Source organism: Pocillopora damicornis, chromosome 8 (assembly GCF_964200805.1).
Source record: "Pocillopora damicornis chromosome 8, jaPocDami1.2, whole genome shotgun sequence".
Classification (NCBI taxonomy): Eukaryota; Metazoa; Cnidaria; class Anthozoa; order Scleractinia; family Pocilloporidae; genus Pocillopora; species Pocillopora damicornis.
Window position 1 is genome coordinate 17,536,597 of NC_142677.1, and position 104,161 is coordinate 17,640,757.

General features: G+C 38.0%; 5 protein-coding genes and 2 pseudogenes across 14 annotated transcripts; 3 read left to right on the forward strand and 4 right to left on the reverse strand.

Annotated features, from left to right (window-relative positions):
• Positions 1-276: 276 nt before the first annotated feature.
• On the forward strand, positions 277-14,142 carry LOC113664332 (peroxiredoxin-4-like). Its single transcript, XM_089213855.1, has 7 exons — positions 277-898; positions 6,110-6,190; positions 6,734-6,770; positions 6,988-7,104; positions 7,742-7,864; positions 12,172-12,232; positions 12,677-14,142. Exons 1-7 carry the CDS (start codon positions 727-729, stop codon positions 12,857-12,859), a joined length of 774 nt encoding a protein of 257 aa, XP_089069981.1. The 5' UTR covers positions 277-726; the 3' UTR covers positions 12,860-14,142.
• A 319-nt stretch (positions 14,143-14,461) lies between these two features.
• LOC149041662 (uncharacterized) lies at positions 14,462-25,252 on the reverse strand. The gene is given in 9 exon segments (XM_089180907.1): positions 14,462-14,696; positions 15,002-15,358; positions 15,738-20,112; positions 20,227-21,715; positions 22,982-23,074; positions 23,280-23,347; positions 23,529-23,606; positions 24,126-24,287; positions 25,243-25,252. Coding segments are annotated over 9 exon segments (6,693 nt in total). The 3' UTR covers positions 14,462-14,635.
• A 4,736-nt stretch (positions 25,253-29,988) lies between these two features.
• LOC113666146 (uncharacterized) lies at positions 29,989-69,891 on the reverse strand. The gene is made up of 45 exons (XM_089180908.1): positions 69,828-69,891; positions 68,111-68,176; positions 67,831-67,893; positions 66,933-66,998; positions 66,479-66,544; positions 65,804-65,872; positions 65,141-65,206; positions 64,698-64,763; positions 63,328-63,387; positions 61,197-61,262; positions 60,849-60,914; positions 60,654-60,704; positions 60,443-60,505; positions 59,478-59,543; positions 58,060-58,125; positions 57,523-57,591; positions 56,915-56,980; positions 56,714-56,764; positions 56,314-56,379; positions 55,829-55,888; positions 52,232-52,297; positions 51,843-51,908; positions 51,426-51,500; positions 50,481-50,537; positions 49,276-49,344; positions 49,042-49,107; positions 48,841-48,891; positions 48,435-48,500; positions 47,946-48,005; positions 46,360-46,425; positions 45,827-45,892; positions 45,628-45,678; positions 45,225-45,290; positions 44,736-44,795; positions 41,818-41,883; positions 41,459-41,524; positions 41,256-41,306; positions 41,046-41,120; positions 40,074-40,127; positions 37,317-37,478; positions 36,706-36,783; positions 36,466-36,533; positions 35,516-35,608; positions 31,049-35,140; positions 29,989-30,699 (listed from the first exon to the last, which is right to left on the reverse strand). The coding sequence occupies exons 1-44, from the start codon at positions 69,889-69,891 to the stop codon at positions 31,052-31,054; spliced, it is 6,963 nt and encodes a 2,320-aa protein (XP_089037034.1). The 3' UTR covers positions 29,989-30,699; positions 31,049-31,051.
• LOC149041663 (uncharacterized) lies at positions 42,865-44,022 on the reverse strand (annotated as a pseudogene).
• LOC149041664 (uncharacterized) lies at positions 53,228-55,220 on the reverse strand (annotated as a pseudogene).
• Positions 69,892-72,668: 2,777 nt separating the features above from the next.
• LOC149041665 (mitochondrial carrier homolog 2-like) lies at positions 72,669-82,383 on the forward strand. Of its 6 annotated transcripts, none has more exons than XM_089213835.1 (14): positions 72,669-72,827; positions 75,208-75,259; positions 75,995-76,052; positions 77,519-77,567; positions 77,710-77,763; positions 77,879-77,914; positions 78,553-78,610; positions 78,830-78,881; positions 79,370-79,429; positions 79,861-79,954; positions 80,553-80,600; positions 81,036-81,103; positions 81,623-81,698; positions 81,959-82,383. In XM_089213835.1, the coding sequence occupies exons 1-14, from the start codon at positions 72,690-72,692 to the stop codon at positions 82,154-82,156; spliced, it is 1,041 nt and encodes a 346-aa protein (XP_089069961.1). In that variant the 5' UTR covers positions 72,669-72,689; the 3' UTR covers positions 82,157-82,383. The 6 variants fall into 6 exon arrangements, with proteins under 6 accessions (XP_089069961.1, XP_089069962.1, XP_089069963.1 ...); XM_089213840.1 differs by having other exon boundaries at positions 72,675-72,827; positions 76,271-77,567; XM_089213836.1 differs by lacking the exon at positions 80,553-80,600.
• A 125-nt stretch (positions 82,384-82,508) lies between these two features.
• Positions 82,509-99,130, forward strand: LOC149041666 (uncharacterized). 5 transcript variants are annotated; one of them, XM_089213834.1, is made up of 7 exons: positions 82,509-82,651; positions 83,186-83,343; positions 84,266-84,346; positions 85,901-85,984; positions 86,747-86,843; positions 98,154-98,387; positions 98,958-99,130. In XM_089213834.1, the coding sequence occupies exons 2-5, from the start codon at positions 83,312-83,314 to the stop codon at positions 86,757-86,759; spliced, it is 210 nt and encodes a 69-aa protein (XP_089069960.1). In that variant the 5' UTR covers positions 82,509-82,651; positions 83,186-83,311; the 3' UTR covers positions 86,760-86,843; positions 98,154-98,387; positions 98,958-99,130. The 5 variants fall into 5 exon arrangements, with proteins under 5 accessions (XP_089069960.1, XP_089069959.1, XP_089069957.1 ...); XM_089213833.1 differs by lacking the exon at positions 86,747-86,843 and adding an exon at positions 93,477-93,672; XM_089213831.1 differs by lacking the exons at positions 82,509-82,651; positions 83,186-83,343; positions 84,266-84,346; positions 85,901-85,984; positions 86,747-86,843 and adding exons at positions 93,685-93,934; positions 94,028-97,392.
• Positions 99,131-104,161: the final 5,031 nt, after the last annotated feature.

Here is a 104,161-nt window from a genome sequence, read left to right on the forward strand (position 1 = left end):
GACCTATTGGCCTTCGTTGCTGTTTGTGAGTGTTTTTAGCAACGAAGCCTTGGAGAGAAATTAAAGAGGCTCTGAGCTCTTCTCCTCGTTTTCGCAGCTCCATTGCCTTTTTAAAAATTTTTACTTTTGGGCATTGAGCGTTCAAAAACCGCCGTTTTCGCAGGCTATTCACCAACTTTCGTAATCTGCGTAACTCAGCAGTCTGTTACATTTCCCCCTGTGCTACCTATCGCCTTTTAGCCTGCCTATTAACCACGATTGGCGAGGAATTTTGCAGGTTTGAACAACTTTTTATGATCAGGTTTTCTTTCCAGCGTTTTTTGTGCTGCCCCCAAATCCTTTCGCCTACACAGGATCACACAGGTTAGGCCGATTTAGGCAGCTGTACTCACATTAGCTGGAGTCAGCTGACATAAAAACTCGTCTTAACGGTTTGTTAGTGTATTTTTTCCTTTTCTCTACTTTTTTTGCTTTCATCACCGTATTGTGTCAAAACATGTCCAGATCGACATCTGCCCTCTGACGATGGCCTGCTGATTTGAGGTTAGTTTGCCTCTTAATTTAAAAAAAATATAAGTTTACACCATTACAATGGTCCTGCAGAGCTACATCTTTCCTTTACTGTGAAAATTTTGACCGCAAATTTCATTGGTCCACGTCAGGGAATGCCCCACTCTATTGCGCACGCGTTAAAGATCAATCTGTTATTATCACTCAGTGATCAAAATGGCTCGTGGAGTCAACCTTGTTTTCTTATTTCTTCTGGTTTTTGTTTCTCCTTCAATTTTTGCCAACAAGGTAGACGAAGAGGAAAGTTGTAGGCGATATGCTGGTGGGCAAGTTTATCCGGAAAAGACTACGATTTCGGAGCATGCAGTTCACTGGAGCAAGGCACAAAGTACGTGAGTTCTATGTCCCAGACCCGCAAAACACGTGGATTTTAAATTTTCTGGGAATAAGAGAATTGTTCCTGCCTTTATCGTTCGCATATGAGAACTTCTTTGCAGAAAATCTGCTTTCAAGTTTCAAAATGTTGTTTTAACTCTTTTCTCCATACTTAAAAGAGAAATTATTGTGCACAATCGCGAAATATTTGCTGATAACTGCAGTTCAATTATTTTCTTTTTTTTTCTACGAGCCTTGAGGCTAATGTCTTTGAACGTAAGGAGTTGCTAAACAAAGATATCAATGCCAACATTGGTTGTTTATTCCGTTTTTAAGAAGCTCTTAACAATCAAAGGTACATATATCGACTGTTGTTGATGTTCGCTTTTATTTGCAAACCAGTGAATCGGAACGCAATGCGCTGAATATATTCACTACATTTCTTTTGTTTGTGTAACGCGCGGAGTTGATTTTATAGCTTGGAGCCATATTGATTGCTTTACTTCAGTGGATTATAAACTCAACCTTTGGCTAAACGGTGACTCGCCGATTGAGCAATTAATGGATGAGTTAATTCACCGGGCGATCGGAGAAGTTTGTAGGGTTTTGCTCGATGTTCTTGACTTGTTTGGCCCTGACATTGCATGAAAATTGAAGGAGTTTTGAAGATATATGTACTCTGAGAGACATGAAGCGGAGCTGATACAGTGCATTATGACTTCAGAGAACTGCTATTGCTTGAACAGTTTTCATTACATGAACGTGGAATGATCTTAAGCAGTATTTTTAATCGGAAACCGATAGTCTAACTTAGATTTGTACGCAAAGTACAAGCACACCAAAATATTTAGCTACTGTAGGTATAACAACTAATTTCTTGTGAATTCTTAAGTAAATTTGAGCTAAAAATGAGACCATTTTTGACGAAAATCAGAATATATGTATACACTTTGTGGAAAGTATAAGCATGATATATGTGCACAAATCCCAGCAGGATAATTGATTAGGCTCAAGTCAGTCAATTCATATCGAGCAGGGTTGAAAGTTAAAATTAAGTGTATGGTCAGTACAAAATGCAGATTACATGTAGACACAAAATGCAGCCTTTAAACAAAAACATTTTTCTCTTGTCCAAATTGATCTCACACCTGACAAATATATAATTATGACTTCTTTATCAACTTGCTGAGGTCATATTCCATGTTGATGGAACCTTTGCCATCATCTACCTTTGGAAGAAAGGGGGTAAGTTTCTAGGGAAACTGTGGTGCTGCATCGGTGGGAGAGTATAACAGGGTAATTTTGTATTATCAACTGAGTTGATAACATAAATTGGCCACCATAAAGAGTTTTGAAGGTGAAGTTTTGAGCATTAGCCCTTTGTCAGAGAAATTGAGACTGTTACCTTTGGAATAGTCCACTTTGTGACATCGCTGACCTGTACCTAGTTTTAAGCATAATCTCAAAACATACCTTTTGAGCCGAGCTTTTTGTTTGTTGTCTCTGTAATGAAGTGTTTTTATCTTCTTTATCAAATTATAAGGTTTTGTTAACAGTTGCCTATATTTAACTTTAAGGTGATTTAACTTGGTTGCCATCATCATCAAAAAATTTAATTTATTTTCTATTATATTTTATTGAATTTTTTACTTTCTGTGAAGCATATTTGATTATAGTTACATAGATGTACACCATATAAATTTTAATTATCCTTATTATTATAATTATGTCCATTGCTAAAATATTCTCAGCCCAAGTCTGGAAATGTACTTTTAAACCCTTTACACCCTAACATCAGTATGCATAATTATTCTCCACACTGTTCTCTATACATTTCCTAAGGTGCTGACAAGGAGAATTTGTTGAAAAATCTAGAGCTTTTTTAGTTGGGGATCATATCCTTTATTCTCATGACCTTAAATATGTGATTCTGGAGTGATACTCAGGGTTCTCCCTAGTTTTCAGCAAAACAGGTAGGGTACCTTTTCAAACCAGTAAAGCACATTTGCAGCTTCAGGCGGCTGGTCATTCTCAACTTTGTCATTTCCTAAAGCATACAGTACATCGTGCCTATCAAAAATTCTCCATCAAAAAATTCATAATGTGAACGATATACCTTTAGGTTCAGAGTTTGAACAAAACAAAGTAAAATTTTGTTTAGGAGCATTGTATTTGACTATGCCCTTTCCAAACTGCTTATAACGTAAACTGGTATCCCTTCGATTTCGGGTGATATCTTTGGCATCACTTACATGGCATATTGCTGGAAAATCAGCGGTGTCAGCTACGAATCGCATTGCTATGAAACCGAATCACATTGACTAGCTGAATTCGTGTTCTAATTGTCTCAAATTCAGAACTTTTACGCTTTTGAGAGATTTTATTTTCAAGGCTTCTTTCAAACCATTGTCTGAAACACATTTCAAGTAGAATTTCATGACAAAGACTAGCTTTGTCCCCACGTGTTCGTAGGGCAATTGTAGAGCTGTTAAGGCGGTTATTTCTGGCAATTGGCTGCTTTTCCATTGCTAGTACTTAACCTTTGTTTTGTTTACCCCTAAAATTCTTGTAAAGCTTACCAGTCACTCTTCATGACCTCTTGTTACTGGACAGAACCGACAGCATTGTTTGCTACTGTTTCATTGTGGAAACTAAAAAACTAAATGACACCACATTTGCATGTGCAGAGAACTGACAAATGTCATGAAATTTAGTAGAAAACCTGCAAAAAATCACTCTTGCTTCAAAATTCAAAAGGTACCAGTCAGTGTTAGCTAACTAAAGCACACGTAGATCTATAATAGTGGACACTGTTGGCTTGTTATTACACTTTCTTACCAGATTATCTCACCATAAATGCGTATTTTTTAGGGGTTCTGAGCGTTTGCAGGCGGTAATAAGTGCTCTTACAAGTGGTAAATTTTACCAGCTACTGCCTGACAAGGAGAACCCTGGATACTGTAAGGAGAAATTTCATGCCAGTCAATCCAGTTTGTTGAAAAGTCAAGAGCCTTTTTAGTTGGGGATCATTTCTTATATTCTCATGACCTTAAATGTGTGATTCTGGGATGATATTATTGTAGGGAGAAATTTCATGTTAATCACTGTTAGGGGTCAAAAGGTTAAAGCATACCTACATTTTTCTGAAAATCATTGTTTAATGCCTTCTGAGCTAGGTATTTTCAGTGTTTTACTTAGCTCTTTAACTCCCATGAGTGACCAAGACATCTTAATTTCCTTACATTGTTAATACAGTATCAAGGAAAAAAAAAAAGTCATGAGAATACAGAAAAGTATCATTTAGGGAATTATTGAAATTGATCCAATGACAAATTCTTCAAACTAGCATCATAAGAATTGTATGGCAGACAGTAAGGAGAATTACTGATTGAAATACATCAGGGGAATGAGTTTTAATTATGACGCTCTAACATTTCTTCTGGGGAATAAGTGTTTAAACAGCATCTTAGACTAGTACATGCTGGTATGGCGTGTTTAGCGAGGGAGAAGTATTTTGGTGCAGCATGTACTTTGTACCTAGTCTGCAGGCTGCATTCTCAACTTTGGTCTTAACAAATCATCAATTGATTTTTTCATGGAATTTGAAATTTCCAAGCACTCAAAAATTTTTTAATGACTATTTTGTGAAAAATTTACAAATCTTCACTTTTCTTGCTCCTCTGTTCAAAAGTTAAGGTGTTTATTAGATTTTGAGCATTTGCATCGCAGCATTTACTCAAGGTCACTATAAACTGCAGGGTGGCATTTGTTTAAAAATCATATTTCTCAATTCACTTATATACAGATAACAGTAACTCTGTACTGAATATTATGTAAAACAGAAACATGTTTGAAGTTCCAAAGCCTCCCTTTCTATATAGTAATGATACTTTCCAAGAAAGTACATTTTTAGTTGTACAATGACTGTTATTTTTTCCTGTCGTAAATGTTGAATAATTGTATTATTCCTTTAGTTGGGCTCAGAATTTATTCAAGGGCTGTGACTGTGCATGTGTTCATGTAGGCAATCAATTTATTTCACATGCTATAAATCAGTACAAGTAAATTTTTCAGTGGCTAACCTGAAACAAGCAATATAATTTGTAGTCTTTAAAAGATGTAAGATTGCTTATTTATCCCAAATTGCAGGAGTTATATCTTGTGATCACTAAGTTTTACATACATGCAAAAATTTGACTCTGTTTTCCCCTTAAAAATATTTACTGGGTAGATGTATTTTGGCTCACTGATTCTGCCCTCATTTAGGTTATTGACCAAAGAACGGCACATTTTATGAACATGTCAGCACTTATGTGAACTTTATTGCCAAAAATATCCTCTTGATGGATAAGGATTAAGTTCTGGAAGCAGTAACCTTTAAAAAATTAACCCTCCAAAACAATTTACATTTTGTGGGCCTCAAACAGAAAAAATGTGTGAAAGACTGTCAATCTTGTTTGCCATTTCTGGTGACTTAGGGTGGTCATTAATTTGGGTATGGAGCTCAGTTTATTATTATATCAACAACAGGTGATGACAATTGAAAAACTTGTGACCTTGAGGGTATTATTTTGATATGCTGTAATTATTCAGCTATAAGCCAACTGATTTTTACTTAAATTTAAGTTTAAGTTTTTTTTTGCATGTGTTTTATGCAAGGGAACCTTTATTAACTTTCATACTGTATTTTCATTGCATAGCCTTTTTACAAGTTTCATTTGAGAGAAAAGCAGGTTTAAGTGTGAATTTATGCAAAATTGTTGGGTCTTTGTTACATATAAAGTCCAAGAATAGGTCTTGGCTCATTCATGTTGGTTCACCATTTAATTCTCAGAATCATCCCATTTTTTCTTTCATTTTGTGAAAACCTAAAGATTTCCCAGCCTGGAACCTTGCACTTTAAAAGGGAGATTTGAAACCCCTTTTTGATGTGTGAAATGCTGTTTAAAATATTGGTGAAGCATTAATTTTTCTAAAATTAGTGTTTGAAATAGGATGGGAACCCCATTTGCTACCCAGCTCTTTGGAGTTAATTTATTTAAGAGAAAGGGGTGGTGAAGTGTAGCAAAAAAGTCTTCAGTGTTTGGAAAGGGCAATTCAGTCCAAGGATATCTGAGTTCTTCATAGGAGAAATCTTTTTTGTGTTCCCTTTTTGTTTCTGATTTTGATATAAATATTGTCCTTTAGATGTAAAATGGTGACCTGTGAATCTTTTTCTGCATAGTTTCTAAACCAGCACCACATTGGGAAGGGACTGCTGTTGTTAATGGAGAATTCAAAGAGTTGAAGATTACTGATTTTAGAGGTAAGTTTTTCTGTGAGCTCATAGATACAGCTGTAACTTGGAAAACTAAGAGCCTTATGTGAAGTCAAATCACAGGTTTGTAAAGATCTTGTATGCAGCTACTGGTAATTCTGCTAGAAGCAGTTTGACACTGTAATGCTCATAAATATTTTCCTTTTTGTATGTGCTATTTTATAAACAGTAGCTTCTGCCTGGGCTTGATTGAACAGATATTTGTTAGTGGGCATTGCCTGTTGGGAGATGTGTGAGGCAGGTTCAGTCAAGTGACTTGTTGAGACCAAATGCATCTAATGAAACATTGTTTAAAAATATTCCCTCCTTTAAAAACCTTCTCCTTGCTTAATTTTTGGCATGCTTACATGTTTTTCATCATCTGTTGACGATTTGCCTTTTCCTTCCAGTTTTTTTCCTTCTAATTTGTGAAAAACCTTCCCCTTGCTCAATTTTTGGCATGTTTCTGTGATGTTTTTCATCATCTGTTGATGATTTGTTATTTCCTTCCTGGTTATTCTAATTTTCATTATGTTACTTTTTCCTACACAGGAAAATATCTGGTTTTCTTTTTCTATCCCCTTGACTTGTGAGTATTAGATGTTAGTATACTCTTTGACTAAAAGTTTGCTGTACTTTGCTACCTTCATGCTATCCCCCTAAATTTAAGCCATCTCTTCACAATTGCTACAGTAGTCAACATTGTTCTCAAGGTGACTGATATTAAAAGTTTCATCAATTGAACGCATGTTATTTTAAATTGAATCATTACAAATAATACCCACTGTATTTGTTGTCATTTACAGCACTTTTGTTTGTCCAACGGAGATCATTGCCTTCAGTGACAGAATTGAAGAGTTCAGGGCAATCAACACCGAGGTTGTTGGTTGTTCAGTAGATTCAGTTTTTACCCATTTAGCTTGGTATGTTAACCCTTTACACCCTAACATCAGTATGCATATTCTTCATACTACTCTCTACACATTTCCAAGAGTTCTGACAAGGAGAATTTGTTCAACAATCAAGAGTTTCTGTAGTTGGTGATCATCTCCTTTATTCTCATGACCTAAATGTTTGATTTAGGGGTGATGTTGTTAGGAGAAATTAGATGTTAGTCACTCTCAGGGGTTTAAGGGTCAATCTTTAAATTTAACTGAATTTGTAACTTTAAAGGATTTGAGAGATTGAAAAAAACAAAAAAAAGGTATATTGCCATATTATTGGAACATTTTTAGAATGGCAGAAATTAAAGTAACAAGGAAAAATTTCTATTTTTGGTAAAAATCTCCCATAAAAATGCATTCCAGTTTCAAGTTACATTCATTCTATATGTTTTTTTATATACATTATAGTCACGCAGGAGAGAACTTTTGAATGATTTCATGGGTAATGACAAAGATATATATTGCTACAGCGGTGTTCACCCTTATTTTAAGCATGATTGGTAATTTAAGGAATTCTCAAAACAGCTAGTAGAGCAATCCTTGTACCTGTTGAATTGTTAAGAATTCCCAGGTACCAGAAGCAATAAATAAATTCCTATATTCTTTTCAATTCTAGGATAAACACTCCAAGGAAAGAGGGTGGTCTGGGAAGGCTTAAATATCCTCTGTTATCTGACTTAAACCACCAAATTGCTAAAGATTACGGAGTACTGCTTGAGAATGAAGGTCACACCTTAAGGTGAGGATATCTGTGTTTTGTATTTCCTCATGTTTCTGACTTTTTGTGTCTGTAGGCCATTCTATTTAAACATGTGTTTAGTGTTTATCAGCTGTGATCCTCTTGGAATAATAAACATTATTCAACAAAGTGGAGGTGAAATAGCTGGGGATATTAACTGAGCTGCAAAGCAGCTAGGTAAATATTTACCACTTTCACCTACAGTGAGGTAAATAATTATATTAGCGTGTACACTGTATATACCACACAGAAATTTAAAAAACCAGTACATTTCTGTCAATATACAAAGAAATGGTTGGAAATTAAATTTTTGATGCATGATTCTGTTGCCTCGGCTGCTTGAAGGGGAAGAGTACTTGTTAATCACTTTCAAGCCAGCCAATCAGAGCACACAATAAGCATTATTCATCTGTGTGGTATGTACCAAAAAAACTTATTTGATGTAATGATGATAATGATAATGATGATCATTTAAGAGTGATTGTCAGTAAAAATCAAAGAAATCGTGGCCACGGTCAAAAAATCGATTTCGCTCATACTTTGTCAGTTTGAAGGCCTAGGTAAGTAACTGAAGGATATGAGGTTAGTTTTTTGAAATATTCCATATAACGGCAGAAAACCACGAAAAACGGTCACCCTACCGGAAGCTCGGATTTCACCTGGCGGAAACTCGAAATTTTACACTTTTCAGCTTCTCGCTACACAGACGTTTACATAGCTGTGAATCTCTCTTAAGTATAATTGAATACATTGATTCTTCCTTAGTCAAACCATGGGAATTATTTTTATCTCTGCTTATTTGTGAGCGAACTGAGACCCGATTAAGAAGACACACTTTTCTCATTTACGCGAAGGTGTAAAATAATCCAAACTCAGCGACGAAAAAAGCTGACCGGTAGTTCTTCAATTCTTCTGATATTATAACCAAAGACAGTTCAGTCATTGATTTTTATGTCTCTGGTTTTAAATCTTTAGGATCTAGTAGCACTTTTGCATGAACGCCGATCAAAATTCGATAAAATTCCAATTGAGCGCCTTTGAAATCTACAACTCTACATAACAATGCACTATTGAATAAATTAGCTCCTCGGCCAAAGTTTGTACATAAAACATGAGGGTTTTACTTTCTTAGCGGTTTGAACCTTTTAAAAATATATATTGATGTTAAATATTGTCTACATAGGTAAAACAAACTATGAGCTGAAATTAAATCTCACAGGCTCGCTCCCTAATCTGTGTCACGCACGAGCGACTTTGCTACAATTAGTACAGTAACAAACAGATATTTACATCTGTTAATTTACAATAAGTCTTATTTTAAAATATCTTACTCAACGATGTGCCAGGTTCCCCAGTTAACTTGCTGAAGTAAAAATAAAAGAAAATATCATAATAGCAATTCAAACTGAAACGATAAGAATTTATTTTATTAAGAATGAGAAGCTTTATGCCGTCGATAGCCAATCAGAAGTACCTGTTCTCACGAAAATTGCATCGTTCTTTAAGTAAATAAATCGAATTATCTTTATCTGTGAAACATTGCATCTAAAACCAGAGTTTATTGTCGGGGAACTTCATAGAACAGCGATGTCTTGCTCGTTCTTGAATATTGTTGGTGGGATTTGCGGCGCAGACGAACGCACAAGTTCTTCAACTTCCGTCACACATCTCACGCGGTGTAACAGGGATATCAAAAATCACAAAAAGTCGTTGAAATTTTCCGGAATTGAAACGGAGGTAGAATTAATTTTGGCGAGATGTGGATGTTTTCAAAAGACGGCGAATTTATCGGATATGACTATCTGTCCGGTTCATCATGCCAAGTTAGGTTTAGGTTGGCGAAGGACGGGTAATCTTTGCACCATCCCGGAAGTTGTTTCTGGTCACTGCAAGGAGCTGAGGAAGGCACCCGCACTGGAAAAAGGAATAAATTTATTCCAATTCATGAAGATATTTGAGCTTTCAAAACAGCTCGTCCCTGTGGGCTCAGGTAAGCAACCAACTACTTGATGTTCTACCAAACAGAGACTGTCTCCAATGAATTATTTTTAGTCTATTTATTCTGATGACTTGAGATTATATGAAAGAATCATTTGTTTAAACGACGGAGAGAAATAAGTAAGGTTGATGAAGGACATTTCGTTACTTATCTCTTCATTCAGTTGTCCAATCCAATTTTTTTATAACAACCTTTATTTAATGCCTCTCATTTTTTTATGGATTGCGATTATATTAGTGTGTGCACTGTATAGTGCGCTGCACTGTATAGTCCGAGTGCTTCATGGGACAAATATCCTGCATACTGCGAGGATTGGAATGTCATCTGTGGCATACGCGCAATGGAATAAATGTGATGGAATATTTTTAAGCCTGGTGAATAAATGAGAATGATGTATTATTCAGTAAGTGACACAGGCGTACTCGGAAAAAAGAAATCCGAGTGCTCTCGGCCATCAGGAGTCGAAACTATCGACATCGTGTCAGGTTATGCCTAAGTGACACGATGAGACGGTACGGGTAGTCATCTCCAATAAACTCGTTGGCTTTTAAAAACACGCAATCTTGCTAAAATCAATTCTGGTTCAAGTCCGGAGAGTTTTTTAGGACTTCGTGCGATGTTTTATATCCTTGTTACACAGCGTGAGCAGTGTGACGAAAGCTAAGTAAGGGTAGAAATTAGCCATTGGAAGTTACTTAGCAAGTGCGTTCGTCTGCGCCGCAAATTCCACCGAGAATATTCAAGAACGAGCAAGACGTCGTTGTTATGTATGTCCATTAACTTCGCCAACAACATACTCTGGTTATATGGTTAAGTAGATTTGTTTATTTAGAGAACGATGCAATATTTGCTTTTCGTGGAAACAGTTACTTCCGATTGGTTTTCGACGGCACAAAACTTCTCATACTAAATAAAATCAATTCTAATTGAGCTAGAATTACTATTAAGGTTTTCTTTTTTTTTTCAGCAAGTTAACTGGGAAACCTGGCACATCTTTGAGTAAGATATTTTAAAAATACGACTTATTTAAAATCAACGGATGTAAATATCTGTTTGTTACTGTACTAATTGTAGCTAAGTCGCTCGTGCGTGACGCAGATTAGGGAGCGAGCCTGTGAGATTTAATTTCAGCTCGTGGTAATTTTGGTGTTTCATAGTTTGTTTTACCTGTGTAGACAATATTTAACATCAATATATATTCAAACCGTTAAAAAAGCAAAACCCTTATGTATTTTCAATAGTGCTTTGTTATGTAGAGTTGTAGATTTCAAAGGCGCTCAATTGGAATTTTATCGAATTTTGATCGGCGTTCATGCAAAAGTGCTACTAGATCCTAAAGATTTAAAACCAGAGACATAAAAATCAATGACTGAACTGTCTTTGGTTATAATATCAGAAGAATTGAAGAACTACCGGTCAGCTTTTTTCGTCGCTGAGTTTGGATTATTTTACACCTTCGCGTAAATGAGAAAAGTGTGTCTTCTTAATCGGGTCTCAGTTCGCTCACAAATAAGCAGAGATAAAAATAATTCCCATGGTTTGACTAAGGAAGAATCAATGTATTCAATTATACTTAAGAAAGATTCACAGCTATGTAAACGTCTGTGTAGCGAGAAGCTGAAAAGTGTAAAATTTCGAGTTTCCGCCAGGTGAAATCCGAGCTTCCGGTAGGGTGACCGTTTTTCGTGGTTTTCTGCCGTTATATGGAATATTTCAAAAAACTAACCTCATATCCTTCAGTTACTTACCTAGGCCTTCAAACTGACAAAGTATGAGCGCAATCGATTTTTTGACCGTGGCCACGTTTTTTGAATTTTCCTTGATTTTTACTGACATTCACTCTTAATAGACCATATCTACTTGAACAAAGTATTTCATTATCTGCAATCTACCTATTCTTGATTTCTAAAAGCTGAACATTTCTTTGTTAGTGCTCCTACCCTGGATCAAGATATCCAGTTTTGAGCACCTGACTGGCATTATCTTGTTGCATTGTTGGCTGTCACACCACATAGTTAAGAAAAACGTGACTCATATACTGAAGAGTCTCTCTTGGTCGGATGGTTTTTTCCCTTTAATATTACAACTTTTGATGGGGAGCTGGGGGGAGAGGGGGGAGATGTTCCCATAATGGACATAACATCCATGGATTAAATACACTCTCAGACCAGGTCTGATCAGGTTGCTGTACTTTGCTTCCTTCATGCTATATAACAGGTCTGATAGTTAGGTAGGGGAGATTTGGTTAAGGTGAGAATATTCTTACTTCTATGACCACTTTTATTGCATGCCTATTGTTCTATTTCAGGGGTCTATTTATAATCGATGACAAAGGGACTCTACGACAGATCACAATGAATGATCTACCAGTATGTTGTAACTTTACTTGTATGACTGTAATTGTACCGTGAATTTCTACTGCGAGTTTTATGTAGCTGTTTGCTTCTACAGTTAATTGTTCTTGATACGCTGAGAAAATTTATCTGTCCATTCATATAATTTGATTCGAGTCTGGCCCTCGTCCACTGTCACGTGGTAAAAATCTCAAGCTCATTGTTTAAGTGTTAAGCAGTGGGGATCCCTTTCCTTTTATTTTGTGACGTTTTTATTATTTCATTAGAAAGATAGTGATATTTCGATTTTGATTTGGACAAGGGAGAAAAAAAGCTTAGTAGATAGTATCAAGAAAAAAGGCTCCTGGTGTCCAGTCTCCTGATTTTTTTGCGGTTCGCGGTCTTTGGCTTTATAAAGTGTGAAGTACTATTTATAACTTAGCTACTCAAAGAAGTTAATCTAAACTGGTTATTTCGCAGGTGGGCCGATCAGTCGACGAGACTTTACGTTTAGTCCAGGCTTTCCAATATACTGACAAACACGGGGAAGTTTGTCCGGCCGGTTGGAAGCCTGGTAAAGAGACGATCATACCTGATCCAACAGAAAAGAAGAAGTACTTTGCAAAACAGACTGAAGGAGAAGATGAGGAAGAGAAGAAATAAACTTAAAAAACTTTGGTATTGGAAAAAAAAAACTGAGAGTTGTCTTAATTTAGGTGGCATTGTTTTACTCTGCATCCAGAAAAGTTACCAACGATTTGTAAGAAAACTTTTGGCGAGAATCGAGAAACAAATCTAACTTAAAGATAGATCTATGTAGTAGTCTCTTTAGTTGTTTTGTAGTGACGTTAAAGGCCTGCAATCTTCTGTGCGCGTAGGATTGAGGTGGAGTAATGGTGAGGTGATTCTCTTGTTTTGTTCCTCCGATGAGTATGGCTATAGTGAATTATTAGACTTCTTGCTATTTAAAAATCACCTCACATACTCTGGTCAGTTACTCCACGAGTTCACTCTGAAACCAATTCTTTAACCCGCTCTCTTGCTATACATTTCCTACGCTGCTGACAACGAGGATTTTGGCGATCAATCCCTTAATTCTCACGACCTTAATACTTAGCTCGGCTTGATACTGTAGGGAGACATTACATGATAGTAGCTCCGAGGGGTTAAAGAGTTGAAATGTTTCCCTAAGTCTAGGTGAGCAAGTCAATAGAACAAATTGTAAGTAAACAATTTTCAGTTTGGAATCGAAAAGCATTCGCTGTTCAGGAAATGAGCCCGCGCCCCTACCCTGAAATTTCGATAAGTGTCAGAAATCTAGCCCCGCTTATTTGGTGTGAAACATGTGAACCAGTGGTGAGCAAAAATACTTGGCTGCAATTTAAAAGCACAGTCATGGTCGCTAGCGGAATGTATCCTATTTAACAGGGTGGTAGGAAAAACACGGAGATTTCGTTTTAGACTTAATGACCTTTTAAGCTGACCGTTCTTTCACTCGAACCAGCTGCCCTCCTCCAAGTGAAATAGACGTGTGGTGTGGGTCTTATCCTTGTAATTTAACAGCCTGTTTAATTAATTGGGCAAAAGGGAAAAGTTTAGACAGAGTGAAGGGGTGTAACAGAATATGAATTTCATAGTGTACTAGTTTTCGTTCTTTCAGAAGTTCTTTTTACACTAAATTTGCAATATCAAGCAGAAGAGTGATAATCTAAAAACATCGCCTGCTTTTTCACTCAATTTTCCGAGCGAAAACTGCGTGAAATAAGCAAAAACAGTAAGAAGAACTGAAACGAAGATCTGAAATGGATTTTAATTGGATTATGTACCAAGTATCAATGGACTCAGTTTTTTCCACAGTTCATGATTTATGCCTGCTCTAGTCATTTTGGATAGTGAATTTCTTCCAAGCTGGCAAAGGCTTCAAGATTAAAAAATTAAGTTATCAATCCAGTGAGTCAAAATGTATCAAATGCATGTCCAAATGCATGTAAAAAAAAGCAATCACGTGTACAACGTACAACAAGTTAAAAATTCAAAGGTAAGATATGCCAAACACCAAAGGTTAAACTTTGTCTTAGGTGATGCTTGGAGCCATGAAATTGAAATACACAACTCACATGGCCATAAAGTTTCGTATTTAACTTATGATTTAGAAAACATCGCTGTATAATCCTTACGAAGACCATGTGAGATTAATTAAAAGGTTTTCTCGGCATAACTTGTCTTAAACATGGCCGCAACACCACTCAATCTCCGCAAAAAATCTCCTTTTAAAACTAAACCATTTGACTTGGCAGTTTATTATTAAATGATATGGTAACAAATCGCTTATTTGATTATAGCATCAATGCGGGTTATTTAATGGTTCAACCAGTTCAATTCAACGCCGCGTAACATTAAATTTGTCACCCCGCATGCCTCTGGTTGTTTTGATTGTCATTAGTCAGTACCAAACGCCTGGGGTCTCCTCTTGTCTTCAAGCAAATCCATCAGTGATGACCTACAAGAAAAGTATAAGAGCCGCAAAATTGAATGTTTTTCTTGAATTCCTCGAAAAATTAAATTTAAGTGCCATGCTTTATTACAAAAGAAAAACTGCGAGTCTCGGCATTAACAACAGGCAGTGCAATAAGTCAACGAGAAACGTATTTTTCTGTTTTGTGTTATCCTTGCGCACCCTCTACCTCGGCTGCAGGAACGCAATGAAGATAAAAGACATGAAATTGAGTTTGACCTCAAGGAACAAAAAGGTGATAATTAACATCTCGCTTTTCGTTGATTGAGCAAAATTAAAGGCATACTTACGATGGATACCTTTTAATTTCCGTTAATTCCAGTTTCACGTCGTCCCCAATGAGTACAAATGGCGCCCAGTAATACCCTTTGCTGAACGTTTCAGACTCTCTCATGCACTTCATGGCTTGATTGACAGCTTCACTAGTACCCTTGCCTTCTTCCAGCGCTCCGTAGAAATGTTTCATGAACTCCTGAGTACCATCGTCATCAATAGCCCACAGGGATACCAGAACCGATCGAGCACCGGCACCAAAGAACGCTCGCGCAATGCCAACCACACCTTCGGCCATAACCTCACCGCAAGCGCTGTGACAGCAACTTAGCACAACCAGTTTCGCTCGCATATGAATGTTGTGCCGCGTAGCACTGGGAACACAAATGGTGAAACAGAGAAATAATTAATTCTCTGTTTCACCATTTGTGTTCCCAGTGCTACGCGGCACAACATTCATATGTACCCTTACTTTCTCTTCGCCGCGATTCACCATCCTAAATCGTCCCCGACTTTCTCTGTGCGACCTCGTAGCTCAGTCGGCAGAGTAACGGTAGATCTAATCCGGAGGTCGTGGGTTCGATTCCCACCGAGGTCAAAAGATTTTTTCTTTGCCTCGTGTGGTTCCCTGTTTCCCTTTATTAGGGCTAACGCCCTGTGGGTTATTCATGGGTTTAAATAGCACTTTAATTTACACTTCATAGTTAATTCTCTGTTTCACCATTCAGTTTCGCTCGCAGCCCGGCTCGTAACACGTCTCTCATTGTCAGTAGATAGTCTTCCTCTTCAGCTTGACAGGTTGTCCTACTTGTGTTTGGTGCCAAGAGAATCTCTCCTGTTTCTTTTTTACCATGCGCTGCAATGTGAACCAACGCAACTGAGGAAATTCGTCTAAATACCTCTTCCTTTGTCGCCTCCCCTCCAACGAGAGGAGCAATACCGAGGATTCCTCCAATCATCTTCACCTCTTTCCTTGCACCCGGCAGCTGATTCAACAAATCACCCTGATAAAGGACTTGCTTGTAACATGGATCACCCACGAGCAGTGCACCGGTTTTATTGTGCAATTCTGTCGGGCAGTCTGAGATTGATTTTAAAATGGTTAGGGATAGAATTACTCGAATCCTGAAAGATTCGCACAGATACCTTGAATTCGAATCCACCAATGCTGCATAGGGCACCAAGCAAAGTGGACCTTCAGGAACAAATACAAGCTCATCTCCATCAATCAGATCTGCGATAGGAGCAACTATGATATCATAAAGCTTTCGCAGGGCATTAGTCGTCGCGTTTCGCGGAGAACCATCGCTCGTTCCTTTTTCATCTCGGCCCACTTGAGTTGAACTTTTTTGCCATTCAACAGCAGCCCTTGCACTAACTTGCAAGGAAGCAGCCTTATTCAAAGAGGTAATGTAAACTTCTAATTCACGTTGGTAAAGAAAGTTGTTCACATGCTTTATTCTCGATTGAACGACTTCCCCGTTCCGAATAGTCCACAAAGCAATGTAAGGTCCAGTAATTGCTAGGAAAACTACATCCGATGAAACGTTTCTTAATGAAAGACAATCAGAGCAATTCCTAGAGTTCGACCACGTGAGGGTTTGTCGAAAGCTATACTTTAAATCCACGATATCTCTTAGAGCTTGTGCACGTCCCTCCTCGGCAGCGAGAAGAGCTTTAACGTGTTCACCCTTCAGTAAAAGTACGCGCCAAACACCATTGTATGCTGTTTTGCGAACATTTCGATACGAAATCCTCCAGTTATCGTGCAACAGAAAACTAGCCCGAACGTTATTAAAAATCTCTCTACTAGAAATATAATAGTCGAGGGCGGTTTGGAGACATTCCTGCCTTTCAAAATTTGTAGCAAGACGACAAAGGGCCTGGGCAATCCCATTCTTGTCTCCCACTTCTTTAACAATTTCTAGATGTTGTTTATGGCAGTCGATGGCTGTTTTGAACTGTCCTAGAGAATGATAAGCAGTGCCAAGGTTGCCATAACTCCTTCCTTCTCCAGCCTTGTCTCCCACCTCTTTGGCAATTTCTAGATGTTGTTTATGGTAGTCGATGGCTGTTTTGAACTGTCCTAGACAATGATAATCACTGCCAAGGTTGCCATAACTCGCTCCTTCTCCAGCCTTGTCTCCCACTTCTTTAACAATTTCTAGATGTTGTTTATGGTAGTCGATGGCTGTTTTGAACTGTCCTAGAGAATAATAACCACTGCTAAGGTTGCCATAACTCGCTCCTTCTCCAGCCTTGTCTCCCACTTCTTTAACAATTTCTAGATGTTGTTTATGGTAGTCGATGGCTGTTTTGAACTGTCCTAGAGAATGATAAGCAGTGCCAAGGTTGCCATAACTCCTTCCTTCTCCAGCCTTGTCTCCCACCTCTTTGGCAATTTCTAGATGTTGTTTATGGTAGTCGATGGCTGTTTTAAACTGTAATAGAGAATGAGAAGCAGTGCCAAGGTTGCCATAACTCCTTCCTTATCCAGACTTGTCTCCCACTTCATTGGCAATTTCTAGATGTTGTTTATGGTAGTCGATGGCTGTTTTGAACTGTCCTAGACAATTATAAGCATTGCCAAGGTTGCAATAACTCTTTCCTTCTCCAGCCTTGTCTCCCACTTCTTTGGCAATTTCTAGATCTTGTTTAAGGTAGTCGATGGCTGTTTTGAACTGTCCTAGACCACCATAAGCATTGCCAAGGTTGCCATAACTCGCTCCTTCTCCAGCCTTGTCTCCCACTTGTTTGGCAATTTCTAGACAACGTTTATGGTAGTCGACGGCTGTTTTGAACTGTCCTAGACAATTATAAGCATTGCCAAGGTTGCCATAACTCCCTCCTTCTCCAGCCTTGTCTCCCACTTCTTTGGCAATTTCTAGATCTTGTTTATGGTAGTCGATGGCTGTTTTGAACTGTCCTAGAGAATGATAAGCATTGCCAAGGTTGCCATAACTCCTTCCTTCTCCAGCCTTGTCTCCCACCTCTTTGGCAATTTCTAGATCTTGTTTATGGTAGTCGATGGCTGTTTTGAACTGTCCTAGACAACGATAAGCATTGCCAAGGTTGCAATAACTCTTTCCTTCTCCAGCCTTGTCTCCCACTTCTTTGGCAATTTCTAGACGACGTTTAGAGTAGTCGACGGCTGTTTTGAACTGTCCTAGACAATGATAAGCATTGCCAAGGTTGCCATAACTCTTTCCTTCTCCAGCCATGTCTCCCACTTCTTTGGCAATTTCTAGACATCGTTTATGGTAGTCGACGGCTGTTTTGAACTGTCCTAGACAATTATAAGCATTGCCAAGGCTGCCATAACTCTTTCCTTCTCCAGCCTTGTCTCCCACTTCTTTGGCAATTTCTAGACAACGTTTATGGTAGTCGATGGCTGTTTTGAACTGTCCTAGACAATGATAAGCATTGCCAAGGTTGCCATAACTCTTTCCTTCTCCAGCCATGTCTCCCACTTCTTTGGCAATTTCTAGACAACGTTTATGGTAGTCGATGGCTATTTTGAACTGTCCTAGACAATTATAAGCATTGCCAAGGTTGCCATAACTCCCTCCTTCTCCAGCCTTGTCTCCCACTTCTTTGGCAATTTCTAGACGACGTTTAGAGTAGTCGACGGCTGTTTTGAACTGTCCTAGACAATGATAAGCATTGCCAAGGTTGCCATAACTCTTTCCTTCTCCAGCCTTGTCTCCCACCTCTTTGGCAATTTCTAGACAACGTTTATGGTATTCGATGGCTGTTTTGAACTGTCCTAGACAATTATAAGCATTGCCAAGGTTGCCATAACTCCCTCCTTCTCCAGCCTTGTCTCCCACTTCTTTGGCAATTTCTAGACGACGTTTATGGTAGTCGATGGCTGTTTTGAACTGTCCTAGACAACCATAAGCACAGCCAAGGTTGCCATAACTCTTTCCTTCTCCAGCCTTGTCTCCCACTTCTTTGGCAATTTCTAGACAACGTTTATGGTAGTCGATGGCTGTTTTGAACTGTCCTAGACAATGATAAGCAATGCCAAGGCTGCCATAACTCCTTCCTTCTTCAGCCTTGTCTCCCACTTCTTTGGCAATTTCTAGACGACGTTTAGAGTAGTCGACGGCTGTTTTGAACTGTCCTAGACAATGATAAGCAATGCCAAGGCTGCCATAACTCCTTCCTTCTTCAGCCTTGTCTCCCACTTCTTTGGCAATTTCTAGACGACGTTTAGAGTAGTCGACGGCTGTTTTGAACTGTCCTAGACAATGATAAGCATTGCCAAGGTTGCCATAACTCTTTCCTTCTCCAGCCATGTCTCCCACTTCTTTGGCAATTTCTAGACATCGTTTATGGTAGTCGACGGCTGTTTTGAACTGTCCTAGACAATTATAAGCATTGCCAAGGCTGCCATAACTCTTTCCTTCTCCAGCCTTGTCTCCCACTTCTTTTGCAATTTCTAGACGACGTTTAGAGTAGTCGACGGCTGTTTTGAACTGTCCTAGACAATGATAAGCATTGCCAAGGTTGCCATAACTCTTTCCTTCTCCAGCCATGTCTCCCACTTCTTTGGCAATTTCTAGACAACGTTTATGGTAGTCGATGGCTATTTTGAACTGTCCTAGACAATTATAAGCATTGCCAAGGTTGCCATAACTCCCTCCTTCTCCAGCCTTGTCTCCCACTTCTTTTGCAATTTCTAGACGACGTTTAGAGTAGTCGACGGCTGTTTTGAACTGTCCTAGACAATGATAAGCATTGCCAAGGTTGCCATAACTCTTTCCTTCTCCAGCCTTGTCTCCCACCTCTTTGGCAATTTCTAGACAACGTTTATGGTATTCGATGGCTGTTTTGAACTGTCCTAGACAATTATAAGCATTGCCAAGGTTGCCATAACTCCCTCCTTCTCCAGCCTTGTCTCCCACTCCTTTGGCAATTTCTAGACGACGTTTATGGTAGTCGATGGCTGTTTTGAACTGTCCTAGACAACCATAAGCACAGCCAAGGTTGCCATAACTCTTTCCTTCTCCAGCCTTGTCTCCCACTTCTTTGGCAATTTCTAGACAACGTTTATGGTAGTCGATGGCTGTTTTGAACTGTCCTAGACAATGATAAGCAATGCCAAGGCTGCCATAACTCCTTCCTTCTTCAGCCTTGTCTCCCACTTCTTTGGCAATTTCTAGACGACGTTTAGAGTAGTCGACGGCTGTTTTGAACTGTCCTAGACAATTATAAGCATTGCCAGGGCTGCCATAACTCTTTCCTTCTCCAGCCTTGTCTCCCACTTCTTTGGCAATTTCTAGACAACGTTTATGGTATTCGATGGCTGTTTTGAACTGTCCTAGAGAATGATAAGCAGTGCCAAGGTTGCCATAACTCCTTCCTTCTCCAGCCTTGTCTCCCACCTCTTTGGCAATTTCTAGATCTTGTTTATGGTAGTCGATGGCTGTTTTGAACTGTCCTAGACAACGATAAGCATTGCCAAGGTTGCAATAACTCTTTCCTTCTCCAGCCTTGTCTCCCACTTCTTTGGCAATTTCTAGACGACGTTTACAGTAGTCGACGGCTGTTTTGAACTGTCCTAGACAATTATAAGCATTGCCAAGGCTGCCATAACTCTTTCCTTCTCCAGCCTTGTCTCCCACTTCTTTGGCAATTTCTAGACAACGTTTATGGTAGTCGATGGCTGTTTTGAACTGTCCTAGACAATGATAAGCAATGCCAAGGCTGCCATAACTCCTTCCTTCTTCAGCCTTGTCTCCCACTTCTTTGGCAATTTCTAGACAACGTTTATGGTAGTCGATGGCTGTTTTGAACTGTCCCAGAGAATGATAAGCAGTGCCAAGGTTGCCATAACTCCTTCCTTCTCCAGCCTTGTCTCCCACCTCTTTGGCAATTTCTAGATCTTGTTTATGGTAGTCGATGGCTGTTTTGAACTGTCCTAGACAACGATAAGCATTGCCAAGGTTGCAATAACTCTTTCCTTCTCCAGCCTTGTCTCCCACTTCTTTGGCAATTTCTAGACGACGTTTAGAGTAGTCGACGGCTGTTTTGAACTGTCCTAGACAATGATAAGCATTGCCAAGGTTGCCATAACTCTTTCCTTCTCCAGCCATGTCTCCCACTTCTTTGGCAATTTCTAGACATCGTTTATGGTAGTCGACGGCTGTTTTGAACTGTCCTAGACAATTATAAGCATTGCCAAGGCTGCCATAACTCTTTCCTTCTCCAGCCTTGTCTCCCACTTCTTTGGCAATTTCTAGACAACGTTTATGGTAGTCGATGGCTGTTTTGAACTGTCCTAGACAATGATAAGCAATGCCAAGGCTGCCATAACTCCTTCCTTCTTCAGCCTTGTCTCCCACTTCTTTGGCAATTTCTAGATGACATTTATGGTAGTCGATGCCTGTTTTGAACTGTCCCAGACAATTATAAGCATTGCCAAGGTTGCCATAACTCCCTCCTTCTCCAGCCTTGTCTCTCACTTCTTTGGCAATTTCTAGACGACGTTTATGGTAGTCGATGGCTGTTTTGAACTGTCCTAGACAATGATAAGCATTGCCAAGGTTGCCATAACTCTTTCCTTCTCCAGCCTTGTCTCCCACTTCTTTGGCAATTTCTAGACGACGTTTATGGTAGTCGATGGCTGTTTTGAACCGTCCTAGACCAAGAATAGTAATGCCAAGGTTGCCATAACTCCTTCCTTCTCCAGCCTTGTCTCCCAGATCTTTGGCAATTTCTACTTCCTGGTTTGATGTAATAAAATAAGTTTTTTGTTCATCGTGGTGTAAGATGAAAGTAATTTCTTTGTTTCACGATAGAGTCGCTTTGGATGTTGATTGCGACGATTCCACTGCAATGCTGCTAGTCTTCATTGCTCTGACGCTCTGAACGTCTGCGTTTTAACTCTGTACGGTGGCCAACTTTCCCTATAAGCCATTTGTAGCACGTTAGTTGGCTGCTATTGGTGCATTTCGATCCTTATTAGTATTCTGGTTGTTAAATGGTGTTCCCTCATAGGTCTTCTTTGATCGGCTGTTGTGTTGTTTGATCGTGAGTATCCAAGCTTCGTGAATTTCGATTCCACTATCTCCACTGATGTTGTTGAGATGAAGTCTTCTATGGATAGCCTCTTTAACCCTACGTGTGTACCAGTGAAGGGATTCACCCACCAACCTCAGTCAGTGAAGCGTGGTATTGTTAAGTGTCTATTAGACGATCAAACAGCACAGCAGCTGATTAATGAGGACCTATGAGGGAACATCATCTAACAACCGGAATAATAATGCGGATCGAAATGCACCAATAGCAACGAAGTAACGCGCTACAAATAGCGACACGTAAACAAGCGAACTCACTGCCTGATGAAGACTAGCAGTATTGCAGTCGAAATGTCGCGATCATTATCCAAAATGACTCTATTATGAGACAAACGAATAAAGTTCATCTCCTTTCCTGGTTTGAGTTTCCCTTAAGGTTTGGAAATGCGTCGCTAAGTTTTATTACGCACTTATTTAGACCCTAAGCTTGAGGTTCGAACGAGGTCTTTAAGAAAGGCCAGAGATAAGTATTTTCCCTATTAGACCTCTGTAATTGTGCCATGAGAACCACTCGCAAAGAATTCCTCTGAATTCCTTCCTGGATCTGGATTTTCAACGAGGTTCTTAAGTTTGTGAAAGTGACTAGACTCCAAAGAAAATACAGAAACAGAGAGGTAGGCTTTTGTTCTAGCCATAAGAATTTGTCGATTTATAATCTTTAGAAAGTACGTATATTTTAGAAGACTTCGGGATTTGGCTAACCCCGTTTTGATGTTTTTATTTGAGTGAGTACTGGAAAAATATTGGCCCCTGCGGTCGTAACGATTAAGCAATATAATTTCGTGATTTTCGTTACTGGCCCCTCGATCAAGACCTGTGAACTCGAGATGCACGTTTTAACCTCTTTAGAGTTTCTGGTTGCCTAATCAGTTTTATTTAAAGAAAAATTCAGGTAATGGTTGTCAGATTTACCTTCACTTGCTGTGGCTTTATCTCTCCGGATGTGATTGTCTCACTACCACACTTGTTTAATAGATGACGCAACCTTTCGCTATTATCGTCCATCTTCAATGCGTGAAGTCAAATGACACCGCTGAGAGGAAAGGTGGAATGCTATGGAACGAGCTCTGAAGGAAAACGAGTGGATTAGGGAAAATTTGAAAATCATTGGACGTCTTAAGTTTGCACCAGATTTCTTAAGTTAAGCTTAAAGTGTAAATTACTTGAGTTTTTTTACGTCTTATATGCAAATGTATTTTTCAAAGGATACGGCCAATCCTTTATGACACCAGATCTTTGCTTCATCATACAACTTAAGTTGCATACAAGCTTCAGCTCCTATAAAAATAACGATTAGTGAGAAACATCTAAGTGATATCTAATATCAAAATATTAGTATTTTCAATTCAAAAATGAAGATTTATAGTGCGTGACCGCGTAGATTTGAGCTAGAAACATCTACTTCAACGTAGTAGCCAGGGAGCTATCACTACTGAATGGCGACTAAAATTAAACTCACCTTTCTCCAAGGCTTTGGTGAAAGTTGGCTCCAATTGTACAGCAACTGTGGCATCATCTAGGCTGTTTTCAAAGTTTTCTGAAAGAGAGAGTTAGAGCTAACCGGTCATTTGCATTCGATAGAATTGCAAAAAGAGTAACAGATTCGCTTTCAACAGGCCTCTTTACAACTAATTCCGGGTGTTCTTTCACCTTAAAAAGACTTGGGCCCCCTCAAATAACCTTCGATAACGCGGTTGCGGGAGGAGGGAGGGTTTGGTGAGAAGAATACACATGGGAAGTGCAGGTGATAACGGGATTGGTTTATTAATTTTCCCTTTTTTACCATTAGGACCTAACACTTGAACCTGAACGCACGAAGTTAAATTAAAGAGGGTCGTGGGTGATATAAAGCTCTTCTCGGGGATTTCGGTTCAATAAAGGTCACAAGATTTGGAGTCTTTATCTTAAGTAGCCGTTATATTACTGGAAGTCCTTTAAGTCATTCGGAGTGATAGATAAAGGATCAGAAAAATTAGCGTAAAATGGGACCACATGACTCTTTTTGAAGATGAACTTTTAAGTAAACTATAAATAATTGAACATTGAAATTCCATACTTAAACGGAAATGAGCTGCTGCCCTGTTATTGTAGAGTCTGGCTGTCAGCCGATAATCTTTGCAATTTAGTTGAAGTCCTTCAGTGTACAGTTGTAGCGCTCTATGAAAATCTCCTTGTCTGTATTCTTTGTTACCTTGCTGAAAACAATCCTTTGCTCTCACTAAAAATACAGGAAACACCGGAATATTACTCGTTATGACCAATTACTTACAATACCCCGCATACCCAGCATAGCAATGATCATGTCCAAAAATATATAAGCCCACTTACTCAGTATTCACGTCTTATATCCTTTAGGAAGAATATGGATTTTTATGATTTCGAGAACATTTTAAGCAAGATCTTTTTTATGGATGGGCAGTTGTTCTTGATTGGAAGCGGATCAAGAAAAGCAAATAGAAGAGACAACAACAATGAATCAATTACAACAAGAAACCCGAATATATTAGAATAAGGGGGGTAAGTTTCTATAGTAACTGCGGTGCTACGTCGGTGGGAGAGTGTAGCAGGTAATTTAGTGTTAAAAACTGAGTTGAAAAAGTAAATTGGCCACCGTAAAGAGTTAAAAGGCTGATGTTTCGAGCGTTAGTCAGAACGACTGGAGGAATTGTGGGTTGTGTGTGGGTTTATTTGCAGAAAATGGAGCTACGCTATTGGTGGGAATATGGTGACGAGAAAACAAGAATAAATTAATTAAGTGAAAAGCGCTCATTTATACCGTGGGGATTAAGGGTGCCGATTTGGAAGAAAATTTTTGTTCTAATGTTTTGCAGCATTCCGAACTGCCGAGATGTAGGGAAAGGCCACAAACTGCCATTGTTGTTTAGAATGATTTGGGAGATTTAAGTGTCTAGCGACTGGTTTGGATGCGTCCTTGTCATTTCTTTCTACGTCGCGAACGTATTCTCGGAATCGGTCACCTAGTCGTCTTCCTCTTTCACCAATATATAACTTATTGCAAAAAGTGAAAGTTATGCAATAAATGACATTGACGGAGGTACACGTAAAGTGATCAGTTATCTTAATGGATCTCTTGGGTCCCGATATTTTCTCTATGATCTTCCGGAAAGTATTATTCACTCTCGTCGACAATTAATTAATGTACGAAGATTTACCTCTGTTCATTAGGTAAACGGCGGGGAAGTAATTTTAAGTAAATTCAATTTTTTTTATTTTAAAGTTGAGAGAGTTTGCTCGTTTGTTTACTGCAATGGCGTGTGTAACTCTGATCTTTGCTCCATAAAAACAGAATTCGAATGATACACTCCAACGAGACACAAGGGGATTTAATGCAGCCTTTTCCCATTGAATTCCTTCGGTTTCTGTTGAAACGTAATCGCCTTTCGTGAGAGCTTAATCGTGAAGCTCCCACAACAAAATTGAAAATTTAAAGCACGCAAAGAACCCGTGAAAATATGAAATGACTTATCCTTACATTGGAAACGAAAATCCCCAAGAAACAAATATGAAATTCCGAATAAGTTCTCCAAACGCTGACTGGAATCCAGTCTTCACGGCTCACTGAACGCAAATAGAAACCACGTGACAAGCACTTCTCTCTCGTGGACAAATAAATAAAGAAATAAAGAAATAAATTTCGCGGGCCTTGACTAAGTGTGGGAAATCCCACACAAAAATTGATCAACCTTCATGGAGGACTACTCGACGTAACTACAAACATATATCTCAAATCGTGTGCACATCATCCAGATTCCGAGTGCTGCACCTTCTTTCATGGGAATTTGAGCGATCTGAAGTCCTCTGAAGATACACTGTTATACTTGTATGTCATTTGAAACATGTTAAGTCGGCTGATCTATATGAAACCTATCCTCACACCGGTCATTTGTCATAACCATGTACGTTATCACGATGGCGTGACACTGTATTTCTCCGTGAAGTTTCTATCGGTCGCTCCAAAAAAGACGAGAAATTGATATTTTTCGTATATGTCAGCAGATTTCCGCGCACTCCGAAGTAAAAACAGCCGAAAAAAAAAGAGGAGAAGACCCCGATTGAACGCTCGTAAACACTGAGAATGAGAGTATCAATCGTAACCTGTCAGCGGCAGTACTACATGTAAAACCCAGTTGTAACAATAGCAATTTGAACGACATAGGCATCTCCCTACAAAGAGCAGATTCGGGCAGTTATCATTTCCTTGTGACAGGAACTAAGATAATTCGAATCATCAGAAAACTGTCAGAAAACTGTTAGAAAATTTGCATAAGATATGATGAGGAGAGACTTATCACCGTCGCAGTGCAATCGAGTCAATCAATGTTTCCTTCTATGTCATGTTAGGGAAAATATCATAGCAAAGTTCGAAATAAAAGATTGAATGAAATCATGTTATAATTCCACCTTTCAAACAACTTATTATCCACACGCAAATCGCAACTCGTAACTCGTAACTTGAACGAAACTCCCCATGGTTAATATGTAATCTGGATTGCTTCAGGACCTTCAGGAAAAAGAACAGCGATTTCATCACCATTATTTTCCATACTTTTCTCCCGGCTATCTTTTACAAGCCTACAGAAAGATGAATATAGCGCAATCTCCCAGTGATTTACACGAGAGGAAGACAAAGGTCTCTCTAATTTTCCCCTGAGGTGGCCGGTGTCCCAGCGGATTTGGATACCCCCGGTCCAAATCCGTTAGCGAATTTGGACCCCCATCCACGGATTTGGCCCCCCCAACAAAACTGAGTGAAAAAATCATCCTTAACGTTGTAGTAAAAAATGGATGATAATTTACGTTCCAGTGCTTACTAAAGTATGCTTTTAATTCAAAACATGCGTATCATTTATCCATATGAACTGGCATCCCGTCGGATGTTTCTTTTGAACAAGGGAAAATGGGCAAGAATTAAGTTTAATGTCTGGAGAGAGGTCGTTTTTTAACCTTTTCCGCGCTGGTCGAACACCGCTAGATTCAATAGGAGATAAACTTGTGACACTAATTTATTTTGTCATTGTTCAATGCCCGAGTGTTTGGACGACATGGTACAGTGCGAGTTGTGCGAGGAAAGGTAACACATGAGCTGCGAGGGATTTAACACTACCCCGGAGGGCGAGTGGCTCTGCATTGTCTGCAGATTGCCCGACTCTAGACGTCTTTGTAATTGTTAAGGTGTTATTTCGGATCCCTCAACAGTTAATAATCGTTAAAATTAGAAAATAAGATTGAGTTCGATGTAATAGTCTCCACTTTTGTTAAGACGTTGACATTAATGTTGATTTGCACCTGAAAATAAGCTGAGAGTTCCAATAGTTCAGAATAGAAACATTTTTACTTATCATAGACTTTACGAACGACTTGTAATACGAGTAGTTTCTTCGTTCTTGTTCAAAAACTGTTTAATGTTATTATTTTAGAAATCAGACTGAGTTATTTTTGTGACTGGACGCAATAGTCTCCACTATTGTTATGACGTTTCGTACCAATGTTGATTCGCATCAGAAGAAGCAAATATTTATTGTAACAATTTCAATAGTTCGAATGCAGTAGTTTGTTGACATCTAATTCTTGTGTATACTGTACGACTCGCTATAATGAATGCGGTAGAATTGGAACGAAATGGCTGGTTTTTTTTTTACCTTTATTGAAGAAATGTTGTGTTGTGATTGAAAAGAATATCGACAAAAAAGCTTGCAAATAGAATTAGTTACCAAATATGATACAAAGGATGCTTAAAAGGAAAGTTTGGTAGGGGGGCCCAACTCTGCGAAGAGGGGGTCCATATCCGCTAGCTCAAAATCTCCACTTTGTGATGATTTTTGCGCGAATCGTACAAATTGCTATTATTGGCGACTGGGTTTTACATGTATTACTGCCGCTGACAAGTTGCAATTTCTGCTTTCAGATTCTCAGTGTTTACGAGTGTTCAATCGAGGGTTTTTTCTTTCTTTTTTGGTTGTTTTTACTTAGAATGCGCGGAAATCTGCTGATATATACGAAAAATATCAATTTCTCGTCTTTTTTGGAGCGACCGATAGAAACTTCACAGAGAAATACAGTGTCACGCCATCGTAATAACGTACATGGTTATGACAAATGACCGGTGTGAGGATAGTTTCGTGTAGATCAGCCGACTTAACATGTTTCAAATGACATACAAGTATAACAGTGTATCTTCAGAGGACTTCAGATCGCTCAAATTCCCATGAAAGAAGGTGCAGCACTCGGAATCTGGATGATATGCACACGATTTGAGATATATGTTTGTGGTTACGTCGAGAAGTCCTCCATGAAAGTTGATCAATTTTTTTTTAAAAGATGACAACCAGAGGCGAGATTTCTCTTCGGGATATTGCTCATAAGATGACATTCTTTCAAAGCTTTACATGTGTCATTTTCTGAAGCATTTGTTGTCGAGGCCCGCAGAGATTTTAACATTTTTAAAAACTAGAATATTATAACCAGCTATGTGGGTAGTTTCAGTTCCAGAATCGGTGTACTTTTGGAGAAATTCAGATAAACGTTTTCCCTGTTTTACCCGACAAAAAAGATGACCGGAACTGTACCGAAATGAATAATCTGTTAGTGTGTTCAACTTCACTCCCAAGGAAAATTGACTGTATTAATGTGAAGATGAATGATGTTACTATGTATGGTAGAAGTGCCAATTTGTAATGTTGTATTTAGCTTGAGATAGAGAAATAAACATTTCACTCTTTTTTTGCGACGTTTTCGTATGAAAATGAGGCCCCAGGCCTCGAACAAGCAGCCGTTGTTACTATGGCAACAAGAGTGCTGCACCCTTTAAATAGAGCATTTTTGTGCATCCCCCCTGAGCGCCTAACTGCATGCAAAATTTGAAGGGGGGTTGAAATTTTCATTTCCCAAGATGTTTGATTCTTACAGAGACTTGTTCTTAAAGATAGATCTATGTAGTAGTCTCTTTAGTTGCTTTGTAGTGGCCTTAAAGGCTTGCAATTTTCTGTGCGCGTAGGATTGGGGTGGAGTAATGGTGAGGTGATTCCCCTGTTTTTTTCCTCCGATGAGTATGGCTGTAGTGAATCACTAGACTTCTTGCTATTTAAAAATCACCTCACATACTCAGGTCAGTTACTCCACGAGTTCACTCTGAAACCAATTCTTCAACCCGCCCTCTTGCTATACACCTCCTACGGCGCTGACAACGAGGATTTTGGTGATCATTCCCCTAATTCTCATGACCTTAATACTTAGCTCCGCTTGATACTGTAGGGAGACATTACATGATAGTAGCTCCGAGGGGTAAAAGAGTTGAAATGTTTCCCTAAGTCTAGGTGAGCAAGTCAATAGTATTGTCAGTAAACAATTTTCAGTTTTGGATCGAAAAGCAGTTGCTGTTCAGGAAATGAGCCCGCGCCCCTACCCTGAAATTTCGATAACCGTCGGAAATATAGCCCCGCACATTTGGTGTGAAACATGTGAACCAGTGGTGAGCAATAATACTTCGCTGCATTTTAAAAGCACAGTCTTGATCTCTAGTGGAATGTATCCTCTTTAAGAGGGTGGTAGGAAAAACATGGATACTTCGTTTTAGACTTAATGACCTTTGAAGCTGACCGTCCTTTCACTTGAACCAGCTCCCCTTGTCCAAGTGAATTAGACACGAGGTGTGGGTCTTATCCTTGTAATTCAACAGCGTGTTTAATTAATTGGGCAAAAGGAAAAGTTTAGACAGAGTGAAGGGGTGTAACAGAATATGAATTTCATGGTGTTCTAGTTTTTGTTATTTCGGAGGTTCTTTTTACACTAAATTTGCAATATCAAGCAGAAGAGTGATAATCTAAAAACATCACCTGCTTTTTCACTAAATTTTCCGAGCGAAAACTGCGTGAAATATACAAAGACAGTAAGAACTGAAATGAAGATCTGAAATGGATTTTAATTGGATTATGTATCAAGTAATTACCAATGGACTCTGTTTTTTTCCACAGTTCATGATTTATGCCTGCTCTAGTTTTTATGGATAGTACATTACTTCCAAACTGGCAAAGGCTTTAAGATTAACAAATTAAGTTATCAATCCAATGGGTCAAACTGTATCAAATGCATGTCCAAATGCATGTAAAAAAAGCAGTCGTATGAACAACCTACAACAAGTTAGAAATTCAAAGGTAAGATATGCCAAAACACCAAAGGTTAAACTTTCGTATTAAACTTATGATTTAGAAAACATCGCTGTATAATCCTTACGAAGACCATGTGAAATTAATAAAAAGGTTTTCTCAGCATAACTTGTCTTAAACATGGCCGCAACACTACTCAATCTCCGCAAAAAATCTCTGTTTAAAAGTAAACCATCTGACTTTTATCAGTTTAAATCCACAAAGCTGAATTTAAAAGAAGTAAAAAAGAGTTTCAAATTGTACTTAAAAGTTATTAAATGATATGGTAACAAATCACTTATTTGATTATAGCCTCAATGCTAGTTATTTCATGATTCCACTAGGTTCAATTCAACGCCGCGTGACATTAAATTTGTATCGCGTGCCTCTGTTGGTTTTGATTGCCATTAGTCAGTACCAAACTCCTGGGTTCTACTCTTGTCTGCATACAGATCCATCAGTGATGACCTACAAGAAAAGTATAAGAGCGGCAAAATTGAATGTTTTTCTTGAATTCCTCGAAAAATAAATTTAACTGCCCTGCTTTATTACAAAAGAAAAACTGCGAGTCTCGGTATTAACAACAGGCAGTGCAATAACTAAACAAGAAACTTATTTCTCTGTTTTGTGTTATCCTTATGTACCCTCTACCTCGGCTGCAGGAACGTAATGAAGATAAAAGACATGAAGACATAAAGGGTTATTGGAAACACAACTAAATATTCATGAAAAAGTTCCAAAAGGAACGAAGAGGTGATAATTAACATCTCATTTTTCGTTGATTGAGCAAAATTAAAGGCGTACTTACGATTGATACCTTTTAAATTTCCGTTAATTCCAGTTTCACGTCGTCCCCAATGAGTACAAATGGCGCCCAGTAATACCCTTTACTGAGCATTTCAGACTCTCTCATGCACTTCATGGCTTGATTGACAGCTTCACTAGTACCCTTGCCTTCTTCCAGTGCTCCGTAGAAATGTTTCATGAACGCCTGAGTACCATCGTCATCAATGGCCCACAGGGCTACAAGAACCGATCGAGCACCGGCACCTAAGAACGCTCTCGCAATGCCAACCACACCTTCGGCCATAACCTCACCGCAAGCGCTGTGACAGCAACTTAGCACAACCAGTCTAGCTCGCAGCCCGGCTCGTAACACGTCTCTCATTGTCAGTAGATAGTCTTCCTCTTCAGCTTGACAGCTTGTCCTACTCGTGTTTGGTGCCAAGAGAATCTCTCCTGTTTCTTTTTTACCATGCGCTGCAATGTGGACCAACGCAACTGAGGAAATTCGTCTTAATACCTCTTCCTTTGTCGCCTCCCCTCCAACGAGAGGAGCAATGCCGAGGATTCCTTCAATCATCTTCACCTCTTTCCTTGCACCTGGCAGCTGATTCAACAATTTACCCTGATAAAGGACCTGCTTGTAACATGGATCACCCACGAGCAGTGCACCGGTTTTATTGTGCAATTCTGTCGGGCAGTCAGAGATTGATTTTAAAATGGTTAGGGATGGAACCACTCGAATCCTGAAAGATTCGCACAGATACCTTGAATTCGAATCCACCAATGCTGCATAGGGCACCAAGCAAAGTGGACCTTCAGGAACAAATACAAGCTCATCTCCATCAATTAGATCTGCGATAGGAGCAACTATGATATCATAAAGCTTCCGCAGGGCGTTTTTTGTCGCGTTTCGCAGAGAACCATCACTCGCTCCTTTTTCATCTCGGCCCACTTGAGTTGAACATTTTTCCCATTCAACAGCAGCCCTTTCACTAACTTGCGATGAAGCAGCCTTATTCAAAGAGGTAATGTAAACTTCTAATTCACGTTGGTAACGAAAGTTGTTCACATGCTTTATTCTCCATTGGACGACTTCCCCGTTCCGAATAACCCACAAAGCAATGAAAGGCCCAGTAATTGCTAGAAAAACTGCATCTGATGAAACGTTTCTTAATGAAAGACAATCAGAGCATTTTCTAGAGTTCGACCGCGTGAGGGTTTGTCGAAAGCTATACTTTAAATCCACGATATCTCCTAGAGCTTGTGCACGTCCCTCCTCGGCAGCAAGAAGAGCTTTGACATGTTCACCCTTCAGTAAAAGTACGCGCCAAACACCATTGTATGCTGCTTTGTGAACATTTCGATACGAAATCTTCCAGTTATGGTTCAACAGAAAACTAGCCCGAACGTTATTGAAAATCTTTCTACTAGAAACATAATAGTCGAGGGCGCTTTGGAGACATTCCTGCATTTCAAAATTTGTAGCAAGACTACAAAGAGCCTGGGCAATCTCATTCTTGTCTCCCACTTCTTTGGCAATTTCTACATCCTGTTTATGGTACTCGATAGCTGTTTTGAACTGTCCTAGACTAAGATAAGCATTGCCAAGGTTGCCATAACTCCTTCCTTCTCCAGCCCTGTTTCCCACTTCTTTGACAATTTCTAGAACACGTTTATAGTACTCAATGGCTGTTTTGAACTGTCCTAGACTAAAATAGGCATTGCCAAGGTTGCCATAACTCCTTCCTTCTCCAGCCTTGTCTCCCACTTCTTTGGCAATTTCTACATTTTGTTTATGATACTCGATGGCTGTTTTGAACTTTCCTAGACTAAGATAAGCATTGCCAAGGTTGCCATAACTCGCTCCTTCTCCAGCCTTGTCTCCCACTTCTTTGGCAATTTCTAGACCTTGTTTATGGTACTCCATGGCTGTTTTGAACTGTCCTAGACCATCATAAGCAATGCCAAGGTTGCAATAACTCATTCCTTCTCCAGCCTTGTCTTCCACTTCTTTGGAAATTTCGAGACCTTGTTTATGGTACACGATGGCTGTTTTGAACTGTCCTAGACCACGATAGGCATTGCCAAGGTTGCCATAACTCGCTCCTTCTCCAGCCTTGTCTTCCACTGCTTTGGAAATTTCGAGACCTTGTGTATGGTACTCGATGGCTGTTTTGAACTGTCCTAGACTATAATAAGCATTGCCAAGGTTGCCATAACTCCTTCCTTCTCCAGCCTTGTCTCTCACTTCTTTGGCAATTTCTAGATGACGTTTATGGTTTTCGATGGCTGTTTTAAACTGTCCTAGACCATGATAAGCATTGCCAAGGTTGCCATAACTTTTTCCTTCTCCAGCCTTGTCTCCCAGTTCTTTGGCAATTTCTAGATGACGTTTGAGGTAGTCGATGGCCGTTTTGAACTGTCCTAGACCAAGATAAGCATTGCCAAGGTTGCCATAACTCGTTCCTTCTCCAGCCTTGCCTCCCACTTCTTTGGCAATTTCTAGACCTTGTTTATGGTACTCGATGGCTGTTTTGAACTGTCCTAGACCACGATAAGCAATACCAAGGTTGCCATAACTCATTCCTTCTCCAGCCTTGTCTCCCAGTTCTTTGGAAATTTCTACATCTTGTTTATGGTACTCGATGGCTGTTTTGAACTGTCCTAGACTATCATAAGCAATGCCAAGGTTGCAATAACTCCTTCCTTCTCCAGCCTTGTCTCCCACTTCTTTGGCAATTTCTAGACATCGTTTATGGTACCTGATGGCTGTTTTGAACTGTCCTAGACTAAGATGAGCATTGCCAAGGTTGCCATAAGTATTTCCTTCTCCAACCTTGTCTCCCACTTCTTTGGCAATTTCTAGATGACGTTTGAGGTAGTCGATGGCTGTTTTGAACTGTCCTAGACCAAGATAAGCATTGCCAAGGTTGCCATAACTCGCTCCTTCTCCAGCCTTGTCTCCCAGTTCTTTGGCAATTTCTAGATGACGTTTGAGGTAGTCGATGGCTGTTTTGAACTGTCTTAGACTATAAAAAACATTGCCAAGGTTGCCATACCTCGCTCCTTCTCCAGCCTTGTCTCCCTCTTCTTTGGCAGTTTCTAGACCTTGTTTATGGTACTCGATGGCTGTTTTGAACTGTCCTAGACCACGATAGGCATTGCCAAGGTTGCCATAAGTATTTCCTTCTCCAACCTTGTCTCCCACTTCTTTGGCAATTTGTAGATGACGTTTGTGGTACTCGATGGCTGTTTCGAACTGTCCTAGACTATCATAAGCAATGCCAAGGTTGCCATAACTATTTCCTTCTCTAGCCCTGTCTCCCACTTCTTTGGCAATTTCTAGAACACGTTTATAGTACTCAATGGCTGTTTTGAACTGTCCTAGACCAAGATAAGCATTGCCAAGGTTGCCATAACTCGCTCCTTCTCCAGCCTTGTCTCCCAGTTCTTTGGCAATCTCTAGATGACGTTTGAGGTAGTCGATGGCTGTTTTGAACTGTCCTAGACTATAAAAAACATTGCCAAGGTTGCCATAACTCGCTCCTTCTCCAGCCTTGTCTCCCTCTTCTTTGGCAATTTCTAGACCTTGTTTATGGTACTCGATGGCTGTTTTGAACTGTCCTAGACCACGATAGGCATTGCAAAGGTTGCCATAAGTATTTCCTTCTCCAACCTTGTCTCCCACTTCTTTGGCAATTTGTAGATGACGTTTGTGGTACTCGATGGCTGTTTCGAACTGTCCAAGACTATCATAAGCAATGCCAAGGTTGCCATAACTATTTCCTTCTCCAGCCCTGTCTCCCACTTCTTTGGCAATTTCTAGAACACGTTTATAGTACTCAATGGCTGTTTTGAACTGTCCTAGACTAAGATAAGCATTGCCAAGGTTGCCATAACTCGCTCCTTCTCCAGCCTTGTCTCCCAGTTCTTTGGCAATCTCTAGATGACGTTTGAGGTAGTCGATGGCTGTTTTGAACTGTCCTAGACTATAAAAAGCATTGCCAAGGTTGCCATAACTCTTTCCTTCTCCAGCCTTGTCTCCCACTTCTTTGGCAATTTCTAGACGACGTTTAGATTGGGCCATGAGAGTCACTCGCACAGAATTCCTCTGAATTCCTTCCTGGATGTGGATTTTTAACGAAGTTCTTAAGTTTGTGAAAGTGACTAGACTCCAAAGAAAATACAGAGACAGAGAGGTAGGCTTTTGTTCTAGCCATAAGAATTTGTTGATTTATAATCTTTAGAACGTACGTATATTTTAGAAGACTTCAGGATTTGGCTAACCCCTTTTTGATGTTTTTATTTGAGTGAGGACTGGAAAAATATTGGACCCTGCGGTCGTAACGATTAAGCAATGTAATTTCGTGATTTTCGTTACTGGCCTCTCCACCGAGACATGTGAACTCGAGATGCACGTTTTAACCTCTTTAGAGTTTCTGGTTGCCTAAGACAGTTTTATTTAAAGAAAAATTCAGGTAATGGTTGTCAGGTTTACCTTTATTTGCAGTGGCTTTATCTCTCCGGATGCGATTGTCTCACTGCCACACTTGTTTAATAGATGACGCAACCTTTCGCTATTATCGTCCATCTTCAATGCGTTAAGTCAAATGACACTGCTGAGAGGAAAGGTGGAATGCTTAGGGAGGGTGTTTCATCCAGTTTTTAGGAGAAAGTCTATTAGACACTACAAGACTTCTACCTGCAGAGTGCCTTTTCGGCTTTTGAGAACTCGATGAAAGCACCTTTCTTACAAAATTGTCAATCTTGATAACTTTTCTTTGCAGTTCACACAGTAATTCGATTAAGTCGCACACTTGTCAGATTTTTTAATTGTTCAGCCTTTTAACTCTTTACGGTGGCAAATTTACGTTTCCAACTCAGTTGTTAACACTAAATTACCTCCCATACTCTCCCACCGACGCAGCACCACAGTTTCTTTGGAAACTTACCCCCTTTTTTCATTTCTAATTGTTCGCCTTGCCTAAAATATCGGTCCCTTACTTGTTACTCTATGCTCATTTACAATAATTTTAACGAAGAGAAACGTATCGATTCACTCCAAAAAAAAAGCGTCCGTAAAAGAGCAGCCATGAATGACAAAAGCGTTTTAAAGACCACTGAGTGTAAAAAAAAAATGTAATCTACAACGTTGAATAACTAAGGATTACGTAATATTTCGGTGGGACACAGGAAAAAGGGCAATTATGAATGACAAGAAGTTTCTAAGTCTTTTCAACTTAAGAGTAAATAAGGAACCACCAGTTAAACGCAAATGGCATAAATTTAGAAATATGGAACGAGCTCTGAAGGAAAACGAGTGGATGAGGGAAAATTTGAAAATCATTGGACGTCCTAAGTTTGCACCAGATTTCTTAAGTTAAGCTTAAAGTGGAAATTACTTGAGTTTTTTACGTCTTATATGCAAATGTATTTTTCAAAGGATACGGCCAATCCTTTATGACACCAGATCTTTGCTTCATCATACAACTTAAGCTGCACACAAGCTTCAGCTCCTATAAAAATAACGATTAGTGAGAAACATCTAAGTGCCAAAATATTAGTATTTTCAATTCACAAATGAAGATTTATGGTGCGTGACCGCGTAGATTTGAGCTAGAAACATCTACTTCAACCTACGTAGCCAGGGAGTTATCACTACTGAATGGCGACTAAAATTAAACTCACCTTTCTCCAAGGCTTTGGTGAAAGTTGGCTCCAATTGTACAGCAATTGTGGCATCATCTAGGCTGTTTTCAAAGTTTTCTGAAAGAGAGAGTTAGGGCTAACCGGTCATTTGCGGTCGATAGAATTGCAAAAAGAGTAACAGATTCGCTTTCAATAGGCCTCTTTACAACTAATTCCGGGTTTTCTTTCACTTTAAAAAGACTTGGGCTCCCTCATATAACTTTCGATAACGCGGTTGGGGGGGGGGGGGGGGGAGGGAGGGTTTGGCGGGGAGAATACATATGGGAAGTGCAGGTGATAACGGGATTGGTTTATTAATTTTCCCCTTTTTTACCATTAGGACCTAAAACTTGAACTTGAACGCTCGAAGTTAAATTAAAGAGGGTCGTGGGTGATATAAAGCTCTTCTCGGGATTTCGGTTCAATAAAGGTCACAAGATTTGGAGTCTTTATCTTAAGTAGCTGTTATATTACTGGATGTCCTTCAGTTTAAGTCATTCGGAGTGATAGATAAACGATCAGAAAAATTAGCGTAAAATGGGACCACATGACTCTTTTTGAAGATGAACTTTTAAGTAAACTATAAATAATTGAACGTTGAAATTCCATACTTAAACGGAAATGGGCTGCTGCCCTGTTATTGTAGAGTCTGGCTGTCAGCCGATTATCTTTGCAGTTTAGTTGAAGTCCTTCAGTGTACAGTTGTAGCGCTCTATGAAAATCTCCTTGTCTGTATTCTTTGTTACCTTGCTGAAAACAATCCTTTGCTCTCACTAAAAATACAGGAAACACCGGAATATTACTCGTTATGACCAATTACTTACAATACCCCGCATACCCAGCATAGCAATGATCATGTCCAAAAATATATAAGCCCACTTATTCAGTATTCACGTCTTATATCCTTTTGGAAGAATATGGATTTTTATGATTTCGAGAACATTTTAAGCAAGCTCTTTCTTATGGATGGGCAGTTGTTCTTGATTGGAAGCGGATCAAGAAAAGCAAATAGAAAAGACAACAACAATGAATCAATTACAACAAGAAACCCGAATATATTAGAATAAGGGGGGTAAGTTTCTATAGTAATTGTGGTGCTACGTCGGTGGGAGAGTATAGCAGGTAATTCAGTGTTAAAAACTGAGTTGAAAAAGTAAATTGGCCACCGAAAAGATTTAAAAGGCTGATATTTCGAGCGTTAGTCAGAACGACTGGAGGAATTGTGGGTTGTGTGTGGGTTTATTTGCAGAAAATGGAGCTACGCTATTGGTGGGAATATGGTGACGAGAAAACAAGAATAAATTAGTTAAGTGAAAAGCGCTCATTTATACCGTGGGGATTAAGGGTGCCGATTTGGAAGAAAATTTTTGTTCTAATGTTTTGCAGCATTCCGAACTGCCGAGATGTACGGAAAGGCCGCAAACTGCCATGCGTTGTTTAGAATGATTAGGGAGATTTAAGCGTCTAGCGACTGGTTTGGATGCGTCCTTGTCATTTCTTTCTACGTCGCAAACGTATTCTCGGAATCGGTCACCTAGTCGTCTTCCTGTTTCACCAATATATAACTCATTGCAAAAAGTGAAAGTTATGCAATAAATGACATTGGCGGAGGTACACGTAAGGTGATCAGTGATCTTAATGGATCTCTTGGGTCCTGGTATTTTCTCTATGATCTTCCGGAAAGTATTATTCACTCTCATCGACAATTAATTCATGTATGAAGATTTACCTCTGTTCATTAGGTAAACGGTTGGGAAGTAATTTTAAGTAAATTCAATTTTTTTTTATTTTGAAGTTGTGAGGGTTTGCTTGTCGTTTGTTTACTGCAATGGCTTGTGTAAATCTGGTCTTTTCTCCATAAAAACTAAATTCGAATGATACACTCCAACGAGACTTACGGGGATTTAATGCAGCCTTTTCTTATTGAATTCCTTCAGTTTCTGTTGTGCAATTTACGGTACAAATGTCCAAATTGAACGGACTTGGAAAGACTCACCGAGAGCGTATATTTGTTGTAGAACTGAAATTAAAACTTCGCTCGCCCTTTCACTACGAAAAAATTGTTTGAGAAAATTCAGATATTAAATGAATGAAAGTTTCCTCAATTAGTTCAACTATAACCAAATACCTCACGTTTTAACTTTCTGGGTACTTTTTGTGAACGACTAAAATTAATTGCAGGCGGTTTTTGGGCCGCTTGTCAACCAACGTAATGACACTATTGCTTATACAAATTAATTCTCAAACCGATATTTTTCTGTCAACCAAAGTGATTTGAGAGAGAGAAAAGAGAGGATTAATAGGTTATTTATCAGCTTGAGGTAGTGACCGACGTCTTTGCTTCAAATACTGCTCAGCTGGAAAAACGAGATATATTTATAAAAAATGGCAACGAAAGTAGAGATGTACTAGGCGACTCACGAAAGCGTTACTGTTGCCCGTGGGCAGCGCTAGGAAAATACTGACCGGGTAAAGAACCAATCAGATTGCAGGATTCGTTACCATGCCCTCTTTTGCCATTCTTGCACGATGCTGTTCATAGCGTTCCATTACATGAGTATTTCAAGACACGTGCGTCACTTTTTCAATGAATCTTTTTTTTTAAGAAAGGCTGGTGCGACATGTTTTCTCGCGCAGAAGAATGGTAATCAAAGTTACTCCTGGAAAAAGATTATCACTTCACTTCGTTCTATTCGAGGGGAGATGGACAATTTGCACCAAATCAGTTCAAACTCTTGGTTCATCTTCAGCAACGTTCCGAAAGAGAAATTTCCAACTGAATGTAGAGAATAACCTTGGATTGCTCATAAACTCGCGCCTCTAACACAGTCAGTCAGATTTCACACTAGAACTAGGTAATTTAGTATTATCAACTGAGTTGATAATGTAAATTGGCCACTGTAAAGAGTTTCAAAGCTGACTTTTGGAGCGTTTGCCCTTTGTCATTCTCTCTGACGAACTGGGCTAACGCTCGAAACGTCAGCTTTGAAACTTTTTTACGATGGCAAATTTACATTATGAACTCAGTTGATAAAGCCAAATGTTATCTTGTTATATTCCCCCACCGATGCAGCACCACAGTTTCTTTAGAAACTTACCCTCCATAAAAATATAACAAGTTGAATTGCGGCTCTGTCGCTCTGGTTTTCCTGCGAGTCAGGTATGCGCAGTTTCCTTGTTTCCACTAAAATTTCTCATCGGCTCCTTGTAGTAATTCCTTTTCGTGACACGCTGATTTAGTTTCGGTTTTACGACACTCAGTAATAAAGCGCTCTACTAGCTACGGTTGAATTGTTCCGAGTGTAAGAGGGACAGTGGATGAGTACAGATCGTCCTACCTTGTGGAACACGTTAGTCTTCTCACTTACCTACTAAGGGGTCGTTGTCTAGGTCCACATCTTTATCATCTGAAGTTTTGTTCGCTGAAATTATAGCGAAGATATGTAAGATGTCTTTTGCGCGTGTCACAACGGAACCAATTTTCCATTTTAGTGACCCATGATGAAATGGAATATCTGTTTTTGCATCCCAATGGCCAACCGTACCGATTTCTAATCTGTCAGAATCACTCTCTTTGTCATGGAAAAGGCTTTATGAAATTGAACGCGCGAAGGAATTTTTCGACGTCTTGCTTAACTAAAAATTCGTCGGTGGTTTTAAAAATGGAAACTAAATGGAAGCCCTTACTGAGCACGGATTTCTAGCTCTGAGTTGGATAGTGAAAGATTTTCTGGAATGGTGACGACAGATTTGTGGCTCTCGGGTGATGAGTGAGGACCGATAAGTTGGTCGAGTTTTTGGGCCTTAATTTGGTGAAATGGTTAAAAACACTGCCTTTGGTGACGATATTGCTTGGAATGAGAGAGGATGCATAAAAATTAGAGCGAAAACAAATGTTCTCTTAGGTTTTAACGCGTTTCGCCTTCGTCTTGGTGCCGAAAATATTGGTTTAAGAACGCCCACCAGTCCATATATGCAGAAAAATATGATCTGCAAATATTTTATTTAAAACGGTGCAGCATCTTTTAGGCTCAGTAGCCTTAATTTTTTCTTTTAAAGAAATGACAGGGGAAAAACTTCACACTTTTGAGTTTGGTCACGTATGGTGTCTTCTATAATTTTCTTGCATACACTTTTTTTTATATCGTGATAGATAAAAAGCCATTCCATCACTCACAGGTACAATATACTCTAAACTTGTGACAGTGCAATTGATAACTGGGCTGTTAGACTGTCGAAATACCAAGATTACTCAGTTTGCTCATCATCGATAACAAATCTCGGTTCGAGTTGTAGTATCATATCGTTATAATCATAAAAAAAATCTAATAAGGCCTCACTTTTTTCCTCACCTGGGGAACCGTTGTCAGCAGCAGCCAGGTTTTCATCAGCTTCCATGTTGTCCTCTTTGTCAACTGAAATACCAATACATATTAATAATTAAAACACTCCCTATCTATGATGATCTCTGATGATGACCAAGATTTATATTTCGACTTAATTTCGGACTTAAGCTTACATTCATTCAGTTTTATATTGATCTCTTTTACCTTTTGGTTTGCTTCCATCGTCATCTGATTCCTTCTTGGATGTAAAATGATCTTGAAATAGCGAAGAACACAAATTTACTTGAGCAAGGAACACTTTCAGGGTTCAGGTTGTTCGACGATGTGTTTGATTTGATTGCGCGTGTTGTACTCAGTAGTTACATACTTAAATTACCACTATCTTTTTTCTTTTTTATTTCTCTCACCTGAAGAAAGTTTATCATCCAAATCAAGTTTTTCTTGGATTGCTTTAACTTTATCCTCTGACGTACCTAAAAAAATAGAAAATAATTAAACATGTTCGGTTGTGCTTTGGAAAATGTTTTAAAACAATGAAGGATAATAAATTTTTAGAAAGCAACCAACAGACACGTTTATGAATACAATACATCAACAACAGTGGATGTAGTGTTTTTTGACCCAAGGTTTTCCTATTGTTGCTTTTTATGGCTGTTAAGCATTAAAATAGATGCTGCTTGTTGTTGATTTAAAGCAACCAACGCTCACTCAATAAACCAGCCCTTATAACAATGAATTCACACAAACAGACGGTATAATTCTTTACCTGTTGAACTCCCGTTCTCTAAATCCTTTGATTTTTCAGAGGAAAGGACTTGACTTTTCTCCTGGTCTAAAAGTTAAAAAACAGATTGTTTAAATGCTCATCATCACAATTATCATTTTTGCCATTCATCAGTTGTGCTATCATTATCATCGTTACTATTATCAGAATTGTTCTTGATCAATTTGACAGGATAATAAAAGTCATAGAATAATAAATGTCACAAAAGAAAACTAATTACGGCCAATTGGAATTTTCGTGATAGCCTTGTTGAAACCATTCCTGTTAGACTATCAAAATAGATAAATAATTGTCCATTAAAAGAAAAAAAGACTCCAGTTGCGAGTTGCGGTATAAAGATCGGCGCTAAACACATTTTACCATTTTTTTGCTAATGATTTGTCTGCAAAGACCTGGTTTTCTCCTGCTCCTAACTTAACTTGCGCCTCTTCAGTTAAACCAAACAGCAATTAGTATAACTGGTATCCAAATTACAACATCCAGCACTTTTCTTTTACTAGTCTTGATCCTCATGTCTATTTGAGGGTTTTTCCCCATTTCAATTTCAAAGACAAAAATAAATTTTGAAACTAAAAAAAAAGCACAAGCAAATGTTTTAAATAACAACTGCTATTATGAGTCTGGGAAATCATTCTTCTCTTATGCAGTCAGAACATTTTTGGAGGTACAGTTCGTCCTGTTATAGTAAAATAACACGTAGACTCATAGTCAACGGTGTGGTTCGTCATTCCCTGACTTTTAGCAGTTTGATTGGTGACATCACCATTGATCGTTGCTAGCTTGTTTTAAGTCAGTCATTTTTTAGCCCCCTTTCCTATCTCCTTTTCCGAGGTTGGGAATCGGCGAACTTGATATAATGAACTGCAACTTGTATGTTGTTTGGATTTTCTCTCTGTAATAGTGTAGTTTGATCGTCCGGGAGAGTGTAGTCCTGAGAAGGACTGTTGTCGGTAGTGGCATCTGACGTTTCGACAACCTGAGCGGAAGTCATCATCTTGTATACACTGATTGGTCAGTTTTGCCATGATGTTATTGCCTATAAGACTCAGGTGGCGTAAGTCGGTCGTGATTGGTCGGTCTCGATCCGTTAGTGAAGTCAGGTCGTTCTGTTCGTTCATTTGTAATGGTAATGTCGTGAATGAGTCGTTTGTATGGTGCCGGTAGTGGTTCACACTTTTTAAGGGGAGTCTGTTCCAAATTGGTAAACCAGCTTTCTTGGGTCAGTCGTTGAAAGTAGTTGGTGCTGTAGGTTGGGCATTGCGCGGAGCGCCAGTGAATGGAGTGGTTCGTAAGTCAGTGATGTTCAACAATGTGATTGTTGACATCGCCTTTCCTTGTTGCTCGTTTGTGTTCAGTTAGCTAGTTGTGAGGTTTCTGCCAGTCTAACCGATGTAGAAGGCGTGGCAGTGGGAGCAATTGATCTTATACAATGCTTCTTAGCTGTTCCTCGGTTCGTCTTTGTCTTTGACGTTAGTCAGTAACTGATGTAGTGTGGTATTAAGTTTGTGAGCGACGTGGATATTGAATGGTTGTAGGATGCGCGAGATGTTCTCAGATATGCCTTTACGTACGGTATAGTTGCTGTAGTCGTAGGAGTTGTGTTGGCGTTAGCTTCGGTAGTAGTAGTAAGTCGGTAAGTGTTACGTTTGATGAAGTCTTCGTTGTAGTTGTTCTTAGAAAAAACACGGTCAAGGTACTTGTTCTCTTCGGATAAGCTGTCTGTCGTGTCGCATCCTAGTTGCGCTCGTCGCGTAAGAGTCCTGATAGATGTGGCTTTGTGTGATGTCGGGCTATAGGATGACTCGTTCAGTAATCTGTCAATATGTGTCGGTTTCCTGTAAACTGTTGTTCGTAGTGAGTTGTCGCCACGGCTTACCAGGCAGTCTAGAAAAGGTAGTTTACCATTTTTTTCGACCTCTCTGTATGTCAGTGTTTTTTTCGTTGAGGTGGTGGTGGAATGCGTCGATTTCGTCGTGTCGTACGGCGGTGAAAATATCGTCAACGTAGCGTAACCAAAGCGGTATCGTTTACCGGTAAGTCGAAAGGGCGCTTTCCTCGATGTTGCATCACAATTTCTGCTACAACAACAGAAACTGGAGACCCAATAGCTGTACCGTGTAACTGTTTGTAGTGTTTACCGTTGTATTGAAAGTAAGTTGACGTCAGGAAAAGGTTTAGTAAGTCCATAATGTCCTCTGTCGGTAGCAGTAGAGGGTCGGTAGATTGTAAGATAGCAGTCTCAGTACATTGTAGTGCTATTTAAAGTGGAATACTTGTAAAAAGCGATTTCACATCAAATGACACTAGTTTGTAGTCGTTAGGTATCTGTAACAATGTCAAGTAATTCAGTAGGTATCAGTTGTTTCAGTTTGTCGTGAAGTTGTTGTGTCTTGTTTTTGTAGCGTTTGAGTCTTCTGTGGAAATCATTTAGCCGCGCTTTGACCAGTCGTCTGCAGGTGGCTCTGACGATATGGATGACCTCTTGAGTGTTCAACGGGGACTTAAGTTTGAGCCCGGCCGGGAAAAGGTTGTGATCTTTACTGCAGTGATTAAACCAGAGTTGTTGTCGTATTCGTCTGACAGTGCTTGCGTAGGTGATGTAGTCGTTCGTAAGTCTTTCGCTCTCTCGTCCAAGCGAACGTAACACAATAAATGGTTTGAACCCAGGGGTAACATATAATAGCGTTTGAAGCTCTTTTTTCTTTCGTTTTATAAACCTTGACTTCGTCTCGGTAACTCAATATTCAAAAACTCCTTAGTCAAAATCCAGTCCGCCCAGTCACCCCACATACTTGGTGAAATACGCGCACAGGTGATTTTCAGAAAATAACCTTTGTATATGAAATTCCACTTAATTCAGTCCTTGAAGGACTTTGATTTCTCTGTGCTACCTAACTTACCTACTAAAGGAGCATCCTTCATATCCACTTTTTTCTCAACAGGAGTAGCTTTAGTTTTGCCTGTCAATAAAATTACAACGAAATGGTTTTCACTCTTTTTTGTGTCGTCAACTGATCAAGGAGGCAACTCATGGACTAAACTTGTGATAATGCGATTGATATCTGGTCTGTTAGACTGTCGAGGTACCAAGAATGTTCGCTTTGCTCATCATAGTTGACAAAATAATAAGTAATAATAGATAAGTTTCTAAAAAAACTGTGGTGCTGCGTCGGTGGGAGAGTATAACAGGGTAATGAACTGAGTTGATAATGTAAACTAGCAACCGTAAAGAGTTTTAAAGCTGACGTTTAGAGCGTTAGCCCTTAGTCAGAGCGAATGGCTCTGATTCAATATCAACTCAGTTGATAGATGACAAAATTTCAGTTCTAGTTGTCTTGTTATGGTTAATTCTAAAAAGAAATCTAAAGATGCTTGTTTCTTTTTCTCACCTGATAAACCTTTAGCAGCAAAGTCCAGGCTTCCAACAGCTGCTGTTGAGGAGGCCTGTTGACCAACTAAAATACCAATACATGTAAATAGTAATAATACTCGTGACTTTTCACAACTTTTGTTTTCTTTATCTCCTAATATATGCAAGGTCTTTTCCCCTAGGTGTAAAAATATTTAAGACCCGAATCGGTTTGAAAAGTGAAAAATGTACAACGTATGGTTATCGTGCCGATTTAGGCTGTAAAATAATTTCTTCTTTAGTTCTATCCTAAGTATTGACCTTCTAAAAGTGATCATCTCTCTTCAATTTTCGAAAAGCTGACTTGTTTTGCAATGTGTTTCCCAGTGTTTAATTGACGCTTAAGCTAAGACACACTCTGTGTTTGTTCTAATTACTTGTACCTGTTGATTTTCCATCATTGTCATCTGACTCCTTCTTGAATCCAAATTGACCTTGGAATGGTAGAGAAGAATATTTTATTTTAAGTAAAGGAAACATTTATCCGTAATAATTCAGTTGTCTGTGTTTTATTTATTTTCATAGGTCTTTTTTCACTCACAAACTTGAGAAGTGCAATTAAATTACTGTTTTCTCTCTCACCTGATAAAAGCTTATCCTCCAAATTCACGTTTTCTTGGTTTGCTGAATCTTTCCCTTCCGAAGTAGCTAAAAATTAGGAAAGAATCAAACATAGTGGGTTGCACTTTGGACTTTTCCTTTAAACAATGAAGAATAATACATTCATAGAAATTAACTTCCTTACTTTGTATAGAACGTCAAATATGATCAAGAATAATAATTGCACCCTTTTCACGGGGGCACATAGAGGAAAGAGTGTTCATAGTTCAGTTGAGTATAAATTTACGTCTAGTTTGTGGCGACACATCAAATAAAAAGATATCTGGCGTATGATCAAGTGCCTATATTGGACATGGAACCCATTGAAGTGGTATCCTAAGGACGGGGAAATTACAAACAAGTGAGGAATGCCGCGAGTATTTAGACCTGCTGGACCAGGAAAAATTTCAGAATGATAAGTTGAATAACAACATATTGAATAATTTCTGTCCATCATCGGTGCAAACTCTGCACATGTGAACAATTTCTGAAAAGCATTTAACTGCTTTTCTCACCTAATGAACTTTTGTCAGTCAAGTCCTGGTTTCCTTCGGCTGCTTCAACTTGCGCCTCTTTGGTAACTAAAAAAAACAAAGAATATTAGTGGTCGTAAAAACTGGAATATTTGAAAAGCTTTTCTATTAATTTCCACCATCCTCTGATATTTTTATTGGGGTTTTCCTCTTAGCATCACAGTATGAAAGACTAAAATAACTTTAGAAACTGAAAAATATAAATTTCTCTGTTACTGTGTAGCTTACGGCTCTGAAAGAATCTCTTGGTTATTTCTGTCTTAATATCAACCCACAGAAAAGTACTCATTCTGTCACTTTTCAATCTTTAAAACGCTCTATTGTCTTGAAACGTTTCATTTGAAGTAACTAAAACTGTGCTTTTGGTAAAAAGTTTCCTTAAGTGAATTTCCACAACAGTTGTCTGTTAACGTCTTCTTAGCCGCGTAAACATTCAAGATCAAGTAACAAGGTGCGAGGAAAACAACGAAATTGTTTAACGTTACAAATACTTGTAAACAATTAGAGATTGCTTTGAAATTAAGGAAACTGTGCCAACCAATGTTGTGGTTCTTTAGTCGACGATGTTCAGAAATGTGATTGTTGACATCATCATTTCTCACGGCCGATCTTTTAAACTGCTCCTTGTTAGTTCCGTTCGTAATTGAATGTTCTCTTGAGTTTTTATGGGTTTTGCCCTCGTCTCGGTGCCGACAATCTTGGTTAAGAACGCCTGCCAGTCTTTTGCAGAAAAAAGATCTGCGCATATTTTAATCAAACCGGCGCAGCCTCTTTTAGACTCAGTAGCCCTAATTTTGTCTGTTAAAGAAATGACAGGGAAAAAATTCACACTTTTGAGTTTTGTCACGTATTTGTGTCTTCTATAATTTCCTCGTATGCGCCATATTTTTATATCGTGATAGATAAAAAGCCAGTCCATCATTCGCAGGTACAATTCTTGCTCTAAACTTGTGATAGTGCGATTCATAGCTGGGCGATTGATAACCAAGATTATTTGGTTTGCTCATTATAGTTTACAAATCTCGGTTCTAGTTGTTGTATCATATCGTTACAATCATAACGGTGTGCACGTGCTTCTCTTATGCCGTCAGAAAATCACTGGAAGTACAGTTCGTGCTCTTACAGTGAAACAACACATGGACACTTAGTCAAAGCTGTGCACGTGGTTCGTCATTCGCTGATTTTCGGTAGTTTGATATCACCATTGATCTTTGCTCGTTCGTCTTAAGTCAGTCATTTGTTCGCGCTCTTTCCTATCTACCTGTCTCTGAAGTTGGGAATCGGTGCAATTCCTTTAATAAACTGCACCTTGTCTGTTGTTTGAATCTTCCTTGTCTTTAATGTTAATTAGTAACAGAAGTTCTTTTTGTCTTCGTTTCATAAACCTCGACTTCGTCTCGGTTACGCAATATTCAAAAACTTCTTAGTCAAAATCCAGTCCACTCAGTCACACCACATACTTGGTGAAATACACGTTCATGTGATTTTCAGAAAGTAATCTATGTATATTAAATTCCACCTAACTCAGTCTTTTAAGGACTTTCATTTCTCTGTGCTTTTTAACTTACCTACTAAAGGAGCATCCTTCATATCCACTTTTTTCTCAACAGAAGTAGCTTCACTCTTGTCTGTCAATGAAATTACAACGAAATGGTTTTCACTCTTTTTTATGTCATCAACTGATCAAGGAGGCAACTCATACACTAAACTTGTGATAATGCGATTGCTAACTGGTCTGTTAGACTGTCGAGGTACCAAGAATATTCGCTTTGCTCATCATGTAGTTGACAAAATAATAAAGGGGATAAGTTTCTAAAAAAAAAAAGTGGTGCTGCGTCGGTGGGAGAGTATAACGGGGAGATGAACTGAGTTGATAACGTAAATTGGCAACCGTAAAGAGTTTTAAAGCTGACATTTCGAGCATTAGCCCATCGTCAGAGGGAATGACTCTGATTCACTATCAACCCAGTTGATAGTTGAAAAAATTTCAGTACTAGTTGTCTTGTTATTGTTAATTCTAAAAGGAAATCTAAATATGCTTGTTTCTTTTTTCTCACCTGATAAACTGTTATCAGCAAAGTCCAAGCTTCCAACAGCTGCTGTTGAGGAGGCCTGTTGACCAACTAAAATACCGATACATGTAAATAGTAGTAATACTCGTGATTTTTCACAACTTTTGTTTTCTTCATCTCTTAATATATGCAAGGTTTTTCCCCTAGGTGTAAAAATATCTAAGATGGAAATCGGTCTGGAAAGTGAAAAATGTAAAACGCATGGTTATCGTGCCGATTTAAGCTGTAAATAATTTCTTCTTTATTTCTATCCTAAATGTTAACCCCCCAAAAAAGGCATCAGTCCCTCCTCAATCTTCGAAAAGCTCTCTTGATTTGTAACGTGTTTCTCGGTGTTTAATTGACGCTTAACTTTTAACACGCACTCTGTGTTTGCTGTAATCACTTGTACCTGTTGATTTGCCATCATCGTCGTCTGACTCCTTCTTGAATCCAGATAGACCTTGGAATGGTAAAAAAGAATATTTTATTTTGAGCAAGGAAATTTTTTAGCCGTAATGATTCAGTTGTTTGTGTTTAATTTATTTTCATAGGTCTTTTTTCACTCACAAACTTGAAAAGTGCAATTCATTTACTGTTTTATCTCTCTCACCTGATAAAAGCTCATCCTCCAAATTCACTTTTTCTTGGTTTGCTGAATCTTTCCCTTCCGAAGAAGCTAAAAATTAGGAAAGAATCAAACATATTGGGCTGTGCTCTGGGCTTTTCCATTCAACAACGAAGAATAATACATTTATAGGGGGTAACAATGAATTATATAGAGTCCATTAGAGATATTCTCCTCCTTTGAATGTGCTTGATTTCAAATCAAGTCAGTCCTACTTACCTGCTATGGACAAAGAAGCATTAAAATCCACTCCGTTATCACTTGAGGTAACTTCGCTTTTGTCTGCCTCTGAAATTATAACCAAAAGTTGTATCTCATCTGAGTTGAGTTAAATGCGTTTTGGTACAGTTTAGTTTAGTGCATCTGAAAGGTCTGTTCTCTATTTAAGTGAATTTCCACACCACTTGTCTCTCAACGGCTTCTTAGCCGCGTAAACATTTTAGATCAAGTAACAAGGTGCGAGGAAAACAATGAAATTGTTTAACGTTACAATTACTTGTAAACAATCATAGATTGGTTTGAAATTACGGAAACTGTGCAGACCAATGCCACAATTGAAATATAATTATTTTTCTCAGTTTTAAACAAAAACGATTCCAGGATTTTTTTGGATAATCTTCCTACAGATGTTAGCTTTCAAACTGTCTGAGTGTTACACTTATTACTTATACCTATTAATTTGTTATCATTGCCATCTGATTTCTTCTTTAATGCAATTTGGCCTCGAATTATGAACGAAAAAACATTTCCCTTTGAACCAAGAACACTTTTAGTTAATGATCCATTGTTTGTTTATTTCAATGTTTATTTCATGACGTTTGTTGTACTCAATGCCCACTGACTTAATTTATTGCTATCTACTTGGTGAAAACATTATTTGATGAAAAAAACCTAAAGCTGCGGACTGGCCCTCTGGGGAAGTTCAGTTGGACTTTCTAATCTGATTAGACATCTCTAATTTGTTAGCATGTCTTTGTCATGGAAAACGGCTTTATGAAATTGAACGCGCGAAGGAATTTTTCGAAGTGTTGCTTGCCTAAAAATTTTTCGGTGGTTTTAAAAATGGAAACAGAATTTAAGCCCTTACTGAGCACAGATTTCTGAATTAGATAGTGGAAGATTTTCTGGAAGGGTGACGACAGTTTTGAGGCTTTCAGGTAATGAGTGAGGACCGGTAAGTTAGTCGAGTTTTTGGGCCATAATTTGGTGCAAATGGTTAAAAACACTGACTTTTGGTGACGATATTGCTTGGAATGAGAGAAAGAGGATGTATAAAAAATTAGAGTGAAAACCCTCAGGGTTGGATTAAGAAGATCTTAGTATGTTTAATGATATAATTTACTCCGTGTGTTGACAAACTCTTCCATTGCGAGCTCTTGTGTTATGGCACATACGAAAAAGCTGATCAACAATCAATTTTTTACCTGATGAGTTGTTGAAAGGAAAGTCCTCGTTTTCTTCAGCTGCCTCAGCTTGTGTCTCTATGATAATTAAAATGAAACGGGTGATGATGATAATATAATCAGTTGTGACCTGTAATTAATGGAGTAAGTTTCTAAAGGAACTGTGTTGCTACGTCGGTGGAAGAGTATAACAGGGTAATTTGGTATCATCAGCTGAGTTGATAACGTAAATTGACCACTGTTTCAAGAGTCAAAGCTGACGTTTCGAGAGTTAGCCGTTCGTCAGAGCAACCGTGACCTGTCATAGTTTTTTTGTGTTCCCCTCACTCTCTTGATTTTTACTCTTCTGTTGGAAAGAATCAGCCTTAAGTAGGTAATCCAGCTTCCGAAAGAGTCTTGGAGAGTCCCAGACAATATTGTGGTTCGTTAGTCGACGATGTTCAGAAATGTGATTGTTGACATCAACATTTCTCACGGCCGATCTTTAAAACAGCTCTTTGATAGTTTTGTTCGTAAATAAATGTTCTCTTGAGTTTTTACGCATTTCGCCTCCGTTTTGGTGCCGAAAATCTTGGTTAAGAACGCCTGCCAGTCTTTTGCAGAAAAAAAAAAAGATCTGCGCATATTTTACTTAGAACGACTCAGCATCTTTTAGACTTAGTAGCCTTAATTTTGTATGTTAAAGAAATGACAGGGGAAAAACTTCACACTTTTGAGTTTTGTCACGTATTGTGTCTTCTATAATTTCCTCGTCTGTCCTTTTTTCTATCGTGATAGACAAAAAGCCATTCCACCACTCAAAGGTATAATTCTTGCTCTAAACTTGTGACAGTGGAATTGATAAATGGGCTGTTAGACTGTCTGAATACCAAGATTACTCGGTTTGCTCACCATTGTTTGCAAATTTCGGTTCGAGATGTAGTATCATATCGTTATATTCATATAAAAAATCTGATAAGGCCTCACTTTTTTCCTCATCTGGGGAACCGTTGTCAGCAGCAGCCAGGTTTTCATCAGCTTCCATATTGTCCTCTTTTCCAACTGAAATACCAATACACAGTAAAAGTTAAAACGCTCACTATCTGCGATGATCTCTGATGATGACCAAGATTTATTTTTCGATTTGCATTCAGACTTAAATTCAAGCATATATTCATTCAGTGTTGTATTGATCTCTTGTGCCTTTTGGTTTGCTTCCATCACCATCTGATTCCTTCTTGGATGTAAAATGATCGTGAAATAGCAACGAACACAAATTTACACGAGCAAAGAACACTTTCAGGGTTCAGTTTGTTCGACGGTGTGTTTGATTTTATCGCGCGTGTTGTACTCAGTGGTTACAAACTTAAATCACCCATCTCTTTTCTGTTTTATTTCTCTCACCTGAAGAATGTTTATCATCCAAATCCAGATTTTCTTGGATTGCTTTAACTTTATCCTCTGACGTACCTAAAAAAATAGAAAATAGTTAAACTTATTGGGCTGAGCTTTGGAAACTGTTTGAAAACAATGAAGGATCATAATTTTCTAGAGAGCACCTAACAGCACCTAATAAATTTTTAGAAAGCAACCAACAGACACGTTTATGAATACAATACATCAACAACAGTGAATGTAGTCTTTTTGGCCCAAGGTTTTCCTATTGTTGCTTTTTATTGCTGTTAAGCATTAAAATAGATGCTGCTGGTTATTGATTGAAGCAACCAACGCTCACTCAATAAATCAGCCATTATAACAATAAATGCACACCAAGAGATGGTATAATCCTTTACCTGTTGAACTCTCGATCTCTAAATCCTTTGATTTTCCAGAGAAAAGGACTTGACTTTTCTCCTGGTCTAAAAGTATAATAAACAGATTTTTTAAATGCTCATCATCACAATTATCGTTGTTGCTATTCATCAGTTGTGCTATCATTATTATCATTACTATTATCAGAATTGTTCTTGATTAATTTGACAGGACACAACTTGACAGGATAATAAAAGTCATAGAATAATGAATGTCACAAGAGAAAACCATGTACCGTCATTGGAATTTTCGTGAAAGCCTATTTGAAAACTTTCTTGTTAGACTATCAAAATAGATAAATAATTATCCATTAAAAGAAAAAAAACTCCTGTTGCAAGTTGTGGTAAAAAAGATCGGCGCTAAACGCATATCACCATTTTTCTTTTGTTTGTTAATGGATTGTTGTCTGTAAAGGCCCTGGTTTTCTCCTGCTCCTAACTTAACTTGCGCCTCCTTCAGTTAAACCAAACAGCAATTAGTATAACTGGTATCCAAATTACAACGTTCAGCACTTTTTTCTTGTTATTCTTGATCCTCCTGTCTATTTGGGAGTTTTTCCCTGCTGTATTTCAATTTCAAAGACAAAAATAAATTTTGAAACTAAAAAAAAATGCACGAGCAAATGTTTTGAATAACAACTGCTATTATGAGTCTCGGAAATCATTCTTCTCTTATGCCATCAAAATATCGTTAGAGGTACAGTAATAGTTCTGTAATAGTGTAGTTCGATCGTCCGGGTGAGTGTAGTCCTGAGATATACTGTTGTCGGTAGCGATGACTAACGTTTCGACAACCTGAGCAGAAGTCATTATCAGAGTCAATTGAATAGTTGTTGTCAGTCGAATGTTCTTGGTCCGGTTTGTATAAACTGATTGGTAAGTTTTGCCGTGATGTTATTGGCTTTGAGACTCAAGTGGCGTAGGTCGGTTGTGATTGGTCAGTCTCGATCCGTTAGTGAAGTTAGGTCGTTCCGTTCGTTCGTTTGTAATGTTAATGTCGTGAATGAGTCGTTTGTATGGTTCCGGTAGTGATTGACATCTGTTTAGGGAAGTCTGTTCCAAGTTGGTAAACCAGCTTTCTAAGGTCAGCCGTTGAAAGTAGTCGGTGCTGTAGGTTAGGCATTGCGCAGAGTCCCAGTCAATAGTGAGGTTCGTAAGTCGGTGAAGTTTAGCAATGTGATTGTTGACATCGCCTTTCCTCAACGCTTGTTTGTGTTCAGTCAGTCTAGTTTTGAGGTTTCTGCCATTCTGCGTCATCGATGTAGGAGGCGTGGCAGTCGGAGCAATTGATTTTATACACTGCTCCCTGTCTGTTCCTCGGTTCGTCTTTGTCTTTGACGTTAGTCAGTAACTGACGTTATGTGGTGATAGGTTTGTGAGCGACGCGGATATTGAATGGTTGTAAAATGCGCGAGATGTTCTCAGATATGCCTTTTATGTACAGTATAGTTGCTGTAGTCGTATGAGATGTGTCGTCGTTAGCTTCAGTCGGTAGTAGTAGTAGGTCGGTAAGTGTTACGTTGGATGAAGTCTTCGTTGTAGTTGTTCTTAGAAAAAACACGGTCAAGGCACTTGTTCTCGTCAGATAAGCTATCTGTCGTGTTGCATACTAGTTGCACTCGTTGCGTAAGAGTCCTGATAGTTGTGGCTTTGAGTGATGTCGGGGTATATGATGACCCGTCCAGTAATCTGTCGGTATGTGTCGGTTGCCTTTAAACAGTTGTCCGTAGTGAATTGTCCTCACGGCTTACCAGGCAGTCTAGAAAAGGTAGTTTACTATTCCTTCGACCTCTCTAGTAAACTGCATGTCAGTGTTTTGTTCGTTAAGGTGGTGGTGGAATGCGTCACTTTCGTCGTGTCGTACGGCGGTGAAAGTATCGTCAACGTAGCGAAACCAAAGCGGTATCGTTTATTGGCGAGTCGAAAGGGCGCTTTCCTCGATGTTGCATCACAATTTCTGCTACAACAACAGAAACTGGAGACCCAATAGCTGTACCGTGTAACTGTTTGCTGTTTACTTGTACTGAAACTAAGTTGACGTCAGGCAAAGGTTTAGTAAGTTTATAAAGTACTCTGTCGGTAGATTGTAAGATAGCAGTCTCAGTAAATTGTAGCGCCAGTTGAAGTCAAATACTTTTAAAAAGCGATTTCACATCAAATGACACTAGTTTGTAGTCGTCAGGTATCTGTACAGTCTTAGTGGCGCTAATGAAGTCCTCGGTGGATTGTATTTTATGTCTGGATTTGTCGGTGAGCGGCTGTAGTATTGTACTACTTGGAGAGTTGGTATGTCGGAGAACCACAGGAGAACCACAGAAAGAAACAATAGGTCGCATTGGGAAACAAGGTTTGTGTAGTTTCGGCAGACTGTAAAGTTTCGGTGGCTGTGGTACTGAGCACCTAAGTCGATAGTCGCGTTGGGTGTCAATGGCGTCTGTCTTCTTGAGTGTCAGTAATGTGCTGTTAAGTTTACGTTGAAGCACAGGAGTCGGGTCACGTTTGAGTTCTTCGTAGGTTTTGTTTGTCGTTAACTAGTGCGTCCATTTAGTCGTGATAGTCAGTCTTGTTCATGATAACAGTAACTCGTCCTCTGTCGGCTGGTAGAATAACTATGTCCTCGTCGTTTTTAAGTCGTTTAAGGGCATGTTGTTCGTCTTTAATCAAGTTGCCGCCATCTTGTAACGTTGATTGCATAGTGGAAGCAATTCTACTTCTGATGTTATCCTTAGTAGACTCAGATAGCTTTCGTTGCCGAGATGGAGCCGCTTCAACACCAGATACAATGCCTTCGGTTGGTATCCGTTTCGGTGTAACTGAGTGTTTCTGTCCATATGACAGTACGCGAGTTTCATTCCTGTCTAAGGGACGGGAAGAGATATTCCTTACCTAGTTGTCGTCCGGTTTACTTCGCATCTGTTCTTTGTTGCGTAAACGTCCTGTCAGTTTCTGTGGATGCCCAGTACGAGCACATTCAGTCGCTTTGTTGTCTCGTTTGTCGGCAATAGTCGAAACAGTGTCAAGTAATTCAGTAGGTATCAGTTGTTTCAGTTTTTCATGTAGTTGTTGTGTCTTGTTTTTGTAGCGTTTGAGTCTTCTGTGGCAATCATTTAGCCGCGCTTTGACAGTCGTCTGCAGGTGGCTCTGACGATCTGGATGACCTCTTGTGTGTTCAACGGGGACTTAAGTTTGAGTCCGGCCGGAACAAGGTTGTGATCTTTACAGCAGAGATTAAACAAAAGTTGTTGGGGTATTCGTCTGACAGTGCTTGTGTAGGTGATGTAGTCGTTCGTAAGTCTTTCGCTCTCTCGTCCAAGTAAACGTAACACAGTAAATGGTTTGAACCCAGGGGTAACATGTAATAGCGAATGAAGCTCTTTTTTCTTTCGTTTTATAAACGTTGACTTCGTCTCGATAACTCAATATTCAAAAACTCCTTGGTCAAAATCCAGTCCGCCCAGTCACCCCACATACTTGGTGAAATACGCGCGCAAGTGATTTTCAGAAAATAATGTTTGTATTTTAAATTCCACTTAATTCAGTCTTTTAAGGAATTTGATATCTCTTTGCTTCCTAACTTACCTAATAAAGGAGCATCCTTCATATCCTCTTTTTCCTCAACAGGAGTAGCTTTACTTTTGTCTGTCAATAAAATTACGACGAAATGGTTTTCACTCTTTTTTGTGTCATCAACTGATCAAGGAGGCAACTCATGGACTAAACTTGTGATAATGCGATAGATAACTGGTCTGTTAGACTGTCGAGATACCAAGAATATTCGCTTTGCTAATCTTAGTCAATGAAATGATAAAGGGGGTACGTTTCTAGAGAAACTGTGGTGCTGCATCGGTGGGAGAGTATAACAGGGTAATTAACTGAGTTGATAACGTAAATTAGCAACCGTGAAGAGTTTTAAAGCTGACATTTCGAGCGTTAGCCCTTCGTCAGAGCGAATGGCTTAGATTCACTATCAACTCAGTTGATAGATGACAAAATTTCAGTACTAGTTGTCTTGTTATCGTTAATTCTAATAAGAAATCTAAAGATACTTGTTTCTTTTTTCTCACCTGATAAACTGTTATCAGCAAAGTCCAGGCTTCCAACAGCTGCTGTTGAGGAGGCCTGTTGACCGACTAAAATACCAATACATGTAAATAGTAATAATACTCGTTATTTTTCACAACTTTTGTTTTCTTCATCTCCTAATATATGCAAGGTTTTTCCCCTAGGTGTAAAATATCGAAGACCCAAATCAGTTTGGAAAGTGAAAAATGTAAAACGCATTGTTATCGTGCCGGTTTAGGCTGTAAAATAATTTCTTCTTTATTCTATCCTAAATATTGACCCTCTAAAAGTGATCATCTCTCTTCAATCTTCGAAAAGCCGATTTGTTTTGCAACGTGTTTCCCAGTGTTTAATTGACGTTTAAGCTAACACACATTCTACGTTTGCTCTTATTACTTGTACCTGTTGATTTTGCATTATCGTCGTCTGACTCCTTCTTGAATTCAAATTGACCTTGGAATGATAAAGAAAAGTATTTTATTTTAAGTGAAGGAAACATTTAGCCGTAATGATTCAGTTGTTTGTGTTTCATTTATTTTCATAGGTCTTTTTTCACTCACAAACTTAAGAAGTGCAATTCATTTACTGTTTTATCTCTCTCACCTGATGAAAGCTCATCCTCCAAATCCACCTTTTCTTGGTTTGCTGAATCTTTCCCTCCCGAAGTATCTAAAAATTAGGAAAGAATCAAACATATTGGGTTGTGCTTTGGACTTTTCCTTTAAACAATGAAGAATAATACATTTATAGAAATTAACCTCCTTTGTATAGAACGTCAAATACGATCACCCCTGTTTGTTCGTGATTGTTACTTTTTATTGCTGATGAGTTCTCAAGCATTAGATCACTGAATTAGATGTGGCTGCCTATTAATTCATTTCAAACCAAAATTTAATTAATAAACCAGATTTATGATCACAATATACTTCCATACTATGTACAGTTTTGTACTTGCGGAACTGCCGATCTAAAATTTCCCCAAGTCGAAAATTCCAAAAAGAAAAGGGGTTTGAATGATCGTCATCACTGTCTTCACGGTCATCAACATCATCATATTATGGCTACTATTTATGTTTTCATTATCTTAGATTCTGTTTACTTTTCCCAGGTAGGACCACGTAGTTCATGTAACAATTAACTGTATGGAGTCTATTAGAGATTTTCTCCTATGATGAATATGTTTGATCTTAACCCAAGTCAGTCCTACTTGCCTGCTACGGACAACGAAGCTTTAAAACCCACTCCGTTATCACTTGAGGTAGCTTCACTTTTGGTTGCCCCTGAAATTATGACCAAAAGTTGTATCTCATCTAAAGCTTTCTTGGTTAGGCTTAGTTAAGTGCACCTAAAAGGTCGGTTGTCTATCTAAGTTCAGCTCAGTTTAGTTAAGTATAAGTTTTCGTTTAGGCGGGGGCAGATAAAGGAAGGAGTGTTAATAATTTAGTTGAGTAAAAATTTACGTCCATCCAATGAAATGATATCTGGCCTATGATCAAGTACACATATAAGACATTGAACTTGTCACACTTATTCAAATGAAATCTTATGGGCGGGGAAATAACAACGACAACCAAGTGAGGAGTGCCGCGAGTATTTAGACCTAATGGACCAGGGAAAATTTTAGAAGGATAAGTTAATTAACAACATATTTAATAATTACTGTCTATCATCGGGGTAGACTCTGTTCTGTATTGTATTGTATTGTACAAGTCAACAATTTCTGAAAAGCATTTAACTGTTTTTCTCACCTAATGAACTGTTGCCGGGAAAGTCCTGGTTTCCTTCGGCTGCTTCAACTTGTGCCTCTTTGGTAACTCAAAAAAACAAAGAATATCAATGCTCATGAAAATGAAATACTTAAACAGCTTTTTTTATTGATTTCCACCATCCTCTGATAATTTTATTGGGGTTTTTCCCTTAATATCGCAATGCAATATTAAAGACTAAAATAGCTTTAGAAACTGAAACATTCAAATTTCCCCGTAATTGTGTGGCTTACGACTATGAAAGAATCTCTTGGTTATTTCTGTCTTAATATAAACCCACAGAAAATTACTCATTCTGTCAGTTTTCAATCTTTAAACGCTCAATTGTCTTGAAACGTTTCATTTGAAATAACTACAACAGTCCTTTTGGTAAAAAGTTTCCTTAAGTGAATTTCTACAACACTTGTCTCTCAACGGCTTCTTAGCCGCGTAAACATTTAAGATCAAGTAACAAGGTGCGAGGAAAACAATGAAATTGTTTAACGGTACAAGTACTTGTAAACAATCATAGATTGCTTTGAAATTACGGAAACTGTGCAGACCAATGCCACAATTGAAATATAATTATTTTGCTCAGTTTTAAACAAAAACGATTCCAGGGTTTTTTTGGATAATCTTCCTACAGATGTAGGCTTAAAAACTGTCCGAGTGTTACACTTACTACTTATACCTATTAATTTGTTATCATTGCCATCTGATTCCTTCTTTAATGCAATTTGGCCTTGAATTATGAAAGAAAAACATTTCCCTTTGAACTAAGAAAATTTTTAGTTAATGATTCTTTGTTTGTTTATTTAAATGTTTGTTTCATGACGTTTGTTGTACTCAATGCTCACTGACTTCGTTTACTGCTATCTACTGAGTGAAAACATCATTTGATGAAAAAAATTAATAAATGCGGACTGGCCCACTAGGGGAGTTCAGTTAAACTTTCTAATCTTATTGGACTTTTCTAATACGTCAGAATCATCCTCTTTTTAAAAAATTCGTCGGTGGTTTTAAAAATGGTAACAAAATTTAAGCTCTTACTGAGGACGGATTTCTAGCTCTGAGTCGGATAGTGAAAGATTTTCTGGAATGATGACGACAGTTTTGAGGCTTTCAGGCGATGAGCGAGGACCCATAAGTTGGTCAAGTTTTTGGGCCATTATTTGATGCTAATGGTTAAAAACACTGAATTTGGTGCCAATGGTTAAAAACACTGAATTTGGTGACGATATTGATTGGAATGAGAGAAAGAAGATCTATAAAAATTGGAAGCCAAAACCCTTAGAATTGGACTAAGAAAGTCTCAGTAAGTTTAATGAAATAATTTACCCTGTTTGTTGAGAAACTCTTCCAATCCGACCTCTTGTGTTATGGCAATTACAAAAAAAGCTAATCAACAATCAATTTCTCACCTGATGAGTTGTTGAAAGGAAAGTCCTCGTCTCCTTCAGCTGCCTCAACTTGTGTCTCTGTGATGACTAAAATGAAACGGATGATGATAACAATATAATTAGTTGTGACCTGTAATTAAGGGGGTAGGTAGCCAAAAGAACTTTGGTGTTGCATCGGGGAGAGAGTATAACAGGGTAATTTGGTATCATCAACTTAGTTGATGACGTAAATTGACCACCGTTTCAAGAGTTAAAGCTGATGTTTCGAGCGTTAGCCCTTCGTCTGAGCAACCGTGACCTGTCATGGTTTTTTGTGTTCCCCTCACTCTCTTGATTTTTACTCTTCTGTTAGGAAGAATCTGCCTTAAGTAGGTAATTCAGCTTCCGAAAGTCATTCGTATAACTTAATTCATGCTAAAGGTTAAACATCTTGTAAAGTCCCAAACAATATTGTGGTTAGTTAGTGGACGATGTTCAGAAATGTGATTGTTGACATCACCATTTCTCACGGCCGATCTTTTAAATGTAATCAAATGTAATCAAATGTTCTCTTGAGTTTTTATGGGTTTCGCCTTCGTCTCGGTGCCGAAAATCTTGGTTAAGAACGCCTGCCAGTCTTTTGCAGAAAAAATATCTGCCCATATTTTACTTAAAACGGCGCAGCATCTTTTAGACTTAGTAGCCTTAATTTTGTCTGTAAAAGAAATGACAGGGAAAAAAACTTCACACTTTTGAGTTTTGTCGCGTATTGTGTCTTTCGTATGACCTTTTTTTTATATCGTGATAGATAAAAAGCCTTTCCACCACTCACCGGTACAATTCTTGCTCTAAACTTTTAATAGTGCGATTGATAACTGGGCTGTCAGACTGTCGAAATACCAAGATTATTGGGTTTGCTTATTATACTTTACAAGTCTCAGTTCGAGTTGTAGTATCATACTGTTATAATCATAAAAAAAATCTGATAAGGTCTCACTTTTCCTCACCTAGAGAACTGTTGTCAGCAGCAGCAAGGTTTTCATCAGCTGCCATGTTGTCCTCTTTTCCAACTGAAATATCAAAGCAAATTAACAGTTAAAACACTCCCGATCTGTGATGACTTTTGTTTTTCAACCTCTAATACATACCAAGATTTAGATCTAGATTTAATTTCGGACTTAGGCTTACATTCATTCAGTTTACATTGATCTCTTGTACCTTTTGGTTTGCTTCCATCATCAACTGATTCCTTCTTGGATGTAAAATGATCTTGAAATAGCAAAGAACACAAATGTTACTTGAGCAAAGAACACTTTCAGTGTTCAGTTTGTTCTTGTGTTTGATTTTATCGCGTGTGTTGTACTCAGTCAAACTAAAATCACCATTATCCCTTTTCTGTTTTATTTCTCTCACCTGAAGAATGTTTATCATCCAAATCCAGTTTTTCTTGGATTGCTTTAACTTTATCATCTGACGTACCTAAAAAAATAGAAAACAATTAGACCTATTGGATTGTGCTTTGGAAACTGTTTGGAAAGAATAAAGGATAATAAATTTTTAGAAAGCAACACGTTTATAAATACAATACATCAAGAACAATGAATGTAGTCTGTGTGACCAAAAGTTTTCCTATTATTGCTTTAGTGCTGTTAAGCATTAAAATAGATGCTTCTGTTTATTGATTTGGAGCAACCAACGTTCACTCAATAAATCAGCCATTATAACAATAAATGCACACCAAGAGACGGTTGAATCCTGTACCTGTTGAACTCCCGATATCTAAATCCTTTAATTTTCCAGAGGATAGGACTTGGCTTTTCTCCTGGTCTAAAAGTATAAAAAACAGATTGTTTAAATGCTCATCATTACAATTATCATTGTTGCTATTCATCACTTGTGCTATCATTATTATCATTACTGTTATCAGAATTGTTCTTGATAAATTTGACAGGATAGTAAAAGTCATAGAATAATGAATGTCACAATAGGAAACCATTTACGGTCGATTGGAATTTTCGTGATAGCCTAGTTGTAAACTTTCCTGTTAGACTATCAAAATAGATGAATATTTACCCATTAAAAGAAAAAAGAAACTCCTGTTGCGAGTTGTGGTAAAAAGGTCAGCGCTAAACACCTTTCACCATTTTTCTTTTGTTTGCTAATGCTTTGTCTGCAAAGACATGGTTTTCTCCTGCTCCTAACTTAACTTGCGCCTCTTCAGTTAAACCAAACAGCAGTTAGTATTACTGGTATCCAAATTACAACATCCAGCACTTTTTCTTATTATTTTTGATCCTCCTGTCTATTTGGGAGTTTTTCCCTCCTGTATTTCAATTTCAAAGACAAAAATAAATTTTGAACTAAAAAAAAATGCACGAGCAAATGTTTTAAGTAACAAGTGCTATTATGAGTCTGGGAAGTCATTCTTTTCTTATGCAGTCAGAAAATTATTGAAGGTACAATTCGTCCTGTTATATTAAAACAACACGCAGACTCATCGTCAACGGTGTGGTTCGTCATTCGCTGATTTTCAGCAGTTTGATTTCAGTCATTTTCAGCGCCCTTTCCTATCTCCTTGTCTCTGATGTTGGTGATCGGCGCATTTGATCTAATAAACTGCACCTTGTCTGTTGTTTGGATTTTCTTTGTAGTTAATGCTAATTAAAGCTCTGTAATAGTGTAGTTTGATCGTCTCCGGGTGAGTGTAGTCCTCAGATGGACTGTTGTCGGTAGTGGTGACTGACGTTTCGACAACCTGAGCAGAAGTCATTATCAGAGTCAAGTGAATAGTTTTTGTCAGTCGAATGTTCTTAGTTCGGTTTGCATAAACTGATTGATCAGTTTCTCCGTGATGTTATGGGCTCTAAGACTCAAGTGGCGTAGGTCAGTCGTGATTGGTCGGTCTCGATCCGTTGGTGAAGTTAGGTCGTTCTGCTCGGTTCGTTTGTAATATCAATGTCGTGAATGAGTCGTTTGTATGGTGCCGGTAGTGGTTGACACCTGTTGTGGGAAGTCTGTTCCAAGTTGGTAAGCCAGCTTTCCAGGGTCAGTCGTTGAAGTACTTAGTGCCGTACGTTAGGCATTGCGCAGAGTCCCAGTCAATAGTGTGGTTCGTAAGTCAGTGATGTTCAGCAATGTGATTGTTGACATCGCCTTTCCTCGTCGCTCGTCTGTGTTCAGTCAGTCTAGTTGAGAGGTTTTCTGCCAGTCTCACCGCTGTAGGAGGCGTGACAGTCGGAGCAATTGATCTTATACACTGCTCCCTGTCTGTTCCTCGGTTCGTCTTTTTCTCTGACGTTAGTCGGCGATAGTCGTAACAGTGTCAAGTAATTCAGTAGATATCAGTTGTTTCAGTTTGTCACGTAGTTGTTTTGTTTTGTTCCTATAGCGTTTGAGTCTTCTGTGGCAATCATTTATCCGCGCTTTGACCAGTCGTCTGCAGGTGGGTTTAACTATCTGGATGGCCTCTTGTGTGTTCAACGGGGACTTAAGTTTGAGCCCGACCGGAACAAGGCCGTGAACTTTACAGCGGATATAAAACCAGAGTTGTTGTCGTATTTGTCTGACAGTGCTTGCGTAGGTGATGTAGTCGTTCATAAGTCTTTCGCTCTGTCGTCCAAGTGAACGTAAAAGTGAAGTAAATGGTTCGAACCCGGAGGTAACATGTAATAGTGTAGTTTGAAGCTCTTTTTGTTTTCGTTTTATAAACCTCGACTTCGTCTCGGTAACGCAATATTCAAAAACTCCTTGGTCAAAATCCAGTCCGCTCAGTCACCCCACAAACTTAGTGAAATACGCGCGTAAGTGATTTTCAGAAAATAATGTTTGTATATTAAATTCCATTTAACCCAGGCTTTTAAGGAATTTGATTTCTCTGTGCTTCCTAACTTACCTACTAAAGGAGCATCCTTCATATCCACTTTTTTCTCAACAGGAGTAGCTTCACTTTCGTCTGTCAATGAAATTACAACGAAATGGTTTTCACTCGTTTTTGTGTCATCAACTGATCAAGGAGGCAACTCATGGACTAAACTTGTGATAATGCGATTGATAACTGGTCTGAATAAAGGGGTAAGTTTCTAAAGAAACTGTGGTGCTGCGTCGGTGGGAGAGTATAGCAGGTAATTTAGTGCTATAGAATTTAGAATGATGATTGATCATTCATCATTCATGATCAATCATCATTCTTAAAAATTTTAAACTACTCCAAAACGATTCAGAGACTGACACTATCTTTTCGCAACCCCCACTTATTTCATTCAAACGTGACAAAAACATAGGCAACTTTTTAGTCAGGAGTTCATTTCAAACCAATGACCAATCTGGAACTTTTAAATGCGCTCGCTCACGATGCAAAACTTGTCCTTTCATTCATAACGTAGAGAAAATATAGGGACCCAAAAGATCCATTAAGATCATTGATCACTTTACGTGTACCTCCGCTAATGTTATTTACTGCAAAACTTGCACTTATTGCAATAAGTTATACATCGGCGAAACAGGAAGACGACTGGGTGACCGATTCCGAGAAGACCTTCGCGATGTGGAAAGAAATGACAAGGACGCATCCAAACCAGTCGCTAGACACTTAAATCTTCTTTATCATTCTAAACAGCATATGGCAGTTTGCGGCCTTTCCTTACATCTAGGCAGTTCGGAAAGCCGTCAAACACTAGAACAAAAATTTATATTCCAAATCGGCACCCTTAATCCCCACGGAATCAACGAGCGCTTTTCATTCAACTAATTTATTCCTGTTTTCTCGTCACCATATTCCCACCAATGGCGTAGCTCCACTTTCTACATATAAATCCACACACAACCCACAATTCCTCTAATCGCTCTGACGAAGGGCTAACGCTCGAAACGTCAGCTTTTTTACCCTTTACGGTGGCTAATTTACGTTTTCAACCCAGTTGTTAACACTAAATTACCTGATAACTGGTCTGTTAGACTGTCGAGATACCAAGAATATTCACTTTGCTCATCATAGTTGACAAAATAATAAAGGGGATAAGTTTCTAAAAAACCTGTGGGGCTGCGTCGTTGGGAGAGTATAACAGAGTCATTAACTGAGTTGATAACGTAAATTAGCAACCGTAAAGTGTTTAAAGCTGAAATTTCGAGCATTAGCCCATCGTCAGAGCCAATGGCTCTGATTCACTATCAACTCAGTTAATAGTTGACAAAATTTCAGTACTAGTTGTCTTGTTATTGTTAATTCTAAAAAGAAATCTAAAGATGCTTGTTTCTTTTTCTCACCTGATAAACCTTTATCAGCAAAGTCCAGGCTTCCAACAGCTGCTGTTGAGGAGGCCTGTTGACTAACTAAAATACCAATACATTTATAAGTGATAATACTCATGATTTTTTACAACTTTTGTTTTCTCCATCTCCTAATATATGCAAGGTTTTTCCCCCAAGTGTAAAAATATCTAAGACCCAAATCAGTTTCAATTGGAAAGTGAAAAATGTAAAACGCATGGTTATCGTGCCGGTTTAGGTTAAAAAATAATTTCTTCCTTATTCTATCCTAAATATTGACCCTCAAAAAGTGATCAGTTCCTCTTCAATATTCGAAAAGCTGACTTAAGTAAAGGAAACATTTAGCCGTAATGATTCAGTTGTTTGTGTTTCAATTATTTTCATAGGTCTTTTTTCACTCACAAACTTGTACAATTAATTTACTGTTTTATCTCTCTCACCTGATAAAAGCTCATCCTCCAAATTCACCTTTTCTTGGTTTGCTGAATCTTTTCCTTCCGAAGTAGCTAAGAATTAGAAAAGAATCAAACATATTGGGTTGTGCTTTGGACTTTTCTTTTAAACAATGAAGAATAATATATTTATAGAAATTAACCTCCCTACTTTATACAACGTCAAATATGATCAAGAATAATAATTGCACCCTCTTCACCCCTGTTTGTCCATGATTGTTACTTAACTGCTGAGTTATCAAGCATTACATCATTGAATTAGATGTGGCTGCCTATTAATTCATTTCAAACCAAAATTTAATTAATAAACCAGACTTAAGATTACAATATATTTCTATACTATTTACAGTTTTGTTCTGTACTTGCGGAACTGCCGATCGCTAAATCTTTTATTTTTTCAAATGATGAAACCTAAAATTTCCTCAAGTCGAAAATTCCCTAAAAAAAGGGGTTTGAATGATCGTCATCACTGTCTTCACGGTCATCAACATCATCATATTATGGCTACTATTTATGTTTTTCAGTATCTTAGATTCTGTTTACTTTTCCCACGACCACCAGGGTCATGTAACCATTGATTACATGAAGTCCATTAGAGATATATTCCTATTATGAATATGTTTGATTTTAACCCAAGTCAGTCCAACTTACCTGCTACGGACAAAGAAGCATTAAAATCCACACCGTTATCACTTGAGGTAGTGTCACTTTTGTCTGCCCCTGAAATTATAATAAAAAGTTGTATCTCATCGAAGATATTAATTATTAATTTGTTATCATTGCCATCTGATTCCCTCGTCATTGCAATTTGGCCTTGAATTGTATGAAGAAAGAACTAAGAACACTTGTAGTTAATGTGATCTATTGTTTGTTTATTTCAATGTTTTTTTCATAGCGTTTGTTGCACTCAATGCACACTGACTTAATTTATTGCTCTCTACTCTCTTTTCTTTGTTCCTCTCACCTGAAGAAAGCTCATCACCAAAATCCAGATTTACTTGGATTCCTGAAATTTTATCTCCTGACGAGTCCAATACATAGAAATGAATCATTTAGCTTGGGTTGTGATTCGGAAAATGTTTCAAAATCAGGTTAGTGCGGAAGGATACTGAACTGGTAAAATGGAAACACCCGACCTCGCTTACAGCGTCTAATCTACATTTTGGCCTTAGTTTTGTTTAGTTACTTTTGCTTTTGTTGAGTTCTCAAGCATTAAAGCATTAAACCAGATGTGACTGAGTACTGACTCAAACAAGCATTTATTCAAACCGGCATCCATATAATTACAGTATCCTTCTATACTATGCTCATTGTTCAATTCTGTACCTGTTGAAGTGCCAATCTCTGACTCCTTTACTTTTCCTGCTGATAAATCTTCACCTTTCTCCTCGTCTAAAAGTAACAAGAGAGGTGGCTTTAGTGATCGTCATCACCATCATATCGTCGTCATTATTATCATTATGATGATTATTATTACTGTCACTGTCATTATCGGTACTGTTGTCGTCATCATCGTCATCATCATCTTCGTCACTGTTATCATTAACTATTATCAATTATTATCGTTATCATTGTTAGACATAAGATATCGGTCTCAGGACGTCCTAGGTGGTGTTACTCCAGTTTATTGTGTGTGGTCTTTTACAGAAAACTTGATTGTTGGACTAACAAGATAATTAAGTAGTTGTCCATCATAAGGACAAACCTCTGATGTGAGGTATAGTATAAAAATCCAAACCAAAAACCTAACAGACATCGAATTGTTCTTTTTCTCCTTTACCTGATGAACTTTGGTCAAGATGGTCTTGTTTTCCATCGGCTGCTTCAACTTTTGCTTCTTTGGTAACTTAAAATAACAAAAAATGTTATAATGTAAAGTCATTTGTAAAGAAAATTCGGAAAATTTTTGTTTTCTTGGTTCTTTAAGATATTTGTGGGTTTTTCCCTGGACGTTTCCATTTTAATACTGAAATAATGAACAGACTGAAAAACTTAGAATTTAAAAATTTTCCTTAACTCGTTTTTGCTATTTGGAGCTTACCAAATAATTCTTCTTCGAATTTTCGTACAAATATTGAATTTACAAAACTAACTTAGTCCTTTCAGCCCATTTCTGACGGTCTACTGACTTCTTTGCGTCGCAAAGTTTTTGATGCACCAGTCCAAGGTATTTTGCTGTTCAAAACTAGACAGTGTCAAGTTCTGCTGCTCTCTTAACATTAGACTTGTATACTTTTCAAGAAATAGATAGATAGATAGATAGATAGATAGATAGATAGATGGATAGATAGATGAAAACACAAGTGTTAGTGAAGTCTACTTTGCTCTTTGAACGCTTAGTTGACAACTTGTTATTATTGAAAAAGTGCGAAAAATAATTTCCTAACGCGACAAGACTATAAATTTTTCGTTTTAATTAATAAAAAAAGCTTGCTGAACTATTTTTAGAACAGTTAGTTTGATTGTTTTGTTCATACCGTGAAAAAGGTAGAAGTAATTCATCATTCATTATGGTGAATGCCCTGAAGTATAATCATTTGTCTCACGATGTGGCCAGTTCAAATGCATATTATTTCTACAGTTGTTAAGAAACCCTCACTAATTTCGCGAAATTTATCAGAAAAAAATTATCTATGATATAGCGTCGTATACATTCAACTCACGCTTTCTACTTGTACCTGTTGATTTGTAACCAGCGACATCAGACTCCTTCTTGAATACAACTTGACATTTCTCTATGTCTAGGGATACCAAGCAGAATAATTTTTTCATTCTGAGTTCAGAGTGTAAAGTACACTAACTCGACTCGCTTACTGCGGTTTGATTGTTTCTTTTTGCTTCATATTCAATGATCAGTTGTTTGTTTATTTTCATACGCTTCTTGTTCCAGGTCACTTTCCTTCTTAAAAATCTTGAAAACTTGAGAGGCGCAATTTATTTGCTGTTTTTTTCCCTTACCTGAAGAAAGCTCGTCAACCAAATCCAGTTTTTCTTGGACTTCCGGGACGCTACTTTCTGACATACCTAAAATAGAAGTCACCTCAGTGTTAGCGTGACTCTTCTGCAAATGAAACTGTGAATGCGACTGCTTCAAGACTCTTTCGGCTCGAAAAACGAAGATGATCTGAAGGTCTAAAATGTTGCGGACTAGGTACTATTATTATCTTCGACGCGTTCCTCAAGGCACACACTGTTTTGGCAACTCAAATTTGGATTTTCAGACCTGTTTTTTTTTTAATTCGAGAGTCACCAACCGTTGTTGGTTTATTTAATTTTACCATTATTATTATTATTATTATCGCGGACTCCTCTGGAAATATAATCTGTCGTTCGTTTATCTCACATTCTTTACATGTCGCTGAAAATTTAAATCGATTTGGAATTTGCTAAATGAATAAAGGGGGTAACTTTTTAAAGAAACTGTGGCGCTGCGTCGGTGGGAGAGTATAACAGGGTAATTTAGTATTATCAACCGAGTTGATAACGTAAATTAGCCACCGTAGTTATCAACTCGGTTGATAATACTAAATTACCCTGGAACTTGGTAAACCACTTTAATTGAAGAGGACGATACGGATTTTAGGTGGTTACTTTAACTTCAAGTGAAACAGGGAGTAAATAGAGAACAACACACGACAACAACAGAATTACCGTGAAAAGTTACTAGGAGATCAAAAGACATTCTCAAAATTCGAAAGAAATTTAAAACGAAAATTGTGACGTTACTGTTGAAAGTTCCATTTCATGAATCAAAGCTTTTTAATGCAGCCCATAAAGTTTGCAAAACTAATACTGGTTAAGTCCAATATTTTTATTTGTTTGTTTCATGGTTTTTTTTTCCTGACTGAGTTTGGAACTCTCGATGATGAAACCTCATCGGTAGTTGCTGTTTATAATTTTCATGAAGATGGGTAAAACTAATTTAAAATGAATGGTACGCTTTCCAAATGCATCGGATAATTAACACTTAACCCCCAAGATCTCATTGGTAATTCTCCTTACTGTCTGCCATACAGTTCTTGTGATGTTAGTTTAGAGTATTTGGTATTGAATCAAGCTTTAATCCCCTCATTGATATTTTACTTTATTCTCATCACTTTTCTGCTTGATGTTGTATTGATATTGTAAGGAGAAATTCTGTCTTGGTCACTCATGGGAGTTAAAGGGTTATATAAGCGAAGAAATTCCGTACGGTGTCAAGGCAGATTTATTTACCAGTTGGTTTTTATGTGATGTACATTGCGCGCCGTAATTTCAAATTAAAAACCAAACAAAACCAAAAAAAAACAAACAAACAAAGACAATACTAGCACGCAAATATATCTTTCTGCGTTAATACTATCAAAATTAACATAATGGCCGCTTAGTTTATCGTCAGAGAAGTCAGTACCGTTGACCACAGATAATTTTCACCACGACCGTTTTTTCATAAAAAAAAGCCGCGAAGGTGTCGGCTGGTTCTAAAGTTCAGTGGATAGCCTGCGCGTACTACCTCTAACATCGTAGCAAAACAAGCGGTTAGGTCCGCAAGGTGTGAAACCTGTAATTTCTCTTCCATTTGTTGATGGCAACGCCGTGATAGGAATTCATTTTTATTCTCGTTAAAAATTAAATCTATTTGTCCGTCTTTCCACCAAGTGCATGCTGCAATTTTTTGAAATATGTTTTCTCTCACCTGAGAAACTCTCGCTCTTCAGACCTAGTTCTTCTTTCGATTGCAAAACTTTATCTTCAGCCATAACTAAGAATAAAACAGAACCAAACCGGTTTGCTTTGTGTCACTGATATTCGTTTGAAAACGATTCTGAATGAAAAGGTAAAAGAGGAGAACATGTCACAGTCAAAAAACCTTCGGGAAAATTTTAAATGTGTCCTTTAATTGTTGATTAACCTAAACCAACAAGGAAAATAATCAGGATAGATATCAAAATATTTTGTTGGACCCGCTGAGACTGAACATGTAGTCCTTAGCTTCAGAATAATGAATCTTCGACTTCCAACAGTTTCCCAGTAGCGCTCTAACTTGCGACCGTCTCGTTCGCCATGGTGAGTAGGATAAAGAACAACTTTAAATTGGGCACCCGAATTTGTACGTATGGTCGTCGATTTGTCTATTTGTGTTCCAACATATTTAACTTGTGTGTTGGATAACGCTAAAATCAATGTACTACAACTAAATTCTTACCTCAATCTCAAAGAAAAAATGCTTGGAAAAATATATCCGCGATCAAACTTTCTCTAGCAGCTGATTCTAGATGAAAACGTAATTGTCTCTAAAATGAACATGTAACATGCACAGTGTTCTTGTACAGACAGGCAGTTATATGGAGATTGCATGTCATTTGAAGAAAACAGAGCAGGAAACGGAAACCAGAATTTCTGGTTTCATTTTCGAATGTCATGATTTTATTACCAGAAAATTTTTAAGCTTTGCTTTCAAGACGTGAAAGCCACTGAAAAGCGTGTGGATTTCAATACACGCGGGTAATGACGGTTGATCAACACGATCAAGATGCGCTGCAGCTGTGTGGTAAAGTCAAATGCAACTCCCCTGCTCCCTGTACCAGAAGTACTTGCTACCTATATTACCCTTTTACACCCTTACATTAAAATTCTTATTCTCCACACTGTTCTCAATGCATTTCCTGTAACTCACAAAGAGAGTTTGTTTATTGATCAAGAACCTCTTAAGTCTGTGATTATTGATTACCTTAATCCGCGCTTTCAATCGGCTTCTGTCATCCTATGTCTGTACTGAAAATAATCACATATCATTCAGGCCTTTTATCTGTGACATGCATGAAAAAGAAAATCGATGATTTACGCTGGCACTTCCACAGGGAAATTAACTGGTGGGATGCCAGTATTAGTCTTCCCCGAGTAACGAAAAAGCTCTGAGCTTCAAAGGAATTCAGGAAGGAGCAACGACAGAAATCAAGTAAACAACGGATCAAAAGCTTTCAGATTCCTCTACGAGAACGACGAATGCACCAAAATGTACCCTGCTCCCAAAATGTGGCCTCTTAGCTCAGTTGATAGTAGCGCCAGAACTTCATAGATTCACCATATCTTATTTGTCCATTTAGTAACTGAAATACCCTGCACATTTTAAAAACGATAACCTGGCGGAACAAAGTGGCTCGAAAAGTCTCTCAGACGATATTTGAGCCTTTAATAATATATATATTTTTTTAATTCTTGAAATGATATACGATAGAAATAGTAGAAATAATTTTAACAACGACTATCAGCTCCTTTCTCGGCTCAGTTAAAAAAAAAATTATGTAAAACTGATTCAAATATGAATTATTTTCCTGTCCATTCAAATCAAAGGCTCACTTTTTATCAAAAAAATTTGTCCATGTTGTAAACAGCCGTGCTCGTCGGTATGTTCAGATTGATCGCCGGCGGGCAAATTGAGTTTTCTACTGAGCACTTTAATTGAAGCTTTTTGAGAATTTTTCTCGTCGCAAAAATTAATTTCAATTCCGTCAAGACTAAAAAAATCGTCCGCGTTCAGTCGCCATTTTGAACGCAATTTCGCCCCGGGGGACTTAACGTTTTTCAATGTCCCGGGTTTTTTTCGAAAACCGTGTGGACAACGCGTGCATGTCTGGAAATTGCAGGGGCTCTGATTACTCATTTTATTAAGGTTTGTTTTTTATTTAGGGCGTTCGGACGAATTTTGTTTTTTTCTGATCAATATTAGTTAATGAAATGCTCTATTTGGCGGGGACGAAATGGAGAAGTTTACCGATACTTGGATTAGAAAGATGTGTTTACACCTAGCCTGGTAAGACTTGCACTTTTGCTTTATAACAAAATGCAGGTTAAGAGCAATCTTACAGCTACATAAGCTTCCATTGAACTCACAAGGCTCTTTTACTTTTAAGAATGCACAGTTGGTGTGATGTTATTTTATAATTAATAATGTTAGCTTCAAACTCATCGTTGATGCAGGAACCTGTTAGAAAACGGGGAAGCCAGATCACTAAGCAGCTTAGGAAAATAACACTGACAAAACAGAAAATGTGTCACAGGTTCTTAAACCGAGATAACCAGCGGGAAAGTGGAGGAACATACCTTCCCTGGTTCAAACGTACTTTGAAATTATTGTAACCAAGCTAGAATTGTGCGAGTCATGATGCTTCCTGATTAGCTTACTCACTTACCAACTTACAACACTCCTCGACACAGTCGTGAAAGTGACTACATCGGGTGTTTGGGCAAAAAAAAAAAGAAAACTCCTAGTGGGGCCTGCACTCCATTATGTCACGCAGACTTCATTTTGGCATGTCACGCAAAATTTCTAATTTCAATTGACATGATCCGATTCATGATCCATGATCCGGTCCGTGATCCGATCCTTGATCTGATCCGTGATCCGACCCTTGCTCTGATCCGTGATCCGGTCCGTGATCTGATCTATAATACGGTCCGTGAACTGATCCGTGATCCGATCCGATCCGATCCGATCCAGATTTTATCGACGCTGGATGACTATAAAGCCTAGCCTCATTCTGACGAGCAACTCAACATGGCGGCTGCACGTGGGAGAAGTGGGCAAAGCCTGGAAGATCTCTTGGGTAACGAAGGCACAACAGCTACTTTCGTTTTCAACGCTATTATGACCGCAGCAGCTCAGCCACTAACATGTGTTCGACTTCTGGTGCAGGTAATGGATTATAAATGTCAAATGACACAGTGATATTTTACTTTGATACTTTACCGGTGTCCAAGCGGATATTTACCCTCCGGTCCAAATCCGCTGGCGGATTTAGACCCCCTTCCCTCAACAAAACAGTGTGAAAACATCATCTTAACATTCTATTAGCAATAGATAATACTTTACGTTGCAGAGTATATTAAAGTTTGTTTTAATTCAAAACATGCGTATTTATGTTACCCTCTTCTCAGCATGCCGTCACAATCTAGGATTTTCGTTAACGAGAATGAAATGGCTTAACTCTGGTATAAAAACGAGCCGTGAAACTTGAAAACGTTTGATTTTTGTTATTCTCTCGAAAAAGGTGGGAAATATGAAATGATAGATATGCTAACACTAATTGTGAAACTTCAGTGGAATCCCAATTGCTTGGGTCCTCGATTTGTCGATCGTAACCCTCGATAACTCGAACCAAAAGTCGTTCCCCTTTCCCCAGTCAACCTAATTACTCCAACTGATTTCATTTCCCATGGAGACTCGAAAAATCGGGAATCCACTGTTCGCATCCTACAACGAAATTCTGCTGCTCCACCCATTACTGTTACATTAAGTTTTTCAACTTTTCGTTAGCCGAGAACGCGCACTAAAATTTACAACCAGTTGTGTTTGTGTTACTTGTTGTATTCCTAATGATTGAAAATAAGTTAAACTAACAATCCTTTTAGGTTTTTTAGTCTAGTTAGTGTTCGGTCGAGTGGATGTTCAATAACCTACAATATAGGCTTTACGAACGACTTGTAGTAAGAGTAGTTACTTCGTTCTTGTTCTGAAACTGTTTAAATATGTTATTTATAATACGAAAATCAGACGAAGTTATTTTTTAGACTGGATGCAATACTCTCCACTATTGTTATGACCATTCGTATCAATGTTGATTCACATCAGAAGAAGCAAGGATTTATTGCAACAATTTGAATAGTTCAAATGCTGTAGTTTGGTTGCATTTAATTCTTGCATATACTGTACAACTCGCTATAATGAATGCAGTAGAATTGGAATAAAATGGCTAATTATTTTTATCTCTATGGAAGAATTTTGTGTTGCGATTGAAAAGAACATAGACAAAAAGCTTGCACATAGAATAAGGTACCAAATGTGATACAAATGATGCTAAAAGGAAAGTTTGGGTCCAAATCTGCATCGGGGGGGTCCATATCTGCTGTGACACTGGCACCCAAAGCTCAACTTAATGTTTGCATGACATCTCTCAGTATTCATATTTCTATCCTGTGGAACCTCCTTCCTTCATTTTAACAGGGAATTTTTTGGTACAAAAGTAGTATATTGGCTTCTTTCCACACCAATATTTAAATATTCATGAGAGGGAACAAATGCATTGGGCCGATAGATGTTCACTGAACTTAAGGCTAGATGAGGAAAAATGTCCACAGGAGACAAAACTTCCTCTATAAACTAAAAACAAAACTCTCTCTTCTTACTTGCTCTGAAAATATCATCAGGGGTAAAATACGTATAAATTCGAAGTGAGGGAGTGGTTGCTTTATCCCAATATAATGGGTTCCATTAAGTTGAGGGGGGGGAGGGGTAGTGAGGGTAGTAGAGTGCATAGTAATGTGATCAACATGATCATAGCAAAAAGAACAGCTGGAGTTTGTTGATAACAAGGAGAAGTCTACTCCTCTGGTGGTCTTCATTTTGAATCAGTAAGGTCTCGCAGCCACAGCTGAAGGTAACTCAGGTCAGATATTACACCACTCGTGGTCTTAGCCTTACAAATGAATTAGAGCATTGTTTTAATCAGTAAAATGTGGCAGGTTTGTTTGGTTTGGTGCTCAACATCAGATCAGCAGAGGCTGACTTATTTTCAGATATTAGATTAGTATTTTGGCAAACCTGATGATCTTCTCAAATACTGAACTTTATTACCCTTTACACTCTAACATCAGAATCCATATTCTCCATACCCTTCTTTATACATTTCCTTTGGTCCTGACATGGAGAATTCATTTAACATGTAAAACTTCTTAGTTTGGCAATCATTTCCTTTTTTTTTCACAAATCTCATTAAGTTAGTTTTGAGAGTTTGGTATTGAATCAACTAATATTCCTCTACATGTAACTGATACTTTTCTCTATTCTCATTGCTTTTCTGCTTGATATTGTATTGATACTGTAAGGAGAAATTCTGTCTTGGTCACTTATGGGAGTTAAAGGTTTAATTAGAGGAGGCTTAGAACTTGGGTGGCAAGGCATTGTAACTGGAAAGCTATCTCCACAGGTTATTTTAACTGATCACCTGAATTATATTTCACCTGATACTTTTAGTCACGGAGTGTTTAAAATGAAATTATTTTAAATTTGTGTTAAGGTTGGACATGAACCTTTTTCTCCAACTGAGTTCACAACATTTTATCAGTATGGTAAGGAATTTAAGAAGATTATTATTCATTATTTCTTCACACTAATTCATTAAAAGACATATTTAAAAAATACAGCACAGTATTAACAGTACATAAAAAACTACTTAAATGTAAGCTTTGAGGAGATTGATACATGGCTTGCCTTGTGTTTGCACTCAAAGGAATCAAATAGAGTAGTTATGAATCAGATGTTGGAAGCAAACTGGGATTGTCTTTTTTTTACTTTCCTGGTGGTTGGTCTGAAAAACCCCTGCCACCCTCTCAACAAATCAGATGCAAAACTGGAACTTAAATTTCAACTTTCTCACATGTATTTTCCCACACTTCCAGCTGTGCTTTTTTCACTTCAAGTTCTGATTTGGCTCCATGTGATTCTTATTTTAATTTCTGATAAGCCATTTTCTGATCACTTATTGTATTTGGTTATGTGGCTACAGTGAAAAAGCATTATAACTAAATTCAGATTAGTTTTCTGGCAAATGACTTACATTTGTCCTTTGCATTGTCTTGAAAACAATCATGATGGACAGTTTCTGTAATATAGATTTATACTTTTTTGATCAGCATGTGAAGATGACAACACAATTTCTAGTTGATAAAATGTATTTATACAGAGTGCAAAGGCACTCTAGAGCTATTGTTGAAAAAAAAAATAAACACCAAGATACTCATGGTAATCAAGAAAAGTAACCTATTTGTTCAGGTTTCTTTGTTTTTTACCTCCTTATCCTGCAGCATGTCATGTAAAGAAGATAAATGGATGGCATGGACTCTACAGAGGATTGTTGCCAAGGTAAACTATATATGCTTTGGTTTCCAGAGGTTGTAACTTTTGTCTTGGTGAGAAACCTTGTTGATTAATCAGCAAGAGATCAGAAATAAAAATGTTACAGGTTAAATACTGTAATGACAGGAGGCCTCAGTCCTTGTTACTAAGCAAAACCATCAAGTCATTTTAACTTGTTTGTATGGGATTGGTTTCTAGTAATTAAGACACCTAGTGTTTTAAAGTGATTCCTCAGGCACTGCACATCCCATCCTGTGTAATAAAGTCATGTCATCAGGGGAATTCCAAGATAATGATATTGTTTTTCAATAAATGGACCAGCTAAAGAGGCTGTCTTGTCTTTAGCTCTTAAACTAGCATGGTGACATATTTTTTGTTGCAGAATTTTGGTGAATAAATTATCCCCTTTTAATTAGAGAAATTAAAAAGGAAATCCTTGAAGGGAAAAAAAGATGGTTAAAACCATACAAAAGGCCCATTACTCAATGATGAAAGTTATGACCTTTAAAGCAATCACTCAAGGAATGTTTTTTCATCTAAAATTGCATGATTTTTCCACAAATTATGTATCAAATTGTTTTATATATTATGCATCAAATTGTTTCTACCTATCAAGTTTTTTTCAAGCTTTACTTTAAAACCCTTGCCTCCGACTACTTCAAAATGTATTTTGAACCAATGAAATGATGCATATGATTAGTGCCTGTACAGGCATTTGTGGAGTATAAATTTGGCTCATCATATCTCTTACACAAGCACTGAGTGATCTTTCTTTTGAAATGTTTTTTTTCCAAACAAACATTGGTAGGAAGAATTTAAGGAAAGTTTAAAAGAAATTTTTTGATGAGTTTCTTTTTCTGAGGAATCACATTTATTAATTAATGGTTAGTGCGCTGGGCTCTGGTTGTAGAAGTCCACATTCAAAACCTGGCTGGGTCATTGTGTTGTGATCCTGGGCAAAACAATTCACTCTCACAGTACCTTTCTTTACCCAGGAGTATAAATAGGTGGTGGTTAATTGTCAGGAAAGCCTGATGAAATACAGGGGGTAACCTTGAGATGGACTTAAGCATCCCATTCAGGGGGAAGTAGTAATATTTCTTTTGGCTTCATGCTATGGAAACCAGGATAAGCTGCACCTGGATGGGCCTCATGGCTCTAGTAAAAAAAAACTCTATAATGTGTAATTTCTGCCAAAAAAAGTGGGTTAAAAGTAAATAGGTTGATTTGAATGTTGATATTCTATAATAAAAGTGCCCTCACTTAATGTCTCCACATAAAAGGACCTTTAAGTTTGCTCATCAGTAGAGAAATATTTTGTGGGATTTATTTTTGTGTGTTAAAGTATCTGCTCTCTTCTTGGCTTAATTTTATGAGGTGTAAGTCCTTCTAATCTCCAAGGTAATTTTCATGATTTTTGGGAAACTTTATTTCTGGTATTACATTAATTGTTCCACTATAACTGTTGTTAGGGTCTACTCATCAATGATTGGAACTCTTGTAAACAATACAATGCTACAGGTATTACTATAGATTCACTTAAACTATAATTAGTTTACCACATTCCTTCTGTAGTTTGATTTTTCCAAAGTACATAATGTGAATTTCTTACCTTACATCATGCAATTGTGATATAGTCTTATGTGAATTGTGTATTGAATAGGCTATGGATAAAAAAGACAATGCCCTTGTCCCCCTGGTTCCTCCAGAAAATAAGGTGGGGTTTCTTTTTTTTATTTTAATATGTTATAATTTATCTTAATTACAATGATTTGAATGGTACAGCTCTGTATGTTAATTTGTTTTTCTCTGTTTCTTCTTGAAATTTTTAGAGCTGGCGAGAAGAATTGCTAGAGTTTTTTGAAGAGGTATTTTGACCAATTTTGCTCTTACTCCTTGCTTAAATGGGGGTGCTGGAATCTGACTTTTTAGAATATATATTATTTAGCACAATGGTTTGTACACCAAACTCTGGACTGAGGGGTATGGGTATGGGTATGGGTTTGAACTTTGAATAACTCTTTACACCCTAACATCAGTATGCATAATCTCCATACTGTTCTTTGTACATTTGCTAGGGTGCTGAATGGGAGAATTTGTTTGATAATCAATAGCTTCTTTAGTTGGTGATCATTTCCTTCATTCTTGTGACCTTGATATTTGATTCAGGGTGATATTGTAAGGAGAAATTAGATGCTAGTCACTCTTATGGGTCAACAGGTCAAAGGGGTGTCTGTCAGACTCTGACACACTTTGCTACCTCTTAGTCAATGCATACATGTATTGGAGGAATAATTATAAATGGTTACCTGTAAACTGTCAGGAAAATGTGATGGAATACCGGATGGGGGTTTATTGTGCAATGGATTGGGATCATATCCATAGGTTAAGTAGCCATACTCCTAGTGGATTTATGTGTTGGAAAAAAGTTGAGTACTGAAGGCCTGGTCTGGGTCACTTACCTCTATGTTGAAGGAAAAAACTAACATATTTTTTTTCTATTGAGACCTGTGTACAGGCTGTGGCAAGATGCAGTGGTATCATTATCAGTCACCCATTTTATGGTAAAGTAACAAAACTGTACCTTAGATCATAATGGCTAGAATTTCAATTGAGGGTGAGACATCTAGGGCTATTAATTTCTAGGTAACAAAATTAAAGTTGATAAGTAGTCTATAATTTCTGTAATTTGTATTTTTTTTTATTTATTTGTTTATTTATATCATATTATGTTTTTAGCAGATATTGATTGACCAATGACACCTCTCTAATTTAATTTCAAGTGATCTCAGTCAGAATGATGGTTCAGTTTGTTGGTCAAGAAACTATTTACAGGTCAGTTCTTTTTCCACATTCTGCCACATTAATTTTCATCTCCATTTGACAATTTTTAAATTGTAAGAGTACTTTTTTCCTTGAATTGGCAGATTTTCTCAAAATTTACTCACTTTTCAAATTCAACTTACTATTTGGAGATGTAATGGCAAATTTTTTATTGTTTTAACCTTTAACTCCCGATATGTGATTGTTAAATCTTCCCTCCAGCTGCAACACATAATTTGGTGTTAGATTAAGATAACGACTTCTGCCCGATAAGTTTCAATATTCTCATTACATGTTTGCTGGATAATGTATGGAATTATAAAGAAAAGTTATATGTTTGTTACTTCTGGGAGTTAAAGAGTTAAGATATCCTACACACAAGGATGATAAGTTGAATGTTCCTTTCATTACTTGAATGTGCCAACCATGGACAAGACTTGTACATGTACATGTTAAATATCTTTATCTTATTGCCAGTGTGTTAATAAATCTGTTTTCAGTGGACTATGTGCATCAGTCAAAGAGATCTATAACAATCAAGGACTTGGTGGATTTTTTAGGTAGGAAATGAATGTTCTGTTACTGACTCATTATGGCATTAAAATTAAGAAAACTTATATTTCATGTTTTTTTATCCCTTGTGACTGTGATTTGAATTGTTATGTAGTTTCTTGCAATAATCATTAGTTTTTCTAAGTGGAATAATTGAAAAATTGAATCAGCAGTAGTTGCCCTCTTGGCTGAAAATCAATCAAATGTAACCAAGTGGTCCAGGCACAAAATGTAACTTGAACAAAAGAAGTGTTACTTTAAATTAGAAATTTCTCATTCAGCAAGTACTTTGCTTAATTCAAAAGCAACTATTAACAATGATAGTGGCTTTGCAAAGAAGAGTTTTGTGGCTATTGGTTGAGAAATAATTCAACTAGGAATCACCTAACAATAGTATTTAATTTGTGTCCTGTTAAATGTCATCTATTGCTGTCAACAGTGGTATCATTCCTCGTCTTGTTGGAGAAGTCCTGTCCCTTTTGTTATATCGAGGAGTTTGCTTCTTGGTCAGCAAATATGCTATTGACAGTGAGGCAAGTCTTATCAAATCAAAATTAATATATATGATTTATTTGTACTTTTTCACCAGATGCATATTTGTCTGTAACCCAGTACTTAAAAATGATAAAATTAACTCACAGTCTTCACATGTTTTTCATGCCTTCATTGTATTTCACATCAACTTTTCACATGCATGCCAAATTTGCCATTTGGAAGGCAGGTCAAAGGCATTTGAAAAGCAAAAGAAAGATATTATACCTTCCACATAGTAATTCACACGCCTTTTAAACATTTCTTGAAGCCTACATCATAAAAAACTGAGACTTGCAATGTGCATGTGCTTTAATTTACAACCTTGATGGTGATTTGTGATTCAAGATGAACAAACAGGTGGTAAACTGTAGTCCATCTCTTAAGCACTTGTTATTGATTTTGAAGACAAAAAATAAATTTCTCAAGTAGCATGATCATCCAACTGACTAAAGCTGTCTAGTTTGATTCATGCTGTGAGATCAGTAGATAATATCATTTATTTGTATTCAGCTTTATCAGCAAGTTAATGTGATAATTAAGTAACAGTATGCCTTGACAAAGCTGCCAATGAAGGAAAAACGATTTGTAAATTTGCAGGTCGGCAGAAGTAAAGAAGTACAAGTGTATAGAGATGTACTTTTCCAGGTATAGCATACCTGACAGACATCTTTAATTTGCCCCAAAAAAATTTCATCACCTTTTGAATCAAAGAAGAAGCACCAGTATTTGGAAAAAGTATGGATTTATTCTACTTATTGATTCATTATCAAATTTAACAAAATCCACTTGGGCTAAGGATCTTACCACTTTTTCCCTCATAAGATAAGTTCTATGTAATGTGTCATGTTTTAACTCAAGTTATCTGGTATAAGGGCTTTACATGTACAGTTATTTGAAAGACCAGTCCTTACTAAACTTATAATAGAAGATGCATGTTTTGAATTATTTGGATACGTCGCTACTTTTAAATAATCATATTATATGACTGATGGGTGTTGAATCTGAATGCAAAGTTGTCATAAAATTGAATTATTAATTATTTAATTTAAAGGATAAATATTGTTTTCTGTTTGTTTGCAGTATGCTGCTGGAGTTGCGACCCACCCATTTGTGTTGGTTTCACACATGATGATAGTCAATAATGTTGGGTTAGCTTTACTTTATATATTGAACACAAATTTGAAAATTAAGCTTATAATCAATGTCTTTCAGAGCAAAGCCAGTAAAATAATACAAAAAAATTATTTTGATAAAATAACTGTGTAATACTCAGGGAAAAATAAAAGATAAGTGGTGTTTTATGTTTGTTAACAAATAAATATATATTTGTCCCTTGAGTACAAGAATTAGTCTTTAAAGAGAATTTTATGCATGACATCTACAATTGGACATGACGTCAGGGATAAGGAACAAAGAATGAGACTTTATCCAACTCGTGTCCTCAAGTGGGTCAACCTATTGCCTCTTTAAGTCTGCTTGCAGGCTATTTATATTTATATAATAAAAGATTCCCGTTACACAACAAAAAGAGGTTAGATTTACAATGCTTAGAGTTATTTAGGTTTGAACTGAATGAATTTTTAGACAGTCATACATGTACATGATTGTATCACATGTCGTACTTCAGAAAGTGTTCATAATAGCTTTTTCCTTTGCATTTTCTTTAGTCTGGCTGGTGGAAAGCCTCCTGCAATGCCAGTGTTTGATGGGTGGAGAGATTGTTTTAGTTATCTCAAAAAAACGGTGAGTTGCAGTTGAAGATAGTGATGAAACATGTCAAGTATATCTTCTATGTAGCTGTAAGCTCAAGCGCAGATCTAGTGTGTGGTAGAAACATAACGCAGCTTTTAGTTGAGCAGGGTGTCCCTACCCGCTTCTAATGTTTTAGCAGTTAAAATTATTTATTATCGCCAGTTTTATTCATAATCTTTCTTTTTAAATGTTGTGTATTAAGGATTTGTTACAGATTCTTAAGATTATTTATTATTATTTCCTTCTTTTAGGGGAACTTGTGGCGTGGATGTAGCATTTTTCAACGGGTGTTGACAAAACCCGGATCAGACCTGATCGGACAAAACAGGACGTTGAAAAAACCCGAATCAGACGGGGTGGGATCAAGGATCGGATCATGGATCGGATCATGGATCGGATCATGGATCGGATCATGGATCGGATCACAGATCGGATCACAGATCATGTGAGCGGATCATGTTTATTCAAATTAGAAATTTTGCGTGACAAGTTACTACATCACAGGCGACGAGCGGGGTAAAAAAAAGACCGAAATACGAGTGGTCAGCGGTGAAACTACTTAAATACATAATGCCTTATAAAGACAGATCATTTGTAGTTGCGGAAAACAATCGTGTTGTGAAGCTGAAATGTTAACTGTTTACCTCGCTAAATAAAATGTTAAGCAATGTTTCAATAGTGTTGATTGTACATACATCTTTATTGCTGTAATAAACAATGGAGGTTTCGGAAAAGGCATCGGTAGCATCCGGAAAGGCACCAAGGAGAGAAATATGAGAAAATTCAGATTCCATCTTCAAAATCCGAGTGATTATCTTATTCTCCTAGTCTGGTTACAGATTCCCCACCAATCTAACTCTTTTTCAAAAATTATTTGCAAATTTTGCTCGACTACATCGCCTGACGAAGACTAGCAATAAGACAGTGGAAAAGTCGCGATCTCTGTAAGTTGATAATGACTTCTAATCATAAGACAAACGATTCAAAGTTTATTTACTGTATTATAACCACGCTTTACAAACTCGTCTATGGCAGCAACTTTCCTTTCAAAACGAAAATTGATGGAACGAAAGTTCGTTTTTCGCTTGTTTTATGAAGGTAACACCTGGAAACTCAGCTAAGAATGATGAGAAGAATGATTTTCAAGGAATTTATATTTTTCATTTCTTCATTTCTTTATTTCATGTATTTGCTTATTTCATCTGAGTTCTGCTTAGTATTTCTATTACTTTGACAATAAATTAACCCTTCGAAGTTTAATATCAAGTTCAAAATTAGCTCTTAATTGGTCCTTCAATTTTATAATATAAATGAACGACCGCGACCGAAGAGCCATTCGGTACTTTCCGTCCGCCTTTCAAAGTCAGAAAATTCATTTGAATTACAAATATTTTTTGAAAGTTAATATTCATATTTGCGATTAGTTCTGCACGTGGAAAGAACGTGAGAAGTTCAAGAAATTTCAACTTCTTTTGCAGCCTTTCTCGGGCCACAAAACACATCGCTTTCACGTTACAGCCTTAGATTTCGTCCGCTCTGTCAAGTCCAGCTTGTGTTTCGTCGAAGTTGCCGATAAGGTGGCCGAAATTCGACGTCGAGGATAAATGAATGTCATTTTGTCACGAATTTCTTCAAGGTAAATAGCTCATGCGTAATTTCATCTTTAAAGAAGTGCAGTATTCGCGTCTCTGGCCGTTGCCCTCGTTCAAGTCGGAGCTTTGGATACAAAAAGGAAAATCCAGCCATGCCCAGCCGCCCGGACAGATCTATATGTACCACCTGATTTACGGGCAACTGTGAGAAATTTTTAGTTAATGGTTAGTTTGTTGATAGCTGAATAGTAATTTATCTCTTCATTTCTATACTCGTTTTTTATTCTACATACAGTCACTTGCGCTCACAGCATGTCAAAATTAGATTTGTCGTAAACGCGCATGTTACCTCTCTGATTCCCAACCGTGCCCGTAGAGCAAAACCGGTGATTTTGAAAACGTTTTGAAGTAGAATGTGTTTAGGAAACCAGAGTAATTTAGTCTCCCTCGAGTTAGTATAACACCAGATATCTCGCGCCTGCTTGAATCAGCCGAATCGAAAGGTCTTGGTTGAAACCTTGTGTTATGTGTTTTGGTGAGAAAATTCAACATTTACAATAACTCTCCGCCAGGTGTTTAAATAGTTACCGGTGAACTGTCAGAGAAATCTGACAAACTACTTAAGGGTGCCCCACCAGAAGAAGAAGAAGCGAGGCTCTTAGTACATGTGCCATCATACCACAGATACCGGAACATACGTTAATGGCTGTGGGAGTTATAATTAGTTTCGTGTGCGGGGAATAAATAGCCTTTATCTCAAATTGGTTTTCACTTTCTCGAAGGATGTTGAATGTAATGTTTCTTCTCTGTATTAGAATGTAAGCTTTTATTATCTCCTGATGGAGTTCTGTCGATATAGATACCGTTCTTAAGCATTCATAGTAAACTGATGTGCATACTTAAAGAATGATGTGAACGTTTTAGAAATCAATTCATTTATATCTCGAAGTTTGGTTCTCTCTTTAGGACAACATCAAGCATAGAATGTGAACTTCTCGAAATAAGAAATTCGAGGGAGGAAAGAGAAACCGGACAACTTTTAGTCTGGTTAGTAATTCAGTTAACCTCTTCCGCCCTAAAATCAGTATGCATATTCTCCAAACTGTTCCCTATACATTACCTAAGGTGTTGATGAGGAGAATTTGTTTCATAATCCAGAGCTTCTCTGGTTGACCATATCCTTTATTCTCATGACCTTAATGTGTGATTTGGGGATGATGTTGTGAGGAGAAATTAGATGCTAGTTACTCTTAGGGGTTAACGGTTTACCCTTTTACTCCCAGATCTCACTAGCAATTCTCCTTACTGTCTGCCATATTCTTGTTAACATCTCACTTTGTTATATTATTTATTGCATAATTTCATTTTATTTCTCATTATACAACTGACAATGGATGATGCTTCATCCGAAACATGTCTTGTTTTCATTAAAAAAAAATATTTGAAAAATGAACTTCAAAAGCATCGTGTGGTTGATCAAAGCGATATAAACGTCTTTACTTGTCTTCACTAGGTGCTTTTTCTACCTTTATTGATTTACTTCATCAATTTGCCTTTGTTGTACTTCATTTTTTGTCAAGTATCTCAGCAACAGTTCGCAGCCGAATTCATCAAATTATGACCTGTATGGCCCCTCAGCTGCTCGTTCCTTTTACACTCGTATTAGAGTCTGACGCGATGGGGCGCTAGGGCCGGGAAAAGATGTAAGGCGAAGCGAGAGGTGGTTTAATGAAAAACTGCTCTTTGCCCGAGTTAGGTGGGGCTGAACGAGAAATTATTTGGCTCTCTGCTAAGCCAAATAATTTCTCGTGCGGCCGCCCACACTGATGGACTAAGTGGTAGGACAATGATATTAGTTTGGAGATTTGAAATTGGATCAACTAATGTTCCCCTAATTGACACGTTTTCTTTATTCTCATCACTCGTCTTCCAGATATGATAGTAAGGAGAAGTTCTGTCTTGGTCACTAATGAGAGTTAAAGGGTTAAGCGAAGAAATTCTGCACGGTGTCAAGGCAGATTTATTTACCATGCACCTGCTTCTTATGTGATGTACATTGCGCGCCATAATTTCTTATAAAAAACAAAACGAAACAAAACAACCAAACAAAAACAATACTGGCATACAAATGTATGTACGACTGATGTGCTGTGAACGCGTAAATCTGGATTTAACGGACTGCAAGTAGAAACTAACCGGGTCGAAAGAAAAAAAAAGAAATGACATATTCCCTTGCTTTAGAACGCTTTTGGTGTGATTAATCATTTTCTTTGTTTCTTTTGATAATAAAACACCGGTGTCAAAGAGTTACGTAATGGTTATCTTACATGAAAATTCATCTAACCTATCTATTATAGCGATGTTTTAGCCTGACAAATATTCCCATAACTTCGACATATTTCTAGAGAATATCTTGAAATTGATTAAAATGGCAAGCCTAAAACTATTATTGCTAGGATTTAGCTGATAAAAAAATTATCTGCTATTTTCCTTTTTTCGTTCGCAGCCGGAAAAAACGATACATTTTTGGATATTACGAGGTACTTATTTAAAGAAAGTCATACATGTACTCTCATAACATTCTTTCTTCTTCAAGGGCAGGGTCAAGCATAGAATGAAAGCAAAAATTTGGAAATCAAGAGATACAAGGGAGGAAAATGAAGATGGAGGGAAGCATCCAATAAGGTTTGTTATTTAGTTTGTGACGACTGATTAAGTTATGTATAGTTTATAGGGCTGGTTTGCGTCCAGTAAACTGAACATTTTATTTTGCTGAAAACAAAAATATTTCGTAGTTTTCTCCATTCCCCAATCTATTCGATGTCTGTTTGAAGGAGATGACTTACAGTACTGTTTGATGAAGTGATATTACTGCAGGCAGATACTTTGTTGATGGTAAACATTGGTATCGAAGAAATTCTTTGTCATTGTCTGTAATGTTATAATTAAAAGAAACTTGCGCGTGAAATATGTTCATAGAAGAGGTGACTTAATATTGTCAATCAATCAAACATTGTCGATGATGTTAAACTTTTTCAACCTAAAATTCTGTTCGTTTTGAAGGTTTTTTGAGATCTTTTAATGTGATCTTTCAGTAAGGGGCGTCCTGAAAAGAAATTTGTCGTTATCAGTAATCGCTTTTTCGAAAACTTGAGCAGAATTTTTGATAACAGTCAAATAATTTTTTTTCCGAGAAATTGCCAAAAGTCTGGCAAGTTTTTCTGAAGATCATCGATCAACCCCCGAGCAATTATTAAGAGACGTTGCCCTTTACCGACAAGTTGCTTGAAGAATAATCCTTAATTTTTACACCACCTAAAGCTAGACTATAAGGACTCTAGTAAGACCAATAGTGCTAGTTTAAACATACTAGATGGCTTATCTGACGAAATAAAGCTAACCGTGTGTGTTTTATGTTACTGATGAATTTCTTTATTGGATTTGCAGAGTCGGAAGATGAGGATGAAAACAGGGACTCAAAGAGGATTGGAGAATTGGAATGGGAAATGCACAGAGAGATCAATGATGAAGAACTCGGCAAACTGTGAGTTGTTTGACTAACTTTACAGTACGAAATTAGAGAACGATGCCAAAATATTCATTAGTTTGACTATCCAAAATATTCTGATGATAACAGCGTTGTTACAAAAACTACAAAGGTAGAAAACAACAACCATTGTAAAGTATGTTTTCCGATGTACAGGAACAGAACTTTCAGGGAATGTTTTCTGCGCTGAATAAATTTAACGAAAAATCCTCCTAAGGTTAAAGAATGACGAATCACATTTTCCAGTGAAGAGGAAGTCCCAGCTCAACCTCGTAACTCCCATGACTGACCAAGAAAGATTTTCTCCTTACAATATCTATACAATATCAAGCAGACAAGTGATGAGAATGAAGTAAAATGTCAATTGGGAGATTATAGTCGATCAAACACCAAATTCTCCAAACTGACATCATGACAATTGGTTGGCAGACAGTACGGAGATTTACTAATCAGATCTGGGGGTGAAAAGGTCAAATTGATTGAACGGCTGTTATTCGAGAGCTAGTGAACCAGTTAAAAGGTCATTTCAAATAAAAAAAGTTCCTAGACAGATAATTAGTCCCTAAATTTTGTAAATATTGTCAAGTCAAACATTTAAGACAAGTCACTGAAAACCGTTTCAACTCAGAAAATTTACTTTCTTAACCATTCACAGAACTCTTTGGATATCAGGTAGTCTCAGATCGACTGGGTTAATGTAGTTCTCTCTTAAGATAAAGTCTTTTAAGTGAGAGATCACATAGTTACAAAACGAACATATTTAATATTCTTTGAAGAGCTTTTAACAGATAATGAAAACTACCAAAAGATTTACCAACTTCAAATATCAACTCCCTATTGCTATGATTGGTTTTTTTAATATGTGGTGAACATAAGTTATTTTCATATTACTTGAACTCAATAACACTCAACCGTGATGGGTAAGCTAAATATTAATAAACAAATGGCTGTGACAAATGAATTTTAACGCCGTATGGTTCCCAAGCGTAAACATTGTTGGTATGCACAAAATAGTTACCGTGATTTTTTTTCTTTGTTGCCGAAGATCATTCCCGTTGTCACAACTCTAATATTAAAAAATTAATTAAAAGTTATACTCCTTCCCATTATCGAAGAGAATTTTTTCGGCTTGTGAGCTAATTCCGAGAATCATGATGGTTTTCGTAATTTGTTTACTGCGTTGATTGAATCAAGTTGAAGGCACGTGACTGGACGTGTGACTAAGAGAAATCATTCGCTTGGGATTCGTAGTGTTCTCGAAAGCAATGAGTTGTTGACAACAACATTATTTCTCATTTTTGGTATTGTTTACCATCCCTTAAAAATAGCTCCGGCCATCCGATGGAATATGCTTTTACACAAATGTTTTGGCCGTTACCGGCTATACGTTATGGCGATTCATGAATATCTTACGCGATCGTCGCAATTCGTCCGGCACTGGGTAACATATTTTGTGCTTCGACATGCCACAAACATCATTAAAAGTAAACTCTCCACATGGAAAAAGTAATTTTAGCATCTGCTTTAAATCCTTGCAACTCGTTCGCGGCCAAATGTTTCAACTTTGTTTTTTCTGATTAGGAAGTTGATAATTATAAACATCGATACGAGCTTCGGTTTTTACTTCAAGAATGAGAGTACATTGACTGAGTAATGATTGCTCTAGCTTTACGTTCATTTAACATGCCTGCTGCACACGAGGTCACACGCTAGTGTGCTGTGTCCGCTCGCACGCTAGCTTTTGTATTCGAAGGTTAACACGCTTTGCGTGTTTGCCTGCTCGTGCTTCATTTTTCAACAGTACACGCTGTATTGGTTGTAGGGTTTTATATGAAACAAAAGCATATGCACATTTAAGTGTGCTCTAGCGTACTCAGCAAGCGTGTTCGAGCCAGTTTCTTTTTTTAAGTAGAAGTGTGTTGTGAGAATGCTATTATCTTTGTCCCTATACTCGTATGGAGGGTCATTTCATCGAAGGTATCCATTGTCGCATACAACTTCTCTCTTCCTAGAAACACTTTTGTGAGCGTATCACAGTACAAAAAAGAGAAGCGAGTCAAGTAAGATTGTGAACTATATCCTGAAAATTCTACAAAGCAGTAACTATCGTTTTACGCTTATCATATTGATGAATGTAACTTGGACTTCATAGAGATAAGCCATTTTTTAATTGCACCCATGTTGCCGATTATAACGTTTTGAAAGAGAGATTTTCAGTTGGTTTTCAGTTGAGAGACATACTTTCCACAAACATCACCATACGTGTCTCTGCCAGCAATCTGCGTCGAAACAGAACATTTAGAATGAGTAAGATTGTCGACCGTTGCTTTAGAATTCTGCAATATTTTCATTAAATATCGGATGAATTTAATCGTTGCGAGCTTTTCAAAAGGAGTTTTCACTTGAGAGATTGCAAGATGTTTCTTTTGGCACTTAAGCCGTTTACTAGCAAAAACAGGAGATTTACGCGTCGACACTTGTGCAGCAAAATCAAGGCCATTCTTGGTTCTTACATTCAAATGAAACGATTTGAAGAGGGAATCTGTTAGTACAGGTTAATAGGATTTTATTGTGTTTTAGTTTATTTTTGTTTTTATCCGAAGAGTTTTTGCGGTTTTTTTAGAGAAAGTACTTAGCTTATGAAAGCGGATTTTTCTAACCAACAAATGCAAACACGTCCTCCTCTAACAATGGATATGATACTTACACTGTAGGATCATACTTGTTACATTAAACTGTTGCTAAGAAAAATTAAGTCTAAATAGTTTAAAGAGGCCGGGAATGCAAAACAACAGACTGAGTCGAAAAAGCAGAACAATACCTTTGAGCTCTAAAGACAAATTTTACAGTTTTTATGCATTGAGAATGTAACTTTTCATTCCAAGGCAGCCACTGTTTCGAGTAATGCATTTTTCATCAAAGGAAATAAAAAACGTTGCAGCAAGGCATAAGTGCACTGCGAAATAAAGCGAAGGATTGTAATCGACATCCAATATTTTTTTAGGATTTTTTGCGAACAAGACTCATTTCCTTCAATATTTTTCCTACATATAGAAGAATTTTGTTAAATTACTAATGCGTTCCTATAAATCTCTAAGGTCCCGAAGTGCACAAGCTTTCCACCCCTAATGATGGGCGTAAAGTATTTACCTCATTTATCTTTGTATGTTACAGCAATTGAGAGAAGAATTGTAGTGTTGAGAACCATTTCTTTAAATTTGGTGTCGAAAGGGGTACGGTGTCTAGCTTTGCAACAGAAGTGGCCAGTGATAAAATCCGAAAAGTCGCGAATTGTGACGAATAGTGAAAATAAATGAATTTATAATGAAATAAAAATATTTATTGCCCTATTTCATAGATTTATTGGATTCAAATGTGTGTATATAACGATTATATGACAAAAAAGATATAGGGTAACATATGGACTAGATCATTGGACCCTTGGACCATTTTTTGGAGCATTTCTTGGAGCATTTTCTGGACTATTTTTGGACCATTTTATGGGGGGGGGGGGGAGGCAGACTATTAGTACTTTAACTTTTTGTCATGTGAATGCGAAACTGGCACCTAAACACTGGACTATAATTGTTATAGAAAATATCGCCAACTCCTGTTTTCGATCCTCCTCTGTGAAGTCATGCGTGTGCCTGTTTACTCGACTTGTGCCAGTGCTAAATGATACTCACAGGTTAGTATGAATCATATTTCAGTTGCCTCACGTTTTCCTTTTTGTATGTGCCAAAAAAAGCGAGGAAAAAGCGCGATGGTTTTATAAGTGGTTTCACATCATGGAGTGTAATCCAGCTGTCAATGAAACTCTCTTGACTTATCCAAGCTCCAGATAATAAAATTTCCCGGGAAGAATCGGTCACATTTACTGACTTCTACGTTTTGTCGACGGAAAATATCGGCAAACAACAGTAGCCACCATAGTTCTACTTCGCAGGTTTCGTTGGTTTTTGGGCAAGAAGTGATTAGTAGCGGCCCAGGCAAATTGGAAAACAAACCTTGGGGAGTCGCGAGGAATCCCGGTGTCGGTGATTAACTCGTTTTTTTGCGAATCAGATAAGTAGTACCTCTGTTTTATTTATTTCAGAATGATAGCATACATGTTTGAAACACAATTTGTATGTTACCCTATGCCTTTTTTGTCAAAAAATCAGTATGTATACACATTTGAATCCAATAAATCTACAAAACAGGGCAATGAATATTTTTATTTCATTATCAATTCATTTATTTTTACTAATCACCACTATTCGCCACTATTCGTCACTATTCGTCACTATTCGCGACTTTTCGCACTATTCGGTCGCTATTCGGGTTTTTTCACTAGCCAACAGAAGTTCGTTTGAGTGAGATAACGATGTGTTTGTTTTCGGATTATACATTTTTACCCCCAAAGAATTTACCAATATGGGTCAATAGAATTTCTTAATTTCTGAGCAGAGCCTTCGTTCTTTGTACGAGAAAAAATTTTTCTCTATGAAAGGGGCTTTTTGTGATCAAGAAGGACAGGTTTTTAACTCAAACACGGAATTTCTAAACATGGCTGGTAAGTGTCATTTGAAATTTTAAATTTTTAACTAGCTGTAGCTTAAAACCGTTGTCAAACAAATGTATCCATAAATCAGAAAACATTTTAAACGAGGGTCAAGATTAGAACCAAAAAACTCCTGTTACAGAATGTTTAGTTTGTTGCGTTTGTGTTTGTTTTCTATGGCGAGATCTATGTTAGTGTTAAAAATTGAACTGTAACCAGGATATGACATAGTGAAAAAGGTAAAAAACGTTCTCTGGTTAAAAATGTTTTAAAATATGAGCTTTCGGCTATTATACTATAGCCTTTAACGACTGTAAAAAATATAAGCGCGTGAATGGAAATATATACAGGGGAGGGTGTGAAAAAATTCAAAACTAAAAAATACAATAGGAGTGTGAAAAGCTAAAAAATGGACAATAGAACAAAATCAAATTACAGTAAGATAGAATATTGTCTTGGTAACGGTTTAGAGTTATTGTCTGCGCCGACAGTTTTTGCGGTATGCCAAGACTCTAGTGTTTTTCGAACGCGGTAATTGCCTTTGTCTATCACGGTAGCGCCCTCAAAGTCAATCGCGTGATTGTTTTTCCACGCATGGTTGGCAATGTTCGAGCCACTCGTATAGTTTTTAAGATTTCGTTGATGTTCCTTTCTTCGGGTTTTAAAGCATCTGCCAGTTTCTCCTACATAACTCCAACAGCAGTCAGAGCACGGAATTTTGTAGACAACATTGCATTGTAGATCTAAGGGCTGCCTGAACTTAGGTGATGGAAATTCTTGTTGCAGGGTTTTAGCTGGTTTGCTAACCACACAAATGTCATTTTTACGAAGTAATCTGGTAAGGGGCTCAGTCAGGCCGCTGATGTAGGGAAGATAAGCAAAACCCAGAGATGTTCCCATGACATTCCACTCCTTCGTACCAAGTGCGTCGTCGCTTTCGTTTAGCCTTCTGCTTGCCAGGTGATGATTTGTAGGACGTTGTCACGTTCTCTTTGCAAACTGCTGTCTTCACAGCGCAGAGGCGATTTTCCAGGTAAATGTTCTCCATCAAAGCATGAAGTATATTATCACCTTCCTGAAGTGACTGCCTGTTTAAAGACTCGATAGGATTGGTAGTGCTTGGTCCCTGTTCCCAATCCTTGTAGTCCATTTCCTTAAAAGCCCTTGTAAACATGGTCAGGTGATTTACACGGAACCACCATTTACTCCAATGCTCTAGCTTCGTCCAGTTTTTGTTGTGGATGGTGTCAAATTCCGAGACCAACAAATTGCCTTCCTTCTTGTAATTGTCTGGTGCCAGAGAGCGCATCGAAAAGCAACAAAACATTTCTTTTTCGCACTCGTCTTCGATTTTGCTTGCTAGGGCTTTTAATATGCGAACTTCAGTGTCATTCATGCAAACAGGCCTGCAGGCTCTTTTAACTGATCGCTGCCAGTGAACCTTGCATCTCCTGGTCACTTTCCGGGAAAGTTCTTCACCCAGACACTGTTGAATTCCTTTGTATTGTCCATCATCAAAGTCAACCAAGATAGATTTCAAATTCTTGCCATTTGCGTAGCGGGCATGATCAAACGTTACTTTTTTTAAAATCGTGGCGATGGACTTAGAGTAACTCTCACTGTCTTGCCTACTACATATAACTCTTGCTACTGCATTATACACGCACGTTTCGTCGTTAAAAGAAACAACGTTTAGGAGGAATGGGAAGAAGTCATTACCAGTAGAAGTAACGTCCATGAATAAATCCTCTGTTGTACTCAACAGGGCAGATTGAAATGGAGCCATGAAGAAGGCATACTTTCTGCAAGAAGTAAAGAGGTACTCGCTCCCTTTCATCTGATATTGACCCATCATCTGGTTGACTTATTCAATCATCATACAACTGGTTACTTTTCACTTTTTTCCGAATTTTATCGAATCGGAGCACCTCGTCGAGTGGGCGTAGCTCTCTGTAAACAGACGTCCATTTGCCAAGGGCTATCTTCCTCTCTTTTTAAACGCAGTCGGCATTTGCTGCAGGCGAACTAGCTTCGGCTGGGACGTAACCAATTCCAAGGCCCTTCACACTGTCTTTTGTTTTTTTTAGCTGTCATCGGAAACAACTCTTTGGATGTCTTCTTTCACTCTGCTTGATATGCTGTGTGGAGCTGGTTTGTTGTGATTGTGTCGAGTTCCCGGTACTAAGACCAACCATCGCCTTCCATCGTCATTGCAGGGCCATATGTAGACCAAATGCAAACTACATGGTGTAGATGAAAGAAGAGATTAATTTTCCCAGTGACGTAAGCATCGAATTATCTTTTGTCTTTTAGAGACCACATACTCACAGTGAGGGCCAGCACAAGTTTCCACGCCTTCACAAGGCCCCCGTCTCACGTACAAGGATGTCTTCTTACCTTCTACAATTATGTTGTGCTTCGTTGTTTGCGAGCCTCTTATTGGCAGTTGGTTGTCATCCCAGATAAAACGTGGCCGAGTATTGGCTTCAAAAGGCAACCTGCGCCAATCTCTTAAGTTAGCCAATGGTTTCTGTGAGGACTGTAGGTCAGTCTCGAATCCGGGAAATTCGTATTGATCTTTGTCTGTCAGCTTGTGCCAAGTATCAGAATGTTTCAAAACTTCCTTTAACTTTGGTAGGTGATGGTGTGCACGTCCACTCCTTTTCTTGTAAGTTTGGTTTGTCCAATACACCCAAACTGAGTCCGATGGACCAAGGTCATGAACAACCAGACTTGCCGGAAGTCAGTTCGCGAGAGACTTAGTAAATATACACCAAAGTATAGAGTTGCGGACTGGGTGGAAATACATGTCGGTAAACGGCCGGACTCCATCAAATCCGATGGAGACGGGTTGCCGTGGCAAGAGTATATCGAACTCGCCGCGTGTTAGTTCGCTAGATACTTAGAAAACATACAGCAAAGTAGAGTAGTGAAAGGGGTGAAAAATGTCAGTAACGGACTCCGTCGGATCCAATGGAGACGGATTGCCGTGGCAAGAGTCCATCGGACTCGCCGCAGTCAATTCGCGATAGTCTTAGAAAATATACAGCAAGGTAGAGTAGTGAAAGGGGTGGAAAATGTCGGCAAACGGACTCCGTCGGATCCGATAGAGACGGGTCGCTGTGGAAAGAGACCATCGGACATCGCCGCGTGTCAGTTCGCGTGACACTTAGAAATATATAACAATGTTGAGTATAGTGAAAGGGATGGAAAATGTCGGCAAATGGCCTCCTTCGGATCCGATGGAGACGGGTTGCCCTGGCAGCATCTGCTCACTTTAAAAAAAAAAGTCCAACACTTTTAGGTTTAACAATCGATAGTTCACTCTCATTTGATTGTCATGTTGAAAATCTTTGCAATAAGCTTGCCTCGCGCATAGGTCTTTTGAGTATAATCAGGCCCTTTCTTTCACTTAAACAGCGACTGTTGCTCAACAATGTCATTATTTGCCTAGTAATGAGCTATGCTGACGTCATTTGGTCATCATGTGACAAGGAACCACTTTACAGAGTCTTGAAATTATAGAAACGTGCATCTAGAATCATTTCATATTCCGACCACCTAACACCCTCTCTGACACTTTCTATAAGCTGGGATGGATACCTTTTTATGAACAGTAAAATTAACAAATGTTTTATTTTTTAGAAGCGCGTAAATGGCTCTCTTCCGAACTATCTCAATGAACACTTGACGATTAACAATACACAACATAACAGAAGCACGCGGTATGCTAGCTATAATTCTATCTGTCCTTATTATAAGCGTGACACTGAAGGAGGCCGTTCTTTTGCTGTATCAGCAACAAGACTTTGGAATAATGTGCCGCTAAATATCAGAAAGATAGACACTTAGATAATATTATGGCAACGTCGAGGATGTAGAGGGGCTGTAAAAAGAACGACTTTTTCATGTTTAACGCGCTTGTTTCGCCTCATGGCGTTAAGAACGAGGTATATTTCATTGTAGCGCGCTTGTTTCGCCTCATGGCTCAAAGAACGACGTAAATTTCATGTGTAGCGGCGTTTGGCTTAAAGAACGACGAATGTTACATGTGTAGCGCGCTTGTTTCGCCTCATGGCTCTAAGAACGATTTATATTTCTTTGTAGCGCGCTTTTCCCCCCTCATGGCTTAAAGAACGACGTATATTTCATGTGTAGCGTTTGCCTCGCTTCATGGCTTAAAGAACGACGAATGTTACATGTGTAATGCGCTTGTTTTGCCTCATGGCTTAAGACGACGTATATTCCATTGTAGCGCGCTTGATTCGCCTCATGGCCTTAAGAACGACGTATATTTCATTGTAGCGCTTGTTTCGCCTCATGGCCCAAAAAACGACGTTTATTTCATGTGTAGCGTTTTTCTCGCCTCATGGCTTAAAGAATGACGGATGTTACAAGTGTAGCGCGCTTGTTTCGCCTTATGGCTCTAAGAACGACCAATGTTACATATGTAGCGCGCTTTTTTCGCGTCATGGCTTTAAGAATGACGTACATTTCAAGTGTAGCGCCCTTGTCTCGCCTCATACACCGTATTCATAAATGGCCGCCGCGCGGAACGGTCTGGAATCTAGCGCATGAAATCGAGGTCGGAAAGGCTAGATTAATGGTACTTAGAGAGCGACTAGACGTGGAGAGCTACTTAGATGCGCTGTTAGATAGGAAAAAGTCCCATAATTTCCAGTTTTTTTTTATATTTCTCGGAAAAAGGTCAGAAAATCCAGAGGCAGTTTCAAGTACTTGACTGGCAGTGTTAAGCAGCCCTCAAGATGCCAACGCATTGCTGCGTGCCGCTATGTACAAGGAAAGGATATCGCGACGAAGAAACCGGAGAGAAAGTTTCTTACTTCAAATTTCCCACCGAAGAAAGGTTAAAAAAGTTGTGGATCTATGCTATTCGGAGAGATGAAGGAAAAAATTTCCAGGTTTCAAATAATACCAAAGTTTGTTCGCGGCACTTCAAATCTGACGATTTAAAGAAGAGTTTAAATGGCGTGGTTTCCTTGAAAAATGGAGCTGTTCCTTCAGTTTTCGCTTGGAAACGAAGCTCACCTCGCAAGCGACCGCCTCCAACGCCTCGTATCTCCAGTACGGCCGCCTCTGTGTCTCAAAACTTAAACGAAAATATTAGTGAACTTGTGGAGTCTGCCTGTTCGAGCGAAAGTTTGGAGACATCGGAATGCTCATCCAACTCACACCTTGCACCGGAAATGGAAGCACAGCAAACAGCGACAAAATTTGATTTGCAGTCCAAAGAAAATCTGGAAATTGCTAGACTCGAGAAACTTTTAGCCGATACTATCGAAATTAAAGAAACGTTAGAGAGCGAGGTGTTATCTCTGAAGGCAAACATTGCTCTTGTCGAGCAAAAATGTGAGCAACTCGAGAAGCACGTGTTTTCATTTGACAACGTCAAAACAGATGACTCTTTGTTGACATTTTATACTGGGTTTCCAAATGTCCAAACAATGATGGCTCTGTATGAATATTTGGATCCTGGTGTAAATGGCATGAATATAAAATACTGGCTTTCTGGCCAAGATAATTCACAAAAGGCTGCTGCTGGTAATTCAGTCAAGCAAGGAAGGCCTAGGACTTTAACACCATCTGATGAATTTTTTCTGGTGATGTGCAGACTGAGGCAAGGATTTGCTGAAATGCATCTTGCACACTTGTTTAAAATTTCTCAGTCGACTGTAAGTAGAATATTTATTTCATGGATTAATTTCATGTACTTAAAACTTGGCCAGATAAATATCTGGCCATCCAGGAAAGTGGTGGAGTCGGGGGAGTTCGATCGACTCTTGCCAGGACGAAATGTCTCCATCGGATCCGATCGAGTCTGTTTGCCAACATCTTCATTCCCCCTCGCTCATGTTGACCTCTTACTTTCGGTACCACCAGTCAAGCGCTATACGCCCATTTCCGGTTCCGGTCGCAATAGGACTCAATCCGCCTGCTGCTGAAGGTAACCCGACTCAGGTCAGATGTATTGGACATGTGTGAGTAAGTTTTGGCGGCTTTCTCTTTTTTTTTCCTCGTTAAAAGGATCGACCGCAGAATCGAGAACAAGGTCGTTGCGCGGACGGCGCAAAAATTCCTTACCTTTCTCGGAAACTATATATTGTCTCCACACCCTGTTAAACGAGTCGCATCTAGTTATGTTGAAGTTGATGTCTACATACTCTAGATTTACTGACTTTCGTAACACTTTTGACCACCAATCATCGGAACATTTCAGCCTCATTAGCTCCGAACCGGTAGAATAGGTACGAGACTTTTCTAGAAGCGTCTGCATTTCTGGTATCGAGAATTTATCTCTTTAACTTCCTTTAATCATACGATTAACTCTTCCTCTCTCACACCATTCTGATATTTTATCAGTTTTCCAAAGTAACTCGCATCAATTAAAACCGTAAGTCTGTCAAGTTTTCTAATTTGTACAAGGTTTATCAAAGCACCACTATGAAAAGTTTGAGTCATTCAAGCTTTCATTATACATTTAAAGTTTAAGAGATTCCACTGTTTTCAATTACAACTAGTTTTTCCATGTGTTCGCTGGAAGTGTCCCTTCAGTTTTATAAAAAAACTTTTTTTGTTTTTTGTATTTCTCTAGTTAAGTTTAATTATTTACATCTCCTAGAATCATGATGTGTCAGTCTTAGCGTGCTATTCCTTGAAAGTCGAAAAAGGTCGGACAGTGTAAAATTATATAGTTGGTAAAAAATATTGGATGTACGTTGAATTATTTGGATTCTGCCCTTCAGACGGCTGAAATCCATGATGCCATGGAGTTGCTCCGTATTGAAGTAGAGAGAGGAAAGAAGACCCAAGAGACGAAGATAGAGAGAGGCGGAGAAGAGAAAGGGAGAGAAGCAGACAGGAGGACAGAGACAGGTTAAGGCAAGAGAGGAGGGTCGAGGAGGAACGGCGCGGAGAGACAACTGTCCAACCGCGTCAACCCTTACGGCAACCTCCACGTCAACCTCCACGTCGTCCCGGTAAGTAATCTAAACTGCTTCCTACCGTTGGATACATTTTTAACCGTTTAATTTGGTTTTCCCAAGTCTTATTCGCCTATTTTTCAAACTTAAAATACATGATATAGCATGGCGCATTAACATACGAAACATCCCTTCGAGTGTTGAATATGTCTCGGGAGTGCGAGCAGTGATCGAGAGAAATATTGTTTTTCCCTAAATTAAAATTAATTACACGCAAACGGACAAACAGAAAGGAAACGTAAAGGGAACACCGAAGCATTTCATTTGCGTACGAATTACTTTGTAACCAGAGCGTTGGCATTCATATGTAAAAATAACATGTTACACATGTCACATTTTTGCGGGAGGTCTTCCAGTAATTCACTCCTATTTGTTTAATGAAAAGGACATGGCCGCATGGAAATACAAGTGACCCTCTCTTAATGAAATGGCAATCCACTTTAATTTCGTTGCAAAAGACACAACTGATATTCAATCGTAGAGACTATGTAATTTTCATGATTTCGCGCGAAGGGTCACGTGGTTTTTACAGCTATTGTTATAACAAAAGTCTTTATTTCCTTGCAGAGAAATGTTACAACTGTGGAGCCGTTGGCCATATTCGGGCTCAATACCGAATACCCAGCCGTCGGGATAGAATAGAATACAAAAGGGACAGTGACGTGGTAATATTCATTACCACTTTCACGGCACTGTCCAAAACTTAAAACTTCTTAATAAAGAGTGTTTTAAATGTGAAATGTCGGATAGTGCATCATTTCTAAATTCACATGGCAAGGGATAATGTGGGTAATGACTGGTCTTGAAATTGTGAACTGGAACGATAACACATCCTAACACATCCACACATACACACCCACGCTCACACAAAAAAAAGCAAGACAAGACATTCGAATTCAAACTAGACTGTGATAAATTTCTTAGTTTATCGTAGGAGCACATATACCACTCTACAGTGATAAAATTGTTATAAACGCTATGCCCGTAGAAGCTATCCATACCTTGTCACTTTTCAGGCTTGGCTAAAAATTTGTCGCGCCACTTACTAAAGTGGCCTTGCTAAAACATAATAGAAAAAAAGAATAAACACTCCCGCTACTTACATACTGTAAAATTGTACTCCTGTTAATAAACTAACGGCGTAATTTCTTCCAGTCGGTGATGTTTACATGTAAGATTTTATGGATTTTAAAATACGGTCGGTGATATATGTAATGCAAATTTTACGGCAGTAAAGGGTAACCCTATCAACCGGGGTGACAATTTGCCATGTAAACGTCTAAAGGTAGGGGAACCCGCCAGCCGGGGTCGCATTCATGGCAAAAAGCTCAAAAGCTAAACATGTATGTTTTAAAACTTTGTACATTTCCCAGCCGTCTCATGGTAGAAATCACCAGAAACCGGAACGGACACACAGGGAGCGCAAAATGTTCAAATTTCGGAATATTTAGCGTTGTAAATCGACCATATTTCGTTTCCCAAACTATTCCTTATAACGTAGAAGTCTACGATTCCTCGCGTAACACAACGCGTGACGCTTTCATGAATAACTACATACATGTCCGAGAATTAATCTTTCGTCTTTCTCGAGATGTGAGCTTGGGACGCCTCTGCTCAAACTCCCTAATTGCAAGCGCAACAACAATCTCAAGAAACCTCACCCCAGCACCCCGGGGTTGTAAGATTGCATGTAAACGCGTTTTATTTTTCGACACCTCCACGTAAACAGGCCCTCAAAGGGTTAATTAAACTAATACATGCTGGTATGACGTGTTTAACAAGGGAGAAATGTTTTGGTACAGCATGTACTTTGTGCCCAGTCTGCAGCCTGTAGTCTCAATTTTGGTCTTAACAAATCATCAATTGATTTTTCACGGAATTTGAAATTTTCAAGCACTACGCGCCCCTGCAAAAACAATCCTATTTTATTTATATTTTATGTCTATTTTAATGCCATCACATTTAGACTATTTTATTCTCTCAAACTTATATTTTATTCCTATTTAACTGATGGGGAAAATAGAGCCACTATTTTAATTGTGTTTTACCTTTACTTTAAACCTATTTTAAAACAAGATTGAACAAGGTGGTGTATGTTGTTTCTAGTTTCTCAAAACAAATGGAAAAATAACCAACAAAACAGACTATTTTAATCCTATTTTCATTTCTTACATCAGTAAACCAGTGATAAAATAGGCTGTTTTATTTATATTTTCAGCTGATAGGACATGCTATGGCCATTTCCTTTGGAAAATATGAAAAAAAAGGCCATTACAATCCTATTTTATCAAAGAAAATGTTGAATAATTACAAAATGGGTTTAAAATAGACTGTTTTATTTCTATTTTTTGAGGTGGATTCCATTTCATTGCAAAATATGTATTAAATAGTCTATTTTGATTCTATTTTCTCCTAAGTATCCTGGACCCACAATGATTAAAACAGCAACTAGACGTGTGGTGTAATAACCTGTCATATTTTATTCCTATTTTATTCGTGAATTCAAGCTTGACTAACAATGTATTGTTGTTCTATATTACAAAATATAAATTTAAGGCAGCTGTTTTGTACTTGCACCAATCATATCTTCACTAGATACACTGGAATTTAAAAGCCACAGTTTCTGTGTTAGCAAGATAAATTGAAAACGTCAGACCGACGTTTTTCATCTGCGTTGTTGTAGCTTTCAAGTTTTCGATTGAGTTTCTTTCTTTGCCAAAGAGTTGAACGCCAAGGCTTACCTTTAGCATCGAATCTCCACTTTTTACTGCCCGGATCGTCGCTTGGGTCATGTTTAACTGAAACTGATCAATAAATCGATCAGCACAGCAACCGAGCTTGCTCAGAGTGGGTTTTGAGTCTGTTTCCTCGACAACTTTCGGCCAGTGAGAGTGAGCTCACATCATTATTTATATCATCGTCTGAACATGGATCCAAGGTATCCATCGTCCAAAAGCAGACAACCAGTCAGAGAAGTCAGAATGAAGTTGTGCGCTTCTCTTGAAACTGCAATCTGGCAAGCCAGCGGATTCTCTTTGCTAAGCAACGACTATTCTTAAAACATCCACGTGATCATGCCCGTGATCGAAAACAAAGAAGACTCCATTTGGCGCCTGTCTTTGAATGAACTTTTCAACGGTTGATCGCTCGTGCGTCAAGTTATTTCTTTTCTCAACTGTTTTGTTTAATATAACATTTATAAAGATGGGTTTTATTGTGGTTCATTGGGAAAACGAGAACAGCGTGAATGTTGTAAATGAAAAGAAAGTCGTTGGCGCCGTGGAATTAAGAGATGGGACAACAGTTGACATATCGACTGGTACAAACAAAGGTCGAGTGGCCATTTTTAATACTACGATTTTGAAAGTTTGTGGTGAGTAAAAATTGCGAAAATTCTTACCAAAGAATAGGTATAACGGCTTGAATTAAGCTTACAACTCTCGGCGTAACCGAAACTCGAATAATTCTGAGAATCGAAACGGTCACTTGCATGCCGCAGTTTCTTAAGCTTACACTTTACAATGAAATAAGTATAGGAAATCGTATGAACGCGAGTGCATTTCGTGATTTATGGGCACAAGTGATGTTTTGAAAGTTCTCAAAATTGCACGAGCCGTAGGCAAGTGCAATTTTAGAACTTTCAAAACATCACAAGTGACCATAAATCACGAAATGCACGAGCAGGTTCATACGATTTTTTATTTATTATATTCTCGACAAAATTACTCCATCGCGCTACTCTGCACGCCTTACGTACTACAAAAAACACTTCAATGGGTTCCAAAATGCTCACATGTTTTATTTGAACCAATCAAAAATGTAATGTTGTGACAGGTAAATCAAGCGTGAAGTTCTTGAAAGTTTCTCAGAAAATATTACAAGCCGAACTCTGTCAGCCATTTTTTATAAGTTGGAGTTCAAATTTGGCGCTTCCCCTGGTTTCCATGGCAACTTCTCCGTATTGCACTCTATAACCTCTATTGCACTCTATAACCTATTTATGCATTCATCATTGACCAATCAGAAACGCAATATTTTGTTGAGTATATAATAATTATATATATCAGTAAGGTTTCAAGATTACTTTAGTCACGTTTGGGAACATTCTAGATTCATAATACAAACTGTGATTAAACAAACCTGATTACATAAAGAAGCCCTCCTTTGATTATTCCGCCCTTTTTTTTAGTAAAATCTATGGAAGAGATGTGTTTACTCCAATATACAGTAAAAGTCATTTGATATAACAGAGATTTCCCAATCCCAATGCACTTTGTCAAATTAAGATTCCAATGAATGCCCTTTTCCTTATAGCTATCTAAGGCCTTGTCTGAGCTCATTCATTTTTTTATGTCATGGAATCCAGATACAAAATGGAAAGGCTTATTGTAGACAACTTTGTCTGCAGTGTAGGGAAACTTTATTCAAAGTTACTGTTACAGTTACAATTAGATTTAATTCAAAAATCAATTTTATTTAACTGTAATTAATCTCTTCACTCCCAAGTGTGCTAAGTCAAAATTGGGAAGAAATCTTTGAATTTCAATGTGCAGAATCAACAAAAACAAACAGTAAAACATGAAAGTACTGCTTGACAGCTTACCTTTAATTTTTACACACGAGAGCTTTATCCAAAGAAGGTACAACCACATAAAACCAAGTCAAAGCTTGTCTCTTGGAGCAAAAGGGTTAAATATCATTTGTATCATCATCCAAAATTAAATGATTCATTTAAAGACTATGTTTTGACTGATAGTATTTCTTGCAATAAATATAATTCAAGTTATTGTATTTTATGGAAAAGAATCAACAGATTTTATTCACAATTTGTGTCAAACCAAATTTAATAATTGATTAGGCCTATTTTATATGAATAGCAGTGACTGAGGATAATGCTTACAAAGTTTTCAAGAAAAAAAAGAATTAAATTCCATCCTAATGTTGCTACATGTTGATGTTAATATACAATCAAAATTATTTTACATGTAAACCAGAGTTAAGTATGTAAATAAATTTCACTGAATACTTGAATTTTTAGTTGGGATTTTTTAATTTTCTAGTATTTATTTCATGTTAGTTGCCTAAAATTCCCAGTAATTCTTTAAAACATTCTTAGAAATTCCTGAAAATTCCTAGGATTTTTTTGGCAAGTTTTTAGATTTACAGCCTTGCAGGGAAAGTTGTTGGTGCTCCGAGTTGGAATTCCTAGGAATTCATTGAGATTCCAAGTCCTGTTGGCTATTAACTTGGAATTTCTAGGTCTTTAGAACCAGAGTTGTTACAGTTGGGAATTCCTCGGTCTTTTATTCCTATTCCTATTTATTTCCTATTTTTCAATTTTTTTTTCTATTTTATCTGACTGAACTTGTGGTCGTGATCTCTGTTTCCAAGCCGAGTCCTTTTAGGTTACAATAACCATCCTCTGTGAGGGTTACAAATTCTATAAAGCGTTTATCTTCTCCTTTTCTGAGCATTCTAAATCGCTTTATTTCGCCAATGATGACATCGGCAACTTTGGCTGGGTCTCCATATTTGTCGTCTAAACGATGCCACATCTCGTCTATTCTGTTTTATGTCTATTTTATTTTTTAACGAATGTTTCATTAATGCTATTTTGATCCTATTTTATCATCAAATCGCATACACATTTTCTCTATTTTAAAGCTATCTTTACAGTACTTATGACTTGCCAACAAATGTACAGTAACATTAAACTTTCAGGGAATGATTTCTGCACTGAATGAATTTAACTAAAAGTCCTCTTAAGATTA

Bases quoted from the DNA above. Each gene is read 5' to 3' on its own strand.
- LOC113664332 (XM_089213855.1), top strand. From the start codon at position 727: ATGGCTCGTGGAGTCAACCTTGTTTTCTTATTTCTTCTGGTTTTTGTT. The intron at 6,771-6,987 runs GTGAGTATTAGA...TGTCATTTACAG, and splicing joins TTTTTCTATCCCCTTGACTT to CACTTTTGTTTGTCCAACGG. The intron at 12,233-12,676 runs GTATGTTGTAAC...GTTATTTCGCAG, and splicing joins TCACAATGAATGATCTACCA to GTGGGCCGATCAGTCGACGA.
- LOC113666146 (XM_089180908.1), bottom strand. From the start codon at position 69,891: ATGGCTGAAGATAAAGTTTTGCAATCGAAAGAAGAACTAGGTCTGAAG. The intron at 67,894-68,110 runs GTAAGGGAAAAA...TGGTATCCCTAG, and splicing joins GGTTGACGAGCTTTCTTCAG to ACATAGAGAAATGTCAAGTT. The intron at 35,609-36,465 runs GTATCCTTTGAA...AACGCATTGAAG, and splicing joins GGTGTCATAAAGGATTGGCC to ATGGACGATAATAGCGAAAG.
- LOC149041665 (XM_089213835.1), top strand. From the start codon at position 72,690: ATGGCGGCTGCACGTGGGAGAAGTGGGCAAAGCCTGGAAGATCTCTTG. The intron at 80,601-81,035 runs GTATAGCATACC...GTTTGTTTGCAG, and splicing joins ATAGAGATGTACTTTTCCAG to TATGCTGCTGGAGTTGCGAC. The intron at 81,699-81,958 runs GTGAGTTGCAGT...TCCTTCTTTTAG, and splicing joins TTAGTTATCTCAAAAAAACG to GGGAACTTGTGGCGTGGATG.
- LOC149041666 (XM_089213832.1), top strand. From the start codon at position 96,156: ATGCCAACGCATTGCTGCGTGCCGCTATGTACAAGGAAAGGATATCGC.